This window comes from Aythya marila (genome assembly GCF_965140915.1).
Source record: "Aythya marila genome assembly, chromosome: 8".
NCBI classification, from domain to species: domain Eukaryota; kingdom Metazoa; phylum Chordata; class Aves; order Anseriformes; family Anatidae; genus Aythya; species Aythya marila.
Window position 1 is genome coordinate 30273592 of NC_139049.1, and position 121896 is coordinate 30395487.

Sequence of the window (121896 nt, forward strand, 5' to 3'; positions counted from 1 at the left end):
GACACAAATGTTCACGTGGTGCAGAAGCTAGTGATGGCAGCTTTTGGAACCAACATAGAAAATATTAGTGTAACAGCATGACGGGAATGGAAAACAAAAGAGGAAAAGCAGAGCAAAACAGAGACACAATTTTGGAACACAAAATTCAGTAAATACGGAGATGTTGTAGTCAATGATGTTATTATTAGCAGCATGCAGACTTGTGACCATCCAGGAGTGAACCAGGCAGGCTCCCATGAAAAGCACCATTATGAATACCATGAAAAGTGGGGCAGATCAGTGCCTACAGTTAAGCTCGCCTGACACTTCCCATTGTATAAATCTGATTCCAGTTGCCCATATCTTTGCCAGCCTCTATCCATTGGAGATGAAATGTCCCATGATAACTGTCCGCCTCAAGCTGGTTTATCTTGCAGAAGTTCAGGAAAAAAAAAAAAAAAAAAAAAAAAAAGAAGAGAGGATTCACATCTTCCTTAAAACAAGCATAAAGCAAAAAGAATTTGGTTTACCCACATTAAAACAAATCTCATAGCCATCACATTGAAGAGACCCTGCTTCAGTGTGGTTTAGACTTAGAATTTGGCCACAGGGTTTTCACTGCTTTTGGGAGTGAACCTTCGACTCTTCCCACAAAATCTGTCTGGATTTGGTCAAGTTAAAAAATAAAAAATAAAAATAAAAGAAACATAACCTCACTAGAGATCTTAGAGTTTGGCAACTACATCCTCCAAAGACTCTGTCTTCTCCCTCAGCCAGGCAGCTGAGCAACTCACAGCAAGCAAGCAAAAAGCAGCCCACAGCTGTGGTACTTGAGCAGGACTTCTCCTGCTCAGGAACGCGGGTCCTTCTGTGCCCTAAGGTCTTTGCCCACTACATCCCAACAGCAGAGACCAGGAAAACATAACTCTGGCACAGAGACAGGAGTCAAACCTGGCAGTGAGGAGGCAAACGCAGGAACCTGGAGCAAGGAGGCAAGGCTTAGGGGTGAGGACTGGGTGAGAAGGGGATTTTAAAGTGGGAGAATTTTCAAGCTGCAGACACTGGGACATGAGCAGTGTGTGTGTGTGTGTTCATGTGGGCTTCAGAAACCATCACACCCTGTTGGCCACAGGGCAGACGATGGGCTGTTGTCTCTAGGTTTGTACTGCTTTTGTTACAGAGGTTGGAACCACTCCATTAGAGACTCCATTCGCATGTACGACAGAGACAAATTAAGGCGACAAGAATAGCCCTACATCAGGCCTCTTCTAGCTTCATCATACTTGGATTGGCACATCAGCACTTCCCTCATGCCAGTTGGGGTGCATTCATCTACTCATGTACAGCGAGTTCCGTGCCCCTCTGGGCTCAGGAAACCACAGGGCCTTGTCCAGCAGAGCCCACCTGGAACAAGCCTGGTGGTGGGATGGGGTTAGGCAGGAGATGTTGACAGCTGGAAGGAGATTAATGCTGAAAGGCTTTGCAAAAACACCAAGAGGCTACCTGGGCTGTGCCACATCTGGACATGGCAGGTGTAGGAGGAGGGTCCTGGACCCTTGGGGGTCTGCTCTGCCCCCAAGGCCAGCTGTTTGGGGAGCACATCTGGCTGCACACTACAGCTGCACAAGGTTGGTCTCCGGGTTTCCTTTGTGATCTGGACCAGCGTGGCTTTTACAGTCCTATAAGGGTGCTTTTATGAGATTCACCCCTTGCAATGTGAAGGTTTTTATTAGAAACACGCCTTCCTCTCTGTCATTTATGATAAATAATGTTTATTGATGTTCACTTCCTTCAGTGGAATAAAGTGTCAAACAGCACGTCGGTATTTGCCAATTTTCTTTTCACATTTCATGTTATGTGCTTTTTATGTTACATGCCTGATTAAAAATTTAAACATTGTCACCGTCAGTGCTAAAATACGTTGCCAGAGCATCTCTAATTATGCTTCCTTGTCTGCTCTGAGCGGGGACTGACATTTCTGGGTCAAGATCTGGTTGTTGATATGCAGCACAGGAAGTATCCAATAGCCACTTGCTGAAAAATAGCTCCTTCTCTCTCGCACAATTATGGTACACAATGCAGAGCAGGTACCCGGGGGAGACTGCTCATGCCATGGTAATTCCTGGCTCAAGAGGCCTCATCCACTTTCTGCACATCATTTTGGTTTGCAGTTGATTAACCCAAAATAAAAACAGCGCTGACAGAGTGCTAGAGAGTGAACTCCCCTTGCTGAGCTGTGCTTGCACAGGAGGTGGGCAGGGGTCCCAGCCTGCTCCCACTAAGCCACAGCCTCAGCCTGGATCCCACAGCACTTGGAAAGGTGAAAACCTGAGCTTCAGCTCAGCCTCCAGCATTTTTCGTCCTCCTGGACATGCTGGGTGTGTGCTCAGGCTCCCCGCAGCAGGAGACACTGGGGGTACCCATTTTAGACAGGCCTTGGGAAGCCTTATCCCCTTCTGGAGGAAGGTGTTCATGCACCTTACAGGGGCAAGCCGAGTTCCTTCAGCAAGTCTTCCCTTCATTTCTCCAAGAGAAAGTGAAAATAGAAAGCTGTCTTCAGGTTTTTCTTCCTCTGTAGACACATCCAGACTGACAGACCCACCACCACCTGGTGAGCAAGCATTTAGGAACAAGCTTTTCAGCACAAGTTTCGTAAGCATGCACACGTGTTGAATTTTATACTTTTGCCAGTTTGATTTTCAAGTACTTTTTCTAAAATATGCAGGAAGCCAGGCTGGTCTGCAAAGATCCACCTGAGTATGCTAAGCAGTGGAGCAGGGCATCTAACAACACAACTGACCTCCAGGAGGAGCCTTTGTACATATAAAAATGCCAACAGTGATATATGCTGTTGGAAATATGGCTATTAAAGAAAAAACCTACAATATTTGCTACATTTGTTTGCAATGGTAGCACACAAAGTGCAGTTAAAACTGGCCACTTTTTCCAAAGGAGCCGATATTCAGAAAACTCGGCCGCTCTCCTTGGGAGCTGATAGCTGATGAACAGTTATGAAATCCAACCATAATTTACTGTCAATGCTCAAATTAGTTAAAAGGTGGTATTATAAATGGCTCAATGTTTCACCAGTACTTTAGAAAGTGTCCTTATTTGACCTATTAAGTGCCCATTGTGTGAAGACTGATATGTTCCAAGATATTGTAAAAAACCTTCCCTGTTGTTGCCAGAATTTTCCTGCATTTGTATTTGCTGTCAGAAAGTATTACTATTTTCCCTTCCAAAAGAGGAAGAGAATGTGCAAAATCTGAAATGAGACTAATTAGGTGTCAAAGCAAAAATTTTAAGTATCTGTTGAAATTCTAGGGGCTTTACTCAAATTCCCAACAACATTTTCTGAAAACATCAGAATTATTTTTGTATATAACTTCCTTAATTTGTACCTGTTAGCTATGTGGCTCTATATGTGGCTAAAGGAAATTTGCAAACAGTTGTGAGATCAACTACAGTTGTTGGATTTATCTCTCCTGAAGCTGCTTTAAGCACAAAAAGTAACAATACCAACAAAACAGAGTCAAATTTGTGACTTACAGTATCAGAAGTATCTGTTTTGCTAGCCTTTTCCCTTTAAGCATGATGAATTATTATATGTAATGTTTCTCGTTTCCAGTTTCCAACTTGCCAAAGAACATGTTGGCTTTTGGGACATAAACGACACATTCATCTTATGCAGAGGAAAATGCAACCTGCCACTGTGCTGCGGTATTTGGATAGCTGCACATTTTGTTTAAATTTTTAACCAAACTTCACATATTTTCCAGTAAGCAATCACACTAGCTAAAGAAATGCATTCTTTCTGCATCCAATTACTATTTAATTTGCAGGATTTTGCTGGATTGGGATTTGGTCTTTTGTGAGTGGCGTCCTGCCTAATGATTACTGGGTATTAACCATGTATCAGTGATCACGGACATGCCTGAAAGTAAGGCTCAAACACAGGGTTAGAATCATAAACAATTATCAACCTCCTGGGTTTTTGTGTACAGTTCATAATTTACAGTGTTCCTTCCCAAAAGAGAGGGGTGGTTTTGCCATCTGGATACAGAAGGGGAGGCAGGACAAGGAGGACTCGCTAGCAAGGAGTGCCTGCCCAGCAGCACAAGGACAGGTTGGATCCCAAAAAAAGTCACAGGTAGTCTCAGAGCAGACCTGAGCACAGTGCTGATGCCCCACCAAGGCTGCTAGGGATGCTCATCAAGGCCAGAAGTCTCTCTCTGTTCCCCACAGCCAAACTTTCCTCAAGGAGAGCAGCTCACATCACATTGCATGGCCAACGGGAGCCACGCGCCGTCTGTCTCCGCGGCATCAGGCTGAAGGCATTTGTGGAAATCATGTCCGAGACCCTGAGATCCAGCTCTGAGCTCAGAAACCTGTTATCGCTAATGAGGAGGGGAGTCATTTTGCAGTAGCTGTAATAAACATTTGTTCAAACAAAAAGAAAAGTGAGATTAGAAAACACGCAATATGTCCCGGCATTAATGGAAAACCTATTTGTGCCATCTATTTTGGAAAAATTATTGAAGAACAGTTCATCCATGTGAAAATATTAGCACTGTAATTCTGTCAAGGTCAGTGAGACCTAGAGATTTGCTGAGAAATCACCTTCATTTCACCAGGTAAATAAAGAACTCGTTTTTCAAAGGAGCCTATTGAAGAAGGCACTCCATAGCAACAGTTAAATTATGAATACAGCACATATGTTCCATATCATATCATTTACAGCACACTTTAGCATAGACATAATGCTTGGTAACAAACTACAATACCATTCACAAAATGCATTTAAATAGCATAATTTAGTTCATTAAATTCAGTCATTTACAGTAAATCAAAATTATCACAGGAATTGAAGAGAGTACACAGTTGTTTGTTTGAATAGTTAAGCTAGGGAAGTCAATTCCTTTTTGAAGGTCAAGGACACAGTTGTTTCCATTTTCTGTTGTAAAAAAGATACAGCCTGTGTCATAAGATAATTTAGTATCATCTGAATGTGATCAACTCCTTTCCCCTGCTTGTTCTGTGTTATATAACTGGCACACCTAAAATATATCTCAGTCAAGAAAACGCTTTACATATAACGTTATCAAATTAGACTTCTTTTTCTTTTACGGACTGGATGGATGTGATTCTGGCTTTTTAAAAGGATTTAGTCTTGCAAATCTGCAGCCTATTACTTGGGAGCAAAGATGTATGTTTTCCCCTGCTCCAGCCATCAATTGCTTGGCCTGTGGAAATATTATTATAAAAGAAAAGTGGATTTTTTGGAGCCTTTCTAAGAGAGATATTCAGGCTTTTGCCTTTGGAAGTGCAGTGTGTGTCTGTGGGTGGTGCAGAAATGGTTTTGCAGTGTAGACTGAGGGTCTGGCCCTGCTGCAGGGATGGAGCTGAGGGAAGGGCCAGCACTTGGCCCTCAAAGCCAGGGAGAGCTGCGAGCATCACACAGTCTCACATCACATGCACAGGCAATCTTGTTCAAACACCAGCACCGCTTTCAGAGAAATTCAAAAACTAATTTTAAAATGGCCAGAAAAAAACTCAGGCCACTTATTGAGTTGTTCCCCACACTTAAAAAACATAGATTCTCACTCCACATTTGCCTGGCTGCTTCTTCTCACTGTCGTCTTGCCTGATGTGTACAGATTGAAAAGGCCATGGTGAATTTTCTGTTGTTCTTGATAAAACTTCTGGTTTATCATCAAGTTATCACCAAGAAACTTGGCTTCTTTTCCCTGAGGATGATGTGCAGGCAGCACCAGTCCCTCTCCATGCCCGAGCTGCCCTCCTGGGCACAGGGCTCTAAGGGAGGCCTGGGGTTCACACCGTAGCAGCCTGCCAGCCCAGCCACCAGCTGTCTTGGAGGCAGGAACTTCTTCATTGCCCCCAAGTTTTTGCTTGGAGAAACCAAGCCACTGGGTGAGCAGTGCAGCAGCTGTTCCCCATTTTATAGATGGGGAAACTGAGGCACGAGGAAAACCTTCGTCCTGGAGAGATGCAGCCCAGGGAGAATCCAGCTTCCACAAACTGGTCTGGAAATTGCACACAATCATTAACTCATCCTTGAAAAATTTTCATGATAGATTGCAACTATTCTGTCTGTCATCTCCAGAGCCTGCCCCTCACAGGAATTATAACTCCGTACCTGTGGGCTGCCACCATGCCACCACAGGACAGCAGAGGGATACATCACGCCTGCTGCCAGGCAAGCCCTGACACAGACGTGTGTGATTGCTGGTACTGGGGCTTCTGCTCGTGCTTTAACACGATGATGTTAATTCGCCACCAAAGCTGCATTTAAGGCTTACGGGAAAGCAATGAGCTCAAGAGGAAAATTCCAGCCTCGGTTCGAGGTAATTATAAATCTTTTCCATTCATACACTATATTAAGACTGCTGCATTGGCCCAGAGTTTTATCTCCAATTTCCCACTTCTCTCCCTTGCATGGGCTCCAGCCAGCCTCCGAGCAGAGGGGTCAGGCTGGGCGCTGACAAAGGGCCCCATTCACAACCAGCAGCAGCCCCTTTGCTGCATCCCCTGGCACCCCAGAAGCAGCAGGGCAGTGACAGGAGACTCCCGCACGTCAGACAAACTCCAGGCCTCCCCTGCAGCCACCGCTTCCTGAAAACATCACATCTGCACTGCCAGGCACTGTGCGGGCTTCTGCATGGACCTGCAATGCTTCTCTTGCTGTGCTTGGAGACTGCAGGCAAAAGACGCCGTGAGCCATCTGCCCTTGCTGAGGTGTTAGGCTCTATGAATGAGGCTGTTCTTCCTTCCAGGGAAGCATCTCAGATGAAGCTAAAGGCGTCTGAGCTACCTCACCATTATTTCTTGGTCTGCACCGTCAGCTCAGGTGGGATGTTGATGTACTTGGGAGGTGAACACAAGAACTGCTTGTGCCTGGCACTCAGGAATATTACAGCACTCTTCAGCTCCTCCCTGGGGTTTCTCAGGTGAATGTCAGCCTGGGGGTGCCTCTGAGCACAGCACCTGACGCCAAGGTCAGCAGCAGTACGAGCAGGCTGAGGGCTGGTGCCTGCTGCAAAGGCCGTAGAGTGGTTTATGTTGGAGGGACCATTAAACCACCTGGTCCAACCCTCCTGCCCTGGGCAGGGCATCTTTCACTAGCTTGGATTACCCAAAGCCCAATCCAAGTCAGCTTTGAGCACTTCCAGTGCTGGGGCACCCATGGCTTCTCTGAGCAACCAGTTCTGGCTTCTCTCCACCCTCACCATGAAAAATTTCTCCCTTATCTCCAGATGGTCAAAGCCAGCCCACCAAATTCGAGACACCAAAGTCAGGCTCCCAATACTGATTTCTTCCCGTTGGTGTTCCTCTTTCTCTCCACTGAGCAGACAGAAACCCCAGAGCAGCTGGAGAGGAGCCTGATGATGGGTACGTGGGGAACAAGACCAACATTGTCAAGGAGCGTGGCCACCCATGGCAGTGTCCCCACCAAAATCTGGGGACAAGTGTGTCTGCCAGCTCCCCCGAGTCATACCCCATGGCATGGGCCAGCTCGAGGCCCACGTGGCATGGCCAGCCCTGCTCTGCCGTCGGCCAGCCAGCCCCAGGGAAATGTTCCAGGTGGCAATAAACCTGTTGAAGGAATAAATTAGCTGCACGGCAAGGTTATGCTTGGGGAACGTCTCCGCTAAGGCATAGGTAGCCGCAGTACCTGGTGATTAGGTTTATATTGCAATGTGGCTTTTAAGGCTCACTGTGCTGAATAAAAATTTAGGCAATTAGCGATCTTATTTCTTAGGAAGAACTGCTTGCTATCGTATATTAATACAGATTTTGCTCAATTAAAATTGTTCGCAGTCAGCAAAAACAATTTCTGCACTGTAATGAAATAATGAAATAATTATATGCAAGGGAGGACTTCTGATCTTTTTAATTATTCTATTCTTCATTTTTAAAAGGGCTATTTGAAAACGCACTCTTATAATTGATTGCTATAAATCAGTCAGAAGCATTCTAAGGATCATAAATATTCTAACTTTTAAAAGACAAAGAAATGCTAAATATTCAATGAAATCCTTCAATATTCAGAAAATTTAATCTAGGGTAAAAGGATAGACTGCTCTTTTGAAAATAAAAAGTAAATTTGTTGTCCTGTGAAAAATGAAATATCTTGAATGTCAGTAACAGAAATGGAATTAACAAGAGATCTTTTTATTGTTTTTTAAGGTCATTAGGCTGTGAATTCTATAATTATGGAAATTGTCAGTCCAGTTCTGTGCAGTGTTTGCTCCCATCCATAAGGTATTGGAATGTTCAATCAGTCTCTCTCGTGGGAAAGTTAGGTCATAACTGTAAGTGTACCAGCAAAATTGAATTAAGCAAAGAGATTTCATTAGTATTTATAGCCAGAAGGCATCTGTAAAAGTACAGGGCAAAGAAGTTATGTGGAAGTCAAAGGAGAAAAAAAAATGGGTTTCTGGTGACAAAGGCGAATCTGAAAGAGATATAAGTGTATAATGAATAAGAGCTATTGAGCGCTGCTCCAAAGAGGGAGTTGCAAAGATGTCAAATATTGATTTTCTTGTGTATGCCTTTGGACTACATATGTAATTGTTTGGATTTGCTGTCTTCATGATACAACAATATTTGTTGTTGAAGGTTAAAAAGCAGAGTGTGAAACAACCCAAAAAGTCTGAAACGTGTTGGAGAATTATAATAATTCTGCAAGGAGGATTTCATGAGCAGCAGTCTGTACTTTCTAGCAAATAAACATTTTTATGACAGGCAAAAGCATTCGGCTATTGAGAGTATTGCTCCTGGTATTGCAGAAGCACACATTGTATGCAATGCCATTGAACCATACTGCATTTATTGACTGAAAATATACAATTTGCTTCTAATGAGTTTCTCCAACTTTTTATCCGTGAATATATTCTGTGATTGAGTATGTATGTGCAAAGTGCTGTGTATGTTGTTGTCTGTGCTCTTTGTATGTGCACACTGATAGATAAATATATCCTCATATGTGAGTTATTTATACATGAATGACAGAGCCTCTCAGGGTATTAATGCAGAACAGAGAATATATTTCCTGATGCCAATTAATGTCTTAATGAAGTAAGTGTCTTGAAATATTTTAATTCCATAGAAGCAAGCACACAAACCACCTTAATAATTATTCTCATCTTTAAGAGTTACATAATGCTGACATGGTAGTTCTTTATTTTTCTACACAAAACACTATGTGAGTCCAGAGTGACACAGCACACATGACATTTCACATGTGGCCCCCGCGCTGGCATGGAGGCAACAAGCCCTTTGCTGACACTGGTGGTGGCTTTGTCCCCGACTGCAGCGGGACGGAGACTTCAGGAGCTCCAGAAGCAAACGGTGTCCTCACAAAGCTGTAGATAACTCAGAAGTCAGGGCCCGCTGAGGTTATTCAGTCTCTTTCTAGGCAGTCAGGCTGGGAGATGAGGTCTTCATTCTTGGAAGCACTGGACTTGGCAGATCCTAACAGAGCCTGACCATCAGTTCTTGAACGAAGAAATCGCAGCTGTTTGAAGGAAAGAAAAAAAAAAAAAAAAAAAAGGAAATAAAGAAAAAAAAAATGTAAATAAGAACACAAATGGGATCAAACTCCCCATGAACCCTGGTCCAGCTGAAGGCAGTGTCACAGCTCCTGTTGCGCCCTGCAGGTGCGCGTTCACCCAGCGCCTATGTGAGCTGGGAAGAAGCTTAACACTTGGGGAGCCCGAGAAAAGGCACTGTTACCATTCACTGGCCTCAATGGAAAGATCTCTTGGGGATGAAAAGCGCAGTCCTTATCTGTTCCTAATCCAGGGAGGCTGCTTGCTGGTCACTTCCTTGCTTCTGTCTTGTAAATGGCACCGCAGCACTTCACCCCGCAGCCGCAGTGGTAGCAGCAGCAACAACACTGCGTGCTGGCAGTGCGGGAGGTTGGGCCCCCGGCCTGCACACCCTCCCGTGCAGCAAGGAAGCACTATTTTTCCTGCTCAGTGGAGAAAAAGGAGGTGTTTTGCCCTGACTCCTCTCTGTCCAGAGCAGTTTTGCTCTGCCGTTCACACAGGTGCAGCTCTGTGCACACGTGGCTGTTGGTGAAATGGGATTAAAGCACCAGCAGGTGAAATGATTTACCCAGGGCTGTAAGACAGGAAACCCAAGGACTAGAAGTCAGTAACTAATATCCAAATCTATATAGTTTTTTGTTGTTGTTTGTTTGTTTGTTTGTTTTCTAGGTTAAGCTACAGTACTTTTCCCTAAATTCAACGAATTCTTCATAAGAACACATCTTCACAACATTCATATCCTCCCTGGTATAACACCCATCACAAATGAAGTGTGCATTTGCTGATCTTCACTAAAAATACTTAGTAATAAGGCACGTTTAACACCAACGGCTGTGGAAATAGGGCTGCCAAGCCTATTACACTGGAAAGCTGCTTGATTTTGCTCAGAGCCCCTGCAAGTGCCTGGCTGTGTTTCCCCAGCCCTGCAGCCTGCTGAAGGGGCTGGGAGTTTTTGGAGCCCTGCTGTCAGAGTACAATGTTGCCTAAGCAAGCATTAAGAGATTATGGTAATAATAGGCATGCTTACTCCAAATAAAAGGTTTCATTAATCAAGCCATATTGAGATAAACCTGTCAGTGGACAGAGGAAACTAGAAATCAAACGCTGTGAAAGTTCTGACAGATTGTTAAATAGAAACCCTTTAAAACTGAATTTAATTTACTGTGATATTACAGATATTTATGCATCAATAGGCAAGTGCAGATTGAGTTCGGAGGTCAGCTGTGGTGCTTGAAAAATAAACGCGCAGAATGAAACAAAAGGTGACAGTTACCTTTGTCGGAAATTATGGTTTATTAAACTAAATATGAAGCTCTCACCTGACTTGCGTTTAGCAGAGAGGCGTGGGGCTGGGGCATAATTTCATGCAGTAGATTAGGGAACAGCTAATTACAGAAGAGCTGCCCCTGTTTTTAAAGTTGTGTCTGTAAGATGTACCAGAAGAAGCCAGGAGCAAACGCAGCACCAGGTAAACCGGCACTATGTTAGCACTGGGCAGTGAGCGCAGAGACCTTTCGGCAGGATTGGTTGCTAATTATGCCATTAAAGCCCTGCTCTCCATCGGATGGTGTGTGTTTGACTTCTATACCTCACATTTATTTATTTAATTTCTCCTCAGAAGTTTTTCTAAACCTCTCCATTTTCAAAGGAAACACAGACTGGTTGCTGAGGTGTCCTGGGTGGAAAACAAAACTTTGCTCCTCCTTCAGAGGCTTGTCTAGTCTTATGTGTTTCTTCCAAAGGAGTGGCTGCAATGCGAAGGGAAGATTTGGACCTAGTTGTGTTCCAGCTCTGCCAATGCCAAGGGTCCTGCTGGCTCCACCAGGCACAGAAGAAGTCCTTGAATACCAGCAGTCCTGAGTGAAAAATACGCCCGTGCTATATGATATGAGCATATTTATCTGCCAAACTTATATGAGATCATATCTAAATACATGACTCCAAAACATATAGTATATTACATTTCACACGCAGAAGAAACACGTAAAACATGCAGGACATGTTAGCTACAGCTATGCTGGACATATGTCCTTCCCAGAACGACAGCCCACAAAATCCTGCTGGACTCGAGCGGATGCGTGCAAAGAATGACTGCAATGGAAGCAAGCTCATGAGCAAAGCCCTTCAGGATCAGGCCCAGCTTTCTGAGAAAATTTCCCTTTTTTGAGCACACAGGGGATGCAGGAGTGGGCTATTAGTTAATGGTAGAAGCCAAAATGTCAGGATACTGTGACAAAGTCCCAGCCGTGTGCCTGCTCTGGCGAGCCACATGTTGACTGACACCAAGGGGCCCTGCAGAAACCTTCTCACTGCTGCTTAGGATACTCAGGAGCTGCCCTCACTGCAGCTTCAATGCAGGAATGACCATTGCTCTGGGCTGAGGCTCCCTGGGAAATGGAAATAAAATGGTAAAAACTGTCAAGAGAAAACAGGGGAGGAAGGACGATCGTGTTTCATCTACACAAAGATGAGAATTTACCTTACAAATTTTAACAAGGCTTAGCTTGGAAAATGAAGCTTTAGTTCAGGTTTAGAATACAGTTAACTCGGAGCATATATTTAAGTCCCATTAATTTACAAGGTTTAAATGCTAAGGTGAGTATTTCTGGAAGCACGGGCTCTGGGGCAGGGAGAGCATTGAGGAGGCCTCCTCGTTCATCCCTGGGCTTCCAGGAGGGCCCTGGCAGACCCCAGAGCTGCAGGCACATACGTGGGAATGAATCTCAATGGGTGACTCCTCTTGGGTTTCCAGGAGGAAGGATATTTAGCCATTATTCCAGAGAAGTAAGAGCCAGGGATGGATGAGGGGGACATGGCACAGCCCCCAGGAGGGTGAATCCTGCAGGATTCCTTTCTCACCTGGGCAAAGGCAGGAAAACCAACACAAAAACAATGTTGATGTGGTTTAAGGAGTGTTGCCCACATGTGCTCTCATCATGCAAGCACTGGAAATGCTCAGCCAGGCCCCCCGCGCTATCTGCAACTCCTCAAAGATGCTTTGAAACCAGCGGGGATTTATGGCGTTCCTGGGAAGGCATTAAAATACTTTAATAAAACGTTTAATAAAGATTCTTCTAATAAGGTGAAGGATCTAAACTGAATTTAGTGAGTACTGTAATGGTCACACCGACGGGCTTTGTGGGGGATGGCAGGAAGTGGTCCGACTGGAAATGGTCTGAATGGTGCTCCTTCTGGCCCCTAAAAAAAAAAAAAAAAAAGAAAGAAAGAAAAGGAAAGATTTGGGCTCCTCAAAGAGTTTTTTGGCCAACAACTAGCAGAAATATCAGTTTCTGAAGCTGTCAGTTCTCTTTCCAAGACAATTGTGGAGGGCACCCACTATTTATATGAAGAATTGTGCTGTTTTCTCTCCTCAGGAGGTGGAGGAGAAAACTGCTGGGACAGGCTGTCCATTGGGACAGGCTCTTGGCAACACCACATCAGGACACAGAGGGATTTTGTAGCACAGCTTTTCTTTGCCAAAATAAAAGAAAATAATCCCCTAAAATGCCATACAGCGCTCTCTAGATAAGGAGCTACCTGGTTCAGCAGGTGAAGAGCAGCTTGGGGAAGGTTTGGAAGAGATATTATGGACCTGACTGCATAAATACCTAGCATGGGTTTTAACCTGCATTTTGGGTAAAATTCACCGTTCTGCAGAAGGCCCATAAAAGGCCCGCGCACCACTTACGTCCCACCAAGGCACCATTTGCGTGGCACACGTGGCGCTCCGGTGATGCATTGGCCCTGTGCTGGCCGCCCGCGGAAGGGGTTCAGCCGCCGCCGATCCATGATGCTCAACGTGGTGGGGAAAAATATTAGCAGAGTGGGTTTATTAACAACGGCGCTAATTCACCGCTTGTCTTTCTGTGCTTACTAAAGGGAATCGAGGGTGTTACGCGTGTGCCAGAGGAGCGGCTTGCGGAACTATCCAGGAAAGAAAACAAACAAACGAAGCCTCCTCCTCCCACCCAGGGAAGCACGAGAGTCCTGGCTGTGCTGGTTAATAAAAATAAATCCTGAGTAAGCTCAGGGATCCCAGGGGTCTCTCATGATATGCAAAATCTCAGAGGAGTATCTCGGAGTTTCGTAGGCATTGGCTTCGTGCTGGGAGAGGATGGGGCCAGCGCATGGAGGGCTCCCAGCGATGCTGCAGCCAGCAAAGGGATTTCCTCACAGCCCTGGGAATCCTCTTAGCTCCTTCTGTGCAATTTGCATCTTGCTGGCAGGGGGAACAACTGAGCAAAACACCGCTGTGCCTTCCTTGCACCTTCTCCCTACCTGCAGAGTCAGTACCAAATCACCGGGGGCTTAGACTGAGCTTCCCCAGCAGCCTCTTGCAGCCCCTCACTTTGGGTTGCATCCCCTCTTTTTGGGTTGCATCCCCATGTTTTCCACCAAATATTTGGTGCCCGCACCATCCCTTTGGGCTGCAGTTTCTGCATAGATGAATGGAAAAAGATTATGTCAGGTTGATTTACTCCCCTTCCTCTGACAAATAAAGGTGTCTTCAGATAAAATATAACTTCCTTCCCGAGCCCGTTGAGCCTCCTCACTCCCTCCGTGCACGGAGAAGCAAACCCCGGGTCTGGAAGGAGGAACGATGGCTGGAGCATGTCCCCAAGCCCAGCCTGTGGGTGAGGATGTCACACCTGGTCATGGCCCTGTATATGGGGCTTGGTCAGGATCCCCCCTTCCCAGCTGGCCCTTTCCTTTGCAAGGTTGGATAAAATGTGCTTCAAGGCATTTTTGAGACTTGCCTCTTTTTGTTCCTGTGTATTTATTATGCCTCGTGGTACAGGAGCCTCCTGCAGGGACAGTGTTGTGACAGGGTGCTTGGAGGATGAGTTTCAGGTGTTTTGTTCGAGAGGGACATGAGCAGGAGACTTCTGAGAAGTGCTGCTGGTGGATGCATGGGGCACCCACGGGCTGCAAGCGGGGGACACCTATTGATCTGTTTAGAGGGTGGGGCTGCAAGATGAAAATCTGAAGAATAAATGAATCTTGGCTGAATATCTGCCAACTGTCTTTTTTTTTTTTTTTCCCCAACCAATTCACAGCTAACTTTGCAGCCATCTTCCACAAAAGGCAGCAGAGTTCCTCTGCTCACACACACCAGTTTGCCCAGTAGCGCTTTGGTGCTTTGACTTATTCAATGATCTTTGCTCTGTCCTTGCTTGTGAAGCATCCAAATCTTTAAGCAGTGTTTGGCTCCGCTCTTCCTTCTGATGATTTTGGCTTTATTTTGTGAATCCCTGGAGGCTGTCTCCTGGGAACCTGAGCCTACGTCCTGGTGGGGACACCTGAGCACTGCCACCTGCTTGTGCCAGGTCATGGGGACGTCCCTGTCTGAGACCAACACCCAAGTTCTGGGTGCACAGACCAGCGGGGTGCCCCCTGTGAGCTCAGCAGGGTCAGCACCACCGGGACCCCCTGCCAGCACCCACCGACCTGTGGCATTCAGCTCCCAGGGCATGGGAAGGCAGAGAGGAGGCAAAGAGCCAGTGCGACTAAGCACCCCAAGGAAAACGAGTGCTAGATTCATGATTTTACACATATACCACTGTTGGCTGACACTTAGATCCTGCCAGCACTTGCGGGGTGGGAGCAGGCAGAGGCTTGGTGTGAGAGCAGTGTTGTGGGAGGAGGGACACGGTGCCTGGCCCTGATGGGGGGCACATCCATACCCATCTGTACACATCCATGCCCATCCATACTCACCAATACCCATCTGTACCCACCTATAACCACCTACACCCATCCATAGCCACCTACACCCATCCATACCCCAAAATACCCATCTGTACCCACCCACACCCATCCATTCCCACCCATACCCATCCATTCCCACCTGTACACCCCTGTCTACTTGCCTACAAGCCCCACGCACCTCTCTCCACGTCCATGCCCACCATCCAAACCCCATCCCAGAGGCTGGGTCTCCCCCTCCCTGGGGACAGGGCTGCCCGCACCCATCGAGTCCCGCAGCGCCCCGGCTGGGGGCAGCCCCGCACAGTCCCGCGGGGCTCCGGCCTCCCCCCAGCTTGGGTTTCCCTGAAGGCGAACTGGGGCTAAATAATGAATCGATCTAAAATTAACCGGAGGAATGGAAATGCTCTAAAAATAAGCGAGCAGCTGCCGCGGCCGCAGCCCCCCGGTCCCGCGGGGCTGTGCGGGGCAGCTCCGCACCCGGGCACGGATGGGGCCCCCCCAAAACTTCGCCTCCTGCCTCGCCGCCGCCTGCTCCCACCCCGGCTTTTGGTGATGTTGCTGTTTTCCTTTTTTATTTATGTATTTATTATTTTTTTTTTTTTTGGCTTGGGGAGCCGCTGGGTCGCCTCCCCGGGGGGAGCTGCGGGGGCTGCGGTGCGGGGCCGGGAGCAGGGGCGCGCTCCTGGGCGCAGCGCCGGGCTCCGAGCGGCCCCGCACCGCACAGCCCCGCACCGCACCCGCACCCAGCCCCGCTCCCACCTCCTCCTCGTTCCCTCGCCGACCCCCGCAGCCCTCCGGCATCCTCCCTCCTCGTCCCTTTTTCTCCTTTTGTACTCAGGCGCCTTGCCCTGGCCGCCAGGGCGAGCGGGGGCTTTTGTAAAACGGGACGGATAAAAACGAGCGACATCATATTGTTTGACAGAGGGATCCGAAATGATAAAGTGCCTTCTCCGGAGGGGGGCGAAAATGGTGAATTCCTAAAAAACAAGCGAGCCGCTTCTCGCCTCTGCCTCCCTGCGCTGCTCGCCGTAGCCTAAAGGGATCCGCCGCCTGCACCAGCCCGCAGCACGTCCAGCCGCTCTTTTCAGGGGAAGTCCTCCTTTTAAAAGCCTCCATTTATTTATTTTTAAAGAAATGAAGAAGTGTCGGGAGGGGGGAGAGAGGGCGGCTTGGGCTCGGGACCCCCCGTTCTGCTGGCGGTGAATGCGAAGCACAATTTTCGAGAGAAAGGCTCGTTTTGATTAAATCTGACATGCCGCTGATAACTCCATGCTAATGTGAAATAATTAACATAATAGCCATAATTAAAAGCACGCTAACAATGCCATAAATTTATCACACAATTTTACTAGCTTTCTGCCCCTAACTGCTCTCTCATCGTTAATTAAACGTGTTGCCTTTCCCGGAATGGATGTTTGTACATTTCCAATCCAAATAAATCCGAAAGCGCTTTGGAAACGCGACCGATTTCGTTTTAACACCGAGCTCCGCCGCTTTTCCAGGCGATTTATTGCGATTAAAAAAAAAAAAAAAAAAAAAAAGGAAAGCGAACACGTGCGGATAGAGGCCTTGAAGAAAAAAAGAAAAAAAAAAATAAATTAAAGAAAAAGGGGTTGGGGGGGACATGGAAAAGGGTCACCAAACGCGCATCTTCGGCGAGACCCCCGTGCCGGGGTGCGCTTGCCCCAGCCGGCGGGGCCGGTGTGAGCCGGGTCAGGTCAACGATTTATAGAAGTCCTTAGTGAAAGTAAGAGGCTTAAGGAGCTGAAAGGGGACACCTTTGGTTTCTCCTTCCTTTAAAACGATTACAGAAGCAGAAATTGCCCCGGCGCTGCCGTTCCCCCTCGATCCCCCCCACCCTCCGGCTTTATTTTTAACTCGCCCCGCAGCCAGGCTCTCGCTTGGCCATATTAGAACCCAATTGAGCTGTAATTAATTTCTCCCTCTCTACGATAACTTATTCCATCCTCCCTCGCCCTGGCGCTTGCCGTGTCTCTATTTGACTCGCTATCGATCCGGACCATACAGTTTGTTTTTCTCCCGTCGCTAAATCTATCTGTCTATATGGGCGCCCACTTTCCAGCTCTGCCGTTGTCATTATCGGGGTCGCCACCTCCGCTCCCGCAGCCCGAATTATTTCTTTGCTTCGCAGGGCACTGGCCCTGCCGGTGATAAGCTCCGAAATGTGCCTGCTGGGGGGCTCCGAGCCCCCTCCCCGGGTTTATGTGAGGGATTTGCTCCTGGATGATGCCCGGCGTGATAGTTTCGCCCCTGCTCTGGGTGCGGGTTTGGCTGGCTGGACTCCCAGAAACTTTTCCCCAAAACTTTTCCCCAAAACCTTTCCCCAAAACCTTTCCCAAAAACCTTTTCCCAAAACTTTTCCCCAAAACTTTTTTTCCCAAACTTCTCGCCCCAAGCCCTGCAGGGCGCCGGGGAGGGGGGGGGTGTGGAGGGGGAGCGCCCCGTCGGGCCGGACTTGGCACAACGCAGCCCTAAGGGAGGAGAAGAGTTTCTCTTCGCCGTAATTAACGGCACCGATTAATTACTGAGACTTTTCTCGTGCCGAGGAAATGCTCAACAAATGAAGAGGGGCCCAGGGGTAGGGGTGTGGGGGGGCGGCACTCCCCTGCCCCCGAAGGGCCCCGGGGGCTGCGCCGCCAAACGCCTGAAAAGGGCACTGGGGAAGCCCCCGAGGGGGTCTGGGGGGGTCCCGGCCCCGCTGCTCCCCTCCCCTCCCCGCTGAGACCCCCGAACTCCTCCGGGCTATGCTGCCGGGGGGGGCCGGGGCACGGCGGAGCCTTCCGTGCGCTTTCCTGGGGGGGGAGAGGGCTGCCTGGGGGGTGCCGGTGGTGCTTGGCTTGTCGGGGCTGTTCTTTTTTATTTTTCCTTGAAAATAAATAAATAAAAAAGATCGGAAAACGGTCTGTCCTGAAGCTCTGTGCTAAGTTCCTTGCATTTATTGGGATCCCCAAAGCCGTCCGGGAGAGACAAGGGGGGAAAAGGCCGGGCCGGGGGGGGGCTGGGGGGGCTGTGCCGGGCGCCGCTCCCCGGGCCGGGGCTTACCTGGGGCCGCGGCACCGCGCTCCTCGCATTCACCCGCACTGCCTCATTTCCTACGTGTTCTTATGCTAACGCCCGCAACCGTTAAGTCGTTAACACCTCGGGAAAAGAGGAAAAAAAAAAGAAAAAGAAAAAAAAAAAAAAAAAGGAAAACAAAAAGAAAGAGAAAAGGAAAAAAAAAGAAAAAAAAGAAAGAGAAAAGGAAAAAAAAAAAAGAAAAAGAAAAAGAAAAAAAAAGGAAAAAGAAAAAAAAAAAAGAAAAAAAAAAGAAAAGAAAAATAAAAAAGAAAAAAGGAAAAAAGAAAAGGGGAAAAAAAGAAAGAAAAGACAGAAAAAAGGGGGAAAAAAGGAAAAAAAGGTGGGGGAAAAAAAAGAAGAAGAAAAAGGAGCCGGCTAAAAACCTCTTTATTTATAGTTTCCCTTTGTTATTTTACGTCTTTTTTATTTCTCCCTGCACCTAATGGGATGGATCAATCAATAGCCGCGCTCTGATCTTCCGCTCCCAGCTGGTGCTGCCGGTGGGAAAAAAAAAAATGGGAAAAAAAATAAAAAATAAAAAGGAAGGAAAAAGGGAAAGGAAAACGCCCGGGGGGGGCTCCCGGAGCTCGGGCTCGCCGGGTCCCCGCGCTCCGGGCCGGGATCGGCGGCCGCGGAGGGCGAGGAGGAGCCGGGGGCTGCCGGGGGCTGCCGGGGCCCGACGGGGCGGGCGGCGGCGGTGTGAGCTCAGCGGGCTGCGGCGTGACGTCACGGCGGGGGAGCGTGACGTCACGCGGTCACGTGGCGCCGCCTCCGAGTATATCTTTAACGGGAAAGTAATCGATCAGGCAGTCCGGCCCGCCGCGCCGCCACGCTGCCCGGCGAGGGCCCCGCGACGCCCTCCGCGGCCTCCCTCCGGCCTCCCTGAGCTGCCTCCCGCCCCCCCGGTCCCCTCCCTCCCTCCCTCCGCCCTCCGAAAAAAAAAAAAAAAAAAAAAGGAGAAAGGAAAAAAAAAAAAAAAAAAAAAACAAGAAGAAGAAGAGAGAAAGGGGGGAGAGGAAGGGCAAAAGCAGCCCCGCGGACGAGCGGTGCGGAGCGGGGAGAGGAGCGGTGGAGCGGAGGGCGCCCGGCGAGCCCCGGCGGCCCCCATGCCCGGCGGGCACCCGGCGCGGAGGGCGGCTGGGAGCAGCGGAGCCGCCTGAGCCCCGATGCCCGGCGGCGGGAGCAGCCGGAGGTGACCGGGCCGCAGCCGCCGGAGCCCCGAGGGCGGCCCCGAGCCGCCGCCGCCGCCGCCGGGAGAGGAGGAGCGGGCGCGGCCCCCCCATGCCCCGCGGGGGCGGCGCGGCGGGCGGCAGCCGGGCCGCTCGGGTGTAGCGGCGGGCGGCGGCGCTCGGAGGAGCCGCGGAGGGGAGGCGAGGGGGAGGCCCGCCGCCGGGGCCGCCCCGGGGCCGCCGCCGCCGGGAGCGGGCGGGGGGCCCCGTCGGAGGCGCGGGGATGACCCTGTCGGGAGGCGGCAGCGCCATGGCCGGGCAGAGCGCGCTGGCGGCGGAGGACGTGGACATCGACGTGGTGGGCGAGGGAGACGACGGGCTGGGCAAGGAGAGCGACGGCGAGGCCCGCAGCCCCGGGGCGCCGCCGCTGGACGGGGCGGCGGAGCCGGCGCTGCCCGCCGAGGTGGGAGCCGAGAGCGGCAGCAGCGGCAGCGGCAGCCCGGCCCCGGCGGGCCCCGGCGGAGCGGCCGAGGGCGGCAAGGGGGGCGGCGGCGGCGGCGGCGGCGAGGACGGGGCGAGCGGCGCGGCGGCGGCGGCGGCGGGGCAGAGCAAGCCCAAGAGCAGCCTGGTGAAGCCGCCCTACTCGTACATCGCGCTGATCACCATGGCCATCCTGCAGAGCCCGCAGAAGAAGCTGACGCTGAGCGGCATCTGCGAGTTCATCAGCAACCGCTTCCCCTACTACCGGGAGAAGTTCCCCGCCTGGCAGAACAGCATCCGCCACAACCTCTCGCTCAACGACTGCTTCGTCAAAATCCCCCGGGAGCCCGGCAACCCGGGCAAGGGCAACTACTGGACGCTGGACCCGCAGTCCGAGGACATGTTCGACAACGGCAGCTTCCTCCGCCGGAGGAAGCGCTTCAAGCGGCACCAGCAGGAGCACCTGCGGGACCAGACGGCGCTCATGATGCAGGGTTTCGGCGCCTACGGCCTGGCCGGGCCCTACGGCCGCCCCTACGGGCTGCACCCCGGCGCCTACCCGCACCCTGCGGCCGCCGCCGCCGCGCTGCAGTACCCCTACATCCCCCCCGTCGGGCCCATGCTGCCGCCCGCCGTGCCGCTGCTGCCGTCCAGCGAGCTGAGCCGCAAAGCCTTCAACTCGCAGCTCGGCCCCAGCCTGCAGCTGCAGCTCGGCAGCCTGGGAGCCGCCGGCTCCATCGTCAAGTCGGAGCCCAGCAGCCGCCCGTCGTTCAGCATCGAGAACATCATCGGCGGCCCCGCCGCCAGCTCGGCGGCCGGAGCCCAGACTTTCCTGCGGCCGCCCGTCACCGTGCAGTCGGCCCTAGTGGCCCACCAGCCGCTGGCACTCGCCCGGACCACCGCGGCCATCGCCCCCATCCTCAGCGTGCCTACCAACATCATCGCCGGCCAGTTCCTGCAGCCCGCTGCCCCGGCCACCGCCGTGCAGGCCAAGTGGCCGGCGCAGTAGCCCAAGTGGCCGGCCCGGTAGCCAGGGTGGCCGGCCAGGTAGCCCAAGTGGCCGGCCCGGTAGCCCCCGGGTGGCCGGCTCGGTAGCCAGGGTGGCCGGCCCGGTAGCCCCAAGGTGGCCGGCCCAGTAGCCTAAGCGGCCGGCCCGGTAGCCCCGCCGTGCCCCTCGGATGGATGGACGGACGGACAGACGGCCGGCCGGCCGGACAGACAGACAGACCGCTGCCGGCAGCGCCTGCCGCTGCTTTTCGGGCTTTTTATTTTTCTAAAGAGGCGAAAGGACGGTCGCGACCAGCAGCCGCGGGCTTTCACTTTTTTTGAAGGTTCCGGCGCTCCGAGCGGTTTTATCCGAAATAAGCGAGAGAACGAAAAAAAAAAAAAAAAAAGAACGGGAAAAAAAATGTATAAAGAAATAAGCGGGGGAAATTTTAAATATTAAACGAACGAACAGCAGCAACAGCGAGAAAAAAAATTGGAGACGAAAAGGAAAAAAAAGGAGGAAAACGCTGTCATTCTATTATAGAAGTCTGTTTATATATGAATGAATATATGTATTCTAAATGTTATCCCTTCGTGTTGTACACAACTTTGTAAATAAATTTTTAAAACGCTCTGCCCGGCTTTGTCTGACAGGCGCGGCGACGGCGGCTGCGGGGCCGAGCGGAACCGAGCCGGGCTGAGCCGTTCCGAGCCGGGCTGGGCTGAGCCGAGCTGTGCTGTACCGAGCCGGGTTGAGCCGAGCTGTGCCGTGCTAAGCCGGGCTGAGCTGTTCTGAGCCGTGCCGAGCCGAGCCGGGTCCGGGTCCCACCGCTCGCTGCGGGGCCGGCATCGCCGCGGCTCCCCCGTGCTTTGACTCCCGGCCTCGCCGTGTTTTCCCCCAAAATTTCTTGAATTTTTTCGTGCCCGACCCGGCTCCGCGCGGCGGTGCGGCGGGATGCTGGCCGTTCCCGGCCGGCACAGGCACGCTTCGGGGAGGCTTTCGCGGCTGTTTGGGGGGGAATTGGTTTTAAATAAAACGCCGGGGCCATCCGAGAGCCAAATAAATCTAGGATTTATTTGGGGGAGAATAAAAAACGAAAAGCCGTGCCCGTGCGGGGTCCGAGCGCGGCTCTTTCGTTGGAGGGAGAAGTGCTGGGGAAGCGGCTCGGCGTGGCGGCGGCAGGGAACGGCCTTTCTCACCTAAATCCCGGCAACTAAGTTTGGAGGGCGGCTGCGAAAAATGTACATTTCTGGGCGTTTTCGTGGCTAAAATACAGCGACCGCCGAGAGGAGAAAATAAGCGCAGCGTTGCAGGATTTAAAGCCCGGCTGCGGAGGGGCTCGGGCTGGCGAAGGGAAGGCGAGACCTCGGCGCTCGGCACTGCCCGGGCTCGCTGCTTTATTCTCTCCCTGGCGAAACGTTTGGGTTTCGTCGGTGCTGGAAGCCTCGGTGGATTTTGTTCGGGCCCTAGAAAGCGGCTGCGGCTGCGGGGGGAACGGGCGGCGGGCGCTGCGAGAGGAGCCGAGAGCGCAGCTTGGGGAAAAAGGGGGAAAAAAAGAAAAAAAGAAAGAAAGAAAAAAAAAAGTCCTTGCTTTCCTGGTGAGGAGTAAATATTATTTTTTTCCTAAGTCAATATTTACACCTCCGCGTATATGCTCCCAGATAAAGAAGGGGCTGGAAGTTTGCAGGCAGGGAGCCGCCGGACCGGGCACGGAGCGGGCACCGGGGGGGGCCCCCCTGGTCCGGGAGAGCCCCGCGGGCCGTCGGCGTGCTGCGGCCATAAAAGTCGCGGGGAGTTTCACAGTTGTGTCTGGCTAATCGGTTTTACACAAACAGCAAATGGTACGTGATGTGGGCAACACGCGCGGGGGTTATTGCTATATTTAGCGGATCCCCCTGGGAAAAGAGGAAGGAGCCTCTGCTTGAATTCGCTTCTCGGCTCAAGAAGCTGCTGATCCAGGGCTTCCAAGTGACACTGGATAACAGGGGCTCATTCCATTCCCGAGCCTTTGTTGCTCAGAAAATCGCTCGCTCATATTTCCGCGCATAGCAGCAATACCTCGGGCTCGGCATCTGCGCTCCGGGCCCGGCGGTGGGAGCTGCTCGGCGCTGCCGGCGACGGCAGAACCGGCACCCTATGTCCCCCCCTCCCTCCCCGGCTGCCCTTCGTCCCCCGGCACCTCCGTCCCCTCTTCCTCGCCTTCCCGACAGCGGCCGGCAGCACCCCCGGTGCCGCAGCATCGCGGGGAAGGGGCGGCGGCGGCTGCCGGGGCCGGGGCCCCGCGGGCAGGTGAGGGCTCCCCGGGGGGGTGCAGTGCCGGCACGGGGCCTGCAGGGGGCGCGGGGACCGGGAGCCCCCCCCGTAACCTCCCCCGGGGGTCGGGACCCCCCCTCCGGGGAGCTGGGAGCATCCCCGCGGTGCGGGGCCGGGCTGGGCATCCCCCGGGCACAGAGCGGGCGGCGGGGCGCGGGGGGCAGCAGAAAGCCTTTTTCTTTCTTTTTTTTTCTTTTTTTTTATTATTTTTTATTTATTTATTTCTCTTCCTTTTCCTTCCCCAGCCCCGTGTGGCCAAACTGGACGCGGCCGCTGACCGCTGACGGATGCCCCGAGCGCCGGTGCGCTCTGGGGCGCACGGGGGAGGAAGGGGGGAGCCGCCCTCCGCACAGCTCAACCCCGGCCCCGACCCCCGTGGCTTTTTGCTGGGGTGGCCGAGACCCCGCTCACACCTCCCGTGGGAGCTCGTGGGCCGGAGGGACCCGGTGCGACCCCCCCGAGCCGCCCCAGGAGGGCGCGGAAGATGCGCGGAAGATGAGCGGAAGATGCGCGCCCGCGGCTCCGGCCGCCGCAGCGTCCTCGGAGCCGGGAGGGAGCAGGGCGGCGTTCCGGGGGACTCGCGGTGAATTTACGTCGTGGCAGTCCTAAAACATAAAGCGTTATGTACTTAAAAGACACAGAGCATAGGTATTACACCCACCGAAAGTATTTTAAGTCAGTGAATGTTCAATGTAGCAGGTAGAGATGAACTTAGCACGTCTCCCCGACTGAGCTGGGAACAGACTCCTCAGCCATAAAATGCACTTAACAGTCTATTTAATAGTGGCGAGGTCCTTGAAAATGCAATATCCATGCTAATCTCGCCTTTTTTTTTTTTTTTTTTCCCTAAATCAGAAATGAAAAATAGGTCAGCAAGGCAGAACCTTCCCCTCCCGTTTAAAACGTGACATTTCGTCTGTTGGAAGAGCTGAGCAAACTTCAGGAATTCGGGCTCGGGGAGCGGGCGCCGCGCAACTCGATTCGGATCGGGGAACGGGAGGGAGCTTTGCTCCGGCCGCAGATCCGGAGTGCCGAGGGGGGGCTTTGCCTCGCCTCTACTCGGCTTTCCATCACCCCAGGAGCCGGGGGAAGGCAAAGAGGCGGCTGAGCTGCCTGCAAAGGGTTAAGGAAAGGCGTTTGTCCGCTCCTTATCGGCTTCTCTCTGCTGCCGGGAGCCGAACGGCAGCCGCTTGCCGGCTCTGCCCCGCTGCTCGATGCGCCCGCGCTGCCTTTCCCAGCCATTGATCCGCTCAAAGTCACCGCAGAAATGCTGGTGACAGGGACTCGATTCCAGGCGACGCGACCCGGTGCAAGTATTTCGGGGGCGTTCGATAAAAAAGCTTTTTTTTTTTTTTTTTTTTTTTTCCCGGGAAGGGAACGATCGCACCTCGAGACCAGGCGGGCTGCGATAACTGGGAGGATGGGGGTGCGGGACGGGGACGGGGACAGGGACAGGGATGGGGACAGCTGAGGACAGTAACGGGGCATTTCTAACAGGTTTGGGGCTCCCAGCATCTGGAGAGGGCGGTCAGCTCAGGGGGATTTGGGTTTGCTGCCCACACAACCCCCTGAACTCCCCGTCTCTCCATCCCTCCCTGCTGAGGTGACGCTGGAAGGAAATTTCCCCAAATGCTGAGGTGACTGCAGGTGCAGAGACACCGACATCTCCAAAAATTTGCTCTCAGTTGCCAAACAGCTGGGGTTATGGAAATCTGCCACTTCGTTGCGTTGGAAAAACCTGAAGGGAAAAAAGCGATCTCTGGTGTCATGCAGTACTCAACCCGATTTTATAATAATCCCACTGTCCGATGTTCGAATATTATAAAATAACCCGTAAATGTTAAAAAAAATCTACGGAGAATTTTGTTTTCCTACAATCTCTTAATTTTAAGCCTTAATATTTCAAGTGATCAGGTGCTTCTTGACCACGCTTCCATTCTGCAGCGCTTGGTTTTAAACAGGTTGGGTTTGCGCCGTAATTTTTGGTTAGCCCCGAACTGGTCGGGCAGTCGGACTCTCTGTGGGTCCCCTCCAACTGAACTAATAGTATTTATTTATCCATTTATTTATTTATTTACTCTAAATCCCTTAAAAGTTTCCGTCCTGGGATTCCAGCCCAAGGAGAGCACGGGCACCAGTTGTTGTGGAGTCACGAAAGTCTGAGTATGTGGTGTTGGTTTAAATATGTATATATATGTATATATGTATATATATGTATATATATATATATATATAAGTTTTCTACTAAATTGGATATCCTGATCTCAGTTAGACGTGGAAACTGAGGAAAAACATCAATCTAAAGAACAGAGACCGCACTTTTTGGTGTCGGTACGGGCTGTGTGAGGCTGCTGTGGGCTCGTTCACTTTATTTTACGCACTTTGTCAGGACCTGAAGGGGCACCACAGAAACACAGCCGATAAAGGCCGTCAGGCAGCAGCCCCCGGCGCCTCAAGTCCGGCTCCTGGACGTTGTCACCCACACTCAACGTCTGAGGAGCACCTCCCCAAGTCGCTGCTGAAGCACAGATCCTGCAGCAGCCGCTTCCCTCTTGATAAAACAAACAAATAAAGCAGCGAGCCGGGCTCTCTCCTGAGGCGAGCACCGACCCCCGCGCAGCGCTCCCCCCTCACGCCCTCCCCGCGCCCCGCCGCTGACAGGACGCGAGCCCCGCCCCCCTGCCCGGCTCCCGGCCCAGCTGCGCATGCGCGGGCCTGGGCGCATGCGCGCTGCGGCGCCCCTCTCCTTTTCCCCGCCCCGCGCGCCCGGCGGCCTCGTCGAACGCGGAAGCGCGCGCGCGCGCGGTGCGGCCGTTGGGTCCTGTGAGGGGGCGCGCGCCAGGGAGGGGCGGGGCACGGTGTGGGGGGGGGGGGGCGGTAGAGAGGCGCGGGCGCTGCCCGCTGCCTCAGGGCGGGCGGGGGGCGCTGAGGGGAGGGCGTCGCTGTGGTGTGCTCCGTGTGGTGTGCCCCTCGTGTGCCCGGTGTGCCCCTCGTGTGCCCGGTGTGCCCCGTGGGGTGTTCCTGGTGTGCCCCATGTGCCCCCAGGGTCCTGCCAGCGGTTACCTGAGGGAAATAAGCTCCCCCCCCGATCCCCTCAGGCACAGGTGTAGCGCAGGGCGGTGCGCCCCTGCGCTCTGCTGCCGAGCCTGGAGCTGTTTCTTCGTCTTTTTCTTCTTTTCTAACCCAGAGCGAAATAGTTTTGGTGTTCTGGGTCGAGGTTTTGCGTTTTCTGTTCTTAGTGGCTTTGGCATGGGATAACATCGGCGTTTTCCTGTTACTTTGTCCCACGGTTGCATGTGGCAGATGTAGCAACATTTTGTGTTGTTACACGTAGCTAACATTTATATAACTTTTTGCATAAATTTAAACCAGAAGGGAATCCCATCTACGCTTTCCATAACTCAGCTGCGCTGTGGTTAGTCCAGAAATTAAGTAATGTTGACCAAATACCAGGGCATTCATTCACTACTATAAACTGCATGCTCCTCAACATTTCTTTGAAAACATTTTTCTTTTCAAGTACTTTTTTTCAAAATACTATTTCATGAGCTACTAAAGATACTTAACAACTTCATGTTGAAACGTGCTGTTTGCGTAACAAATTTGGTGGCGCTCATTAGGATGAAGCCTATGTATGTTTCTAGAAACTTTGTCAGATGCTTGGTCAGTTTATAGCTCAGAACCGGGAGAAATCATTGCTACTGCCATTAAATGCCTAAGAAACAAACCCAGACAGTGTCATAGCAATGTTTCTGGTATTTTTTTTTTTCAGGTACCTTTGGGCTTCTTACAAAGACCAGCAATGGAGAAGTGGAGCTTAATGACAGTTACTGTTTTACTGGCCCTTACCGTACGCTGGACTGTATCACTGAGTTCTTACTCAGGTAATACTTGTTTGTGGTCTGTAAAATAACCACACAAAAGTGAACTGTGGAGCTTGTGTTAAATTAAAGTAAACTTGCATGTAAAATCATGCAAGTAGGAAGGGGTATGTTACTTCAAGTGTTGTTGTGCTTTAGGGCCTATTTCCCTAAGGTTTGTATAGTACCTTGTTCTTATTTTTCTTGAGCATTCAATGTTAAATTTCACAGCCATTTGGTACAAAATGCTGAAAAAAAATACGACTTAGGGGTGGAGGCAGGGTCAGTAATGTTTTAAGAGTAGCAAGAGAACAGCTGGCTGTAGCTGCAGTGTTACCACAGTCCTGTCATATATTTGTTTAATCTTATCCTTTAAGTTCTGTAGCAGATTTAACCTTAAATTATTTTTAGATAAGACTGTACTGGTGGTAATGAAGATGGCACAACGGTGACATGGAGTGAGTGATTATGTTGTGCCCCGTAGCTGGACTTGCTTCAGATTGTTTACAGCGCGAACGGGAGCTATATTCTTTTAATAGATGAGTATTTCTCCTCCCCATCTCCTAATACTTGCAAAGAACTACCAGATTTTTTTTCAAACCTCTCAGTGGTAGTGCTACGCTTAGCACAGACTTGCACAAAGCTTGCTCTCTGTGGATTTTTTTTTTCTAATGCACTGTTACGTTCAATCTCCATCAGCTAAAAGAATCATAAGCTCAGTCAAATTCAGCTTTTTTTTTTTTTTTTTTTTTTTTTTTTAAAGGCAATTGGGATCTTCATCCCCTGTGCAGCTGGAGCAGTTCAGTACTGTTCTAAGGATTTTTAAAGTGGTAACTCCTGGGTTTTATTTACATGAAGTAGTTTGCTTGAAGATAAATTGCACGCGTACCTTCTTAAATAGTTATTTTTAGTTCGCTTCCTGAAAATGCCATCATAAAAGATCCGTTCTACCAATAGCTGAGGCTCTCTTCTACCCACCCACATACAGAAAAACAGCCTCTCTTTTGCCAAAAGAGAGTAAATTTTTGCGCTGCACGTATTTATATTTACATTGCGAACTATTTTTTTTAAGCTGATAAACTTCAAACCAGTCCAGATTCTGAAAGAGTCTTAAAATAAAGCCTGAACTAAAATAATGTTTTTTTTTCATGTGCACGCACACTTCTTTCACACGCTTGTTTCATACAGAACAACCATATAACTTCTTTTGGAACAGGGAGAACAAAGTCTGATCCAATTGAACAAATTATTAAGGCTTTCAGCTCTAGCTGTCTGGAGAATAAAAAAAAGACAAATCTGAATGTTAGAGTTGTCAAATGCAGAAGTACATCAGAACCTTCTCCCTGCCCGATTTGATTTCCTTCCGATGTAATAAATCTTTAATTACAGGGACAAGAAAATAATTGGTCAGGGCAGCATTTGAACGGACACGGTCCCTTTTTGCTTTCACAGCTGTTCAGCGCAGTATAATTGAGCAAAGGATCAGAAGTAGTCATCGCTCTCCGACGCAGGCTCTGGTAGAAATGCTGATTCAGCATACTCTGAAACCATGTGTGGCATGGATGGCCAGATGTGAGGACGTTAATTCTGCCCTAATTTACTGTATAGGGTTGGATTCCTGTATCATTTCCCTTCTGTTGTTGCTTGCCATCTAGCATGTTTTAGGATCTGTCTCTAGAATTAAGGTCACGATGGGGGATAACCAAAAATTCTATGGTTCTATTCTATGATTCTAAAACAGAACACGAATACCTGGCTTTGCAAGGTTACTAATTGTGATGACCTTAAATTAGTTGGTTTTGCCTCATTATTGAGAAAAACTAGGCTTCGTAGATCTGAGTTTTTTATTACGCGTTACAAAGCTCCTGCTAAATGAGTAGAAGCTAAATACCTGTGTTGAAAGGCAGATTCAGACCTTTAAAAATTTGTTTCCTGTTAATACTGAAACTGATTGAGACCACTGTAAATTTAGAGCATTTGTGACACCTTTAAAAAATCAATTTTTTATTAATTCTGAATTATTTTGTCTACATACTTGATGCATGCTGCAGAAGGGAGCGAAATGCCACTTCTCAAACTATCTGAAGTGTGTCAATCTCTGTATTTGGCTTCTAGAAATGGAACTTTTGGATTAAGATCTCATTTTATCATTCAGAAGTCAATTTCTTTTGTTCTTCTCTTTTTTTTTTTTTTTTTTTTTTTGAGAAGGGATAAAGCTGAAATAAAATCTGTGTGTGTGTATGGTACCCCTGGATAACGCCTTCTTGTATTTCAGCAGTGCTATGACAGGTTTCTTTGTTCCACTTGATTTTTAGTTATAGAATGGACCCTGATAAAACTCCTATTCTCCAGTGACCTCAGTTATTTGGGAAACTTTTAGTTAAATGTTGTACGCTGTGAAGATAATCTGTTCTTCCTCCTAGCCAGAAATAAATTAGTGGAGGTAATCTACTCTCTCTACTACTCAGGAATAAATAGTAGATATTGGAGCTTGTGTGTCTCCCACAAACATAGATCACAGGGAAAAAATTATAGATGGCTTCCCTGTATTTTAAGGAAACTCTTAAATCTCTGTCTCTTTAGCGTCAATATTTTACTGGAAGCACTATCAGTCCAGTTTCTGTTCTCAATAAGCACAGGTTAATAGAGGTAAATAAACTCTGTGATGAAGATGCTTAACAAACTGCCTTTATCGGAGTTCGGCTTATGTTAAGGAATTGTTTTTGAGTAGACATCTGAAGTATTTGTATTGATAAAGCTTTTTTCCATCGAGGAAAAGGAAAAAAAAAAATCTTTAGTTTTCTGAGAGACTTGTGTATGCATGTGTGGAAAAGTGTCCTTTAAGATAATTCCCTTTGCAAACTGCTACATAACAATCACTCAGTTAAAAAAAAAAAAAAAAAAAAGTGAGAGAATTCCTGTAAACTCAAATGGAGCAGTTATTATTTAGAAGGTTTTGTAGATTACAAGATTTTTTTTCTTCTTTTGAACCTATTCTGTGTACCGGACAGCCTGCTTTAGGAAATGGCTTGTGCTAACTCTATTAAGAGTCACAGGGAGAGGGGCAGAATATGCCGTGTTCTTGCTAGAGTGACAGAGCAGGCAGCAGAGGAAAGGGAGAGGAGCTGGGGGCTTGTGGCAGGTGCTAGTTCTAAGCAAATTTAAAAATAAGCCTGGTTGTTAATTACAATAGCGAGGTACCACATGACACGGCTGCAGTGCAAGTGGGAATATTGTCAATTATTGTTTACTGAAAGAGCAGAGTTTGTTCAAAATCAGCGTGAGATGTCTATTATGTATGTTTTCTTATTTCAGAGAATGTGCCACATTTTTCATCTCTACTTGGTAATGATTTTTTTTTTTTTTTTTTTGTCAGATGAGGAAGCCATTCTTCACAGTGGAGTATCTTGATAAATGCTTATCACAGAAATATCCAGAAAGCCAAAAGAATGTCTAACACTTTTTAACTGTTAGACAGCATAGCAGATGAGGTCTCTGTTTTATTCCCGAACATAATAGAAGAATGGAGAATAAAATTAGTGTTATGTAATTATGCAAATAAATATCTTGAGGAAAAGCAACTTGTTTAAACAGAATACATTAATGAATATCGTAACCTCTTTTTTAGGTGCAGGAAAACCACCTATGTATGGGGACTATGAAGCCCAGAGACACTGGCAAGAAGTTACTTACAATTTACCCATCAGACAGTGGTAAGTAGTGCTGTTGTGGTTCAGGTTACAAAGGGGTAAATGTAATGAAACTTTGTGTCATGCCTTACTTAAATATACATTTGTCTGAGATCTCTGCAACATCTTTTACTGTTCCCAGAACTATTCTAAAAATCCTTTTGCGGTGATACAATATCATCCTGTACTTAGAGTGAAATACCTCTTTCTTCACAAAATAAACATGCTAAAATTTGGAATTTGATTTGCTAGGTATTAGCTTGTACAATGGGACGTTCTGGCTGGTAGGTAACTGTGTTGTTGTGAAGTTCCAACTTTGTTTGGAATTGACTGGAAAGATCAAGAAGCAATTTTTAAGTAAGCGTATATGAGAGAAGCCTCGTTACGCAGTTTCAAAAGAAATCAGTTTGTCTTCCTGAGTGTCAACCAGTTCTCTGCTGCACAGAAGCTCTCATGGTTATCGGCACTGACAAAACCACAGCTCTGCTCATCTCACTGAAGCTGAAAGGCAGGGGCCTGCCAGTAAGCGTAGAGGCTTGAATTCTTGTGCTGGAGGCACAGTTTGTTTTTTACACCCATGAATTCTTTGTTCACACCTGTGTTCTTTATATAGATTTTAAACTGGGGGTGCTTGGAATATAGATGTAAGGATAGTGAACGTATTTCTACAGATCACTTAGAACAGTAGAAAAATTATTCCCAATATCTTTACTTTTATATTACTTGTAATGTTCCTTAGAACTTGCATGGAACAGTAAAATTTTAGTCGTATATATGCTACAATGCAACCCAGAACAAATTGAAACTCTGGCTCATTCTTCAGCAGGTATAATTATGTTCTGTTTGTGGAGTCTTTTTTTTTTTTTTTTTTTTTCCCCCCTCAGTTCTCTATTGGGGAACAGATGTACTTTAGAGTAGAAGAAAATATTAATTCAACTATTTATGTAAATATGTGGGGCCAATCCTGAAAGTTTGGCACTGTGTGGAACTTTGCAGATGACTCTACGGGATGATCTGAAGTCACAATATAGTGTCTGTATTACCATTTTGTTTCACTCTTTCTGGGATGTCTAAACCTCTCGTTGTGCCAGAGGTGGGATAATGGAGAGCTGACGTAATAATAGAGTTGGCAGCTTCGATCCCCTCTGCTACGCAGAACTGTATGTACCTAAAATTAAGAGTTATAGCAGTCATTATTTCTAGGAATTCCCAGGGGTCAGATGAAACTGTACTGCAGGCTGTGCTTAGCCTATGGGCTGCCAGTTGGGCTTCTCGGTCTTGTTGTATTAGCTCTTCGTTTTATTTATAACAGGAGTTCTTCAGATTGGGTCTGCTTTGGGAATTGAATCTCCGCTGAGGTCGTACTTGGTTTGGGGAGTTTGGAAAGAAACATTTCAGCTGAAATAGGAGGGATTACTTGGTAGAGTGCTGAGATCTCTTTCGCCTCCTGTGTTATACAGATTTGCAATATCAAAAGATGTTATACTCTGGTACTTAGAGACAGCGTTCAGATCTGAAGCTGAGATTCTAACTGTTTCCAGTGTTATTTGTTTAGTGCTTAGAAAAGCTGCCTAGGCAGCAAGCACATGTTCTGTGGATTTGTCGAGGTAAATGTAGAGAGCAGCTCTCTTGTGAGGACGTAGTCCTGGAAGATCTCTGGATCTCCCGATCTTTTCACAGACTTTTTGTTGTTAAACAGCTCTGTGTAGGTAATACAGCTGCACATCCCATGCATGGTTTCATTGACCTGAAAAAAAGACTTTTTTTTTAAATGCTGGAGTAAACCACAATATGGTTGGTACTTAGTTTCTTTATGCAAGTTTTCTCTGAACTAGAGGCCAGAATTTAAGTAGTTCTAGTATATTTTTTTAGTCTTGTAGAGGATGTATCAAAAGACATCCTTTCTTCTTATACTGCTAATTAGAACTGTGAAGGCTTTTTTTGCTAAGTATTACTGGTTTTCTTGGAGCTACAAGTATATAGAAGGTAAAATAAAATAATAAACACACCACAACATAACTGGAAAGCTTTCTACGAAGTTGCAGACTATTAAAATCCATGTGAAAAATCTGAACTGCCTTGGCACGAGCAATGTTGAATGGTAGGATAAGACGCAGAGATGTAGCTCAAAGAACTGTGATTTATCATGAGTTCATAAGGTACTTCAGACAGCTCATAAGGAATTCAAGAAACATCATTTACAATAATAAATGTCAAAAATTCACCACATTTGAAGGGAGAAACTGGAAAAGCCAAGAGTGTGCCCCTTGGCGGTAGAATAGACTAGTCAGTCTTTTTCACTGTGTGGTGTAACGGATCTGATGCCTTCTTTTTGTAAGTTTTGTTTTCCTTGGATAAAGCCTTCTGTTCCTCCTTTGGAGGTGACTTAATTCTAACTGCTGCCAGCCTTCTGTAGAAATACAGACACGATGGAATTACAAATGGGAAAATCCTTCTCCTTTGTCTCTCACGTCCTCCTGAGTTTTCTTCTGAGGTAGAAAAAGGTAAAGGGGTTGTGGCTGACGTAACTGGTGGAGATTCATGACTTGTGTTGTCAGTTCAGGAGGCATAACTCTGATAACTTGGAGCTTCTAAGAAACTCTTTTTTAGCCCCCTACATTGCTTTTTGTTTGTCTGTGTAATATCTTTACGTCACCTTTTTTCACTTCTGTTTAGTTGCTTTTCAGCAGCATAACTTCCGTTGATATTTTTTGAAAACTTTTGTTTTAAGGTCTTTTGAACAGCAGCAGTCCACAGCTTGGTAAACTACAGTGTAAAAAGTGTGACAGGTAAATTTTAACTATACAGGAATCATTGTTGCTTATTAAATATACCTTCCAAATCCAGAAAAAAAGGAGTCTAGGATGATTATAAGGAAAATAACTAATGAATCCCCATTCTTTTGAAATTTCCATTTAACTACTTTATTTCTATTTCCTTATTGGCAAATTGAGTGCTGTCTTCTGGGGTAATTGACAGACATTAAAATGTAGGTTTTGTTTGTAGATGGAGGTGAGGACCTCTGAAGCTTTCCGCATAAATATCTAGAGTTATTGTAGATAGTGGTTTTGTGCAGGCTTTGTATTAATCTCTGGATTTTTATCAAATGTGGTTCTCATAAAGTAATTTTTTCCCCTTTCAGGTAAGTTCTAACTTTTTTTTTTTTTTAATCATCTATTCTGCAAATACAAGTGAGTATATTCGGAATACCTTTTGCTTTTGTTATGTTGCTTGAGTTGTGTGTTTTTTTTGTTTGTTTGTTTTTTGTAAAGTAAAATAATTCAGGTAAAGAAGTTGCAAACTTCCTTTTGAATTTTGAGTACATTGGTAAAAATATTTGGTTTACTGTTCAGCCTTCTCCTTGGGCCAAAACAAAGCTGGAAAGGTAGATTCTTCAATATATTTATGCATGTATATGTATTTTTTTCTCAGGTACTTCAATACGAGTGATAACAACCTCCTGTACTGGGGCCTTGATTATCCACCTCTTACTGCCTACCACAGCTTTTTGTGTGCTTACATGTAAGTTCATTGTTTGAAGTATTTACTACTGGGAGGAACAGAAAACACCAAATTGACTTTTTTTTTCCTGCCTGAGGAGAGAAACTAGGAGCTAAAAATCACTGATCTGATGAAATTGAAAGTATTGTTTGCTACTTTAAAGCTAGGGAAATAAATTTTGAGTATCCCTGTCGCTTAAAACTAATACTACTATTTTTCTGCTTCATATTTACTGTAAGGGGGACTGAAGGGTTAAATTATTCTGCTAGGTCCTTAAATTTTAGCAGATTTATATGTGACTTAGCTTTTAGTTTTTCACGTAAGTCATTGCTGGATCAGCGAAAAAAAAAAGTGTCGTAGGAATTGAGTGCGCAGCATGGGAAACTTCTCTTGTATTGGGAGCCTGAGTGACATTTGATGACTGGATATCATGTAAATAGAATTCTGTTATTGGAATACTTTTTCCACAAGAGCTTTACTGCTATTGGAATGAGACTTATGGAATAAGAATGTAGGTTAAAGTGCACAGGCACAGTTATGTGGGGCATCTATGTGAACTGTAAATGGTTTATATTTAATACTTAAGCATGAGAAGTATTTACAATTGTTTTTTTAAAAGTCAGTGGAACTGGACTGAAGGTAGTTATCTTGTCCCAATAAATGCTGTGTTCTGTTTTCTCAAACGTTTTTATTAATTGTGAATTAGCAGCTGAATTCTATAGTATAAGCAGATCTAGAAGTGAGGAAAGCCTTTCATTGATCATTATTGCTCTTTGAAATATTTCTCCTCATTCATCTTAATTCTTGGAATATGCTCCTGTGCATGTCATCTTTATTGCTGAAAGGAGTGTAAAGGGAAATGAGAACTGTCTCACATTTTGATGTGCCTGTACTTTGTTTTACAGTGCAAAGTTAATAAATCCTGATTGGATTGCTCTCCACACTTCTCAGGGGTATGAGAGTCAGCTGCATAAGTTATTTATGCGTACAACAGGTAGGAAAAATATTTCTTAGGAAGATTACACAGATTTGTCTGGTTTACTAATCTAGTATGTTTCATTTCGTGCATCTTCTCTGTCTTCACCAATTTCTGATCGGTTGGGTGGCTTGGCCAGGTCCATGTGTTACAGACCAACCTCCTCTGTTTTCTTCTCTCTTGCTGTCACTTGTGAAGCTGATAGTGTTAAATGTGCAGAGAAGTTTTCAACCAAGCCAAATCAGTAAAAACTCTAAAACAAGGCTACTTTTTTGGTAGCCTACAACCATTTTTTAAAATTTTCTTTTCCCTTTCACTCCAATGGATATGTTTTTTACTTTCAATTTAGCTTTTTTATTTATGGTAAAAATATTTCACACATAGACTAGCCTTCACTGAAGGATCCTTACTGTGAGCTTTATACCTTACCTGAAAAAGGGACATATTCAATATTTTAAAGATGTCATTTTTTTTAATGGCTGCTACTTTCTGGAAATGAACCTGAGTTAACAAAAAGTAAAAATGTATTTTATTGCTTCTATACTAAGTCTCATTTTCTTGTGGTCACTCTTCCAGCCATTTGATTATTTTGAACTGCCTCTACAAAAGAAAAGGGTATAAAACAAGTGCTAAAAACATGTAAATAACTTAATTCATTAGCTGTTAAAGTAGGACAACAAACAATGTAACTAGTGAAATTCTGCTCTCTGTGCAATGGCAGATGCCAAGTTATCTTGTTACTGTTTTCTTTCATTTTAAATCTCTCTTTTGCTTCATGTAACAGGATAGAGTTCCACAAATGCTTCCTGATAACACTGGCAGGATTTGTTGTTCATCAGTAGCTTTTTTTCTATACTTCCCAAACCTCTCTGGTCTCTTATAATTGATTGAAATGAAACAAAAAAATCTCTAGAACTTAATTATCCTTGAAATGGTCTTTATTAATTTTGAAATCAACTCACTTGACAAGCCACTGATGGATTTAGAGGAATGATAAACACTTTTTAAACAATAACCATTAAAATAACGCATTAAAATAATTCAGAATGTTCAGTGTCAGCTGTTGGTGTTACACCTTTATAAAGCATCAGTGTATTTGTTTTGCTAATGCCTAGGCCATATTTGTTTAATTGTGGCTTAAGCTTACAAAATGATCATTATACTGGATAACTGATTTCTTTAAACATTTTCTTCCAAAGTTCATGACCAAAAAAGCAATGGGTATTTATCTTGTGATAAGAGCAAGCTTTCTGAAATCTGTTTATAGAAATAATCTGAGACTTTCCACAAGCTATTAAGGCAATGCTCAAGAAGAATTCACCCGGTGGTTTAAGCACAAGCAGGATCTCACATAGCTGTAGGCAGGTGAACCTGCTGGCTCTTGTTTTCTCACTGACCCTCTTACGTGTATGTGCTATGGACAGATGATCAAACCCAAATAATTTTAGTCTATTTAACCACATCACTGGTAATTCCCACAAAAATATGTTGGAAATTGATTATAACTTAGAACTTGCTAATTATTTGTGCCTTTGAACTATACATTCTGTTGAAAAGAAAAAAAAAATCAAAACCTTGGATCTTCTCATAGCTGATTTCTTTTGAGAATTAAGAATGCCTCTCTCGTTTTGGCATGTGAGGAACTAGTGTACGCTCTGTTATTGACTGAGGCTGTGCCAGAAGTCAAAACAGCTGAACACATGGAAGCAGCAGCTTTTGGACATCAGAAATGATAGCGTTAGAAACATTGACGAGATCAAATTCTGTAGACCTATTTCTTTTTGTCCTTTAAAGTGAAACTACCTAGTTTATTCTAACAAAGGACTTTCTGATATTTTTAATGTTTATTTGCCTTTATTTTTCCTTTGTCTTCCCCAAAATTAACTGGGGAAAAATATCTTTGTTGTAACTGCTAAACCTGAGCTATCTTTTAAAATAATGGTACCTACGGTAACATAACATAAGACAATGGAAAAGTGTATTCAGCTGAAACTGTGACCACCTGCCTTTTGAACTTTGGTTGAGGTGATTGACTAAAATGAAGATTTCATGTCAAGATACAGCTGCAAAGCCCACGTTCAACAGAGAGGCAAAAAGTTATCCAACACTGTAGTTATCTGAGTTTTTACACAAAGCACAACCAAGATGTGGAGTGTTAGGAGGCTAAAACTGTAAGCAAAAATTTTCAATTCAAATAAAAAAATAAATAAATAAATATGCAGCTCAAATTGCACTAAGAGGTGTGTGGGAGATTTCTAATATAAAGGTGGTCTTTGTTTTTCAGTGTTTGTTGCTGATTTGCTGATTTATATTCCGGCAGTTATTTTATATTGTTGTTCCTTAAAGGAAACATCTACTAAAAAGCAGGTGAGTATCTGATGTGTGTGCAATTAAAAAGCAAAAACCATAAAACCCATACTGTTAAAACAGTAGAAATTTAACAGGATAAGAGTTAATTAATGTATAGAACATCGTGATGGCTTCAGTTGAAGTAAAACTGATGATGATCACTATACGTTATATGAAAGACTTCTCAGGCAAAAAAAAAAAAGCCATTAACTTATTTTACAGCAATTATTTTAATGTCTTCAATAACAGGATGCACTGAAGTTTAGTAGCCATGAACTCCTGAATTGTATTTCTTTCTGAATTTATTACTTGGGTAGTAAAAGCAAGATTTGTGATGTGACATGGGGGAATCTAGGAGCTGCTCTGTCTCATGCACTCCTTATGGTAGAACAAATACTCTTCTGGGGTACTAAGTCCTCCGATTTTTTTGAGTGTTTTTGAAGTTTAAGATGGGTGTGGGTGATCTTTGAGCTGGTTGGTGAAGGGTAGGCTCATCTTCAGTATTTTCTTATCTATTTTTATTCCTTAAAATGTTACTGACGGAAGATTAATTGGAGAGGATGCATGATGGAGGGGCATTTTTTTCTGTTGGAGAAATAGTATAAGTTCCCATGTCTGATGTTTAATTTACAAATAATTATTTTTCCCTCTCTGTTTTGATCCTTCCAGGTTTCCAGCGCTCTCTGTATACTGCTTTACCCAGGTCTCATTCTGATTGACCATGGACACTTCCAGTATCCTTGTTTTGCTGTGCAATGAAAGAAATTTCCATTTATGAAGTAACACTCTTCCTTGTTACTTGCCTTTAGCTGGGGGAAGGTTACCTTTGTACATGAAGGCATCTGAGGGGCTTCTGCCTACCCCGAAGCAGAAGTGTTAGAGAAAACCGTAAAGTCTAGAATATATGGGAGATAAAGAGCTGCTATTGGGACAAATCAATCCAAACATGAATAGCATTCTTTCTGCGCCTCCAGCTCATATTTCTGTCAGTCACTTTATTGCAGAAAACGTCAACGGTAGTACAATAGTGAAAAGAGTAATGGCTTGTGCTCCTGTGATTTGTGTTTGGAGAAGGAGTCACCTGAGATCTTCTTGAGATGGCAGAGGAGTGTGTCAAGCAGAGTAGTGTAAAATGTTCATTTCTGTAGAATGTGCCGTTCTGTCTTGTCTGTGCAATTACTTGAGATTGGATTCACTTCACTTAATGCCTAGCCAGTTAAAAATTAGGCATCTAATACAAGCTGTGTCATTGGAGCTAACTGTAGACAATGTTGGTGGTAGACACCTTCACAGGTGGGTCTTTTTTTTAATAAAATCTCTGTTCTTACATTTACTCTGCACATCAGCAAGTAAATGCTGTTAGTTGGCTATTCCAGGCAGTGCTGCTCGGTGCCACGTAGCAGGGGGACGTGATCTCGGAACTGATAAACATGGACACTTAAATATTTCAAGGGGATATTAAATCTCAGCATCTACTAAATCAAGTTTTGATTACCCAATAACTTCCTAATTTGTGTTTTTCTTCCAAGAAAGTGCTTGGTGAACTTTGGAAGTCAACGTGTCTTAGAAAGCAGCTTTGGAAGGGGAAAAAAAAAATCATAATGCTATTGGATATTGGAGTTACAGTGCAGGAATTCTGAAATTCTATTTTTGGCCTCACCCTTTAAAGAGAGAGGTCGGCTGGAGCCATCATTTACAAGAAGAGGGCTGGGACTGAACGTAGTTCATCTTAGATGAGAGAAGCTGGTGAGACAGTAGAAGGCTGAGGGTCAGGTTTTTGATTTGTAAGAGAGATACAAAGAGGAGAGTGATAATCTGTTGGGTTTTTGTGTGTGTTATGGTGGATAAGGCAATAAATGTTCCTAAAGTAACCTAGGGAATATTTGGTTTTCAAATACATGGAAAAATATTTTAAACCTTAATTGCAATGATGTGCTGGAATAGGTTGTCTGTGGAAGTTGTGGAATCTCCCGTGTCAAATTCATTAAGGCAAGGTTCAGCAAACGTTGTGTAGGTACTGCCCAGGCGCAGCAGACCCTGTTGAAGGGCACAAACGTACCGTGCAGTCTCTGCCAGCCCGGTGACTCCTGTGTGAATAACTTTACTGTCTGTGACCAACTCCCAAGAAGTCAAAAGATTTACTTTGCTGCTGCTGCACATCTCTTAAAGATCATAGCCTTGCGGTTTAACAACGCGTTGATGTGAAATTGATGCGATCTCAAGTGTATGTGGTGATCTTGCGTGGGAAATTTGAGTGGGTTGAAAACAACAATCTGAATGTGTTGTCACAGCTACTTATATTGACAAAAGGAAAACAAAATATTTTGAAATTTCTGAGGATACAAGCGTTCTGTTGTTTCTCTCCTTGTGTAACAACAATAGCAAATGACAAAGCGAATCTTTTGTTGCATTTTAATAGTATCTTTGTCTTTTCAAACTTCACTGAACTAGGGAACCTGTTTTCAAAGTCTGAAGGAAATGATGTTGCTTTCAGTGGCTATTATTTGTTGTGTGTACAGTATTAGCAACTACGGGGTCTGGTCATGGATGTATTGCAAGTGGAATATAATCTCAAAAAAAAAACCACAACACAATCTTTGAACTAAAAAATACACAGTTTAAATACTGTCGTTTGAAAAACAAACAAAAAAGGGGTTACTCTGCACCTTACTAGGTTCTGTCACTAGTTTAGATCAAAGCTTGGTTGACTGTCTATATGTTACATGTATAATTAACACAAATGCAGTATCTGTTCTCATTTTTTGTCTATGCAAGCTTTCAAGCCTGAAAAATCAGCTTTAAATAGAAGTAAAATTATTTATCCGAAGAAAATAGTCACAACTATCAATGTATTTTTAAAACAAACTTGGAAATACTTACTTTGCATGCTCCTTTACACTTGTACCTCAGGGCGTTTGTTACTAATTCCAGTACTAAGCTGTGTCTCTTGTCCTTAACATTAAAAAAACATATACAACTCAGTGAGCCTCGGCTTTGCCTTGTGGGGTGTACTTTGGTTGTCTTATGACTGGGACCTTTTGGGGTCAGTGGCGTTTTGCTTGGCCTTAAATTATAAGCAAATGGAACTCTACCATTCTCTGCCCTTCTTTTGCTATTTACTTGGAAAATGCTTCAAGAAGGGACTGAAAGGAAAGGGGTAAGTGGCTTTAAATCATTTTATCTTGTTCAAGAATACACCCACACAGCCTGGCATTGAGAGTGTGATTCTCCTTATTTGCATGTTCTCGTTTCTGAATTAATTTCTAGTGCAAGATACTTGCTTTGTCACAGTGCACTCCTCTCTTGTAGAATGAGCATTTCTTGTTGAGATCTACATTAAGTGTTTCCACTGCAAAGATAGCAAAATCTATTACGGTGTCTTTTTCTCAGCACTATTCATTCTGTCCACTAAATTAAATGTGGGCTGTGACGGGCAGTTAGGTTAGATGGGCAGCAGTAGCTCTGTGTTGTTCTCACTAATCAGGGAATGATGAACTTTTTCTGTGGTACTGGTAGCCCTTTTCGTTCAGACTTCTTACCTTCAGTTCTCTTTTTTAAAAAAAGATTTAGGTTCGCTGTGATTTGTTAAGAGTAGCTGGATTTATCTTCTCTGATGGAAGCTTTTCTCTTTATTGCAGGTTGGTATTGTTAACTAAAATAGCAGGGACAGTGGTGGCCTCCTTTGCTGTGTGCTGGCTCCCGTTCTGTACCGACGTGGAACAAATGATGCAAGTACTCAGAAGGCTCTTTCCCATTGACCGAGGCTTGTTTGAGGCATGCATGTTTTCTTCTCCCCCGCCCTGCTGTAAATGTTCTGTATTCTTAGATCCCTTGAGAAACCTTCATCATGACCTTTAGGGATTTCATGTGGGAGACACACCACAGAACCAGTAATTTGAGATGGCTTCTTCAGCAGTCATTTCTTGCCAGTTATTTAATCCAGTATTTAACCCCAGCTCAGCTGGCATCTTCCAGAATATTATCTGAGTAGACAACACTTATCCCATCATCAAACCCATACCTCAATCCATACATTTTTCCATTGACATAGATTCCATAGTAATTGACAGTGTCAGAAGATAAAACCTTAAAAGTTAATAGATTCGGTCTCTATCTCTGCTTGTGCCCAGCTTTTTTTGACATGTTTAATTATATAAAAAGCATTTTGGGTGCAGACTAGTTCTTCCTTATCAACCTAGCTTGTATTTTCAGTGCAAGTTTCCTCAGTATGTTCCAAGTCTTAGGCAGTTCTGCTTTTACCTTTCCTCAGGCTGCTGACATTTGCATACTGCAAGGTGCTGAGTACTGCGGCCTGAGTACAGTAAAGCAATTACTCGCTTACCTCACTGATAAAACAAAGGGTGCTCATTTCCAAAGTAGCAGTGATTTGTAGGTGTTTTGCTTAGTCAGGCATGAATCTCAGTATCGCACTTTTAAAGGCAAATTCTCGACTTCAAGTACAACCACTGAAATGTAACTTCAAATTTTCAATTATTGATGTCACAGGGATTTAAGCAAATACATGTTTTGATTAATCTTAAATTTTTTTAATTATTATTATTATTTTTTTTAAAGAACCAAATGCACAAAAAGCCTCCCCACCTCCCTGAAAACCAATGACCCTATTCCTTAGGAATTACCTGAAATTTATAAATCAATAGTTTTGGTCACCACACTTTTCATCCAGTGCGAAGCTTAAAATCTGTAAGAAACAATAACCATCGAGTCTGACAAAGCTTAAGGGTTTTAGTCTAATATTAGCCCAAATATTTTCTAAGTTGATCAGGGGAGTGACTTGCTGGATGCTAATGTAGATAAAATGAGAAATTGTCCACGTAAGCAACGCGCAGTAAACTTATACTGGGGTGCGTGTAACAGGTTCTTTGAATTGGTTCCCATTTACAGAAGCAGTAACAAATGCTGATGGTTGTAAAATCATATTAGCTATTAAGTAGGCGTCTTGTGTGTTTGCTGGTGCTGCCAAACCCTCTGTTCACTTGTAATCCTCAGCAGATTTGAAGTGCATATTCTGTATTGCTAGTGAGCATGTGAGGAAGATGGCTCAGTTGCTGGTGCTAGTAGCTTTCTTGCTGTTATGTCTACACAGCTGTGATTCAAGCAGCTGTTTAGGGATGAGTTTCATGAGCATGATAGCTGTAGTTACAAATTTAATTTTGAAAGTGATCCTAGCACAACTGCTAATGTCTTTAGACTTCTTGATTTATTAGTGGTTAACTCTGTCATTGCTAGCAAGCAGTAAGCACAGCTAAATACTTTCAGGTATGTAATGAAATGTGACAGTATGTAGAATGCCTTCACATTTGAACAAAGGCTCGTATTTTGCCATTGTTTAATCAGAGATTTCCTAGGGACAGGTGGTTTCAGAGCCTTACTCTCTCAAAATGCGTGGTCTCATGAGTTAAGGCATAGTCTCTTGCACTAAAGAGCTGTTTCTCATCAGGACTTGTAGCGAGTCTCCTGGAACTTTCCATATTTGATTGAAGATGAGAATCATTTAAATTGCATCTCAGAATATGATACACACTGGCGATAGTCTTTTTGCAGTGCTAGAAGAACCCAACTATTCCCCCAAACTTGCTGTCACTAATATAAGCTTAAACGATGCAATTAATGACTAATTATCTGTTTGTTTTTCTTCCCCAGGATAAAGTAGCCAATATTTGGTGCAGTCTAAGTGTCCTTATAAAGATAAAGAATGTAGTATCACCTCAGACTCAGCTCAAACTCAGGTAAGACATAGCTGAAGTGCTTTAGGTAGCTTTTTGTCTGCAGGGGTTTTCACATCAGTCACTTTTGTGGAAGAATTATGGGAAGGGGCATTTAAAATCTTCAACAAATGCTTTCTTTATACTGTATTTTTCTTCCAAGTGATAAAGGTTTCCCCAAATACTGTTAGGAATACTTATGGCTACAAAATTTTCTGCTTGTTTATGTAGTGACTTAAACTATGTAGTTGGTTGAGACTGAATTAAAATTCACATACTCTCCTCTTGGAGGAATAATTACATTTTTTAATGCTCTTAAAAATAGGAGTTCATGTTTTTTTCAAATAAGCGAACCATTCAAGTTTAGGTTTACAGCATCTGAAATACTAATGGAAGTGCTTTATTCTTTTTTCAAAAGCACTTATGTTGGCAGAGACCAGTCGGTGCTGTTCTTCTGTAATTGAGTCTCCTTGAGGGATTTTGTACTTCTGAAAATTACAATTAAATTTGTAACTTTCACAGAGATTTCAAAAGTGATTGTATGATCAACGAAGTATTCACACTGTTTTTCTTGCATGTTTTTTTAGTTTTGCTGTAACATTCCTGAGCCTGCTTCCTACTTGTATAAAACTAACTGTCCAGCCATCTCTACGAGGATTTAAATTAGCTTTGGTAAGTGTATATTTTTAATTGTTCCCTATTTTACATCCACCCTGAGTGCTGGTGTGTGACTAACCATTCTACTTGGTTTCTACAATGTGCAGAGATGTGTGTAGCATTAAATGCCGTGTTGCTTCTGCTGAAGAGATTGGTTTAAAACTGTTTTGCTGTCAGAGATATCCAGGAGGGTCTGACTGGCCTTTTAAATCCAGACTTCTTACCTTAACCTTTTTTTAAATTAATGTTGTATTCTTATTATTTTCCTCTGGAGAGTTCTTAGAAGACTTCTTACACAACAGAACTTAATATGGAGTTGATTTTTTTTTCCTGTTTTCCCCTCTTTTTGTTTAATTTCCAAAGTGCTATTTTTTGCTTAATGTGTTGGCTGCAAAATTCAATAAAAAGGCTCAGTGGTGGACTTTGTAAGCTCATTAGTGCCTCCAAAAGAAAATGATGCTATTTTCTCAAATGTTTACGTTTGCTTAGTCTCCTTATATCTTTGAATTAATTAACATTTACATCCATGTTACTTAAAAGCAAAATCATTTTGCTTTGAAATCAAAATTGTTTGGAGCCAGTGCTAAGGTCTCAAGAGTTATAACACAGTTCTCTATTTTTCATTTTACATAAGTGGTGCTTAAGAATTGATCACAATATTACCTAAAACTAACATTTAGCCTTTCTAAGAATTGGTGCATGTCTTCCAGTGTGTTTCTGTTTTGCAGGAAAAAAAAAAGTTTGTTTCCTTTGGGGTATTGGCTGTTCATGATGACAAACAGAATTTATGTCAAAAAAAGTGTTCTCTCTGTGACCAAAGTTTGCCAATGCTACTGGACGTGAATATTGGGCATAGCTAGTGGGGATGCTCTTGACAGTAAAGCTAAGCAAGACTGGGGACTCTTTACACAAAGTGTTTTATGAGTAATTCTGGGTAAACTTTCAAACAATGTGGTTTTCTTTGTGTGTATAGGTGGTTACAGAAGCAGCTCAGTGTATTTGCAAATTGCACTGGAGTAAATGTAGCAGTTAATTAAAAAAATCACATCATTTAGCTCATACATTCATGCAAAGACTGTGCCAGCAGAGAAACTAGACCAGTGCTTTGCATTGCAGTCACATATGTTAATACATCTCTGATTTCTTTTCTAAGGTTAGTTGTGCGTTGTCATTTTTCCTGTTCTCCTTTCAAGTACATGAAAAATCTATTCTTCTAGTGTCAGTGTAAGTAAATTATTTTTCTGTACATATATTCTGATCTTCTTTTCCTCATCTTGTTGCATGCTGCTTTCTCACTTACAAATATATCTGATGTTAAATACTCTACACGCTTTCTTTTCTGAATAACTTGTAAATGAAAATATATAAATACAGCCATGCTGGCCTTTCCTGCACCATTCTAAAGACAAGGTGTGCTGCCATAATCAGCAGACACATAGTCTTGTGTGTGGTTGTCTCCCCTGCGCCTGGAAGGAGTGTCTGAAGGCAGATTTGGAGAGGCAGCCCTCTTAACACTTCCTGCTCACGCCTGAAAGGAAGCCTGAACCAGTAGTTAGAAAACTGCTGTTATCTCTGCAGGCAGTAGCATAGATGTTGCAGTATAGGTGCTCCTCAAAGCCTGCACGAAGTCCTGTTGTTGAACAGGCACTAATCAGGCTCCCCACGCATGCTGCTGGTGTGTGCTGCGAGGGTTTGGCACTGCATCTCCAGCTGCAGACCCTCACGCCGGGCAGGATGTCCCCAGCCTTCAGAGGGGAGCAGGGGGAAGCAGGGCGCCTGGGCAGCGTACACAACACTTCAGGTGCTGCCTGTCCAGGGCTTTCTGAGCCCTTGTTAATGGTGCACGTAGCATCCACGTGAAAGGCTGAGATAACAAAGTGCTGTCACTTCTGTGTTTGTGTATCAGTTTTTCTTCTTCTACCTTTTAGACCAGTCTGCTTAATCCTAAATGAAATCCCTTTTATGGCCACGTGGTTCTTACTTGTATCAACCTTCAGGTGAGTCAGACACCATAAATGTTGTTTTATATGTTCTTCCCCGATCCCAGTAAGTATAAATTAATTCTTTTGCTACTCTTTTATATGCTTCAGAATGTAACTCAACGTGCACTCACTCACTTCTGGGTAATTCTGCTTTAACAGTATGTTGCCTCTTCTTCTGAAAGACGGCCTGATGTTGGCCTACACTGTGACCATGCTGGCATTCCTGTTGGCCTGCGTGGCTTCCTTCTCAATACTTGAAAAGACCTCAGTAGAGGACCTGCAGCTGAAACCGTTCTCCCTTTTCCTGAAGAGATACATTTCGTGGTTTAAGTCATTTCCCAGGATTGTCAGGAGTCTGGTAAGTAACTTTAATTCCTCTAACTCTTACTTGCAGCTCTTTGTGTTACTGTAATGCTTGCATAAACCAGTTTGACATCCATAACTCTGAATAAATCCTCATACAGGCAAAGCCATGCTGTGTCAGTACAGAGGTACGCCATAATTTTTTTCTGTGATGTCATCTATATATAGTTTGAAGAATACAGAGCACACAAGTAACGAAAGTAGCAGCTTACTCATTTGAGGTGTTAAATCAATACTAGCTAATACATCATTCTGTGTCTTACAGTTCCTGCTTTCTGTAACCCTGATGGGTGTCCTGTCTCTGATGAGTGCTACAGTGCGTCCTCCACAGAGGCTGCCGGATTTATTCCCCGTATTGGTGTCCAGTATCTCTTGCTTACACTTTTTATTCTTTTTGGCATATTTTAATATTATTATACTATGGGACTCAAAGAATAGTAGGAGTCAGAAGAAAGTCAGTTAATCTGTGAAGATCAAGGACTAAACTGTGACAGGACAGTATTTCCAGTGAACAGTGTCTGGCCTTGCAGGTGAACTTGTTTGTGATGTAATACAATTCCTGTGATCTAATGAAAATCAGAAAACACACTCATCGTTTTGTTTAAATATGTGTAAAGGCTGTTTTAAAGGCAAAGTACTTTGAAGAAGTATTTTTACTTGGAAATGTAAGTTGGTGTGTTTTCTTCAGAATTGTAATACTTGTTGCCATTTGTAAGCCTGAAATACCCAATAAAGGACCAAATTTTGAATTAACGCTAAAATCCCTGGCTTTTCTAGCAAAACAGCAAGCTGTTGTGTTAGCGTTAAGCTTCCACATTTCCCAGCATAAGAAACACAAACAATTCAAGGAAATACAGGCTAAGCGCTAAATATTAAGTGGCAACTTGGAGTTGTCTTGCTGAATTGTTTTATGGCACAAACTGTCTTGTGTAGTCTGTCTCTGTCCTGCAGCGTTCTGCCATCTACCACACCGCAGATTATCCCAGCTGCTGCATGAGGCTGTGCATCGATGTGGGAAACCCTCTGGCTGCTACAATCTCCACAAAACAGTTGGTTCTTCAGGTAACATTGCAGGGAAAAAAATTCACTGTTCACTGCTAGGTGACCTGGGCACTCAGCCACGTGCTGGAGCACATCAGGACAGCGCTGTAGCAGCGGTAGTTCACCCACAGGTGGTTTTTTAGATACTATGACGTGTTATTTTCCACAATGCCAATGCTTTCAGAATGCTGAAGAGTAGCATAAGCTGCAAAGTTAATGTTGGGTACAGAAGCAGAGACTGCATCGTTTGGAAAGGGGAAGGCTCCTGCTCCTGGGGGGAGCTGGAGTGCTTTTGTTTTAAATCAGCTATGATTTGGTTTTAACACTGCGGTGTTACGTGTCTCTCAACAAGTGTTTCTAACAAAGCTGAAAAGCCCATTTCAACAGCTACTCACCAAAAACAAACAGTGAAACTTGTATTTTCAGCACGGTTAGGTTTCACTGTTAAATACCTCAAGAAAAATTTTTTTTTTGAGGTTAGCTGGGAGACAACCAAAAAAGTAACATCCAAAAGAAATTGGTTCTGCTGAAGTAAAAGCTGAGATACTACGATGTAGTTTGAAAACAACCAAAAACAAAAACAAAACAAAACAAAAAAACACACCACAAAGCAGCCAACCAAAAACCTTGCCACCTCTTACTGCACTGCAATTTGCAGATGTAAATTGAGTTAAACTGCATTTTTCCCTCAGCATATTGCAGCCAACGCTGCCAATAGTTCAGAGAACACAAATTGATTGAATAATTACTTACATAAAAAAGCATAAAGTAAATCAAAAAGCAATTTGTGGTGGTTTATTTAGGAGTCTGACTATTTTTATAATAATGTTGAGAAGTTTTTCCTCCCTAAAGGAACATTCAGCTAAAAGCTAACAGTCAGTGATTGTTTCTGCACTCCGATAATACTGACCGCCATTCCTACAGGCTTCACCAGGAGCTGTGTCTCTGTATTGTCACACCATTTACTGTTTGAGCCCTTCCTGGAATTGGAGCAATTAACAAAGCCAGTAGCTTGCTTGCTAACTTTTTTTTACCAGTATATAAGTTGGTTCTCTGTAGTCGCTTAAGATGGAAGGAAGCAGAAGAGCTTCAGGTCCTAATTAGCCTGTTTTCCTGTACTCATCACCAGATCAGGGCAGAGTCCTTCCCACCCATATAAAAACATTAGTTTTGCGTGTATCTCTTTTCTTTGTCCTTGAGATGGCCTCCAGGGGTGATAAAGTGAGAGTCATACGATCCACCTTGTGTGGAACTGGAAATGGTTCTTAACAGACCCAGCTGTTTCTGAAAGGCAGAAGCCCAGTACACCAAGAGGTCAAAGAAACAGTAACTGCTTAAATAGCTAAGGCATGTGTAAGGAGTATTTGTAGCAGAAGCTTAGGGTAAAAACATTTCCCTCTCCCAAAAAATGATTAAATACCAGCATTCCTTATTCTGATATTGTGACAATCCTGTAATTTGCTGCTGTAGCTGATTGTCCACCCTCATCCTTACTCTTATGCGCTATAAAGTATTTTCTTTTTGTTCTAGGCTCTGTGCAGGACAGCTTGATGTAGGATGGCATACAGTTCATTTACAGGCTCTTTTCAGATCAATAATTATTTAATTTTCAGCTACAAAGGTTATTGTCAGGTTATATAAACTATTACCAGTTCATCCTAACTATTTATTTTTCCATTATCATGGAAGCAATCAGCTAGTGAATCCCATGTATATAATGGAGAAACAGCACAGAAAACTTGATGAGAATGGTGTAGAAGCTGAGCAGAGTAACAGACACAACTTTCTTCAAACAAATTTTTTGGAAAGTTTTATTTTTCTCTATCAAACTGCACAGGTATGCAAGTGTAAAAAAGCCATTTATTAATAAAAATTCCAGAAGCTTGAGTACATGCATGTTTAAGCATATACTGCAACACATTTAGCACTTTGATTCTCAGAATTTGAGTTGTAAAAATCAGTTGATCTGTTTTGGTAACAGTACTTTGCAGGGGTAGCAAGAAATGACATTCAATTTTGTGCATTTATACTGAACATTGCTCTTTTTTTCTTTTAAAATCACTTTTTCAACACAAGAGAGGCCACCCCTAACTCACCACTTTGAGCAGTGTGGTATTCACTATGCTGTAGGGGTGCTTTTGGGCATGATGAAGGAGAAGAAACAGTTCTGTAGCAACTTTCCCCATATATCATTAAATAACTAAACTAAAACATTGACCTAAAATGAAAACGTTTAAACAAGAAATGTTTAAATTAGAGTCCCGTGTTTTAACTGTGGGTTTGAATTCAATACCTTTATATAGCATGCCTCGGGTTAATGTTAGAGGAAACATCTTCACAGATGACGTGTCCATAACAGGCAGCCATGGACAGTTAATTGCCTGTGGGTAAACAACTGAGATGTGTTCAGTAATCAGAATAATTCTTTGCGTTCTGTCCTTTATCTTTTGGTCACAATCAGCATTAGAAAAAGTTGTCATCTGTCAAACACTCCTAACTTTTTAGGAATCTTGTTGCAAATCCTGACACATTCATTTAGATAATATTTTGTTGGCTTATTGGCAGGGTGATGAATTGATTAAATAAGCACCACCTGCCCCAGCAGGAAGCACCCCTTTCCTGGAGCACCTTATGTCTGTGAAGTTCTACATCGCTCCTGAGAGGTGTGGGATTTAATATTCATCTTTTAACACAGCTTTTTCTCATCCAGTTCCTGGAGGGAGGGTTATAGTACTTTTTTTTTTTTTTTTTTTAAGTCAAGGCAGCATAACTATTACATATTTGTGGTAAGAACATACAGAAAAAATAGCTTGTATTCCATGCACCAGTAAATCTAAATCAGCCTTCTGTACACAGTTGCATAAAACACCCATGAAGAAATGTATTATTTACATTGAGATTATCTTGTTGTGCACATTGTTAAGTTTAAATAGATGCCAGAAATTTTATCTAGATGTGCACCTGCCTAGCGCAATGAGCAATCCCGAACTGGTATTTGTAGGGGAGATTGGTTTACAGCCGTTTCTTCTCGCCTTTTAAGTACAATCAAGCAGATGTAGAAGTTTGGGTTGATGTGGAATGCATTTTTCACATAATATCTGTGGGGAGATAAGGAATGACTAAAATAAATAGCAATCAGAGAGCAGCAGCATCATTCATACGATCTGTTCACAATTAGAGGTCTGTCCAATGTCCAGCAGTAGCCTCACTGCATAGAAAATAGACACGCACATCCTGAGGCAATGCAGAACAACAGATGGTCTCCCCTGAGCTGTAGTAACACTTGAAGTTGTTTGAGAGTTTAGCTATAGAAAAAATTTGATAATTATTTTAAATTGTTTAGCTATCACAGCTATAAACTTAACCAATAAGAAAGCAAAGGGCTCTGCAGTGTTGGTCATGTGGCAGAGGACAGAGAACCTGAAAAAGTAAGTGTGCAAACACAATGGTCAGTGAGTAAATAACCCTATCCAGTTATAGAGACAGGAACTAATAGTAGAGACCTGAGGGCTTCCTGAGCTAACTTCATGTTGAAGATGAGTTTGACTCAAGCTACTAAGCCAGTGTAATACTTAAACCTATTATTTTAGCATAAAAAGGCCACTCTGCATTTTGTAGTACTCAGAAATTACCTCAATGGAGAAAGTGACCTGCTGAACAGGGTGCTAACTCTGCTTTCCTGCACTGCTTTCCATCCCTGATTGCTCTGCTCCCAGCCCGTAAGGTGTAGGAGTGCCCTGCGCATTGCAGGGAGCGAGGGGCCATGGGGATGGCGTGTAGCTGGGTTGTAGGATAAATCTGTGGCATAAGAACTTGTCATCAAGCAGGTTTAATTTTTTTTTCTCTTCTAGGTTACTTTTGATTACACAATAGAATTTAACTTTCACTGAGAGGCAAAATGCACGTGTCTGAGTTTACCCCTGCACTGACTCATTTATACAGCTTGTAAAACCCATAGATCTGATTTTTCATATTCCTCAATTACAAGTACTTGAAATACTTCAACTTTCCAAAAGGAGTGATGTTCTCACACTATACAGGGAAACCACATAACCTGCATCTACTCTTCTTTAGAGACTTCTTTGGCTCACTGGAATTTATAAAACATAACAGCAGCCAGTTTTCCCATGCCCGGGTAATATATGATGATAGACAAGGTCAGTCTCTAACTGGGCTTTTGCTTACAGCAGTGGAACAGACAGCTAGCCAAAGGAGGAAGAATTTCAAATCCCATAAAACATGTCTCGAGGTGTCTGTTAGTGCATTGTTTTATGCTTTCTGCTGGGGGAATGCTAAGAAAGGAGATGCAGTGGATTGCAGAATGAGAGGAGTTTACAGCTAGTTTTGCAAAATATGTGAGTGTAAATTTGCATATTCAATTACACCAAAATTGTGATAACTGACCCTTGAAGGTGCCAGGTTCTCTGTGCTGTCTTTCCCTGTACCCCTCACTAGCTGCATGTTCTGTTCCTGGACATACAGAAACAGGACTTGAAACCTGCTCACCTCACTACTGCTGGGCAGCCCCTGCTCAAACCCCAGTGGGACTAATCAGCCAAATCACACAGAAGAGGGAAGTGTCCTTTCACTGATCAAAAGTCTTACTCTCTAACAGCAATTACCTTAATTTCCTCGTTAGACTACAGCTGTGTGTCAGTGGGTTTGCTCCATCCCAGCCCTGCTACAGCCCCGTGCAGATGCAGGATCAGAGCGTTCCCAAGGCTGCCTCTTCTTGCAGATTCTGCATTTGCACCGTGGGCTGACTTAGTGCACATGCACTGGGGTGCGTGTGCAGGGATGGAACAGGAACATGAGCTGCTCCTGGGAAAGCTGCTGCTTGGAAGCGAGCTGCTGCAGCTGCCGCTTCAGCCAGGCCATCTGCCCTGCAGCCCACTGCGCTCTCTCGGAAAAAGAGAACTGCTTGGAGGCCCTCGGCGGCTGACTTGTTCTGGGTGGCTGCACCTGCCTGCCAGCAGGGAGCTGAGCCGTTTACTTGTGTGCTGCCAACACAGCGAGGGGTGCACACAGCAGCTTTGCAGGAAAGCAGAGGCCCCAAGCTCGGGCAGTGAGGTTCTCCTGCTGCTAACAGCACAGCAGGGCTGCCACAGGCACGCTCCTTGGTGCATTCTGAGGAACCTATCGTGGCAGCTAAGGAGGTATAATCAGTACTCGTGCAGTACACAAGTTTTCTTACTTTGGTAACGTGTTACAGTTGGATTGCAGTTCTTGAAACAAAACTACCTCAGTTGTTACAATTACACTACCTGCACCTGCAGCGGGTGGGCACGCAGCGGACAGAGAGGCTACTGGGAGTCGAGGAGCAACCTGAAGAACGTGGCGCTATCGGCAGCCCGAGCATACTCTGCAGGAAGAAAAGCAGTGTTCCATGAGCAGGACAATGGTGTTTGTACAGAACTTGGGAAAATCACCACACAAATACAAGTTAAACTTCTGCAATGGTTAGCAGAACTCCTTTTGCTTCAGACAGTTACTGTGCCCCAGACAAGCAACAGTAAGCTGAGAGTCTTAATTATTTGCAAGTGTATGCACATATGCCACGTCTTTAGCAACGTTGGCAAAACAGAATAGGATGTATTACCAGTGTTAAAGCCTGGTCTTTTTTTTTTTCTTCTATTAATAACAAAAGAAGAAATAACAAGCTATAAAGACCACAGTAGCAGAGCTGTATCAAGGATTGCAAGAGGGACAGCCATCCCTCTGCGAGGATGGCAAAGAGAGGCAACTGTACCTGAGCCCTGCTGACCGTTCCCCTTGCTCAGAGGGCCGGGCCGGGGTGAAAGGCTAAGCAGATGGCTGGAAGAAGCAGAGGAAAAGTGTGCAAGGGTAGAAAGGAACTCAGGGAATGAGAACATAAGGGGGAAGGGCCTGGAAGCAGGTGCTTCTGAGTGCCAAGACTTCTGAATGGCCTCCTGCAGCAGATGATCAGCCCTGCTCTCAGGGCTCGTAGTGGCTGCTGATGCTTCACGCTGCGTTTTGATTCCACCACCACAAAAAGGGTGAAAGAATTCAGAATTACTTGCTATGTATTAAACATAGAGGAAAACAAGAGTATTTGCAGCACCTATAGCTAAAAAGACTCCTCCTGTGAGGAAAGGGACTGCACAGAAACCTACACAGAGACGCATCGAAGCCGCTAGAGACAGGGGTGATGGCGAGGAGACTCCCTCCAGCATCCCCGTTGTGCCCTGGCGGGCTGAGGGGATGTGGAATCCCCGTCTGTGCCTCCCGGAGGTGCCAGGGACATTACCCAGAGCAGTCCCGGAGTAAGCCGGAAATTCTGCCCTGAAGTAGGGCTTCTGAGGTTACCCCACAAGAAAGCGTCCAACCTGGCTTTGCCTCAGGTCCAACTTTTCGGCATTATGCCTAATAAACACCCTTTGTTCATACAAATTATCATAAAAAAACTACCACTAACTGTCGCTTAAAATAGAAAACCGTCCAGCCTTGTATGACAAGCAGCAGAAAAAGACTCGGATTTAATTACAAGTTGCTATTCTTTGGCTTCTTTGTGCTGAATGCAACTAATTCAGAAGTCCTCATCAACCCTTTACTCGCTGATTGCAGCATTCAGACCACACGGTACTTAAAGAACCCGACACACTGAAGCACCCACGCCAAGGTCTGCCTTTCACTCTGAGAAGGTCTTAAAAATTGTAAGCTGCCCAGGCTCATATAATGAAGTTCATAACTTCATTAACTCAAGCTTTTTCCCATATATACCATAGGCTTCCAAATATATACCATGATATGTCATATTTATAGTAACATTTATAGAGATGGCATTAAGTTTTAAATATTCAGAGCCAAATAATACTATTTACCACCCAGATGCTCCAAAACAACACATTTGTCATAGCAGCTTAAGCTTTTATTTTTTTTGGTGAGTTAATGAGGATAATGAGTTGCTCAAAAATACCTCAACAAAACAAACGAAACAACCACCCCTCTCTCTTGGTATTTTACATGCAGAACTCATGTGTGAGCTCGAGTACATACAAGCAAAGACACCAAATACGAGGAAAACCTGCTGTGACCGCAGCAGCTAGGAAAGGAGGGGACCTGAAAGACTCTTGGGGGTGCGGCACAAGCCCTGGCTGGGTGCAGGGACCAGCCTGCCCTCGCCCTCCTCTCATCAGCTCAATGTTTTAGGGTTGCTCACCACAAGGCAGCAGCTGGACAGTCACCAGAAACCTCACCCCCCGTGCGAGTGGGTTGTTAAAAGCCTCGCTGCCCCTTGACGAGTCTCCTGTCCCCGGCCCGCAGCAGCGCCAAAAGGGCAGAATCCTCCTGAGGTTCTTCTCCCCTCCTACTTCCACCACCATTCTTCCCCAAGTTTGACTGCTCTAAAACATTTACGGATCTAAAAAGCAGAGAGAAAAAAAATGTTCACCTGTCAGGTGATATAAAACCAATCTTCTACTAAATGTGCCAGAATAATTTTTCTCCACCTCAACCACAGTTAAAACCTTCAGTCTATTCATTACTGTCTTTTTATAGTATTTTTATTTAATAAAACCTATTAAGACTACCATACAAATCTCTTTACTTATGCTTTTATCTTTTAACTGATCAATTTTTATATTGCTGACATCCCTTCTTCACCATTTGCTCATTTAAAAATTCATAGTATATGAGCTATGTCTCTGGAGAAAACGTCTATAAAATTTGTTACAGCTGGCAAATGTGTATGAGTCAGTGATAGCACATGACTAAATGCTTCACAGAAAATAAAATTTGTTTCTGTAGTAAGCAGAACTGTTTAAATGTTATTTATTTTTATGTTTCAAAGAAAATATATTGTGAAGTGCTGCATTGATTTAATACGCAACAATGTCTGTGTACACGCTGTACAAGGAAAATTTATGAAACCTTTGCACAACTCCTTTAATTGAATTTTCCAAATCTCTCACCACACACAAATAATCAATATCTTCTGCAGAGAAAACCAGTCAGAATTATTACAGTCTTTCTTTTCAATTTTGTTGTCATCAGCACATACAGAGCACCTGGATATTTGTAATGTCTGGATAGCAAGTTATTTACACCTCTTAAACATATAATTGCTACTAAGTGAGTCCAAACTAATGTTTCTTTTCTTTTTTGTTTAAAATAATTATATTCATGGGAGAAAGCAGCATTTATTCTCATGTAGGAGTTACTACATGTAGCTGTTGAAGGAACTACAATTCTTTAATTTTTCATTAAACTTAATACTCTGAAGTCTAGAGCCACTAGAATTAAAAATTAATAGTTATTGAGTCTGTAAAAAGGTACACAGGAAAATAGAGCATAAACACAAGTGTGAAACTCATGAATAAGTGTGGCTGACACCTAGATATAAAATGCAGGTTGACAGTTCTGTATGTATATACGTCTGAGGCCTATAGTCATACGTCTCATGTGCATTTCTGTATCTGCCACCGAAGTTAATAGCTTAATATTTCATCTACATAGCAGAAGATGTTAAATCATCGGAGAGCTTTGTAAATTGCCCCCTTCTATCCAAAAAGCTTATCATGCTTGCAACCTCAGACCCGGATACTTCTCAAATCTCAGGCTGTATTTTAGAATACGTACTGGAAAGGTGCAGGCACATCCAACAGAACCGGGACCTGCTGGGGAAAGCTGTGGTGGTCGGGGATCCAACAGAGACCTGTCCAGCAGCTCCCTTACCTTGCTGTAGGGCTCCTTCAGTAGACAGCATTACTCACTTGTACTGGGCAAACCACAAGCACTGCAGATTTTGGGCACCAGGCGCAGTGGTTTCTGCTCTGTCTTCTAGACTGTAAAGGACTAGCACGGGTACAAACTAAAACAAGCCCTGCTTGCACTGACTGAGGAGGAGATGTGCTGTCGAATTAAGCCCAGGCAACAGGCTTTAAGCCACCAGATACAAATCAGCACACGACACTCACCTCCTTACAGTGCATTCTGGGGGGAATCTTACCATTAGCTTTGATTGTAAATACAGGAGGGCAGAATGATTTCTCTGGGTCTCTGCTCGGGGAAATTCAAAACAATTTATGAGGAAACAAAATGTGTGAGTTGCAGTAAGTCTTTGTGTGCACGTGCACACTCACACGTTCAGCACTGAACTAGTCCTAATTCAGTTTTGCTTAATGCACACCCACTTAGGAGCATTCCCACTGGGGTATAATTTAAAAAGGAAACTCGGATTAACTTTCCTGCATGCCTACTTGCAGAAAAATCCTTCCTGGCAGAACCACAGATAGCTGTCCCACAAAGAAAAGATGAACAAGGCCAGGTCCCATCACACGAAGTTATGATTTCTTGAAGCTGTCTGCCAGATTACACACCATATAATGCTCAGAAGGTCTGCCCGTTTCCATCAGCTGCTTTCAGTTCCAAGGCATCACCCACCAATTGTGGATGTGTGCCGTGGGTCTGCACGTTCCTTTCCTTGACCTCTGCCATTTGCCTGCATCTTATTTTTTTGGTCAGTATTAGTAGCTTTTCCCAAACAGATTAAGAAGAACTGAAAGTCCTCTCACAGATGCCTGTAAGTGGGACTGGCACAAAGAAAGCGCGTTGTTCGTTCTTACATTCAGCTCACGTACTGGTTCTCAATAAGGAAAACTGTAGGTTTGTTAAATAAAAAGATCTTTTCTAATACCTAGGTCCAACCACTGCATCCATCTCATTGCTTCCTTGAAAAGAGAGTATTGCAGACAATCACGGTATTTCATAGTCACAGAATGGCTTGGATTGGAAGGGACCTTAAAGACCATCCAGTTCCAACCCCACTGCCAAAGAAAGGGACCATCCCACTAGATCAGGTTGCTCAGGGCCCCATTGAGCCTGGCCTTGAACACCTCCAGGGATGGGGCATCCACAGCCTCTCTGGGCAACCTCTTCCTGTGCCTCACCACCCGCTGAGTGAAGAATTCCCTCCTAACATCTCATCTAAATCTCCCCTCTCTTAGCTCCATTTGTTTTCAAGGAATGGAAATTCTGGAAAGAAACTCAGTTTCTGACTAAGTTAATTTGTGAATTAATTCAGTTCACTTAATAATTTCTGATCAGCCAGTTCATTGGGCTTACTTTTCCCAATAAAGGTATAATTTCTGACCTGCAAGTGAATGCAAAGTTGGGCAGAGAGAAACACTGTTTTTTATGTTAGTTTTTACAGTCAGAAAAAAACTACAGATATGTTACCGAAAACATACAACTAAATTCTGATATCTTCCATTTTCCCCAGAACATTCCACAGGAAGGGGAGGAGAAAGGATAGGTGGGAGACAAACACCCAAGTATCTCTAAAGCTCAACAAATTTATTCTACTTCATTTAAGAATGAGTTACAAATATATTGTAAAATTGATTTACCTTCACTCACAGCAACCCAAAAGCAGTCCAGACCCAAGCTATTTAGTTGCTTATACACAAAGACACAATAAAAAGTCCAGACTCAAACTGACATAAATTGGGTTAAACTGTGGAATACTGTGTTCTTACCCTTTTATCTGTTTTGAGAAGGTTTCTGTATTTTGCAGTGTCTCTGAAATGGGCTCTCATGCTTTGTGATATATATAGAGTTGTTCTGGACACAGAAAATCACAGGTAAGAAGGCTAAACTAAACAAAAAGTAAAAAAGGAACCACTTACTTATTTATGAACAAAGAGGTCAACATTTTCACTGTCTGCTCTATAAAGTACAGCAGAACTGGATAGACGAATGGGAACTCAGTAGTACTTTGTCTCTAATTTCTCCACTTTACTTTCATTCCTAATTTCACGTGGGGTTAGATGAAAACCCATCTAGTTAACCCTGACCTGGTCTCTTGGAAAGCAACCATTACTGTTACCAAGAGTACAAACTCAAATCACTTAATTGAAAATAATATGAAAGTTATTAAGTTTAGTTCTAAATGTTCCTAAGGATGATCATATTTGGCCTTGGGCTTGTGAGATGAACAAAAAGACAAAATATCAAGTATTTTTAATTTCATTACAGGATACAGTCTGAAAATAGTTTCCCTAATGTTCCCTAATGCTCTATTTGATCTTCTACAACACTCTCTTACTGTTTCTTAATTGGGCAGCACAGTCATGGACATGATTTATGTCAGCGTTTATCTTTTGGGGAAACAGACATTATTAATATAGTTCGTAACAACCAGCTTAAGTAGTTTTCTTTTTTTAGAATATTGTCTTCACTCTTTCAAACACAGAAACGATTAAACTTTCCCTTAAAATATGCATATCACAACCTACACATTTATTTTCAACACACATAAAGCATGTTTTGGAGAGCAGCATACTGACTAGATTTCATCTCTTGGCAGCTGTTTTACAGTTTGCTTACATTCTATTCAAAAACATTTTGTTTACTGTAAATGCTAGTCATGGACAAACAATGATGCCATTTTTTATGCTGGTCACACAAGATGATATACAGAGTCCTGCATAATGCTGCCCATTGAGCAAGGAATGTTTTGTATTAAGTTGTTTTATGTAGAGATTGTTTATGTAAAGTAAATAAATTTCATGCCTCACCATGTGATGATAATGTGACATTCCATCTGTATCAAGCCACAGAATAGTCATAGGTTTTAAATTTTGAGCATAACTAATTAAAAATAATTACAGAAAACCACATCCAAAATTAAAAGGCAAAGTAAAACATTTCTAAATGCTTTCTTTTATCTTTCATCTTTCCTACATTTTCAAGTTTGCAAAAATGGAATCTGTTCTTTATCAAAGGAAAATTGACATCGAAAGTTCATCAAAATTGGTCAGCTTAAGCTCATCATTCTATTTCCCATCCCACTTTCACAAAATACACCATTTCTTATCAAACAAGACTGATCACTAGATATATGCTTAGTGTTATGGGCTAGTTTCTAGAGCAAAGATGGGACTATAAATGTGTATCCTGGTGATCATTAAAAAGCAACGCACAAAGGAAGCAGCCTGTTTAAATCTGCAGTGGCCCACGGTGCTCACCATTATCGCTGCCTGATGGGGCTGTGATCATTTGAACAGAAGGACAGGGGGAATAGAAGCGGTAAATCAGAAAGAGCAGATTGCACAAATGAATCAGATTCCTCAAAGAAATAACGACACCCCTTTTCATTTCATGGTAATAAGGAAAACTTAAAGTTTGATCAGTGTTCTTCACTATAATGAAACAATTCCGCACAGCAGAAAGAATTTAGGCCCGTGGAACACTGGATAGAAACAAAACCAAGGGTTTCCTTGTGAAACACTAAGCAATAACACTTGTTGGGACTGCTGGCAGACAAAGCAGTACGTTGCCATTGCTGATTTTGAGTCTGGTTTCGCTCTATTTCAATATGGAACGTAAGAAACTAACAGCAAGTGAATGTGAGTTGATTTTAGTGAGAGTGAAAAAGAAAAAAAAATCTTGTTTGTATCCCCTCCAGCCACCTTCCCAGCTAGACAAGGCACTAAAGTGGCTATGTGGGCCACGCTATATTAAAAGCCACCAACTTCAAATATTTTCACAGCACCAGTTATGAAGAAACCTAATAGTCAGGATTTCACAGTCCCCTGGAGTGTGCTAAATACCTCCCAATACATATAAGGTGATAAAGGTTCTGCTGCAGAGTGTATGTTACTTGGCTTATACACTGAAAATGCAGGGGAAGGGAAGAGAATGAGGAAGAACAAGGATAACTGGTATACATAAAGGGTATGTAATGTCTCTGGGATCGGACTACACTTATTTCTGGACCATGCCTCAAGTGCAGGACTGTTAATGATTCACAATTTTATGGAAAAATACCCAAACACAATCAAATAGCTGAAAAGATTAAATTTACATTTGAACAGAGCAAGAGTTCAGGCTGGCTTGCATGCTCAGAAGAAATATATTTGATTATTACAATTTTCATATGCTAAAGGTTATCCAACTTATTTAAAGTGGAAAAAATTAAGAAGAAATCAACTAAAAGGAATCATCACAGTATCTATTACATAGGAGTTGTTACGTATATATATATATACACACACACACACACACACACACACATATATGAATTTATATACCTTGGGCAGGAAGTTTTCCATGGTTTCTTTCCAACAGCTGTAGTTCTTCTGCTTGACCCACTAGTGAAGAAATAAAGAAGAAAAAAAAAATCAATAGATGTTTCCCCAGAGATTTCATAGAAAAGAATACGTCTTCTTTTTCACTTTCAAAGCATTTGTATTTTTCAAGTGATAACAGAAAAAAACCAAACTTATCTATATGTTGTGCTCAAAAAAATTTAACAACAAATATTTCAATACAAACAAAATTTTGAAAAGTTATGCTTACAAGCCTCAGACTACATTTTGTTCCCATTTTTGTCTTCCAGTGCTGACATGGTGCTTTGTTCCAATTCAGAGGATTATTTCCCATTTTAAAGGCAACAGGAAGCTAACAGAAACAGTGGGCATAACAGAAAGTGTCAACAATAGGTCTGGCATCTCATTTGCAACCTTCTCCTGGATATGGTGGTCTTACTGCCCTATCCAGGGTGTAGGGTAGTAATGTAAACACAGACTGTTTTCACAAAACTTCGTTTTGTTTAAGAAAGCATCCGGTTATATGCATTACAGTGGGAACTCGTACAGTGTATACAAATGCAAAATGAAAACTGAATGAGCACTGGAATAAGTCAGGAAAGAAATGTTAATTTAAACAACAGGAACTGCTGGAATTGTGTGGTGCACGCATTCCACTGCTGGGGTGCATTCACCTAATGCATTAAAGGAGTCACAGTGCTCTTCGGTCAGAAACATCCTCTAGTACCTGGGACTTTACTGTCCACCTGTTTCCAGCTGCAAACATACGTAGCAGTCTTGGCCAGTGGATGTTCTGCTCTCCTCCAGCTAATTTCAGTGTTACTGAGCTCTGCAGAAAGCAGAGCAATCGGAAGGGTTGCAGAATAACGCATACCAGTGAAACATCACATTCGCTGCAGGATAAGAAACTTTGCATACTTACCTTATTTGAATGCTTGTCCATGGAGTGGACACAGTGACTACGTGTTATGTAGATATTATTTATATTTCTTGGTCAGCTGGGAACTGGATTATAAGGGGGTGGTAAAAAAAATAAATCTGAAGGAACAATGGCATATATGCAAACTTTTGAGGAGAAGTAGTTGTTTGGTATGTATGATCTTAGACACACAGCTGTACTACAAACATGCCATGTGGGTATGGATGCTGTTACGCTGCTGCTGTGAAAACAAATGAACAAACTTCTGAGGCATAAAGATCAGGGCCTGAACACCAACAGAACCTTTTGCTGCCTACAGCTGCTTTTGTCTCTACAGAATGACCTGGTAAGGGAGATCTTTATTTTTTTCCCCAAGAACTTCTGACTTGGAGTAAGGATCTGTGTGTCCATTTTAGGAAGTTTTAAAAAGAAAATCTTTATCTTTCTGTTTTTCTTTGGAAAAGTATTACAGATGTGCCATTTGTAAAGTGCTCTTATCCCAACAAAATAAGATCTGGTATGTCCATCATTTACAGACACATGAATAGCAATTTTTAAAGCCTGGAAACCTATATTCAGCCTAATCCTCCTAACAGGCAAACAAACAAAACAACTTCCTTGCAAAAAGAGAAGAAAGGCAATGCAATCAAAGTGCAAACGTTTAGCCTAATCACTAGCTAACTGCCCACTAAGTATCTAATCATTTACATAAGAAAAGGTGTTGCTCTTGCAAGTTTTTCCTCTCCATCTGTGACTGAGTTAGAAGAGTGAGCTGTTGGGGTTGCCTTTCTTTTATGTCCCTAGTTGGATGCACAAGGACATTTAAGGTGTATTTGTTGTGAGCAGAAGAATTCACATGCTAGAGGCCTGGAGTACAACACTCCGCCATAACACAGAGCGGTGTATAAATCTAGGAAAAAATTGGAGTTGTCATAGTTACATTTTTATAAAGGGGATAAATATTATCGAAAATCCTCCTTACTTAGTACTTGGGTTTTCTGCACTTCAGCACTCAAGATGCAAGACAAGTCTGAGACGCCAATAATATTTTCAAGCTCTCTACTGCCCTCTAAAGCCTGGAAAAACAAAACAAAACAAAAACCACAGTTAAAAGACACTGTAAAGTTTCATTCTCAACCTACCTACTTAGATGGAAACAACTTACTAATTACATCTGAAAGACAGAATTTGGGGGATTTTTTCATAAACTCTCAACGATGCATGAGACTTCACCTCACAGAATCAGAGGGATTAAAGAGTTTAAGGGTGTAAGAACGTATGTCATTTTTGAAAACGGCATTCAGGTACCTTTAAAAGTATTACCTAAAAATTTCCTGTTATTTGCGCTTCATTCGTAAGTCTTCAGCTGTTTAAACAGATTAGCACTTGATCCCCAGAAAAGCAATCTTGGAGCATGTACAAGCTTGCTGTAATATTTAAGTAAAATGGAAATCTACAAGCATCTAACGCTACTGAATACTCTCCCCAGCATTTCATGGTAGATCTGAAAACTTACAGTATCAATCTTAGGAGAAATACAAAGGATTTTTCAATAGGATTCTAAATAAATATTTAAATTAAAAGATTTTAAATTAGTAGCAGCTTTTTTTTCTTTTCGTAAATAATACATTGTCAGACTGCACATGCAAGTAAAATAAATTAATAAAATACTTTGAGTACACTGAACTATTTCAAGGATATTGATACACAGCAAGCAACCTTGTGCTAAATTTATTCAGGAAACAAAATTTGAATAAACCAAAAGAATGGTTTGCATTTTAGTATGTATTAAATAGACTCTATTAAATGCTGATACATTAGAGGTAAATTAAATAGTACAATCACTTCAACACAAAGGGATATTTAATTTTCAAGGACATAAAAATCTATGCAGTAATAATTCATACTTCAACTAATAAATAATAGCTGGTAACTACTTCATATGCTTTTATTCCTGTACAAAATGAGGAGAGAGATACAAATTTAAAATGGTGTTCTTGGAAAATCAACTTCTCTAAGAGGAAAAAAAAAAAAGCTACTAAGTTCTGTTTTTTGGAGAGCGTGTTTTCTGTATTTCCAGGTCAAGTCTTCCTGGTTTCTAGAATTTTGTTTGCTTCCCTATTCCTTTAAACTCAAATGTTATATATAAGATTTCATTTTTATTTCAATTCCTATATTAAATGTAGATTAAAAATAAATAAAGTGGTGTAAACCAGACCTGTAGGTTTGTCAGACTTGCTCTCGTTTTCAAAAATCTAACCAATGAACTTTTCACTTTGGACTGCAATTCTGCAAACCTGCATAAAAAAATAAAATAAAACAATTTCAATTAGTCACATCACAATTTACTGAAAAATCAGTGTTTACAATGTTTCCCAGAATTTCTTAACATCGTACCCAGGATGGATGGAGATAAACTGTGAACAGATGGACTATGCAACCTGGTTGTGTCATATAAACACCAAATACAGCTTGCCTTTTGTAAGGACTTACATAGGAAATACCAAAAGGATGTATCCTAAATTTAAGGACAGAAACTCAAGTTCAGCTATCAGGATTTTCTTATGATCACACAGGACAGGTAAAACAGGATTTTAACTCATTTATTCCCAAGAACAGAAATTTTATCAACAGCTCAAGCTCCCCAGGCCTATGGGCTCCAAGATTGTACACCACTGCTTGTAACCATACGAAACACAAAAAGTTAATAGTGAGCTCCACGGGGACAAAATAGCACAAGGTCATTTTTCCAGCTTTGTTGTGCTATCTCCTCTTTCACACCACAAATATATTTTACTACCAGTCTAAAGATGGCCAGCTTTCAGAGATGAATGATACTTATAATAAAAATTAAAATAAAATAGCAGCAGATTAGATCTAAAAGGCAGACTTTAATGCATGGCTAAGGATTTGCACTGAATATGTATTGAGAAAAGTCCTCTAATATAGGTTTAGGCTCGTTTCTCTTGGAAGCATGCAAACTTGTAAATCAGAGACAACAGAAATTATCCCTCTGCTGATTCTTCCCACAGAAGGGAGAATCAAGCTCATAAGAAATCCCAAAGACAGTACTTCGGTACTTAGAAAGACAACTACAGTATGAGCAAATAAAAGTATCATCGTTGCATTTCAACGTGACAACAGAAGGCTTTGCTATGCAGAGAAAAAAAACACCAATGTTCGTGTATTGTACAATGTATTCTCCACCTGCAAAAATAAAGTGAAATTCACATAAATATTACCGTGTAGGTGTTAGTTTATAAATGTGTTTTTTTTCTGACATGTCACTAACTACTAATCTTCCAAAAATCTTGTATTAAAAAAAAAAAAAAACATACTGAGTTATTGAATGCAAACATTTACACGTCAAGGGAGACTCTGATTACTCAAATTGTTCTGCAGGTTCAAGGTTCCTATCACTATGAAGTGCGTCTGTAAATACTGATCAAGGGATTTGCCATAACACAAAAAAAAAAAAAAAAGACAAAAAAAAAAGACAGAAAACAACCCACAACCAAACCAAACCAAAAAACACTTTTCATCAGAGTTTACAGCTTTCCACTGATGTTACTGTAAGATGTAATTTTTTACTACCTAGCATACCATCCAGACAATTCTACTGTCTGTCAAGCTCCATCCCTAAGAAGATACCATTCGACAATGAGGGAATTTCTACCTAATGGTGGGGAAGTGTCCATTACACACACACACACACACACACAAAAAAAAAAGAGAGGGAGACACACACACACATCAAAAGTTCATCTGGAATAATCAAAAGGAAGAGCTACAACTTCAAGTATAAGAAACATAATAATTAGTTGACTGAATGTCACAAATATTATTTGGTATTAAAAACATACATATGAATTAGAGTATCGAGCCACAACGGAATTTTCATCTGGGACACCATGTACAACTTCAGTGTCCTGTGGTTACCGGCCCTTTAGCTTTGGCAGTTAATACTTCCAAAAATAAGGTAAAGAATGTATACTTTCAGAAGAGTCTGGAAAGGCAAAGCATATCTTCATTTAGGTACCTTAATTATGCTACCTCATGATGTAGTACTACGGGTGTATAACTGGTAGAGTGCCATATGCCCCACGCTACCAGTGAGAGCCAGAAGTGGCTGGACAGCTGTATTGCAAACCCTGCATTAATTTGTACCTGTAACTAAGCCTGCCAGGCAGTGCCTTCACATATCCAATCCTGAGGAACTGCAAGTATTAAAAAATAATCGCTATTAATTTAATTCTATATGAAATATCAGTCTCTCCTAATCAAAAATCACGGCACTGCATCCACAAAGCACTTAACACGCTTACGCATCCTTCTCTGCTTGACGCTGCCCTCTTCTGGATAATCTGCTTTCCAACTCGTTCTGCTCGTTTCCATCTCCTGGGAGGTCTACAAGGAAAGAAACAATGATAAAAACAAAACACTGAGTATTTGAAGCACGTGAAGAAGGTGTTAATATGAACCTTGACTGATAAATGATCTTTTAGATCGAGAAAAACACTCATTCATGAAGCAGGGCAGATTCCCTTGTAATGAAACACCCTAACTGGACTATTATTTATTCTTTCATAATTTGACCTCTCATCAATTCCCATGACATTTATATTTGTGAAAAGCTCGGCATTATCATATTAATAAGTGGAATTTTGTATAATTTTGACAGTGTCTGCATTCTACATTTTTTTTTAAATCCTATTAGCTGCCTAAATACAACATATTAGCACAGAGCTTTACCATGAAAACACCGCAATGACTGAGCAATGAAACCTCCATTCCCTTTAATAAGTGCTTGGCCCCTAGTTCTGTCTTGTAAACAACTACAAGGAGACAGTGCAAATTATTTCCAAAGGCTCTGACATACCATACTGACAATATAATACTCTAACTTGTCATACGATGGGGCATGATAAATCATATGCCAGCTGCCATTATTCTGCATGTCGAGCCATATTTCTATATTTCAGCACACCAATACCTTGAGCAGTTGCACGCTTTGTGAGGGAACAGGAATAGGTTATTACCATAAAAGTCCATTCCCGTGGATTTGTTAGCAAAATCTTGACTCACTAGTGATGTCAGGGAAACAAACTGTCCTCCTGTCGTTGTAGGCTGGGCATTCTCAAATGACCAGCTTCTAGTGTGTCTATCACAGGCTGCTCTCCCACAGCAGGTGGACAGGGAGGATGCTCTCAGTGAAGCAGATGAGATGAAGAAAAGTAGAGCAGGAACAAAATAACACCTTTAGCTTGTTGGCATTTGGCTGAAGTGGCTCAATAACCTCATTATGTATAACACACAAGATACGCAACGTATCTCTGATCACAACAGGCTTTCTGAACTTCCATCTGTTTACACAACTTATCACTACTTATACAATTCAGACAAATCACAGGAGAACAAAACAGACTAAATATTGTTCATAGTGTCCATTACCATTGCTTTTAAAGTCAGTACATTAGCTTGTCAGTTCTGCTTGCCTTCCAGTTAGCACATCAGGAGGGTGATATTCTTGCAGAAAGAGCACTGCACCCCTTTTAACTAATTCTCAAAAAATAGCGTATACTGTCACACTTCATCTCACAGCACAAAAGTCCTTGGTGAGTCTACTGAAACCAGCGAGGCCATAACTATTCACAGTCCCGTGCTTCACACGGCCTATATGGTCACCTTTCAACACCTCAGGTGTTGTATCTATCTATGCTCCACCTAAAAAGAGGTCACATCCAAAGAGACTATTTTTGATTGTGGCTGAAGTCAAAAACATCATATAACGTGAGTTTTTAGTAATTCCCACCTTAAGAATTCCCCCCAGAAACACTCTCATTTTCTCATGACAGTATCACTCTTGTTTTCTGTTGCAATGTACAATTTCACTTCTTTGAGCACAGTTTTATCCTCCTTTGCAACAGATTTCGTTTGGATCTGGCAGTAATTAAGGAGAGAATGGTGGAGGTGTACGCATGCCTATGAGGGGGCAGAGGCATAATTGATGCATTCTTTTTTTTTTTTTCTTCTGGTACCAGTATTCCCCTTAAAAAATTAAATCATTAGCACATTTAGTAATTAGCAACTTTGAACTGCATAACACTCAGCTTTAGTTCACTGTACTTGTAGCCAAACAGTGCCAAAGAAGTTCACAGCAAGGTATTTTCAGACAGTTTACATCCATCCCTACAACAGATATGTAAGGTCTTTACTGTGGCCTTACCAAATGCATTCATCCCAGAGCAGACCCTCCAGAATGAGATACTTTCCCTATTTTACTTCAATCTCTCTCCTTTCTGACATTAGACAGAGAAAGAGGCCACATTAAGAACTACACATTTTGATTTCTTCTACCTAGATCTGAATCATTACACAGAAGTATCAGCACACAGGGATAGATTAAGTTTTAATTATAATATCTTGTAAAACATTTAGAAATACCTCAGAATGACAAGCTGCTATAGAAGTTCAAGCTGTTCCACCACAGTAGCTAAAGGTTAAGACCCCAAAAGATTTCATTTTAAATCTAGAGTAATTTCATTTCAATCAGTCATCAGTTATCAAAGAGATAGCACTTTTAGGCCAGTGCTATGGAATGACAGAATCTTGGATTGATTTAAACATAAGTAAATTGATTGGGGTGGTTCCTGTCTTCTCATAAAATAAATGTTACTTTTGAAGAGTCTGAGCATTCTGTAGGGATTTAGTCTTCTTTGAGGCACTCCTCCACACTGTTATTCAAAAATTAAGACAAGTAATTTCCTTCTGCCTCCAGCAAGATGGATTCAGAGAACTTTTTATACTTTATAAAACACAAATTAAGTTTTGTTTGTCTGTTGGTTTTGTTTGTTTGTTTTATAGCTAATGGCATTATTTTGTAATAAAAATTCATTCCTACAGAAAAATAGAATACAGATTATACAGTAACACCTCACCTACAGGTAATATCCATAATCTGATAAAACACTGCAACACTTAAAATGAAAGAGCCTTTTCAGAAGAAGAGAAATGGTGGACTTAAAAGGACAACTTGAAGCTGGGATATAAGAAGTCTGTTCCACCAGCTTGTAGCTATATGAACATGGGGGCAAAGATGGCTCGTACTCCATTACTGAATAATTACCCATCTAAATGTCAGCTCTGATCACGTGATCTGTCTTTTTATAGGCAAAATGAATGTTCCCTTATGTCCATATTTAATAATAGTATGGAAATGCAGTACATGTTCACCTTTCCCATCGACATCGTAGTAGATAGGCATTTTAGTACAAGATGTTTTGCTCCCTTTTTTGATTTTACCTAAGAGATAAGGCATGTAATGCAAATGCTGAGCTGCTGAAGGAAAGTTTTAAAACACTACCATGTGTTGTGTCACACAAGGACACCCAGCTAAAATAAAGGAAAGAGTCATTAAAGCAGAAAAATACAAATACACAGGAATATTCAAGAGAAAATATTTAATGATCCACAGTATTTTTAATTTTGTATCTCACTGGTACCATCATAAAAAAATTAAAAACTTTTTGCAAAGCTGAGTGTTAAAAAGGATAACATAGAAAGGGGACATAGATTATTGTAATCTGATTCTTCCCTCAGGATACAAGCAGTCCTAATTCAGTGATCAACAGCTACTAGGTTTAATGTGCAGTCACTTTGCTGGAATCTGATTACTTGCTGTTCCATTCTGGGTAAGAATGTAGGATGTCAAGACAAAACAATTAACTTAAGTGTGGAAAAATAACTGACCCTTCTGTGACATGGCAGATGCCAGTATGGGCACATCAACTGATTGCACTAAAAGATCTCTGATCAGATGGAGAATACCTCTTGGAAACTCTCCTCATTGACAGGTTTCTTTGTACAGGATACAGAAAGTTATATTTGCCACAAAGGAAAAAAGGACACACAGACTCTTCACATAATCCAGGAAGTATCAGTTCACAGCTTATGAGGACAAGGGTATTCTAAAATATAGGTACCATCTTAAGACACCCAGCTTATACAACTAATTGAGAGATGCTATCATTCATCATGAGAGCAGAGAGAAATTAGTCTAATTATTCCTCCAAAGGCTTCTTGGAATGTCGATGGCTGAAAGTCATTTTTGTACTAGTTCTGGGGATAAATGCCCAACTTAAAAGCTGACAGAGAAGAACCTCTACTCTGGGGAGCACAGAAATCAGCAGTCAACCTGGTAGGAAAGTTGTGAACCTTCCAATTGGCAGTGAATGCTCAAGAAAAACTCAACTGACATTAAAACTGTCTGACAAACAGGTAAGGAAGATGTAAAGACAGGTCATAAGGAATAATCACAGCAAAATAAAGAATTAGTATATAGCTATTTCTGTTCAGTTTTCTAGTATGACTACTACTTAGGAGAAAAAAATAAATTAATGAAAAAACACCACACAAAAGCCTGTAACTCTGCATAGCTATACTACTACCAAAACACTTGTATGCTTTGGTACTCTCCTATTTTTATTAAGGAAAAGGGATGTAATGATCACAGACTATAGTACCTTCCACTTGCAGGATATTTTAGTAATTTTTGTTTTTAGTTTGGCCAGTTTTGACAGAATTCCAACATTCCTTTCCAAAAAAATAAAAATCTATTATTTGTGTGCGTGTGTGAAGAAATTCACTTTTGCTGATCCTCGTGAGAGCATAATGGTGCAATAGCTAGTACAAAAATCTGCAGACAACTAGATAAATTTCAAACAGTGGTTATTCTATCCTGCTCAGAATGTTTCTACTCATCATAATTCATTAATGTTAGTGAGGCCTCAATTACTGCACATAAATTCCAAAATATATGGGGCATAAAAAGCTCTTTAACCCAACAAAAAGGCATAACAAGAACTGATGGCTGAAAATTAAAGCCAGACAAATTCAAGATTTTTTATTTTTTTATTTTTATTTTAAGATAGTGACGGAATTTAACAAGGAATATGCTAATAAAGGAATTGACAAGATTATTAGTATTGTTTTGTTGTTATTATTGTTGTTTTTTTTAAATCATTTGAAGTTTTCACATTGAGACAACCATCTTTATAGGAGTTATACTACAGGGAAAAAAAAAAAAGCTCTTGGGCTTTATCTGGGAAAGATGGCAAGTCTCTTTGTATTATTTTTTTAATACAGTAAGTCACACTAGCTGAGTTAGTGGTTCTTCTACAATTAAAATCCACAACATATACAAGCATACAAGCAGGTTAGTCTACTGAAAATATACTTCTTGAGCAGTCATACTTTGCATGAAAAACTGACTGTGTGAGTGGACATATGTCCTAAACTGAATGGGAAATATCTTCACGGTAAAGGTATATTTTCTGAGAGCTAGTGACATTCAGCGTTACGTCAACTTAATTAAACACTGCCTTACTCTGAAAAACAACGGTACAAAAATTACATAAAAGAAGGCAAAGAAGAATAGTTAGACTAATTCAGTTTCTTTTTTAGCTTTGATCTGATAACATCTACGTAACTTTCAATATTCATAGAGGAAGACTCAGAACTGAGAAATGCAGTATGTGTGCGTGGATGCATGCATTTATTTTCCTGGCATGAACAGCTAAGCCTGCCCCTCCACACCAAACTGGGAAGTACATAAGCTTTAAGACAAAAAAGAACTCAAACATGAGACATAAATTACTAAATCAGGCCAATAACCAGAAAAACGTTGCAATAAGAAAGACAAAATGTTCAACTAACCGTTTGATAGGCCATTTCTGAGATCTCGTGCGTTATGACTTGTGGGAGATGAAAATGGACTTATCTGGCGTGTTCCTGTTGTAGGTGAGTACAAGTTTATATTCTTCTTTTTGGTCAAAGGTGTTGCTTCAGATGGCTGTGATGTAATAAGAGACAGAGAATCTGGATCAACATTGGCTGAAGATATAGGGGCATCTACGCACATCTGAACCCACAACAAACTTTCCTTTTGCAAAGCAAATACATTCCAGCCTCTACCCTTCCTATCAGCAGAGTTGCATACTGCATCCCAAATCAGCCAAAGCCTTTCTGAAAATTTACTATCAGGTAAAAGATTTTTTTTCTAAGTAATTCCAAACTTTATTCCCATTTATGGGAAGCACATAATACATGTGCAAACATTGGTTTTACTCAAAGCTCTACAATCCAGGAAGAATCCAAGCCCAGGGAAAAAACTGTAGTACACTGCTGAGTAATTCAATAAAAGAAAATATTAATGTTTATAGATTTAAATTGTTACAGTGTTATAACAAGGAAACTCCATTTAAAAAGTCTATGCTTACAGGTGAAATAAATAGTAAACCAGGAACATGAGTTGTAGCTATAAGCATAACAGGCAACTATGTAACCCTCAGAAGTTTTCTTCTCAGTTCCAGCCAGCTGTTAATTTAACTGTCCTAAAGCACAATACTCAATTTTTCACACCTACATAAACCTGCATTCTATGGTTATCTGAATGAATGAGTGTTTTTATCACAACTTCTACTATGTTCTAGGCTTCACCAAAATTCCAGCATGAGCTCCAGAAGACTGTGCACCGAACTCATATTAAAGCTTCCTGATCTTTTCATCTCTCATTTGAAAGCATTTCCTGTGCCACTTGTACCGCCACCTATGTTCACACTCATTTTATTTCACGGAATGATATAGGTTCCAAGTATAATTTCTGCAATTACACTTTAAAACAGTGACAATACATTTAATTCTAATTCAAGTGAAGATGTAATACTGATACATGGAACAGCATTATATCTCCAGTGTTGCTAGCTATGCTATTTCTATTTCTTTTACAAAAAGCTGCAGTTCTGATGCCTTTCTTCCCTTACTCTCCCTTGAGCGGTTATCCTTAATTTAGAACCTAACAGTGTTAGCATTGGTCATCAGGATTATGACTTACACTGTATTTCAAAGGATATAATTTGCTGCCCACTTACCTAGCTTTCTTATCCCACCTGGAAATCAATCTGTCTTGTTTTAGTCTTGAATACCCTAAATCATTTTGCATCAGCTGTTCATACTCTCTTTGCAGACTAGTGGTATTTTAAACAGTACCTGATAGAAACCATCAGTCTGTCAGCACTAATACTATGCCACGTTCACCCAGGTTGAAGAAATGTGTGCGTATTTTTTTTTTTAAATGAAATATTAATTACTGTAAAGTATTGATACCACTTTAGGCATTTAATTGACATAAATTTTCTTTTGAAACAGGGACAATCTGCAATCTGCTTACACTTTCAGAACATTTTTCCTGCTTAACACTGACCAGCAGTCACCTCAGCCACCATATTTCTGGATATAAGTCAAGACTCCTTTGAGCAGCTACCTGGAAAAAAAAGTTACTGTAGTACTTAGAAGGACAGTATTTATTTGACAATAAGAACTTCTGTTCTAGATTGAAGGGTCCTAGTCCAGTTATACACACACACACACATATATATATAAATATAAATAAATGGTAGCATACCAAAATTAAAAAGTTTAAAAACACTCGATTCTGATCTGGTTAGTTTGAGCATACTTTGGGTAGTCTGACCAGCAGGTGGAATGAGGTCCTCCAGAATAACAGGAGAAGATCTGAAGAAATGGCAATGGAAGGGGCAGAACTAAGAGAGATACTTCACACAAACCTTGTGTGTTTATTACCTTACGTTCCTTTCTACCTTCAATACTGTTATTTAATCACAGCACACTTTAAATCATCATTACGTACCTGTTAGAGGCATTGTATGAACTAAAAATCATAGTGTAAGCCCACATTATTACTGAGATTCCAATAAAAGTTTTCATCGTTCAGATGGGCTTTTGTTAAGCTTTATGCTGAAGAAGGTTTCCTGAACGCAGGTAACCACCAAGCAACTCTTCCTTTTTATCTTGCGGGGAGGGAGGCAGGGAAGGAATAGCTTTAAGGCATAAAAAGAATTGTGTGTAATTTCAGCTGGACCACTCATCTACAAAAACGTTACTACAACCCAAGAAACAGATGCAAAATTACAGTCACAGCTGCATTCTGAGTAGAACAAGTTGGGTAATGGTACACTAAGCTGCTAATTAAATTGCTAATGATTTTTTTTAGTGCCATTGCAGTATTTTGCCATCTTTCTTTAAAGAAAGAAAAAATCTAGCAAATTTTTAGAATTGCACATTTCTATTCTGCAAACTACCAGCGAGACTTCCAAGTACGTGCTGCATATAAACAAAGCTCTTCAAAAGGACACAGACGTGGAGATTTATTGGGAGCTCATTTACTGACCAGCTATTTCCTCTTTATACACTTTTCCAAAATTTTCCTTCTTTTAAATACTGCTATCCTCATAAGCTTCTCTGCATTGGTGTCTGCAGCAACACCCACTGTTGGTAGAAGCAGATAATAAACTGACATATGTCATGACATGCTGGTACTGGGAGTATACTATAGCTGCATTTACAAAAAATAATAGCAACAGTACAATTTTATTTTTATTGTGATAACTGTGGTGAAATTTATTGCAGTGTTAGTACTTTATTGTTTCATTATGCCAGATTTGCTGAGGGAGGTAATTATATCCTTGTCATGAAAATGCCTTTAATGTTTTCATTTCAATTTTGCAGTTTATAATATGCAGATTACAGCATTATCATAATTCCATATTGTTACATGTACAATTACATGGCAGAACATTTGCTTCCAGGATAACGGAGCTAATTTCTAATAAATGATTTCACCAAGGATCTTAACTCATTCAGCTCTTGAGTAAATAGGGAAGGCAATAAAAATATGCATATTTCACCCATTATTTTCAAATGATTCATTCAGTTATACATTACTTAAAGCCAGGCAGTTCTGTGACAAATAGAACACAACAGATTTTATACTAATATTTCCATCAGTAATTTTGTGCCTTCCTAAGATTTTTTTCTGGACAGCAACCAATCTGTAACATAAGCATAACTAATGAAATGCCATGTTTATATACAGATATATGTGCATGTACACACACACGTATCCTAAATTATTCCATAAACCAAAAATACTTACATTATATTTTTTAACACCATCCAACTTCAGTGATCTCTTAGCTCTGCAAGATAAAAATACGGACAAATTTTATGGTCATCTAAACACAAAGATTTCTAGTAGTAAGGTTTATAATCTGTAATTGTAAAGACATTTTTCTTTTTCATATGTTTTGCTTTTTTTTTTTTTATACCGCACAAGAAAACTAATCTCATCTAAAACAAATACATTAACTGATTAAAATACTGTGCAACAAAAACATGGCTTGTTTAGAAGGATAAAGTGTTTGCGCAGAAAAATCCAATTCTCCATTTTATACCAGAGATAAAAATTAAGACACTTAAGTGAAATTGCTCAGAACACAAAATGTTCGTTTGTCTCTTTCTAAAGGACTATAAACAATGAAAAAATGCAAAAGCATTATTATTTACCTACCTTCCGAGCAAGGGTTGAAATTATTTTTCCATTAGTAGAAATAACGCATCAGGCACTTAAAGCACAGGTACAGCCAAGGTGAAAAAAGTAGTTCTTCCCATCATTTTAGCTCTTAACATGATTCAGTGCTACCAGACTATGACTTAACTGGGGAACAGATGCTCTATGTCTTTACAGGTCCCCAAACCATAAGAAACTATTTTCTAGTCTTCTTCACTATACTGATTCAGGAACATGCCAAGCTCTCTCTGCAAAATCTGCTCTGCTGAACTGGATGCCCAGCTGTTAATGGCAACGCTAGAAGAGGAAAGCTGAATATTTATAATACTTTATATCGTACAGCTGTCTTCTAAAGAGCAGTCATCAAAATTTTATTGAATGCAGACTAAAAGCTCAAAGGAAAGAAAGGTCAACATAAATTAAGACTATTTTTCCCAGAGACAACTGAAACTTTTAAAGTACATTCTTAAATCTTAACAACAGTTTAAAGCATTATATAAAACAATGAAGAAAAAAAACCTAAAATCTTTATATGAACAATCCCCAAGAAACATATATACTGTATCAAATTAAACAAGATTTGGAAAATACATCATATTTCAAGAATTTAGCGCAATTTTCATCTCAGAAAAGAATGTTTTGTCTTGTAAGGAATTAAGATGACCTTATTCCAAACACATCCTCTTCTAATTTACGGTACTGCTCCAAACCTGCATTAAAAGAGTTGTAAAAATTGGAACGTGGAAAACACATCTTTGAAATGTAACTCAGGTAAAGGTTTTTAGTGAATACTGGTTTACAATCATCTCCATTACACACAAAAAAAAAAAAAAAAAAAAAAAAAAAGAAGTATTCTATCTCAAAAAAAAAAAAAAGCCAAGTAAACATGTAACATTTAAATTAAAAAAAAAGTGACTGAAATTCTTGCCAAAGGGCAGTCAAAGCTGTACTGGTTTGATGGAATTCTTTACAATGTATTTCCTTTTTAAATAACAATCCATATTGCTTAAGGAATGCAGACTCCATTACATCTTCCACCCCAGTGGCAGCAGGGAAACATTATATTTATTAATATATCTACTCCGAAAGGGTGCTCTAGGGGCCAATGCATTTGCATGTTATACTAAGGCCTGTGATGATGGAAGTTTTTATGACGGACTTCAAAAGATGCTGAGAGCCAAAGTAAAGGAGAATCTGGACTGAACATAGCTGTAGGATAAAGATAAATGAGAAATTGCATGAAAAATGCACTAAATTATAAACATTTAGAAAATTTTGTACAGAAAAAGTTGTGGATTGGTCAAGACCATGTTATTTAAAGTCTGTCAAATATTGTGTATGGCAGTAGAGCTGTAGACAGCCCGAATTGCCCTCTGCTGGCCTGCAAAACCCCAGCAAACACCCTGAGCCCTGGTGCTGAAGAAGCAGCCTCACTCCAGACAAGCACTTTTACACTAGAAGAAGCTGTACGGGTACACGTTTGGCTTCAGGAGGTCAGCTTAGCCTTGCTCGTCCCAGTCAGATTCTGTCCTACCCAGCAGCCTTTTTTGCTTGTCGTCTTCTTTTTAGCAATTGTCTTTCTGATTCTATAACAAGAGATTGCAAAAATCTCTGGGCATTTGCCGTTCAGCCAAAACAAGTTAGCATCTCTGCTCTTAGCCTAAACGCACTCCTTGGCTAGGACCACCGAAACACGTTAGATGTCTGGGTGAGTTTTGGAGACCCAGTCAGCCAAAGCCTTTGTTCTCAGATTTTTCAAAAGATGAACATCTTTTGATGTTCACATCTAAGTGCAAACAAAATTCCCCAAAATTCCCATTTTAGGAAACACCATGGAGGAAGAGCACCAACTTTAGTTTGGTTTACCTTTTTTTTAGCCAGTGTGAAGAAGAGGCAGAAAGATCATGCAGATGTGATTACAGTTTACAACAACTTATTTATCTGAGTTTCCTACTCTTGAATTGGCTCAAAATTCCCTAACAAGGCTTATTGTATTTTCTGAACTACGCAGAGTATGACAACACATTTATAGCTAGTTGTACACCCTGCAAGGATTACTTGCAGGGTGTACAACTATCTATCATGTACAACGATCTATCAGGTGTAAGAACTGCATATTACTGCTATAGCGTATTGCTAACCTACCATTCTAGGCCACGGTGTCAGTTCCTCACTAATATTCAGAGATTTTTGCTCACTCACATATTGTTTTGGTGAAACCACTAATCTGAGGTTAACTGTGAGTCTAGGTATGCAGTTTAATTTTCTGTAAAGAAATGGATTTCTTATTTTCTTTTTAACTCCACATATCCTTCTCTTTCTTTCCATCATAATCTGTTTATGAATGAATGTAATGATAGCAGTCACAGACAGATTAGGATACAAAAAAATATATATTATGACTATATGCTTTCATTAAAAATACTCTGGGGATTATTGTAGCCCACTTTGAGGCCATTTCATTCAGCTTCCTCGTAAGTTTCTGCTTTGACTGGGGGAAAAAATAAAGCACCTCTATGCTATTTCCGTATTGCTCCATCTTTAGAACCTGCCAACAAAACTGTACTGTTAATTGGAAAAGCAGAAGGAAAGCACAATCATTATCCACGTTGGTAGTTAAACAGACTTAAACACCAGAAATCAAAGCTTGTGTACTGATCAATTGCTCTGTGTGACCATTCTACGATTACTTTAACTTCCAGCAGTCCACAGTAAAGGTGGCAGAAGCTGAAGACTGCGCTAGATTTAACAAAAGTTAACTTTGAAGCTGTAAGGAGCTGTGAAGCGGGACAGCACCCCAAACCCACACGCAGGCGGCGTGCTGGCGCCTCACGGCCTCACTTTACCGGGGTGGAAATCAGCAACACCCTGCACTTTTTCTCCCCCCTAGTTGTTCTTCAGAAGGCCAAAACTCCACAAAACAGGGCCAGAATCGCGAAACGGACAGGATTTATTCCAGACAGAGCCAACGTGAAGAGCCACAGCCCCGCGGAAAGACAGCCCAGCCAGCCCCGCGCCCTCCCCACAGCAAGCAGGAGCTCCCCCAGCAGCACACAGCCCGGCTGCTGGATCAAGCACGACCCCATAACCCCACCACAGGGCTCCTGCCACCCCTCCAACCCCACACGAGGAGAACCAAGCTCCCCTGCCCGAGCTGCCCCGTCAGGAGGAGGAGAGAACCGAGCCCCCCCCCCTCCCCCTTAAGGCTCCCGCTACCTACGACATGAGGGCGCCTCCAGCCGCCGCCTCACGCAGCTCTCCCGCCCGAGCCCCGCCGTGCAGCGGCCAAACGCCGCCGGCTGGAAACGGAGCCGGGAGGGCGGTGGGCGGCCCTGGGGGGCGGGACGGGGGCGGTGGTCGGGGCGGGGAGCCCCCGGTCCCTCAAGCTGCCGGGAGGTGCTCGGGGCCCTGGGACGAGCGCGGAGCTTCACCCCTCTGGGGGTCTCGGGGAGGTCGGGCGCTACCCGGCCCCTCAGCGGGCTGAGCGGCTTGGGGCTGAGCAGAGCCCTCTGAGGCCACCGGGATGGAGCTCGTGTGGTGAGGGGAGTCCCGGGAGCTGCCCCCTCAGCCGGCAGCCAGCCCAGGAGGTCGGTAGGTGCCTCGCCGAGGAGGGGACTCCGAGGTCCTGCCACGGGTTTTTGTGTCTTGGGACCTGAGGGGTGCGATCCCGCAGCGCTGTTCTGCCGCCGAGCAGCGCCTCGCTCTGGTTTTTGTCCAAAAGTTCATTTTTTTTTCCGCTCTGGGCCGTGTCCTGCCGGCCCCAAACCTCTCTCCTGGAGCTATGATCTGTTTGTGGCGCCTCTGCCCGTCAGAGCTGCAGCCACGGACCCTTGGCTTGTAGCGGGGAGCCCGAGGGGTTCACGCGAGGGCGCACATTTTATAAACAAGTTGCTGGAAAATTAACATTTCTTCTTCTTTTCCTCCTTGACTTTAACCTACTTGCGTGGTGTGTGTGTGTGTGTGTACCGCTGGTGCTTAATTATAGTGACACCCGTTTGCAGGAACCAGACTGTATCGCGGCGTCCCTGTGGGGTCCTTTTAATACCGGTGTAATATTAAAGTGTCAGGCAGGCGGTCTGTGTATTATAAATAGGGTACTTCATCCATGATAAGTGATTATTATCTTTCTTTCCCAAGTGTAAAAGACCTATATAACTCAAGGAGGTGAGAGTGATTTAGGCCTCCCAAGTAAGGATCCAATGAGTCCTGAAGGGGACCCCGCGATGCTGTTGTCTTGTTGCTGAACTTGAGATATTCAATTTATTATACCGGAATATATTTTCTGAAGTCAACATCGGGTAAAATAATATGAGAGGCTGTTAGACCAACAGTACAGCACGATTTAGTGTCCCTCTGTGGTGGTCTAAAAACCCTGATCACCTTTGGTGGAAGCAGAAAGCTGCTCTTAAAGTTTACTGGCCATTAGTGAGCAAACGATGCTGGTTACTGCTTTGAATCATTTAAAATAATGATTTTTCAAAAATTATTGTACAATTATATTGGTAGCGTTCTTATACTTAAAAGTCCTAAGGCAGTTTTGTACGTGCTTAACTTCAGACTTACATAAGGAACAGAAATAAATAAGTCTTAAAAGTAGGATTAAGCATTTAACTTCATGCTTGATGGGTTAAAATGTTGACCAATTCTACTATTGGCCATTCTTTTTAAGGAGTTATAACTAAAAACAGAAAACAAAAGCCCCTTCTGATATGGGGTGGCACAAGAAAAAAAGCATGTAATCAATTTAATAATTGTGTCACTTTTTAAACACTGAATGTTTTATGGTGTTTATGACGTTACATGGTGTCTCTGCTGAAGCTGTATAAAACTATCCAGTTTTTCAGCTAGTTCAGAAGAGGAAAGTCAACTTTTAGGTGATAGAGGGAATGCTGACGAATACAGTCCAACATAAACACGCTCACCTGCTGTTTTCTCTGGAGGGCAAAGGGGAGTTTTATTCTGCTGCTAACACCAACAAGTGTAATTAGGAGTCCCCCATGACCAAGTCAGTAGTGATCATGCAGCCACAGAGCTCTTGAATACTATCAAGAATGGATATGGTACTTACTTTGTTATTGCTATTTGGTAAAAAAGCTTTTTAAATTAGTCTGTGCTGCAACCTGTGGCCATGCTTAAACTGACATTTTTTCCCCCCAAACCACTCCATTTTTGCAGCTGCTGGTGACCAATAAGCAACAACAAGAGTGGCGCTGGGAGCAAAACAATCATAGGTATGGTATATAGCATTTTTGTTCATTTTCCCATTGTGACAAATCATGCAAAATAGCGGTGAGTTCATCAGAACCAACAAGCGCACTTCTGTACAATTTTTTCCATTGTTTCTGTCATTAGGAGAATGTAGCTAGCATGAGAAGAGTGGAAGTTCTAGTGGAAATACGTTATAAGGACAAGTCCTATTGATTTGTTTCTAAACACAGATAGAAATGGTTTGCATCAGATATGATAACTTGAAAATTTGCTATTATGCTTTCAAATAACACGAACTTGTAATCACTGTGGTGTCAAATGTCTGAAATGAAAATAAAATGCCATAAAAGACAACCTTTTACTGTCAATAACAAACAAATTGTGCATAATGAGTAGCTCAATAACTCAAGCTATTTTTGTTTGCAGATCTCATGGCATTTACCTACAAATGTAGATAAGTATCTCATTTAGGAAATGGGAAGCATTGAGTCTAGATGTTAGGATAATTTGTGCTAATCCATGCAACCGAGGACAAAGAAGACTTATCAAACAGGCAAAAGAGTAACAAATTCTAACTGTGATTGTGTTCTTTACAGAATGGCCAGCAGTCCTGAGAATAATGCGTCCCTCTGTGACCAGAAAGTCACACACTCAGAAAGTCCTCAAGCAAAGAAGTCCCAGCAAGCAGAGGAAGCAATCTTCTACAAGAACTGCCGAGCAGCTTATCTAACTGTTTTAAAAAGCAGTTTAGAAAATATTAAATCAAAAGAACAACTCCGTTTAGGTAATGATTTGATTTTTTTTCCCCCCATAACTGTTGTGTGTGGTGATTGCCATGGGTAGTTTACTAACAGCAGCCAGTAATTCAGCACTGAGAGTGTCCCAGTGCATAAACTCGGTACTTACTTTAAGGGATTTACAGTAGTTTGAGCTAGGGTTCAGATTTCAAGCTTTGGTTTCTGTATCTTTGAAGACATGTCCATCACTTACCTGTTGTAAAACGTGTCACGCAGTGATTTTTCAAAGTTTATAGAAACTACCATTCCTCAATGCTTTTCATTTTCCTCAAATCCTTAATCTTTGTTGCTAGGTGTTGGATGGCTCATGGAACTGGGAATAGTATACAGAGCTTCTCAGCTCTAAATCACCACTGTGAAGGGGCAAAAGTCAATACCAGCTGACAGCTTACAGGGGACCTAAGTGAGTTGTTTAACACCGCCAAATTCAATAGCAGCATTGTTGCTTACATGAGGTGGGCACAGGTTCTGCTGTTGGACTGTGACATTTCTGCAATAGTTGCCTTTCCCTGACACATGATGAAGTGAGTTGACCTCAGTTCAGTTTCTAGTGGACAATTACCCCTATCATCACAGAAAATCACAATGGTAACTGGCATTGAGTGACACAAAGCTTTGCAGACTCGTAGGAGAGGTTTTGTCAGAGGTGTGGATATGATCATTTACCATCCCTAAAGGTAGTCTCACAGAACAGTTTTAAGCTACTTTGAGTAATATGTGAAAATGCTGCCTTTACTATGCCAAATTTTTGTGACCAAATGGATTATTTCAGACATTGGCATTTCCTAAGGATTCTTACTCTTATTAAAATTGCCCATAAGTTAAAGTGTTTCCATAGATTAAATGATTTTTTTTTTTCCCATCTGTATTATATCTTTGTCCTTTCATGAAAAGGATTATTTGTGTTGTATGTAATGGCATGGGATTGTGTTAGAGAACCCATGAAGTGTCTTTCAGTCCTATTTTCTACCTGGAGTTTTGCGGTTATGTGAAAATCATAGCTTACTTTATTGAAAAGAAATGTTTCTAGCCCACAGAGTTGACAAAGAAAGTATGAGACATAAACCTTCAGTTAGATGAAAAGACCCCAAATGTGTCATTTAAAAAGTCATCGTTTTTATTTTGATCTTATGGGTTTTGAGGTACAGCTCATAATGTGCTTGGGATTGTTGATACTGCAGGTTGCTTTCTAAAGTCCTCCTCGTTGATTATGATGCCAGTAAGAGGTATGTGTATTGTGGCATTGCAATCTTTTGTAAGGAAAAACAAGCAATGACTGAAGACAAAACCAAGCTGTGTTATCAAATCATTTAGTTGGATCATAATTCTAGTGACCATGTTTTTTTTTTCTGCATATGTGAGGAAACATTTCTCACTAACTGCTGCATCATCCGTGCCTAAAGTACACGAGGCCTCCACATAAGCCACCTTATGACTTATGACTTAGTGTTGTCCAGGCTTTCTGGGCTGCAATAAAAGTGCTTTTATAACATCCTAACGATAGTTTTGGATAATCTGGATTTTAAAATAGGAGTGGTGTGAACAAGTGTCATCTCTTTCATATATGGTTTGCTTTCATCTCTATCCATATGGCACTTTGTACATACCAGGTGTCTGGGCATTTTGGTTTCAAGGTCAACTCAGAAAGAGCAAGTAGTAGCTCAGGCTCCCAGTCTTTTCAGAGATATAAAAGAATCTGCTTCTTTTAAAATGTGTAACTACTGACAGTTGTTATAGACTTACGTTGCAACTAAAATTCTGGCAATTATCATGAGTGGTTCTACCTTTGAAGCAGCTGTTTGGCTAGTAATCTAAACTGTGCATCATCCACTTAGAGATCGGCCCTGCAGAATTTTACTTGTAGGAGTTTTGCTTTACAGGTAGTAGTTTCATTTCCTGTGTTGTAATGTTACTTGGGGTATTTAGCAGAATCAGTCTGTAAAGAAGTATAAATAAAAAGCTCAGTCGAACTGAACTTTCAAAACTACAAACTTGGGAGGCATAGTGTGTAGCAAGTGCTGATCTCTCAGGTTATATAAAAATACAGCAAATTTGAAGGGTACTCTGTTAAATGTAAGTGAACAGTGTGCTACAATTGCTATGTGCCCAAGGTTAGCATGGGTAAAGATGTAAGCTTTAAGCAAAATAATGGTTCTTGTGATATTTTTCTGTTATTAGAAGATTGCTGTCCGGTTTCTTCCTTTTTCTGTAGAAGAAAGTGGTTCTCAACAGCATGGATGTGTCATCTCTGTGCTGGATCATACGTTGTGAGGGATTATGTAGAATGCAGGCCTAGAAACAGGCACTGCCTGCAGCCAATGTGCTCAGCTGCCCCTCAGGTTGCTCTGAGCTGCCTGGTACTAACCACAGAACTGAAGGCCAGGGAAGGTCACCATCGGTCTGTATCAGTAGAACGCAGGATTGAGATTATAAACAAAACTGTCTTTTAGAGCCAGTTTTCCCTTGGATTGATGGTGCTTAAAAAATAATAAAAAAAAATCTGAACATGGGAAGTGATTAAAGGATGTTTTGAGGTAACTTCTCTACTGACAGCTGGAGTATATACTTAATATTGTGTTTTATTGTTCAGTACTTCAACAGGCTGGAAGAAATCCATCTCAGAAGACAGTTAATAAATACTGGACTTCACAAACAACTACACTGAATTTTGATGATTTTTGTAGTATTTTAAAAGAAGAAACACCAGCCACAAAAACTGAATTGCTTGAGGCATTTAGGAAAATAGACACAGATAACACTGGATATATTTTACACAATGAACTTTATAAAATTCTTACAACAGTAAGTATCAGTTGAAACTTAATATCCATTTGTAGCCGTTAGTAGAGATTTTGGAAATTGGATAGTAAAACTATTCCTGATCAAAAGAATCAATAACTGAAGTGTTTAGTTCTGTTTTCTCTTCAATTTTGGGTCTTATTTTCTGTGGCCATCTATGATCTTTCTTCCATTCCATATAGTCTTTCAGTTGATGACCTGTCTGTCCATTTCAGCAGTTGCTCCTTGATGGAAACTGGCAGAAGGATGTTTTTAATACTTTCTCATATTGCTGAAGCCCTATCTGTACAGCAAAGGAGCAGCAGAAGGGGAAGCACATGTATGTGTCTCTCCCTTGGTTCAGATAGTGCAAATCACCTACCTGATTGATCAATAGATCACCTACAGCATTCACTAGAATCCAAACCTGAGGTTTTTTTGTTTTTAATTGCAGAAAGGTGAAAAAATGACTTTGGATGAAGTGAGTGCTATAACTAACCTAGCCGATTTTAACTGCAGTGGCAAACTCGACTACAAGAAGGTATGGCAAACAGTGATATCATGTGTTCTTGATGTTATGGGAAGTAATGGTATTATCAAATGCAGTACATGTGTTGGTCCAGTGATGACCTTACCCCAGCCCACCATCTCCCTATGTTCTGGAACATGGTTATGTCTTCTGGTATGTATTTCTATTTCCCTTGTTTTTTCTGGCAGGGTAGTGCCCTGGCCATTTTCCTTGCTGCAAGTGAACCTCATGCATTATGCAGAGGCTAAAAGTGCAAAGCCTAACAGCATGGCTGAAAATACAGGTTAAAGGAATGGAAGAATAAAGATGAGAATTGAAAGCAAACTTAGCTAACTTATGAGGATTGTTGTGTGTGTGTAATATTTCACAATTCTTTGTACAGGGGGACAATATGTACAACATGTATATGTTGAGCATCTAATTTTCAAGATGCAGCATCTTATCGATTACTCTGACAGCATCTCTATGCAATGACTGACATTTGGTTACTAATGTTACATCTTAATTCTTAAAACTGAGAAAGAATGTTTTGCTTACCAGATTACCTTTCTTTGTCCCAAGTTCTGTGACTTATATATGGCAACCAGTGAGCAGTGCTGCAAGACTGCACTAGAGAAACTGGAAATTGATGGTCGATTGAAGCGTCAGCAGTTTGGAAGTGAAGGTGAAACTTCGACTGATGGGATCACGCTGCCAGTATTGAAACCATCACCAAAAATCTCCAGGAAGACTGATCACAAACTAGCACCAACAAAAGGTATTTATTTTTCGTAACAGGAGCTTTCATTGTTTTAGAGATCGTGTTCTGGGTCAATGAGCAGTTGAGTATTTGCTCTAATTTTTCTCAGATTAGCGAGGCTGTTGTCAACTAACATTCATTTCTACTGTGGCTAAATGTCCACAGTTACTTTTTATATGGAGTCTATACTGTTTAAGTTACTTCAGTTCTAAGAAATACTAAGGAAGTGCACAGATGACAAAACAGCAGTGCGAACTGAATGTACGTAGCTAAATCAACAACTGTACTAGCAAAGTTGCTCGAACATAAGGAACCAGAAAGTAAAGGCCTGGAAGTAATTGCTTTGGGCAACTGTGCATTTGAAGCAGGTTAAACTTATCCACTTAGGATAGATTTACCTTGATTCCAAGGTAAATGGAATCCCGTGGTAACAATTTCTTGTCCTTCAGGCAGATTTGGATTCCAAGGTTCTCCATTTGTATGCCCATTCACCTGGGATGCACAGTCAGGGAAGTAAACACGTTTGGTTAATGAATGATTGTGTTAAATTATTGTAAGGGAAGTCAGTTTATCAGATTGAAGTTCTTGTTACTCAATTTTTTTTCTGTCTGTGTAAGGTTTTATGACAAATAGCAGTAGAGGTGGGATACAATCATGCAATAATAACTAAATATCTGTTTATAGGTGACAGCAGAACTCCTTCAAGACCCTTATCAGCTCAAGGTTGCAAAGCATCCGTTTCTTCCACTATCAGCATGGATGCCAGTAGCAACAGAAACACAAAGCTAATTGAGCCACACACAATAAAGGTATCATGTAAGCTAGTCCTACTGAGATTATTCTGTTTTCCTCTAGGCACATATGTTACTGCATTTTAAATAAGAAACTGTTTTTCTCTGATTTTTAGCTTATGTTTTATTAACAGTTTGTCAAGGGCAGCTATAAACTATCAAGAGGTTTCCTGATACGTGTTATTACTAACATTTTTATATACTGTTGGTTTTGCTGACACCTAATTATTGAAAATAATTTTTCAGGTGTGAAGGTTTAATAGAACAAAGTGTGTTTTTTATAAATGAAACCACTGTTGGATAAAACGTTTAATGACTTTTTGAGAAATTTAAAATTGAATAATTTATTAGGTTGGTGAGAACTTTAAATGCTTAAGTAGTCTGAAAGATTGTGTATCATAAACCTTTATATGAAAGGTAATTGGAAATAAATAACAGATCTCTGAGCATATTCAGTTTGCTGGGCATTAATTTGTAAATATATGCTGTAGCTTGAAAATATAGATTTTTAGTTAGACTAATATGTTCTATCAGTATTTTCTTTTAAATAAATCACTCATTCAATATAATTCCTGTGGGAGAAAGACAACAAAGTCACTTTGCTAAGTCAATATTTGTAGAGTGTTAATATTGATCTTTTTCCTTTGTTTTCCCTTTCTCGACTGAACCTTTACTAGTTTTCTTTCAACAGAAAATAATAGCTGTAGAAATATAAAACATTAACTGGAAACTGCTAGGATACATTAAAAATGTGCACCTTGAGACCTCTGTATAAAAGGAAAAAAATGGTTATGACCACATAGTATAACTGCTGCTAGAAAACTGAACTGATTGTTCTCATGAGTTACATTTTTGTTTCAAATAACAACTCTGTATTTGTTATTGAACTCTGAAGTCCTTTATATCTTCGGCATTGCCATACAGTGACATTTGTTCTATATTAAAATTTAAAAACATAATCTCAAAGGAATTTTTTGCAGTCTGTTTAGGTATCTGGACCTCCATGCAATTTAACCTGCAATTTCACCTTGTTCAAACATGATATGTAGTATATAAAACCATTGCACAGTTTCCCAATATTGGATCCCTCTTGCTTTGTACAAGCCAGTAAGAACTGCCTTGAAAAAAAGCAGCTGCGGATATTGAATACTATTGACAAGCATCATATAAAAATTAAATCAATCAATAAACATGAATAAGTTTAAATTGAACTGCTAAATATGTTCACCCTAACTATTAAGGATCCAACACAAGCTCTGTCAAAATCAATGAACTTATTATACACAATAAGTCATTTGAGCTACGGATTGGAACCTAGAGCCCCCAGATTCTTCTTTTTTATCTTATATGTAGAAAATATATTTATTCTGCAAGTTAAGTAAGAACAGCTGTAGAAATTTAAAACATTAACAGGAAACTTCTAAGAAGTGTTAAAAATGTGCACCTTGAGACCACAGTATAAAAGTATGTAGAAAAAGTAATTTTTTTTCTGCAGTTCATGTGTCTTTTGGGGACAAGAAGTAAACATTGTGTGGATGCCCCATCCCTGGAAGTGTTTAAGGCTAGGCTGGATGGTGCTTTGAGCAACCTGGACTAATGGAAGGTGTCAATGCCCGTGGCAGCAGGGTTAGAATTAGATGATCTTTAAGGTTTCTTCCAACCCAAACCATTTCATGATTGCCATTGTGAAGTTGGACTGATTCCAATTTCATTTCTCTGGCAGAAGATTACAGTGAAAGTCAAAATATGATGAACATCTACACTTAAACAGTTCAAAACCCATGGAATATGTTCATAGCTCTCCTCTCCTCTCACGCCATTTTGTACATCCCTTATATATTATTTTTTTTCCCTGAAAGAAAATAGGTTAGAATAATTCAGGTTGAAGAGAACTTCAAAGATCATCCAGTCCAACACACAATCATCATTTAGCTCCCTACATTTACATCCCTGTTACTAGTTTGACATGGATAATTTAGAGAATATAGCACCACCTGATGCTCTCTGCAAGGATAACAGTTTAATATTTGGTTTCTAACACATTGTCAAACTCTTACTTAACTGTTTTGATAGAATTTCTGTAGAATTTGGTGGCAAAACTCTGGGCCAGGGCTGAAGGTTCTTAAATTTATGAGTAATGAATTTAAGTAATGAGTAATTTATATTCTTAAGAAATGTATATATATATATACATAGCTATATTATATAAGAATACATAAATATTCTTAAGAAATGTAGAGTTCTGAGTGGAGAAATAAAAATTGAGGATCAGAGCTGCATCTGTTACCAACTGTGTTATTTGGCATCCTGGGTATAGGTGCATTAGCAAAGTCCAGTTCTTGCCTGACACCTTTAGGTCATAGCCTGCAAAGTACCACCAACTGTGAATGCATTGCAGTGAGGACTAACTTTTAGAGCTGTGAAATGAGACATGGCACTCTGATGAAGACTGGCCTTAAATTGAGTTAGGTAGGAGTCAGTCTCCTTACTGGGAGTTGCGTGCAGACTTTCTGCAGACCCCCACGTTTTACAAGCTCACTTCTGATATCTGGGTTAATTTAGCTCTTACACTGAACACTGCATAGATAAGTACAGCCACCTGGACAGAGCTCTCTGCTGAGATTACACCATGTTCTTCTGCTAGGCTGTGCTCAGAAACTTAATTTTCCATTGCTAGGAAAGTAACTGGAAATAATGGACTTAATCAAGGCCAAGGAAGTAAAATCAAGGATGTCTTCCGTTCTTTGAGGCATACAACATGTCTATAAGGACTTTATTTTTCTTTTGCTAAATAATATTTGAATTTGAAAATAGTGACTTACTGTTTAAAAAAAAAAATAAATTTGAAGCTTGTAGCTGTTTTAACATTTTAGCAAAATGATGGCTTCTCTAGGAACTGTACTATTCACAAACGCTGCTATCTTCTGCACGTGGCTGTCCAATGGCTTTAACAGAAGTCAAGAAGAATCACTTCTTTTTACGAGTACTTCTGTTTGGCACTCATCTGAGCAATAACTCCTCATTGTTCAGCTAATCAGTTTTTTTTTTTTTTTTGCTTGCTTGTTTGTTGGTTTTTGTTTTGTTTTGTTTTTTGCTTGATTGGTCTGATGGAAGTAAAGTAACAAAATTCCAGTGTTTCAGTGATAAACCACACAACTAGACAATTTCGTGAATACAGTTTGGTTCTTATTGGCAATTCAAATTTAATTTCAACCATTAGGGCTTTGGGGTAATCTGTACATTTTTTTTTTTTTAAGCATTTTCATAAGCAAAGCAATGTTACTTACTGATACACAAAACCTGACTATGAAAAGGACTATGCGAGAAAATTCATTTTAAAAAAGAGCAGAAGATCAGTGCTACACCTTGTGGTGAATTTTATGCAGCATTCATTAAATTATCAAATCAATATGTTTCAGAAAAGGAGTCTTTATTTTGATAAAAGATCAAGGCAACCCTTGTGTTTGTTTGGTTTCCAGGAATGGCAATGTGCACAATCCAGAGGATGCTTCTACTTAGAAGAAGATGGTGAAATCATTAGTCACAAATACAGGTTGCACATACCTCATAGGTCTACGGTGTGTATTACTATCAAGCCTTTAAACATTCGTCAGGTAGAAGGTAAATGTATTTGTATCTCTTCAGAGCAATTTCCTCTCTAAAAAAATATTTTTTTTTTCCTCCTGCTAATACAACTTTCCTTCTATCTCTCACAGTATTTTGTTATATATTACGCTTATTGCAAAACTTTTATAAATTTTGCAATATTTTTAAAATAAAAAAATATTTTATAGAACTTCAGAAGAGAGTATGATGTAAGTTTTTCCTAAAATCCTTAATTGCAAATATCTGGGATCAAGAAACCTTAGTATAAAAAGTAGTAATGCTCTACTAATTGTAGAAAACATTGAACTATATAATAGATTTTTTATATTATTACATTAACAGGGATCAATGCTGTAAATACAATAGAAATATTAATTTTGGAATTCCAATACAAAACAAAGCAAAACTTCTTTTTTTTTTTGAAATGTAAAGCATTTGTTTTGGGGTTATTTTTCTTTTAGGAAAATCTTGTCATTGGTTGTCAGTGGATACAGCTTTGTATGTTCTGAAGGAAAATGAAACCCAAGAAAATCTACAGCTTGTGAGCTTTACTGAGCAACAAAACAAAGAGGTTAGGTGTTTCTGTTATATTCCTATTTTATTTTTTATATCTTCAATGTATCTGTTTTTGCTGCATGGGAGTCCTTATATGTTGGCAAGGAATTCAAAACTGTACTTAATCAGGCTAAAAAAGAGAGCAGAAATGTTGTTCTGTGCTTGTTCATTTTCAAAATGGACAGAATTTACACAAGGTATTATGTAACACTGTCTTAGTTATTACCTTTGGATGGGGTGAATTGAAAGCCACATGTTTGGAATTTTAATGAAGTTCATGTAGGGGAAGTAGTGTGTTGGCAAGTGTGGCCAAATTACTGGTTATCCGTATAACTGTGGAAGCTCAGTTGTGTTCGTATAAATGCAAAACCAAAGGTAATATTTGTTACAATTCCCTTTTATTTTCTTTCTGCTTGAAATATATAAGATCTTAAACTTCATGGTGCATAGAACATTCTGACACTATAGCAGGAAGAAGGGAGGAGAAGCAACTGGTACTCAGAAAGTATTCAACTTGCTTCTTAAACCCCAAGTTGCTTGTGAATTTTTACATAGTGATTTGCTAGTTTGAACAAACCTGATAAATCAGGGAGGAAATGAACTCAGTGGGTTTTGTCAGCCTGTTTCTGACTGCTTTTGTTTTGAAGTTTAAGATTTGTAAAGAGTTACAGATCTGAAAAATGATAGGACTGCTATTAGACATTTATGGTAACAGTTGCTCTCCTCTCCTTTCTCGTCCCAAAAATCTCCTAACTTTTATTGCAGCTAGGAGATTCACTAGTTTTGGGTCTTCAAAATGACATCACACGGCATCTTACTGTAGACATTTTTTTTAGGAAAGAATCTAGCATTACCAGTGCTTTCAAGTAATTAATCACTTTTGTTTGACTATTATTTGTAATAAAGGAAGGTATCATTTGAGAAGTAACTTAGATTTCTTTTTAAGAGCAGATGTCTGGATGGAAAGGGGAGCTTGCATCAGGATTTTACTGGCTACTCCCATTCACAACGGGCTGTAGGCTGAAGAAGGTGAAAACACAGATTACTGGAGAAGCAAAACTGGTGTATAGAGGTGAAGACAGTGAACTAGCTCTTACCAAAGAGTGCCAGTGAGTCATTTTCTCAAACAGGCATAGTAACTGCTACAGAAGTATGCACTGTAAATAACATCTAGCTTTTTAGTAGCTGTACGTTACTAAAATACTGTTGTAAACTGAATAGCTATCAACAATATTATGAAACAGTAGAAAAAATTCAAGTATTTGGAAATAGTTCTGCCTTTTTCGTCTTTCAGAGCAGCTTTATTGGATATATTTGAAACAATTGATTTGGATGGAAACGGCCTCCTGAGTTTGGAGGAATACAATTTCTTTGAGCTGAGAACTAGTGGTGAGAAATGTGATGAGGAAGCGTGGGCTGTATGTAAAGGTAAGTTTGTTGCTGCACTTGATACAACTAATTAGGGCTATAAATCTACTTGCAACCTGTCTGTAGCACCCTACTATGTGTAAAGTGGTATATAGTGTGGAAGGGCTGAGTATTTTGTAGCCTATATTAAGAACAGGAGAGGGAGTCTGTCTGGGAGTGTAGTGATAGGACAAGGAGTAATGGTTTTACACTAAAAAAGGGTAGCTTTAGGTTACATATTAGGAAGAAATTTTTTACCATTTTATGATACTGTTCTCTTCCCCCCTCTCCCCCCTTTTTTTTTTCTTCCTTTTCCAATCTCCTGTCCTTTGTTCTGCTTTGTTCTGGTTTGTGTGCCACTGACCTATTAAGAAAATTCTTCCCATTGCTAATTGCAAAGTTCTGTAAGTTAAAGATGTTGTGGCTGCCAAAAAGCACAGGTTTTCTAATCACAGATCATATAGAGAATTGGGCTGTAACAGGTATTTATTGATTCAATTTCCTTTCTGTAGTTTAAGCTGATATTGCTTTCATATCTCACAAGGTGTTGAGAGGGACATTTAATCATGTAAGATGCTTACAAAGGCATCTAGAGCTTATTATGGTTGCTTAGAAAATTAGACATTAGAAAACACCTATTTCAACTATACATTTTTTCAGATATAAGCAGTTTTTTCATTGGAAATCTGTCTTTCAAAGGTTCGTATACGGTGTGTCAGTTTGTCCATGGTGTGCTATATGAGTGCTGGGAGATTTCTGAGGCTTCCATGAGTGAGACGGGGAAGCTGACAGATAGCTGAGCTTCTTCCAGCTGTACTTTGTTTTCTGTCTGCAGATACATCTCGTCGATGTTACTGGACATCCTGCCAGCTTGCAGGAGCAGCGTTGGGCCACAAATGTCAATTTTGAGAAAAAAGGAATTCTGTGGCATCGCAAAGGCCTTAGAATTGACATATTCACCTCATAACAGGGCTAGGAAAATATAACCAGCAGTGACCATAGGCTGCCCTGGTAACACAGCGTGTAGAAGCAGTGGTTTCAAAGCATTGACAGTTTAGCTGAAGTAACTGGACAAACTGGAAATTTCTAAGGCATTGTACGAAATCTAGAAGTTCCTGTGTAAAATACACTTTTTCTGCAACCTATGTCTGAAATGCCAGTGTGGCACATCACATACCTGCCCATAGCATCTGTTAGAGACAACTGCTTTGTAGCCTATGACACATGGATTAATTTGGGCCTGAGATCTGGCAAGTTCTGCCAACTGTTTCTCCCCAAATCACTCAAAGATATTGGAGGTTTTTCCCAAATTATGGAAAGATCATACAAAAATACTTTTCTATAAATCAGTTTCTCTTTCACCCCTTTCCATGTTATTCCCCACTTGGTTGCTTTGTCAGTGTTACGCATTTGTGAACTAGTCTTAATGTGAGTAGGAGGGGGGTGTGGGTGTGTGAAGGGTGAAAGAGGGGAAAGAAGAGAATATGGTGAATGCATTACCAGGTCATTAATCAGTTGAAGGGTTCAGACGAATATCATAAATCTTGACACCAAAGTTCAAGCCATTTATTACAGCATCTGTACCCTTAGATAGATTTATTAAATTGGTAATCCCTTTTTAATAATATATAGTAAAGATTTAGCATTGTTATGAAGATGAGAAAACCATTTTTAAAAATCCTTGACACAAGGACATTTCAATTATGTGTTTGCTGACATTAGAGTGGTCAATCTACCATATTCTATCAAGAGAGGGCTGTTAGGATTACTGGCATTTTATTGCTTTTTAAGAACTAAGTAAATCATTTCTATATCAAGGACCTCAAGCGCTAAGGGTGCTGGCCCCACCAGACTTTCATTTTCCATTCCTGATATACCCTATTCTGCAAATCTCAGCCACAACAGATACTGCTGGCAAATAAATAAATAAAACGATAAGAATTATTTCTGTTTCAAAACCTCACCCTCTCTTAGGTAATACAAGGGGCCAGCTGTTTCTTGTCGTTATCTAAAACCCGCAGCGAAGCTCTGCAAAAACCATGCGTCTTATCTAGGGCATTCTTTCCCAAATCATGTTTGGACAGCCTGAGGCTGCTAGATGGCTCCCTCTTGGAGACCTCATTAACATTAAGTGGGAGTTTGGCTTTGGAAAGACAAAGGGTGTTTGCAGAGAGATCAGACATTGAAGTGTTACCTTCTGTTTCTTTTTGAACAGAGAATTTTGATATGAAGAAGAATGAACTAACAAGACAAGGATTTTTGGATCTGAATCTCATGGAAGCCAATGACCGTGAAGGGGATCCTAGTGACCTTTGGGTCACTTTATTGTCGCTGGGCTACAATAAAGCATTAGAAATGACAGAGGTATGATAGCTGTATAGCAAAAGTAATTGCTTCACATACAACCTGCTGCACGTGTTTAATTGCAGGATTGTTTATTTCCATCATAAATTGATTTCAGTAGTTCAGTGATTCAGTGCAAGCACTGCTAATACAGGGTTTATGCTAAGACTTTCAGTAAATATTCATTCTGTTTCTTAGGATAACCCTAGTATTGTTGAAATAGAGAATTCACCTTCTGTCTTAGAGAAAGTCAGTATTTTGTGGATTGTACAGGAAGGAATCTTCAACAGGTTATACCTGTTGAAAGAATCCACATACCTTGTTGGTGAGCAGTAATAAGAAGACAGTGACCTGGCAGAACTGTGACCTGTCAGCAAACCTACAAAATGCAGGACTTGCTCTATGTAAAATAGTTCTGTTATGGCTTGGGCCAGCAAAATAAGCAAACAGTCGTAGGGTCATAGAATATCTGAGTTGGAAGGGACCCACAATGATCATCAAGTCCAACTCCCACCCTCTCAGTGTAGAACCTTTTCCTGATATCCAGCCTGAATATCCTGTCACAATATAACAGAAATGTTACTGTAATGCAAACAACTTGTTACTGCTTATAGTAACTTGGAAATTAATACAGAAACATCAGATGGAGAACAAGGTGACTAGAATGGATTTAGAAAGTATTGGAGTGTGTTGTGTTGAAGAGGATAAGTTTGTTTTTAACATGATTAAGTTAAAAATTTTCAGACGTGGCTCACTGTTGCCTTTCACAACTGTGTCTGAACATGTTTAACATAAAATTTTAATGAAAGGGCTTTGGGTTGCATACCATTTACTTAATGAACCAGGTATTATTTCTTTATTTTTTCTGTGTGCTTATCAGCGTTTTTTTTTTAAGCACTATCAGTGTTGGCATTAATAGTTCTTACTAAAGAAATAAGATGTTTTGAATGAAGAGGGAAAAAAAATATGAAAAATTCATTAAAAACATTAAATGTGTAGATAATTTCATAATTCATTTTTCCCTCCAAGAAAAGCTGGCTTCAGTGAAAATCCAGACATCATGGTGAATGATTATGTAACAGGTAGCACTTTCTCTTTTTCCTGCAAGTATGATCAACATTGCAAGTACAAAACTGTCTTTCTGCATTTAACCCATAAGAGGGAGCTATCCTCTAAGAAAGAAGATTTTTGAGGAGGTTTTTATCAAGTTAGATATATCTTGTAGATATATTGTCCTTATTATTAACTGTGGTTTATGGCTATAGTTTTTGCTTTCTAAAGGAATACAGAGCTTTCTGAATGCTTTAGTTTTTCATTTAAAAATGTGTATCTACTTAACTTCTGTCTGTAATTTAACCTCTTAATTCCTGGATTTTTGAAGACTTAGTATCTGTTATTTCAGGAACATTGAGCCTAACAAGTTCAAGACAGTACTGAAAAATCCTAGCAGGTCCAAGGTCCAACAGCTTTTTGAAAGAAACCAAGCTGCTATTACTTAGTCTAGGAAAATTCAAACTCCTGTTTGTTACGCATACTGTTCTTAGCCAAGATATGGTAAGAGCAGAGTGCTTAATGCAGCATTGCAGATATTTTAAATCTGTGTGAAATGGCACAAATAGCAACAGTGTGACAGGTAAAGCAGACAGTTGTATTTTGGACACTGACGTTCATATGTCATCTTAATTCCTATATATTTTGGTAATTGAGGAAGGGTTGGTTATGTTGGAGTGGAAGGCATCAAACTGCTTGTTTATTGACTGTACTGTAACTGGCATGAAGAACATTCATCTGTCCTTACCTCACGATACATTTAAAATATCACCACAGCTTCAGGTTTTGAAATTTTACTATTCAGTGACACAGTTATGTTTGGATAATTTCTCTTCAGAGCATATATGCAAATACTTATGAGCTATGGATGAAAATCTGAAGGGAAAAAACGAGGGTAAATTAATGATAAAACTCTTTTTTTACTCCATTGCAGGCATGCCCCTTTGTCATTGACATCTATGCAGAAAAATGCAAACCCAGAATTAAAGCCATATATCTAGAGGCAGGCAGCTGGCAACTCAACAGGGCTATTTGCAAGTCTGTTGCTAATAAAGGAGATGCCAAAGTAATGGATGGCTGTGAAAACATAATTGTCTATACCTACAGAACGGGCACGCGAATCACTTCTGTCATTGAAAATAAGGTATGGCATGATACTTCTGTAAGTTACTTTGTGTTAATTTCCATGATTGTTGCTCTTCTTCCCTCTGTGCTTCATTTCTGAGAATTACATTTTCCGATAGCAAGTTACTATATCTAGTTAATTTAAAAATAACTATGTGCTTGATACAAATTTCTTTTTGAGATATGACTCAGTTCAAAAGTCTCAAAAGTTCCAATGTTTTTGGAAAGGACAGTTCATGGTAATGAGGTTCTATTAGCAGTGCAGAATATTTGTCTTCAAATTTCAGTTTTTCAATATTTTGATGATTTTTGGAGACGGATTTATAATAGAACACAAATACTACTAAGAACAGGGAATAGAATTATAGAAAGAGCAAAGACTACAGCATTTATATTTTCAGTGTTTATGGGAAAGTGATTTGCACTGATTGTGTTTCAGAGGCATATTGTGAAAGAATTTTTAATTTTCTAGTCTTACAGGTCTACTTCACTATTAATCTCTGCTAACAAATATAAATCCAGGCAAAAGTGGCTGGTGAGATGCAGAGATTTTAAACCTTTTTGCATAGATCCTAGTGGATGTTCCATTCATTCTTAATTTCATTAGAACAGGAACCTTGAGTAAATAAATGCCATTTTTATTTGAGTAAATAAATGCCAGTAAGATGCTAAATTTGCAATGCTTTAAGCCTTAAAAGTTCACAGAAAGAAGTGTATTTTTAATTGGGCAGACACACAAAAGGGTGTGGTTTGGTGGACTAATATTAGGACTGAATGCTGAGGCTCTCTGGAACCACAGGTTTAGATGTGCACTTCGCCCTTTAGGGTAGATATACTGGAGTTATTTATATGTTTGGGGATATGTCAGAGAAGGAGACAAGCTCTCTGCTGAGGAAACTGGATGCTGTCTGGTTAAAATCACTGACCGTTACCATTTACACCATTTCATAAATAGCTCTGCTCTGCATTGAAGCAAATCTCATCAGAGAATTTGCTGGCTGGAGACTTTTTGTATTGTAAACATCTGGAAAGAAATAATAAAAATGAAGTTTCATGCATCTGCCTTCTTCTAAGTTTTCCACAGTGTAAGCAGTCTGATCATGCCCTCAGTTATTGTGCTGGTGATTTCCATGGAAATAATTGTGTCTTTGTTATTCTGTAATTAAATTAAGAAAATGTACTATACAGGGTGTAGTAGCATGTCCTTAGGCCACGAGTCTGCATATTGCCTGGGGTAAACTGGTGGTTAAAGAATTTTCCATCACCTCAGCTTTCAGTTTTATATATTGGATCCTTCTGGGAAGCATTTGCACACCTTTAGTAAGAGTGTCTGTTCTTTCAGTGGCTGTAATTTATTAATTAAGTCGAGATATTTTTAAAAATCTCTGTTAAGGTTAGCTGCTTTTCCCAAGGGAGAGTTAGGATCAAACCACGAGCAGCAGATTGTGATGGGTCACATCCTGACAAGAATCTCTTACAAATACCTGTGTCTGGTGTGTCTTTGATTTGGGGCAGTCCAAGTGGTCATTTATTTATGAAAGAAAGTGAAATAGGAAGGGTGCTCCTACTCCTTACGCTGGTCATTTAACGTCAGTTGTTAGGAGCCTCGTCTCCACTGAATGCCTACATGGTTGGTGAGAATTTAAGAACATATAATATGAGCTCCTGAGGAAGTGGTGTTTTGCTGGAGGGATAGGATTTTTGAAAAGCAGAATGGCTATACCATATCACATAAAGATTATTTTAAGTCAGTGCCCTGCCTCAAAAAATGTCCTGCAGGGGATATTGCAAGTATAAAAACTGGGCAAATCTAGCGACGCTTCTCCAGATCACAGTCCTAGCCACTAGTGATGTGCAACTCAAGGACTACTTGAGACAGAAATGTGTTCTTTGTGCTTAAAAACCCTCCACATTTTTTTATTATTATTTTTTGTATTTATTTATTATTTTTTGTAAGAACTTGTCCAGTCATCTTTTGAAATTATGTAAAGTTTTAGCATCTGTAACACCGTATGGCAAATAGTTGTCTCACTTAACTGTGTTCCCAAGTTGCACCTTCAAAAGTGCTGAAGTTAATTCAATCAGTCTTAAGTGGCTTTTGAGAATGGGTCTGGGCTCTGATGATGCTGAGGTACATTTGAAATTTTTACTCTTCAGAGAGAATAGCCGTCAGCATCCTGAAAGTCCTCCTATCCTGTAAAAATAGCATCGTTGAGGAAGTAAGAGCAATGTGTGATTGTTACATAAAGAGCAGCCACTTAACCTTTAAGGCTAATGGGCTTCTTCATGGTTTTTTTTTCTTTTTTCACTTGCAGTCTGAAAACAAAGTGATAATTCATGTCAACAATGAGCAGAGTAAGAACTGCCTAAGTAACAGGGGACTTACCGTTTTTGCTGTGGAAGTGGCACCAAAATCCATGACGGTAAGATTTTTCTAGTTTAGCCAATTCAAAATCTGAGCAAAAAGCAAAAATCATGGGACATCCTTACAGTTTCCTTTTGCAAGTGGAGAAGTCTGTCTTCATCACCAGTACAGATCAGATACAGCTCTTGATATTGCAGAGCTGCATGCGTGTTTGATGTATCCATGTTTCCCAGTGCAGATTGCTCTATGTAGCTGTTCAGTTTTTCACACATGCATTGAACTGAAACAGGCACATGTGCCACTTACTGATACTTTTTTAATATTATTTTTCTGAGGCTGTATTTTTTTTACTTAACCAATTTATATTTAGGTATATAGATGGCTTTGAGAAGCACAACAAGCATGTGCTAGTCAGAGGCAAAAATATGGTGATATTTTTCTTTATTCATTTATGAAGAAAATATAGTTTTAATTATTCTAAAAGTATGCCCTCTCCCTTTCAAAGAAGAGGAATCCGAACAATTTTGTATTTCACAGCTTTCTAGTGTGGATGCATTCAGATCCACCTTAATCAGTCTCAAGACACTGGCAGGGTATGGGCCTATTTTATTATTGCTACTGACAATTTAGATATCTATAGCCTGCTCCTGTAAGTTGTTTTATTAATTTTAATTTCTGCTTCATTCAGCACAAATTGTAGGCTCAGCATCCCTTGCGGATTTTTTGCTGTCATTAAATTAAATACTAAGCTCTCTTTAGAGATGCTGAATGTTTGTCATTTAATGTTTGTGATATAAGTTCTGAAGCACTTAATTTTGCTTCTGTAGTATTTTAGGTATCATACACACAAATCTTCAATAAACATCCATTTCACCTATGTTTTCTCTCTTGTATACAGGTTTCTCAGCATGTGATGCCGCTGAACGAGCAGGAAGAATGGCTTTACAATTGTGTACATTCCCTTTTACGTTAAACATTCTGGTTAGAGAGCTGTTTCTTGGCAGTGTTCAAACTAAGCCACGATTTTTTTTTTTTTGGCTCCTTCTCCTGGACCATTTCTAGTCTTGTCCTTCTCCAAAGCTGGCTGCTTCTCAGAGCTTCATTTGTTAAAGCCAATGAATCACATAAGTACTTATTTCTGGTATCCCACTTTTGCTAATGGCTTTTAAGAAACATGAATAGCAATAGCATAGGGACAGAATAACTGTAAGTATGTAAAATCCTTTTTACATGGACAGAGTAAGATATTGACATACTGCCTAATGAAATACATTGGCATGAAAACGTTGAGAGACAATAAAAGTGAGTACTGTTCGGTAATATAGCTGACAGTTGTAACATAATTGTGCTTTATAAGGGCTAGTTTCCCGAAGTATGCCCTTATTTTCTGTAATATGTAAGGTAGCTCCACATGCTGGAGCTGCTTCACTGAGAAAAAACTTTTGTTAAATCGGTCTGATGGATTCCTAATTCAACACTCCTGTGATTTTTATGTGAGAAATATAAAGAGGTGGGGTTCTTTAATCATCTGGTAAAGGATTTGATTTTTCCCTTTTTTATATTATTTTATTTTATTTTTGTAACCTAATAATACTTACCTTACTCTTGTTCTAAATGATTACCAACTGTTTTTATATTCTTTTATATAAAATAAAGTCTGGCTTTTCACATGTGATAAGGAAATAACATTCATTGAGGAGGGCAATTTTATTTTGTGCTCCTGACTGTTAACTGCAATTAATTATTTCAAAGGTAGCTGAAATAAGGAGGCTAAAGTTCACTAATATAGGCTGCAATAGAAATGAAAAACAACTTTGAGTTACTAAAAGTATCTGGGCTGTTATGTTTTTCTAGTTCCTTTAAATGTCTGTTAATGTAAAAAATGATGACCCTGGTCACTGGGTGCTTAAAAAGTGCTTGAGTTTAAAATAGCCATTAAATGTATGTGACCTCATCTGCAAGGGCAGCAAGAAGTCCAGAAAAGCTATATTTATCTGCCAGCGACTCCTGCACTCTGGTGTTCCTCTGCTGTAATCGTACACTGGGAAAGTAAATGTCAGTTACAAAAAGAGAGCGCTGCTCGAGGCTGGCTGTGATTTATGCACTCCAGCAACTGGTACTCAAGGAGGTCTACTGGTGATCGTTCTTTTTTTTTCTTCTTTTTTTTTGTCCCCCCGTAGCAAGCACAGCAGATATCGTTTTCATTTCCAGAACTGTCTAGAAGTAGAAGTTGTATTAAGAGACTCCTCACATTTTTGGTAACTTCCTGCCAGCAACACAGAGCTCTGTAAATGCTGCCTCAGGCAACGTGTGGATACATCACAAGTTCCTAGCTGCATCTCTGAGAAGGAACAGGGAAATTATGAGGTACAAAATGAGCTCTCCCTTATTTGCCCTTCGTCTGTTTATGACATTAGTCTCGGTAGACGCAGCAGGAATCGATGTGCTGTTCTTCCTGCACTTCAGGACAGGAATGCTTAAAACTGAGAGAAGCTCTTGGCTGAGAACTCAGGGCGTGAGGCAGGACTTGGGTTTTGCTGCAGTTAATGTGGAGTGAAACATGACACAGCAGCAGGGCATGGAACCCCTTTGCTGTCCTGATCTTTTAAGAAGTTTAATGATCTGACTTTTTGAGGGGGAACATAGGCAAGTTCTCTGCCCCAAGGCAGTTTCCACCCTTCTTGCCCAGGAGGGGAGAAGAAGCGAGACCTCAGCCCTATCTGCTGGGTGTTCTCCCCTTTGCTCCAGGCTCCATAAAACCATTCTGGACTCACACAAGGAGTCAGCTACCGCCTGCCCTCCTCGGGGGGGGAGGAAATTGGGGCAAAAAGCGGCGATAACGGCGACACCGCGGAGCCGTGACAGGAGGATGAGGCGGCGGCCTGGCCGCCCGGGCCTCCCTCACCACCACCCCCGGGGGGCGGCCTCACAGCGGCGGGCGGAACGGGGCCGGGCCGTGCTGAAGGGGGCCGAATGGGGCCAGCCCGGCCCGGCTGTGCCTTTAAGGGGCGTGGATCGGGGCCGTGCCGATCCGAGCCTTGCCGAGCCCAGCCCGCTCCCCTTGAGGCCGGCCCGGAACTGCCAGCGGCTGCCGGCCATGGTGCGCATCGTGACGGTGAAGACCAAGGCGTACGGGGACCAAAAGCCCGGCACCAGCGGGCTTCGCAAGCGGGTCTCGGTCTTCCAGAGCAATGCCCACTACGCCGAGAACTTCATCCAGAGCGTGCTGGCCACCCTGCCGCCGGCAGAGCGCCAGGAGGCCACCCTGGTGGTGGGGGGGGACGGCCGCTACTACATGCGGGACGCCATCCGCCTCATCGTCCGCATCGCCGCCGCCAACGGGGTACGTGCGGCTCGGGGCCGGGCTCAGGGAGGACGAGGAGGAGGAAGGAGGAGGATGAGGAAGGCTTCCTCTGACAGAAAAGGGGAGCTGAGGATGCCGGGGGGTAGCGTCAGGCGCTGGGGGGAAGCTCGCTGTGCTGTCCTGCTCAAATCGGATGTCGCAGTGTATGTGATTAGGGGGGTAAAAGTGTGGCTAAGCCACCCGGGGGCACAAATTTGAGCTTGCTGCTTTCTTATGGAATAAGGAAGTGGGTGAGTGTGTCTGGAAGCTGTGCAAAATTGGGCCTCCTGTGCCCCGGGTTGGGTGCCCAGCGCTCAGCCCGCGCCCCCTGACAGCACCCGCACGCACGGGCGATGTGGCCTTCCCCAGCAGAAAAGCGGCTGGCACTGCTTTATTTATCGGCTCTGAGGTGAATTGGGGCTGAAATGTGTGCTGACAGCACCTCAGGTCCCAGTGACCGAGCAGGCTGTGGGACGTGGTGGCCCACCAGGGCCTGAGGGGCTCCCCTCCTGCACCTCGCCTCAGCCCCACAGTGGGTAAGGGGCTGAGGGCTGTGGTTGAGCTGGGGACCCCTCAGGAGGGGCTCGAGTCCCGTCCTCATGGCCGTGCAGCGTCCAGGGGTCCGCTCACCAGCGGGTATTTGCCCTGCGGTGGTTTGTCTGACTTGCTTCCAAGTGTTAGGGCAGAACCGGCTGTAAAAGAAAGAGAAATGTTCTGGAAAGGCAAGAGGAAACAGGAGGAGAAAGCAGGTGGGTGAATGCGTGGGGTAAGAGCCAAGGCACGGCTATACGAAGTGGGAAGTTTTACTCTAAAAGCTTTTCATTCTGAATCATTAATGTATAAAGCAAGAAAACGGCCGTGGCCTGAGACAAAATGTTAGACTTCTTCAAGCAAAAATTAAGTGATATGGCAGCACTGCCAGTCATCTGCTTGTGGGTTCTTTGTGCCCTTGTTGCAGCAGAGTAGAGACAGTGGCGTGGGTTTTCTGGGGTGCTGGAGGGAGCCATAAAATAAACTCTCCCCTCCCCAGCCACCCTCCAAAATTTGAGGAGGACTGGCAGGTCAGAATTGCTGCAAAATCAGAGATTTAAATATCCTATGTAAAAAAGGGGGAAAAAGACCTCAAAGGGTCATTAAAGAAATGAGAAAACTGTCCCCCAAATTCTTTAATAACTGAAGAGCAGATGTAAATCTGAATAAGGAACCAGAAGGAGGCACAGTGAAGAGCTCTGCAGACTGCTGGGCCATTGAAAGCTTGATACAATCCTGTGATACTGTGACAATTGCTGGCTAAGTTTGAATTGCACAGGCTTAAAGTTTGGTGATGCTATACTTGAGTGTGGAAAACCTTCAGGTCCCAAGAAATGAGGTGACTAAAAGCAGAGTTTCTTTATTCAGTGCAAAATGCCTGTTTTTAATGAATTTCTAGCACTTGCTTTTGTGTTTTGGATTGCTTAGGGGATGCTTGCTTCGTGTTTTTTCTCTGTAATCGCAAGTGCTAGTTCTCTGGTAAGCTCTTACTCAACTATGCTGTGGTAGCTATGAAAATCCTCTTTCTTCATAATGGATGTGAAGTAACTGGGGGTCACCCACCCTTCAAAGGGAAGGGCGAGCTACTTTGGTTAATGTGTAAGAAAGCGTGCTGCAAGCACGTGGCAGCGGGTTCCTGGAAACTGGTTTGGGCTGAGTGCTGGGGCCTGTGGGGGTCTCCTGATTCTGGGAGCCAGGTCTCAGAAGAAGGCTCAGTAATCTCGTGGTGAGACATACTGAGTAATGTAGAGGAAGGCTGGACACCTGAAATAATCACTTCTGGAGGGAAGTGATTATTGCAGTGCATGCGAGGGGGTCCACTGTATAGATCCACTAAGAACGTGGTAAAACTGAAAAGTAGTAAAGATATAATAAAGAAATAATAAAGATATAATAAAGTTTTGGCTACAGGCCTCTCTAACACAGCCTTTCTGCTTGTTTTGATCACCAAGGTATGTCATACCAGGATGTGTTCACCTGTCTAACAGCAGCCAGCCCGCCTCCTGTGCCAAAACAGTGCTGGAGAGCCGTATTTCTGGTCCTAGGGAGTAAGAGGTGAAGGGGTCACTGCTTTAAAATCCTCAGCCTTTAAGATCTGGCTGAGTGGTCCTCTCAAAGCCGCAGGAGAAACAGGAGTACGGTTCATGATCGTTAGTTTTACAGAGTAAAAGGTGAGGATGCTGAAGTGAATTTTAGTTTTTTTCTTCACCTGGAATGGATAATATATACCTAAATGCTGGTATTTGAATAGCAACACCTCAATTTGTAGTTCTGTGATTAACAAGTGTTATTTACAAGTTTGCCTGTATAAAAGTAACCAAAAATAGTCGTTGGTTTCACCATTCTCAGCTGGCAGCCAGCAGAGCCTACCTGCTTTGTTTTGGTCTGTTGTGCCAAGTATCCTTTATTTTTTTCCCACACATAGTTTGCAAGTCTGACTCCTTAATTAATGAATAAAGCTTAAAAGCTCCAACCATCTGGGGTAGAACTGGGGCCGTGCAATAGCTTTAAGTCAAAAGCAGGCACAAATTGCAGAACTGAGATTAAACACCTAGGATCAGGCTGACTCACGAATGAATGTTGTCACCTGCTATTCAACAAGTGTAATGTGCCCCTGGTTCCTTCTCAAGTAAAGAGATTTCAAAGCGCTGCGAGGTATCTGCATTAAAGCAAATTGCTTGAAGGTATTTTGAATGCCAGGCGCTGCTTTGCATGGTAAATGCTAGCCTGGTTTTGTTTTACTGCTGCAGGACAAAACGGTACTTCAGTTAGAAACACTGCTCTCTGCCCCAGAAAGTTTGGTTTCCTGGCTTGGCTGCTATTAAGCTTTTCCCCACCCAAATATCCCAGGGAAACCAAGTGTTTAAATTCAGTTGCATTGCTCAGCAGCTCGTTATTTGCCAGGGCTCTCTTGTAGCTTACTTGGGTAGCTCTGCTCCATTTTAATTTTGTGCTGTTCCTGATTCTGCACAAGACTGTGAGGTCAGCCTCAGTCCTGTTGCTTTACAGCCCTTCATCCGCTTAGCAGCCAGCAATGTTACCCTAAAGAACAGGCTGTCAGTCCTCGGGTTCAGATCTTCCCATTTAGTAAAAGCTCCTGGTACTAAAACATCAAATTAAAGTGAGTGTGAAGGATTTTATTCCATAAAAGCGAACCCTATGAACCAGTCCTACGTGCAGTGATGCTAGATCCTACAGGCCGATAAGAAGTCTCAATTTCTGGTCTTTGTTACGTTGCTGTTTTTCTCAGAAGCAGAAGAGGAAAGTGAGGTGTGATATCTGAAGTAAGGAGATAGATCCCGAGTGTGCAGTCAGCGTTACCTGCAGGTATGTCCTGGCTCCAGGTTATGGTGGGGTTTAGAAGACAACCATACATGCACCAGCTCCCTACAGCTCGAAGACTGCTTTTTTACTACTTTAGTTTCTTTTTGCCTCTCAAATTCATCATTTTATATCAATTTACAGTTGAAGGTTATTCAGGCAGTGGTGAGGTTGCCCAGGTTTGGTGGCTTTTGGGAATTTCATCCTCTACAGTAACAAAACCCCATCTGGAGGGAAGAACTGGGGTGCTTTGTAGTTAATCTTTGCAAATCCAGCAGACAGAGTGTTGAAATCCACTCTAACAGGGGCTTAACCGTAATCTCCTGGAGCAGTGGCTCTAAGCAGACGCCTCAGCTCTGGCCGTGCTGGGAGGCAGCCGTGCAGGGCCTGGCGCCTTCTTTTTGTCACACCAAGCTCTGGGTTGGGTGAGCTGAGCCCGGCAGACGCTGCCTGCGTGCCTCACAGCCGGGCTGAGCTGGTGCAAGACCAGCTCCAGGAAATCATATGGTGGCTCCTTCTCCTTGCCCTCCCATCTCGACGCTAATCTGTAGTTATTAATGCTTCAAATGATGAACTCAAAAAAAAATAATAATAAAAGGAAATAAAACTGGAAATATTCTCACCAGGGAGGATGTGGAGTGCCTGGGGGAGATTCCAGCAGGCAGCAAAAGAGAGATCCTGAGGTTGGGCACGTGTGGCCAGCCAGAAAGCACAGGGACACTCAGCTTAGCCCAGAGGTAGGAAAAACACTTGCAGTCTGCTGCGATGCTGCAGAGAAGAAGGTAAATTGCTCTCTGGTCAGCTGGGGACCGGGCAAGGATTAAAATTGCAGCAGGAGAGGCTTAGGCTAGACGTTAGAAAGCATTTTTGGAAGCTTAATACTAATGGAAAGAGCACCTTGCCTGGGGATGCTCATTAAATCTCTGCCTGGGAAAACCTCTAGCAAGAACGGTTTGGGCAGAGCTGCTTCTACCCGGTGCAGGGGCTGGGTGAGCTTTTTACAGCACTCCCAGCCCTTCCCTCCACATGTGCTTTACCTGCTTCTTGCCTGCAGGTGAAGCTTTGCCAGCACGTTGTAACTGTGTGAGAAAAGGTTCATGTGCATCTCCCTCTCTCCTCTTCCATCCGCGCTGTTCCAGGCGAAGCCCCCACATTAGGATCCAGGCGCAGGGGCGATCTCCTGGCGGGTTAGGGCCAGGATCTCCAGCTCAGTGCTGGTTCTGCTGGAGCTGAACCAGCCAAGATCCCTCTCCCGTGCCAGGGAGGGCAGCAAACGCCAGGGCAGCCCGCGGTCACGGCCGTGCGCTGCGGAGCTGACCTTTGGACAGAAACCTTCACGGCCATGCCTGCTGCTGTCTGCTCCTCTCCTGGCAAAGGGGGGATGAGCCCCTGCCAGCTCCGGAGCCCTTTGTGGGGTCTGCAGCAGCCCTGTGGATGGTAGCATCGCCCCTAGCCCTGCAGAGCTGTGTCAAGGATCTGCTTTCTGCCCCCTGAGCCTCTCCGGGGTGCACGGTCAGCACGGCTCAGTTCTGGAGTTACCAGCACGTACGTGGGTGCCTGTGTGTGCGCTCAGCCTCTCGAGGTGGTGCCAGACCCTCTGCCTCTCTCCCTTTCAGCCTCAAAAACTGCATTTTAATTAATCCTTAGGGAAACAAAGAATCTTACAAGCAGAGCTCCTGCAATTGCGTAACCGACGGGCTCGCAGTTGGTTTATTTTACTCTGCCTCCATTTATCTTGGCAGTGCCAAGCGTCACGCCGGCAGCGGGCTGTAATCAGGCAGAAGGTGTGTGGTTTTGGCAGCCGTGGGGTTATCGGGGCTGCCGGCCCCCCCAGCGGGATTGCACAAGCAGCAGGGCACGGGTTTGCTGTGGGCAGGAGCAGGGAAATGTGATTTGTGCTTGAAAGGAAGGCTGAGAAACAACTGCAAAATACCTGGCTTTGATTCTGTGTAGTGTTCTCCCCCAGTTATTTTGAATCTCCCAATGTGGGGTGGGGTGAGGAGAGGTGGCAGAGCCACAGCAGGGAGAGGGGACGGGGCAGGGGCCAGCAATATCGAGCCGAGGGAGGGGCTGCGTGCTCTGCAGGGTTTTCCTGAAGTTTAAGGGCTCTCAAAATAGCCTTGTTTGACTTGGGTTAATGATAAAAGGACAGCAGTTCATGGCTTTGGCTCTGCTCTTGCTTGTCTGAAGTGCAGGGCTGTGAACGGGGAGCTGCGTGAGCAAACAGCCTGCCTGGGGCGGGCAGGGAGGGGAAAGGTGAGGAATGAGGCACCTCAGCACTGTGGCCATGAGGGAAAGTTGAGGAAATTGGGGTTGTTTCCTGTAGAAAACAGAGGATGTTCAGGCTCTGTATGCTGAATTTTTTTTTTTTTGCAGTGAAAGAAGCTGTCAGGAAGAGGGTTGTGTTCAATTTGCTCTCTGACAGCTCGGGAGGGCTTGAGCCACGGTGAGGAGGATGTAGGCCAGCTCGCAGGGACACGCTCCTGGCTGCAAGGTGATTTATGCGTGGGCACCGCTCACCTGGAGAGGAGGACTTAAAGAATGGCTTATGGGAGCTGTCTGAAGGGTGCCCTGGGTATAGGGCACCAGATTTGGGGAGGGAGCCGTGAGCCACTGTGCTCCTTCCCACCCGAGCAGTGCCTCCCAGACCACAAATGGCCAGAACGTGCACACCTAATTACATGTCCCAGCTCCCAAACCAGTCAAGAGAAGAAGAAAAAGGGACAGAGCTTGTGCAGGCCTCTCCCTGCCAGGGCGGCTGCTCAGTGGGAGGCTCGTTCTGGGAGCTGGATTTTGTTCTCCGTGCCACTAGAGGGAAACCTGTGCCTTTGCGTGGAAATTTAGGGCATCGCAGCTGCAGGATAGGGAGTAGCAGATGCAGGACTAGCGTGGAGGTGTGAAATGTGCACTGATTGTTTCTGCCTGCCTACCCCAGGCATTCTCGCTGGTGGTATAAAATAAAGATGGCCATAACAGCGTCTCTTTGCCCCTTGGAGAAATCTGATGATTTTTGGAGCAATGACAGAGGCAGCACCTTAGGAAACGGTCTCGTGGAAGCCTTCGTAAGTTGTCACAATCCAGCTGTGTACACAACTCCTTTCTCCCTCCCCCTTTTTGATAATGGGATGAATGAGTCATTATGAAGTGCACGGTCTCTGATTTTCCACTAATATCCATAAAACTCTGCCAGCAGCTCGGACAGGGGACTCTGAGCGTTATTAAAGAGGTTTGGAGGAGACCGTGATTCCAGCCTGGTGTCTGAAGTTATCTTCCCCAAGCTCAGGGAGACGATGCCTCATAAAAGCTTGTTGGCATTTGGATCTCTTCTGTGTGTGAGTTGTTCCGAACCCAATAACTTTATCATGCCGTGCTCTAAAGGATTCGATACTTGTGGATTTTTTCTTTTTTTTTTTAATAAATTTTGGCACCTATGCTGTCAACTTGTGGAGTATTCGGTTGAAACCATGCCTTTAGCAGCTTCGAGCCGTGCTGGGTTTTCCTGAGCTCAGCAAAGGCTGAGCCACTCTTCTTTGTGGACCACGTCCCCGTGCCCGGGAGGGAGCCCCGGGGCAGTCAGGTTGTCGCAGCGGGGCTCGTGTGTAAGCGACCTGTGGGTAACAGATCTGCTGCCTTCCATTTTAAGAGTGACCTTTAGCTCGCCGGACTCCGCAAAACACCTCCGGCCGCGTGCTGCCCTGCCTGCTGGAGGCTTTTCCTCCGGGGCCTGCCGTGCCTGCAGAGATTTGCTGGGCTGGCAAAAACGCTGGGGCAGCGCATCGGGGTGTCCGAGCGGGGCGCCGAGCTGCCCATGCGCTGACGGAGACCCGGGCAGACGGACGGGTGACAGCCCAGAGCGGCGAGGAGCCGTGCCTGCAGGGAGCAGGAGGTGGTGAGGGAGGCAAAAATCGCCTTTTCCTGCCCGTGGTGGAGCTGCGTGTTCGCCGTGACATTGATCCTCCTCGGCAAGTGCAAGGAAACAGCTTCAGTTACAGAACCCACGTTCAGCTCGATGTTCGAGGAGCTATTTTTGGGTGCTCGAGAACTTCACTCAGCTTCTGTCCAGTAGGTGTGCCATTGCTGGTGTCAAGATTGATCGATTTTTTTTAAATTACATATTTTTTCCTTTGTGTTTCATCGTAACTTACTTCTTAAATGCATTTATATGAAAAAAGGCCATGGAAGACGCTCCTCTGCCTCTGCTGACCATGCCCACGGCTCCTTACAACGATCAGAAGCCAGGAACGAGTGGACTACGGAAGAAGACCTTTTATTTTGAATCCAAGACGAACTATATGCAGAACTTTATCCAGAGTATATTTTTTTCCATAGATCTAAGAGATCGACAAGGAGCTTCTATGGTGGTTGGAGGCGATGGGAGGTACCTGAATAAGTCTGCGGTGGAGCTGATAGTCCAAATGGCTGCAGCCAACGGGGTTGGTAACGGTTAAATGACTAAATTCCTAGGGTTGCGTAGCTGGTAAATGCAGAAAACCGTAATAAATTAGTCACTGGGAGTCACTAATTGCTAACGGTTAGCTTTCTAACAGAAAATCCAACTGGAAATGCTGAAATTACTGTTTGTTCACTTTTAAGTGGTACAGTTGGGTAGAAGCATGGGGAAACACACGGAGCAAAGAACAGAAAAGGTCCACGTTTTCTGTGCCTTCCTAGTTCATGGTTTGACGTGCCTCAAGCTGTTGGCACTTGTGGACTTGGTAGTGTCTCCATCAGGTAATAAAACCCTGATAACAGTAGGAGAAGTGGGTGGCAGAGCCACGGCTCTCCCTGTGGTGGCAGCTGGGCAAAAGCTCCTTCAGCCTTGCTCGGAGAAGGCAAAACGCAGGCTCTGCTGCTTCCCCACAGCTACAAGCTGTGGCCGGGCAGTAAGCACTTGGGGAGCCTCCAAAAAATGAAATGAGATGAGAGCAGAAATGGGGGGAGCCTTTGAGATCTCTGGCTGTGCTGGAAGCAGGGCAGGAGACCGGGCTGTTTGTGGCACGGGGTGGTTCAGGTGCTGCAAGCCTCTGGGGCTGTGTCTTTGCTTCTTCTTGCTTTTTAAGAAGGGAAGACGCCGCCGTCTGTCCTGGATCTCCTAACGCAGAGCAAAACTTGATGCTAAGAGAAGTGGCATAGGAATTTTTGGCAGAAAAGCTTGTTCGATCGCAACAGGGTAATTTGTAATGAGCAGGCAGATAAGAGGAGAGAGTTTTCTTTTTGTTTTTTTTTTTTTTTTTTTTAATCAGCAAGTTTTCCAGGCTGGAAAAATGAATCCTTTGGCATTGCAAATTAATGTATTCCACTTAAGTCAGCGTACGGGCTGAGCAGGAGAGCTGGGGAATGTGCACAACGTAGGAGCCAGGCCTGCTGCTCGGGCTTTCTGACACCAGGACAGATTTCCTGATGGTAAAGATGAGATTAAGCTGATCCTCACCAGATGAGGCTTCTCTCCTGCGTTTCTTTCCGGCGGCGTGGCCCGTGTCTGGCTAACATCTAGTTCCACTGCTGGGTTTGATGTTTTTTCACTGCTTGTTTTTTATGTAGTCTGGCTGAATCCTGTGACTTTGTTAATCAACGTTGTGCTAACCTCGCTCTGCAGAGCTGAAGGGATGAGTCCAAGGATGTGTTAAAATGTAAGAAGGCACGAGGAGGGCATGCCTGGCGTGTTTTGGATGTGCAGAAGCGTCTCTGTCGGCATGTGCCAGGGACAGGTGCTGCCACCTCCGCAAACGCGGCATCAGCAGGATCTCCGAATGGCACCGAGCACTTTTGCTGTGCTGCTGCAGGGGGATTCACCTCGCCTGCTTCAAATGCTGCTGGTTTGGTCAAAGAAAGGGACCTGGGTTATTTGCTCTGTGCTCGGGGGCTGTGACCAGTGCAGGGCATTGCTCTTGTGCTGCGTGCATCGTCCAGGAGGGCAGTGGAGCTGTGCACACCGGCTTCCTCAGCTAGAAAACGTGGGTTTGGTGGGAAAGCACTGAAAGCATCAGCCTGTGTTGCTGGAGGGGACCCGCAGGAGTCCTTTGCTGTCTGTGTGTGTGTTGGTGGGGTTTTTGGTGACTCCAGGTGGAAGCTCTGGGTTGCATCACGGGGCCGTAACCCGACATCGCCGCAGGAGGCAGGTCGGGTGAATGGGGCTGCCCGGAGCATCCTGGGGAAGGTGTTTCTGTTTTCTTTCTTAGCTTTGGCTCGTAAGAAACTCCAGAAAACTGAAAAAGATGCTGAGTGTTAGCAGCTCAGCACGCCGCTAGGCTGAGCAGTTACCCCAAAGGAGTTAGCACGGGGCTGGAGGGAAATGACAGCCGAAAACCTCCGACAGCCGAGGAGGGCCCCGAAGCAGAGAGCAGCCTGTATGGATACGAGTCTCCTCGCTGCATTCGCTTTGGGTTTGTTGCCTTTCCAGATCTCTGCCTGTGGTGCTGTGGGGCAGGAACCGCATCCCATTATCCCGTGCTGGTGCTGCTGGCTTAGCACCACACAGGAACCTTCACTCCAGGCAGGCTGGCTTTTGTTTTCGGGTTTCTCTTGCCTTTTGAATGAAATTCCTCCTCTTGCCTCAGTCGTATACAGGGTCTAATCTCCTTGGCTGCTGGGGAGTAGTCTGGTATGTTCTTAAACCTCTGTCACCTCATCTGGGGGCTATGGTAAGGGGCATGCTCTTCCAGGAGAATATTTATCTTCTGTTTTACTACATGAACTGGATCCTGATTACCTTGTAGTGCTTAGCACATCGGTCTGGATTTAATCTCGGTGATATTACTGAATTTATGGAGGGAGGTGTGTTACCCGCTGCGAGGAAGAGAATTTGCATCTGGTCCCACGGGAGCAGTGATGAAGATCTATTTTGCTTTTGCTTTGGCTTCTCTCAACCCCATTGTGTCTTTTGAAAGCAAAGTTCAAGACCATAGCCAAGGGGTGTTGGGTTTTTTTTTGTGTCGTTTTGTTTAGATGGCTCTGGAAAGCTCAGCTCTTCAGCGCAGGCTGCCATTTCCCGTTGAGCTGTGATGTTCGTGAGGGGAAAAAAAAAAGGCACAGCAGAACGGGGTGGGCTGCTGACCTTCAAACTATGCAGCAGAGAGCTTCACGGCCTCCCAGGAACACGCTGCTTGCTTCAGCACCCCAGCCATCAAGGTGCCTCCTTAGGAGGCTTTGCTTTGCCTGTAGCCAGTGTTTGAGGGTCTGGTGCATTTGCTGTTAGCATTTGGGACTCACAGTTGTTCGTTTTGCCCTTTAATTTTCAGATCGGCCGCTTGGTCATAGGGCAGAACGGCATTTTGTCCACTCCGGCCGTGTCCTGCATCATCAGGAAAATCAAGGCCATTGGCGGCATCATTCTGACAGCCAGCCATAACCCTGGTGGGCCCAACGGAGATTTTGGTATTAAATTCAATACTGCCAATGGAGGTAAGGTTTAGTTCTTTTATTTGCTTGCTTTCTACTTCCCAGTTCTTTATTGGTACCGAGGAACCTGATTAAACTGTCAGACATCACAGAGGTTCAGTGGCCCGAGCACTGGGTTCCCCCAAACACCAAATCACAGAATGGTTGAGGTCGGAAGGGATCTCTGGAGGTGATCTGGTCCAAAGCCCTGCTCAAGTAGGGCCACCTGGAGCAGGTTTCCTGGGACCATGTCCAGAGTGATTGATCTGCTCCCCTTGCTCCCCAGTATTCCTCTCCTAGTGAGGTATTCCCAGCCCCAGGACTTCTGCTGTACCTCTGAAGGGCAGTTCTCCTCCAATCTGCCTCTAACTTCTTCCCTCTCGCACATTATATCTCGTAGGTCCTGCTCCTGAAGGTGTCACAGACAAAATTTTCCAAATCAGCAAGAAAATCGAAGAGTATGCGATCTGCCCGGATCTCCAGGTGGACCTGGGCACCATTGGGAAACAGCAGTTTGATCTGGAGAACAAATTTAAGCCATTTACAGGTAAATGACTGTGCTTCCTCTTGGAAAGTTGCAGGTGAAGTTGGTGTGGACCTGCCATGAAAGGACACGTGGTGTTTTGGAAGGACAGATGTGGCCATTCTGACCTCTCCTTCTCAGCTGCTGGATAATCCAAGCAAAATTGTCTGTCCTGGTTGCTGTGGATTTTTATTTTTATTTTTTTACTTGCATCTCACCTTGTCTAGATACTTTAATTCTACTAATTGTCTGTAAGGCTCCCATTAACACGTACGTGGGAAACAAAGACAAATCTGCAGTTAAAGTTCATTTTCCAGATTAAATGGTATAGTGTTAGTGTTTAATCTTTTTGACCGGCTTTTTCCAGAGTTTCATGTATAAAAGAACTGTCTGAGAGCTGGAAAGCCGTGACATTTCACGCATGATTTTCGTCAGTTAGCAGTGAAAATAAAAATACATCTGAAAAATAATTTTTTTTCAAAAAAGTTACTGCAAGTATTTTCACCACCTCCTGATGCTCGCTCACTGTAAACAAAATTAAATCAAAAGTGATAAAAATCCATATTTCTCTCGTTTTCCATTTTTGTTTACCAGGATTTTTGTGTAAATAGCTTTGTCTTCACCTTTTTTTTTTTTTACGTGGCCCATGAGTTGCAAAGGTGCAACCTTTTCAGACTCTGAGGTGCACAGTTCGTGCTCGTGTTGGTGGAAGTCTGTTTGTGTGTGTTTTTTCCCTCTTAATCCCTCTCTACACGTAGCCAGAGTGGAACAGAGGCCTCTCAAAGGATGTCCGGGGGGCTGGGGCTCTGAATGGAGGCTGTGACCGGCGGAGAGCTGGGAACAATGTTTGTCTTCAGGATTCTGTCGCTCTGTTTGGTCTGTAATCCGATTAGCAGTGGCAGCCTGTAATTAAATGGCCCTTAATATAGGACCATTATCATTGTCTTTATGAAATGATTCTAGGGGGTGTTTAAAGGCTTTATGCCCAGCCCTGGCCCTTTGCACGCAAGGACCGTCAGCACAGCGCCACGTGGAGCAAACTTGCTTTTCTACGTCGAGTTCAGGCTGTCACAGTTAGTTTCTCTCTTCTTTTTCCAGTGGAAATTGTGGACTCGGTAGAGGCTTACGCAAACATGCTGAGGAACATCTTCGACTTCAGCGCGCTGAAGGAGCTGCTTTCGGGGAAGAACCACCTCAAGATTCGCATAGACGCGATGCACGGAGGTACGGGAGGCCGTGGGTCTGCGGGTGCCTCCTGCTGCCCAGGGAAAGCTTTCTCTCACTTTTTTGTTTCTGGTGTTTGAGAGCAGAAAATGCTGTTGTACAGCTGGAGACCTGTCAGTCAGGCATCTGTTCTGTTCTCTTACACGGGGCTGTCACGTCAATACCTCGGTGCCTTTATCCCGTGCCTGACTCGCTCCCTTCCCACGTTCTGCCCTGACAGTTGTGGGCCCTTACGTGAAGAAGATCCTGTGTGAGGAGCTCGGAGCCCCGGCCAACTCTGCTGTGAACTGCACCCCGCTGGAGGACTTCGGTGGCCACCACCCTGACCCCAACCTGACCTACGCTGCCGACCTGGTGCAGACCATGAAGACCGGAGAGTACGACTTTGGAGCTGCCTTTGATGGAGACGGGGTAAATGGGCTGCTCTCTGATCATCTTCTTGCCCTCTAGTTGGTCGTGGGGCATGACAGGACACCAGCAGAGGAGGATGGAGAGAGGCAAAGACCTTTTTTAGTCCTCTCCCTGCTGTAACTGCAAGCAGACGTGAACCACTCACTGCAGTTCACCACCACGGCAGTAGTTGGCTACTGTGTAAATAATGAAGTCCAAACTGTTTTTAAATAGCTTTAAAGCTTATGAAAAATCAGCAGGAAGGTTGAAATACTGGAGAGGTGTTGCTGTTTAACTGCTTCCAAACGTCATATTCAGTTCAGTGCAGTCAAAAATCTCCGTGTCACGGGGTTTACAGGCTGCGCCTGCGAAGTAGAAGGATTTTGGATTGCAGCCTGCTTGCACAGAGCAGGGTCGTGAGCTGTTTTCTCTCTTGTCCTCGCCAGGACCGCAACATGATTCTCGGGAAGCACGGCTTCTTCGTGAACCCCTCCGACTCCGTTGCCGTCATCGCTGCCAATATCTTCAGCATCCCTTACTTCCAGCAGACCGGAGTCCGCGGCTTCGCCCGGAGCATGCCCACCAGCGGGGCTCTCGATAGGTAGCACCTGCCTCTGCGCGGGGTGGCGGGGGGGAGGGACTGTCCCTTTCCTGTGGTCAGACACACTCCTGTGGTGGGGAGCGAGTGCGTGGCTCTCCTGAAGGGTGATGCACTGCTGGGCTGCTGCATTAAATCCTCTTTGGGAACGTGGCAGGGTTGGGTTCTGCTCTTTCCTCTTTCTTCTCTACAAATAAGCCCAAATAAATGCCCTCCCCCCCTTTTTTTTTATGAATTTAAATCTGTTAGTGATATTTTCTTTGTTAAATGCTTTGACATCTACGACCGCAAATTGGTGTAGAAGAGCTGTGTGTTTGTATTTATTCCTTAGCTGTGCTTCCCAACCATCTCCCACAAGGTAGCACCAGGATAAAATTGAGCACTGCTGCACAAAGAGCAGTTCTCCACTTAAAAAAAAACAAAAAAAAAGGCAGAGGCGTGAGCTGCCTGCAGCATTACCCCAAAAGAGATGCTGGTAACAACCGAGGCTCCTATTGCAGCATTTCACATGGGTGCACTAAGAGCCCAGCTGTGGTGTGACGCAGCCTTCTTGCCTTCGAAGGGTGGCCCACGCTACAAAGATTGCTTTGTATGAAACTCCAACTGGCTGGAAGTTCTTTGGAAACCTGATGGATGCAAACAAACTGTCTCTGTGTGGAGAGGAAAGTTTTGGTACTGGTAAGTGGGTGTTCCTGAGCTCGGTAACGAAGGCGCTGTTCCTCCTCTTAATTCTTTTTGCTGGGTAATTTGGGATTTATCTTCTGTGGGTAGCTGTTAATGCTTCTGAAATAAAACAAAAAAGCTTTCAAGAATCCCTGGTGGAAGCGTCCACAATGCTAAGAGTTCTGTCAGGCAAAAGCTAGGTTCTCTTTCAGTTAGTAAGGAAGGCGTACGTCGATACGCAGGAAGTTTAAGGGCCTCTTTACTAGCCCGGTCATTGAGTCTATGGGGATTAAGTGCAGTGTTAAATGTATTTTTCAACTCTTGGTGGCCAGGAAAACCTTCTAAATGTTTTCATTTCTGGAAAGAAATATGGTTTGGAGCATGCAGTTTTATTAGGGGAGGTTTCAGGTCACTATTAAATCTCCGAGCTTAATAGGGCCCTCATTTTCCTGTTCTAAAAACAAGGTATGATTTATAAAGTTTAAATTAACACTTGCCTTTGAACAGTTGCAGCAAGTTATTGGGTTACTGAGAAACAAAGCGAACATCTTAAGGAATTTCCTAGGGGTGCGCACGTGACGCTCGGCAGTTCCTGGTGCAGGGAGGCTGAAGAGAGCGGGTTTTGCTCACAACCAAAATGTGCAGCGTTCCCGGGAGGCTGCGGGGAGCCTGAGATATCCCACAGCATCCACCACGTGGTGGTGGCATCCCGATGGGGGAAACGGGGCTGGCCCTGCACGAGGGATTTCAGCACGTTGTGCCTGCACAGAGGCCGTGCTTTATCTGGTTGGGGTTCTCCTCGAGATCCTGTTTGTCCTTTGTCTGAGGACCACGGGGCAGCCGGGAGGATACGCGAGGTGCAGGGGCGTTTTGGTAAATACAGACAGCAAGCAGCACGTGATTTGGGGAGCTGCTGATAGGAGAGGGTCTCCAGCGAGCAGCTCTCTCAAATCATTTCCAGTTTCTGTTGCATGTGCAATGAGCTCATAGCTTCTCACCTCCCACAGCAGGTGACTCTGCCTTACAAAGAAATGGGGCTGGGAGGCAGGTTTGGGATTTGGGCTGTGCAACGTCACATCTGGGGCTGGGGATCGGAGCAGTTTTGTGAGGGACAGAGTGGGAAAGGGCTTGTGCTGGGCTCCCCGCACCACACGGGGCGTTTGTCCATCTGGCAAAGGCCCTTTAAAGAAGGAAAAAGGGACGAGGGAGGCTGATAGCAAGTTAATGAGGAGTTGTTTGGAGTCTGACGGAGCGTGAGCGCTGAAGGGGAGCGAGGTGAAGGAGCAGCCACGCAGACCCGGTAAAAATTGAACCAAACTGCGACCCGGCGGGACCGGAGTCCGGCAGCAATTAGAGTAATGCGACATGACAGAATTCCTGCCCGCCTTCTTGGGGATTTTATTCCAGCACGAAGCTGATCCATCACATGGGACTCGTTGTTTATGTAGCATTCCTCTCCGTCACCTCCGTGCGGGACCGGGAGGGTAATTTACCGCCGCGGCCACAATGGTGGGATTTGTGTCGAGCACCGCGCGGCCCCAGCCCTTCTCCCCGGGCGATCGCCCACCCTGGCAATTCTGGGGAGGGTAAAAGGGCTGCTCGGGTGTGCTCACAGCCATACCCTGGCTCCTTGGGGTTTGGTAATGCCCGCTTGGAGGTTTTCCAAAGCCCAAAGGGTGAAGCTCAGAAGTTGTGAATCAGCGGGGCTCGGCACCGAGCGTGCCAGCCAGGAGCAGGGGGGCCGGCTTGGACGTGCTCTGAGCTGCTCTGTGATCCCCTGCTTGATTTAGGGTTTTGGGGCTGGTCTGAGCTGATTTCCCCGTGTGAACAACGTCCCCCCTCATGCTGCTGCCTGCTGGCCCCGGTGCCGGGTGCACCCCGACGGGCGGCTGCGCCCTCCACGGCTGCATAATTTCGGAGTCGTTAGGGTTTGGCTTCCTCAGCGAGGGCTGACATTTTTCTTGGTGCTCGGCCAGCATCTCTGCCGGTCAGGGTGTGCTGATTTGGCAGACGGTACGTGACAGCTGCTCCAGGAGGTTGCTGTTACTCCTTCTTGAGCTTTGCGTTTGCCTCTTTTTGTTGTTTTTTTTTTTTTTTTTTTGATGACCTTTTTAGCGTGCATTCCCCGTTGCTTCCTTGGGACCAGAATTAAGGATCTGTGAACAATGAGTGTGTGTGCGTGTGTTAAAAGGGGCCGAATGTTTTATTTGGGCCATGGCTGACAGCAGACGATATCTTGAACCGCTTTACCAATGCAGCGGGGATCCAGCTCGCCAAATGCCTTCCATTTGTGAGGCCGTGCGGCTGCCAGGATGCTGGAGGAGAGGAGGCGAGGCAGGGCCGTAGCGCGGGCTCTCTCCTGGCAGGAGGTGGGAAACGTGTTTCTGCTGTGGGTCTCTGCAGGCTCCGACCACATCCGCGAGAAGGACGGGCTCTGGGCTGTCCTGGCCTGGCTCTCCATCCTGGCCACCCGCAAGCAGAGCGTGGAGGACATCATGAAGGATCACTGGCAGAAGTACGGCAGGAACTTCTTCACCAGGTGGGGGAAGCACGGCTGACACCAGTATGCAACGTACCCGGGCTGATTAAAGCTGGATATTCACCTAGGGTTTGTTATTCTGAATGCAATCTGTTCGGTATCAAACTCTGTAAAGGTTGTGCATTTTGGTGTCTGTAGGGTAGCTTTTTTCTCTTAGCGGAGGCTTTTTCTTGCAAGTGTTTCTTGCTGTTAGAGTAACATGTTCCTTTAGGCTACAAGTTGCTTTGTAGTATCTTCACTGGTGGCTCTATTATGGGATGGGCATCCAGCTCCTGGGCTGTTATTTACCTGGTTGAGTTTGTCCGGTTCCAAACTACTCCCGTTTAAGCTATAGCAGACGTGGGAGAGGAAAAGGGAAGGGGAAGAGCTAAGCTGCACGTGAGCAGAAGGGGAGGCACTGCCTGGAGGGAGAGCGTTCGGCAGAAATCTTTCACTTTGGAAGACCTACGTGAAAATTTTGTCTCAAATTGCCAAGTGAAAGAACTTGCCTTTTCACTTTTTTCCCTTTTTTTTTTCTTCACACCACAAAGCCAGCATACATCTAAGGCATTTAAACCTGTGGAAAAAATGCCAAAGTCTAGAATTAAAAAAAAAAGCAGCCTTTTAGCACCAGAGCTACGTCTGCATAGCAAGCGACGTGCAGCGGTAGGCAGGTTTGCAAGCCTGTGCGTGCTCCATCTAGCTGGCTGGGCAAATAAAAACCACACAAATCGCACTGGCAATCAGAGTGCAAAGTCTCAGGTCCTGATCTGTGCTTCAGCACATGCTGGAGCTGCTGCTCTCTGCTGCCTCTCTTAGCAGCAGTCGTTAGATCAAAGCTGGCAGCGCTGTGTTATCATGTGCTGCCATCAGACCTTCGCTTTGCTGTGGGGACACAAGTTAGGATGCTCAGGCACAGCTGATCATGAGGAACCTGTCGAGATCCTATCGGTGGAATTAGAATAAATGCTTTGCAGTCAGCATTGCTGGGGTCTGGCTCTCTGTCTGTAATATTCCTAGCACAAGACAGCACAATTGGAGCTTTCAGCTCTCCTAATGCTCAGTGTGCTAGGTTGTGGTGTGTCCCACAGCTTTGTGTTGGACTCAAACTGCTGCATGGATCCTCCTCTCTTTTCTTCCCCTACTTTTCTCTATTAAGAGTAGAAAACATACGTGGGGCTGACCACAGTGCTGTTAAACAAGGGCATCACAAAACATTGCTAACTAATTACAGACCTTCCTAATCTGTTTTCTGGTGACTGGTTGTAGATACGACTACGAAGAGGTGGATGCAGATGCAGCTAATAAAATGATGAAGGATTTGGAGACCATGATGTTCGACCGCTCCTTTGTGGGGAAGCAGTTGTCGTCTGGTGACAAAGTCTACACGGTCGAGAAAGCCGACAACTTTGAGTACAACGATCCCGTGGATGGGAGCGTCTCCAGAAACCAGGTGGGCACGGCCTCGCCTGGGCCGAACACGACCTCAGTGTTTTCTGTTGCATCTGTGTTTCCCTTGAAGCCAAGCAGTTTGTTTGACCCCTGGAAAAGCTTCTCCCTTGTGTCTGGCAGTGGGATCCTGGCTGAGGATGAGGGAACTTGCTGCGTGAGGCGCGGAGTGGGTCAGGAGGGAGACTTTTGCTCCTTCAGGAGTGTGCAGCAGAGGTGCCTTCTGCAGCTCCCCCAGGAGGATGGAGCTCAGGGGTGGTGTGGGTCAGGCGTGGCCACGCTGGGTGCCACGGGAAGCACCCCGGGTACCCCAGAGGCGCGTGGCTGAGAGGCTTTTCTCTTCCCTTCTCTCCTACCAGGGCTTGCGGCTCATCTTCTCCGACGGCTCCCGCATTATCTTCAGGCTGAGCGGTACGGGCAGCGCTGGGGCCACCGTGCGGCTCTACATCGACAGCTACGAGAAAGACGCCCAGAAGATATACGAGGACCCCCAGGTGGGTGCTGCTCTGCGTCACGGCAGCGCTGCCTCCCAGCCTTCCTCGTGCACACAGATCGTGGCCCTAAGCACGGCAGCACTGTGGAGGCGCTGGGTGTTTTGGAAGCAAGGGTTTTGGTATCTTTAATCCCAGTGCAAATAGCTTTTAAAAAAGCTCTGTGTGGAACAAGCATTACTTATTCAGAACCCCTCACAGCTTCTTTTGCAGTTGCACATTAGTTTTTCTGTTTGTTTATGTTACATCTGTGGCTGGTTCCAGGTGTGGAAGGACACTTGCAGACCTGAACTGACCTTTTAGGTGAAATGTTGCATCTCTAGGGATAAGATGAGCTCATTCTTCTACAGAATTCAGGAAATACTTGTTTAAATAAATAAATGTGGGTGAGAGGATGCTGCAGTCGGATTAAGGTGACACTGGCTCATTCTATACTAAGTTTGGTGCGTGTTCTTTACAGGATCATTTAAAATGCTCTCTAGCAGATACCGGAAGAAAAGAATCCTCATTTTATATTCCACAGAAAAGAATCCTTGACCTCTTTCTGCATAACTTACGATGCCATTTTTCACAAAGAAGATTTAGGGGGGGGGAAGTTCTGGGAGGCAGCAACTAAACTGATCAGCTTGAGCCAGGGGCAGGGTGGGCACAATGTGTGTGGGGTGCATGTGCTGCTCCGCTCCGTGGTTCTGAGCCATCTCTCCCCTCTCTGCAGGTCATGCTGGCGCCCCTCATTTCTATTGCACTGAAACTTTCACAGCTTCACGAGAGAACCGGCCGCACCGGCCCCACTGTCATAACATAAAGGCTCGGTCCTGGCACCGCGCTGGAGAGCTCGCCGCGTGAGGGAAGGCAGCCTGTCACCCCCGTCTTGTCCAATCTGTCACTATGAAAGGAAAATTAATTTTATCTCTGTATTTAAGTACAGTACTGAACCGCTACGGATAGACAATAAAAACCAGCCCCTGTGAACAATTTGTGCGCACGTTGCTGTGCTGCTTTCTTGCGTCACTCCGCGCTGCTGGCAAGCTGTGTATGGTGCTCATTAGCACAGCCTTTTGGTTTAGCATATGCACTTTTTTTTTTTCTTTGCTTAAACAAAAGGCTCTAGAAATAACAAAGAGACTAAATTCTTCAATAATTCAGGGGTTTTGGTTCTATCTTGGAAACCGTCCTGGAAAAGAAGCGCATTTTACCCTTGTTAATATATTGTATTTAAATTTGATGTCTCTAAATAAGCAACAGCTGTGTATTAAGGCTGAGTATTTTTTACTCATGTGGATTTTTTCCCCCTTTCAAAAGCCAATTATGTAAATTGGTCTCTTTGCCATGCTATCTGTATAAAAAAATGTAACAAACCCTCCCCACTGAAATAAGCAATAACAAACATTGCAGGATATTAAAGTGATGTGGGCTACAATTACTGCTCAGTGCTCTTTTATTTCCTTGCATCACGACAGGCTCCCTCTTGAAGAGCAAAAGACTTCTTTTGATGAGCTCTTGTTTGGTTGAACGTGCGTGGTGAGATTCTTGGAATAATCAGATTTGCAGGCATTAATGTGCAAAATCTTATCCCAGGGCACAGAGGGGTCACTTCGGAAGCAGTTGTTGCTGTCGGATGCTATCACAGCTCCCTGCCCCTTAGCTGGAGGCCATCCCCTTCGAGTGAGCTGTGTTCCAGCGGGACGGGTGGAAGGGATGGGATGTGCTCCTGCTGCTGACTTGGAGCTCCTCAACCACAAAGAAGATGTTCTCCAGCAAGGGGGGCTCTGGCAGATGCCCTCAGGTAAATCTCCAAGACCCTGTTGGTTTATCGCCTCTTTCTTGAG

General features: G+C 43.2%; 5 protein-coding genes across 8 annotated transcripts; 4 read left to right on the forward strand and 1 right to left on the reverse strand.

The window, feature by feature from the left end:
• The first annotated feature begins 19726 nt into the window (after positions 1-19726).
• FOXD3 (forkhead box D3) lies at positions 19727-21602 on the forward strand. Its single transcript, XM_082765779.1, has one exon. It carries the CDS (start codon positions 19791-19793, stop codon positions 20994-20996), a length of 1206 nt encoding a protein of 401 aa, XP_082621905.1. The 5' UTR covers positions 19727-19790; the 3' UTR covers positions 20997-21602.
• A 5255-nt stretch (positions 21603-26857) lies between these two features.
• Positions 26858-47139, forward strand: ALG6 (ALG6 alpha-1,3-glucosyltransferase). The gene is made up of 14 exons (XM_082765720.1): positions 26858-27172; positions 30777-30861; positions 34270-34359; positions 35244-35332; positions 37599-37681; positions 38333-38397; positions 40635-40820; positions 41302-41437; positions 43328-43413; positions 43977-44061; positions 45200-45270; positions 45975-46043; positions 46188-46386; positions 46657-47139. Exons 1-14 carry the CDS (start codon positions 26923-26925, stop codon positions 46852-46854), a joined length of 1692 nt encoding a protein of 563 aa, XP_082621846.1. The 5' UTR covers positions 26858-26922; the 3' UTR covers positions 46855-47139.
• Positions 47140-49212: 2073 nt separating this feature from the next.
• On the reverse strand, positions 49213-78149 carry ITGB3BP (integrin subunit beta 3 binding protein). Its single transcript, XM_082766454.1, has 9 exons — positions 78068-78149; positions 74434-74476; positions 71136-71271; positions 65747-65828; positions 63640-63718; positions 62404-62497; positions 60485-60544; positions 52697-52794; positions 49213-50530 (listed from the first exon to the last, which is right to left on the reverse strand). Exons 1-8 carry the CDS (start codon positions 78070-78072, stop codon positions 52736-52738), a joined length of 558 nt encoding a protein of 185 aa, XP_082622580.1. The 5' UTR covers positions 78073-78149; the 3' UTR covers positions 49213-50530; positions 52697-52735.
• Positions 78150-78238: 89 nt separating this feature from the next.
• EFCAB7 (EF-hand calcium binding domain 7) lies at positions 78239-99930 on the forward strand. 4 transcript variants are annotated; one of them, XM_082766551.1, is made up of 15 exons: positions 78239-78438; positions 80023-80078; positions 80652-80839; positions 83443-83654; positions 84085-84171; positions 84721-84916; positions 85583-85707; positions 89169-89310; positions 89757-89866; positions 90802-90959; positions 91145-91278; positions 93473-93621; positions 95585-95794; positions 98091-98198; positions 99039-99930. In XM_082766551.1, exons 3-15 carry the CDS (start codon positions 80653-80655, stop codon positions 99111-99113), a joined length of 1893 nt encoding a protein of 630 aa, XP_082622677.1. In that variant the 5' UTR covers positions 78239-78438; positions 80023-80078; position 80652; the 3' UTR covers positions 99114-99930. The 4 variants fall into 4 exon arrangements, with proteins under 4 accessions (XP_082622677.1, XP_082622678.1, XP_082622675.1 ...); XM_082766552.1 differs by having other exon boundaries at positions 78239-78434; XM_082766549.1 differs by lacking the exon at positions 80023-80078.
• A 1253-nt stretch (positions 99931-101183) lies between these two features.
• PGM1 (phosphoglucomutase 1) lies at positions 101184-121481 on the forward strand. The gene is made up of 11 exons (XM_082765780.1): positions 101184-101483; positions 112073-112235; positions 112612-112758; positions 113833-113958; positions 114179-114369; positions 114795-114949; positions 115509-115624; positions 118013-118148; positions 119397-119580; positions 119936-120070; positions 120783-121481. The coding sequence occupies exons 1-11, from the start codon at positions 101238-101240 to the stop codon at positions 120870-120872; spliced, it is 1689 nt and encodes a 562-aa protein (XP_082621906.1). The 5' UTR covers positions 101184-101237; the 3' UTR covers positions 120873-121481.
• Positions 121482-121896: the final 415 nt, after the last annotated feature.

Excerpts from the sequence above, each read along its gene's own strand:
- FOXD3 (XM_082765779.1), top strand. The coding sequence starts at position 19,791 with ATGACCCTGTCGGGAGGCGGCAGCGCCATGGCCGGGCAGAGCGCGCTG.
- ALG6 (XM_082765720.1), top strand. The coding sequence starts at position 26,923 with ATGTTTCTAGAAACTTTGTCAGATGCTTGGTCAGTTTATAGCTCAGAA. Across the intron at positions 38,398-40,634 it reads ATTGACCATGGACACTTCCA|ATACAACTCAGTGAGCCTCG; the intron begins GTATCCTTGTTT and ends TTAAAAAAACAT. Across the intron at positions 46,387-46,656 it reads CCAGGATTGTCAGGAGTCTG|TTCCTGCTTTCTGTAACCCT; the intron begins GTAAGTAACTTT and ends TGTGTCTTACAG.
- ITGB3BP (XM_082766454.1), bottom strand. Across the intron at positions 65,829-71,135 it reads CAGAAATGGCCTATCAAACG|ACCTCCCAGGAGATGGAAAC; the intron begins GTTAGTTGAACA and ends CTTTCCTTGTAG. Across the intron at positions 60,545-62,403 it reads GCAGAAAACCCAAGTACTAA|TGGGTCAAGCAGAAGAACTA; the intron begins GTAAGGAGGATT and ends TTTCTTCACTAG.
- EFCAB7 (XM_082766551.1), top strand. The coding sequence starts at position 80,653 with ATGGCCAGCAGTCCTGAGAATAATGCGTCCCTCTGTGACCAGAAAGTC. Across the intron at positions 85,708-89,168 it reads TTGAGCCACACACAATAAAG|GAATGGCAATGTGCACAATC; the intron begins GTATCATGTAAG and ends TTTGGTTTCCAG. Across the intron at positions 98,199-99,038 it reads TGGCACCAAAATCCATGACG|GTTTCTCAGCATGTGATGCC; the intron begins GTAAGATTTTTC and ends TCTTGTATACAG.
- PGM1 (XM_082765780.1), top strand. The coding sequence starts at position 101,238 with ATGGTGCGCATCGTGACGGTGAAGACCAAGGCGTACGGGGACCAAAAG. Across the intron at positions 114,950-115,508 it reads ACCAGCGGGGCTCTCGATAG|GGTGGCCCACGCTACAAAGA; the intron begins GTAGCACCTGCC and ends TTGCCTTCGAAG. Across the intron at positions 119,581-119,935 it reads GGAGCGTCTCCAGAAACCAG|GGCTTGCGGCTCATCTTCTC; the intron begins GTGGGCACGGCC and ends CTCTCCTACCAG.